General features: G+C 46.2%; 1 protein-coding gene across 2 annotated transcripts; it reads left to right on the top strand.

The window, feature by feature from the left end:
* The first annotated feature begins 16,309 nt into the window (after positions 1 to 16,309).
* Positions 16,310 to 96,135, top strand: LOC140187804 (phosphorylase b kinase gamma catalytic chain, skeletal muscle/heart isoform-like). Of its 2 annotated transcripts, none has more exons than XM_072243570.1 (10): positions 16,310 to 16,522; positions 24,044 to 24,198; positions 26,675 to 26,850; positions 37,233 to 37,287; positions 56,459 to 56,524; positions 63,021 to 63,184; positions 64,207 to 64,297; positions 70,764 to 70,917; positions 80,194 to 80,319; positions 85,214 to 96,135. In XM_072243570.1, exons 2-10 carry the CDS (start codon positions 24,116 to 24,118, stop codon positions 85,457 to 85,459), a joined length of 1,161 nt encoding a protein of 386 aa, XP_072099671.1. In that variant the 5' UTR covers positions 16,310 to 16,522; positions 24,044 to 24,115; the 3' UTR covers positions 85,460 to 96,135. The 2 variants fall into 2 exon arrangements, with proteins under 2 accessions (XP_072099671.1, XP_072099672.1); XM_072243571.1 differs by having other exon boundaries at positions 16,519 to 16,608.
* The last annotated feature ends 17,114 nt before the right edge of the window (positions 96,136 to 113,249 follow it).

Raw genomic sequence — 113,249 nt, 5'->3', positions numbered from 1 at the left:
TTTCTCTCACTCTCCTTTTTCTCCCTCTGTCCCTCTGAATATACCTCTTGCCCATCCTCTGGGTTCCCCCCCCCCTTGTCTTTCTTCCCGGACCTCCTGTCCCATGATCCTCTCGTATCCCCTTTTGCCAATCACCTGTCCAGCTCTTGGCTCCATCCCTCCCCCTCCTGTCTTCTCCTATCATTTTGGATCTCCCCCTCCCCCTCCAACTTTCAAATCCCTTACTCACTCTTCCTTCAGTTAGTCCTGACGAAGGGTCTCGGCCTGAAACGTTGACTGCACCTCTTCCTAGAGATGCTGCCTGGCCTGCTGCGTTCACTAGCAACTTTGATGTGTGTTGCTTGAATTTCCAGCATCTGCAGAATTCCTGTTGTTTACCAACCTCTAGAACATCACTGGTCAACAGCAGCCATCAGAAAAGGCTACCTTTATTTCCACTCTTGCCTTTTGCCAATCAACCAATACTCTATCCATTATAGTATCTCTCCTGTAATACTATGGACCTTTATCTCATTAAGCAGCTTCATTTGCGGCACCTTGTCAAAGGCCTTCTGAAAATCCAAACACAACATCCACTGCTTCTGTTTTGTCAATCCTGCTTGTTATTTCTTCAAAGAAATCCAACAGATTTGTCAGGCAAAATTTTCCCCTAAGGAAAAATGCTAACTGTGGCCTATCTTACCTTGTGCCTCCCAAGTACCCCAAAACCACATCCTTAACAATCACAGCTTCCTAACCACTGAGGTCAGACTAACAAGTTTATAATTTCCTTTTTTCTGACTGTCTCCTTTGAAGAATGGGGTGATGTTTACAAATTTCCTGTCTTCTGGAAAATAGAAAACCTGCACTTGTGACTAGATGCCCACCCATATTCGCTGGGGATTGTTATCGGGCAGGTGTTCTTTAATTTTTTTGTGCATAGGCAGCCTTTGTCCTCTTGATGCCTAAGAGAGGCGAGAGCTGTAGTGTCAAGGCAGGTGTTCCATGCTGTTCTTGGACTACAGTTCAGCTTTCAACACCGTAATTCCATCCAGACTTGACAGGAAGCTCAGAGACTCAGCATTGACCCTGCCTTGTGCAGCTGGATCCTGAACATGCTGTCAGATTGCTGGCAGGTGGTAAGAGTGGGCTCTCTCACCTCCACTCCTCTGACTCTCAGCACAGGCGCCCTTCAGGGCTGTGTATTAAGTCCCCTCTTTTACTCCCTGTGTCGTCACCCACAGCACTAATCCGCTAATTAAATTTGCCAACGACACTACATTGATTGGTCTTATCTCAAACAATAACGAGGTGGCCTACAGGGAAGAAGTCATCTCTCTGGCACAGTGGTGTCAAGAAAACAACCTCTCCCTCAATGGTGCAAAAACAAAGGAGCTGGTTGTGGATCACAGGAGGAATGGAGACGGGCTCACCCCTATTGATATCAAGGATCGGGAGGGTAAACAGCTTTAAGTTGTTTGGCATCCACATCACCAAGGGCCTCACATGGTCTGTGCATACTAGCTGTGTGGTGAAAAAGGTACAACAGTGCCTTTGGTATGGGGCCCAAATCTTAAGAACTTTCTAAAGGGGCACAATTGAGAGCATCCTGACTGGCTGCATCACTGCCTGGTATGGGAACTGTACCTCCCTCAATCGCAGGTCTCTGCACAGAGTGGTGCGGACAGCCCAGCACATCTGTAGTTGTGAACTTCCCATGATTCAAGGCATTTACAAAGACAGGTATGAAAAAAAAGGGCCCGAAGGATCATTGGGGACCCCAAGTCACCCCAGTCACAATCTATTCCAGCTGTTACCATCCAGGAAATGGTACCGCAGCATAAAAGCCAGGACCAACAGGCTCTGGGACAGCTTCTTCCACCAGGCCATCAGACTGATTAACTCACACTGGTCATAGTGTATTTCTAGATTACATTGACTGTTCTATTTATTATAAATTACTATGATTGCACATTGCACACTTAGATGGAGACATAACGTAAAAAGTTCTCCATGTATGTGAAGGATGTAAGAAATAAAGTCAATTCAATTCAATCCAGACTTTTAGTAGGGAACACACGTCTGCCTTCACTGGGGTTCTGGTTGAGCTGGGAGATGGTCAGTCTTGAGGTACCAACATCATCCACACACTTATTGATGTAGCCGGTGACAGATCAAGCATATTCCGTGAGGTCTGTGTCTTCTCTGTTTGTGGCAGCCTCCTTGAACATCTGCCAGTTAGTCTGTTCAAAATAGTCCTGGAGCATAAAAATTGCCTCATTAGGCCATACAGTGATAGTCCTCTTGACTGGTTTCTCCATTTTCAGCAGCGGTCAGTAAAGTGGGATTAACATTATGGAGATGTGGTCAGAGGCAAAGAAAAGGGTGTGGGGTGGCTTTGGAAATACTGTCTGTATAAACATAATTGTTTACCTGATGGCCATGGTATTGTGTCAGTGGAATATGGGTAAAGGGTCCTGTGGTTTAACACAATTATGTCTCCTGCAATTAGGAGACCGGCTGGATTGCTTCTTTTCATATCAGCCAGTGAGCATTTAGATATTTTGGAAGTTACGTTTAGTCTTCTTGAACCCTGTAGGGTCACTTCTGGACATTCTACCTCTGTGATCCCATAGCTTCGTAAGCTAGCATTTTGGGCACATTAGTAGGTCAGCAGCTCAGTGGAAGTTAAAGTTTGGGGTTTAATTGCATGAAAATACTAACTACCTGACAATAGTGGTCAAGCTATCATGATTGAAGATAAATTTGAAACAGTATCTAATCTAAAAGTTTGGTGTTACATGACTTAAAGCAGCTGATATTACTCCTTTTAATCTGAAAGACAAGGCTAAATTTCCTCTGAGAAGTTAATAAACGTGCCTTCATTCTAGTTAGCTCAGTAGGGGAAGGGAGGGCCTGGTATTTAAATAGGAAGTTAATGAAATTAGAGGCTAACTAAGCCAGAGCAACACACACACAAAACACAGGAGGAACTCAGCAGGCCAGGCAGCATCTATGGAAAAGAGTAAACAGTTGACGCTTTGGGTCAAAACCCTTCATCAAGTCTGAAAAAGAAAGGGGAAGAAGTCAGAGTAAGAAAGTGGGAGAGGGGAGGAAGAAGTACAAGGTGGCAGGTGAAAGGTGAAGCCAGAAGTGGAGGGAGGTGAAGTTAAGAGCTGTGGAGTTGATTGGTGAAATGGAGAAAGGGCTGGAGAAGGGGGAATCTGATAAAGAGAGAACAGAAGACCATGAAAGAAAGGGAAGGGGGAAGACCACCAGAGGGAGATGATGGGCAGGTAAGAATAGAAGGTGTGAGATGGAAACAAGAATAGGGAATGGTGCAGGAGAAGCGGCAATTACTGGAAGTTCAAGAAAACAATTTTCATGTCATCAGGTTGGAGGCTATCCAGAAGGCTGTGGCAGCAGAGGAGGCCATGGGAATGGAAAGTAGAATTGAAATGGGTGGCCACCAGGAAATCGCACTTTTTGTAGCAGATGGAGCAAATGTGCTTGACAAAATGGTCCCCCAGTCTATGCTGGGTCTCACCGATATACTGGAAGCCATGCTGGATACAGTAGATAACCCCATCAAACATGCGTGTGAAATCTCGCCTCACCTGGAAGGAATGTTTGGGGCCCTGAATGGTAGTGAGGAAGGAGGTGTAGGGGCAGGTGTGGCACTTGTTCTGTTTGCAAGGATAAGTGCCAGAAGGGAGATAAGTGGGATGGACGAGTGGACAAGGGAGTTGCAAAAGGAGTGATTCCTGCCAAGAGAGGAAAGTGGGGGGGGGGGGGGTGGGAGATGTGCTTGGTAGTGTTCTGTTCAAGATGGTGGAAGTTATGGAGAATTAAGCAGAATTAAAATGTTTGGCCAACTCCAATTCCCATTCCAACATGTGGATCCATGGCCTTCTCTTGTGTAGGCTACCCTCACGGTGCAGGTGCAACACCATATATTCCAGTGAAGTGGGTTATATTCCATAGGAGCAGAATTAGGCCATTCAGCACATCATTCTACTTTTTTACATGGCTGATCCATTTTTCATCTCAACCCCATTCTCTTGCCTTTTCTCCATAACCTTTCATGCCCTGACAGTCAAGAACATCAACCTCGTTCTTCTAAATTCCAGTGAGTAAAGGCCCAGACTCCTCATACTTTCATTCTCGGAATCATTTTCATGAACCTCCTTTGAACCCTTTCCAATATCAGCACATTCTTTCTTAGCTAAGGGGTCCAAAACTGCTCAAAGTACTCCAAGTGAGGCCTCTCCAGTAGCTTATAAAGCTTCAGCATTACATCCTTGTTTTCATATTCTAGTCCTCTCAAAATGAATGCTAACATTGCATTTGCCTTCTTCACCACTGACTCAACTTGCAAATTATTCTTTGCACCTCAGGTTTTTAAATTTTCTCTCCATTTGGAAAATAGTCTATGCTTTCATTCCTCCTACCAAAGTGCATGACTAAACACTTCCTGACACTGTATTGGCCACATTCTCTTAATCTAAGTCTTTCTGTAGCCTCTGTGCTTCCTTAACACTACCTGTCCGTCCATCTATCTTCGTATTGTCCACAAAGTCATCAATTCTTTCATGCGAGTCATTGATGTACAATGCAGAAAGAAGCAGTCATAACACAATCCCCCGCAGAATACCAATAGTCACTGGCAGCCAATTAGAAAGGGCTCCCTTTATTCCCACTCTTTGCCTCCTGCCAATCAGCCAATGCTCTATCCTTGCTAGTATCTTTCCTGTAATATGATGGGTTTTTATCTTATTAAGTAGCCTTATATGCAGTCCGATTCTCTTTTATCCATCCTGCTTGTTATTTCCATAAATTCTGACAGATTTGTCAGGCAAGATTTTCCCTTGAGGAAACCATGCTGATTTCAGCCTATTTTAGCATGTTCCTCCAAGTAGCCCGAAACCTCATCCTTAACAGTTGACTGCAACATCTTCCCAACCACTGAGATCAGGTTAACTGGCCTATAACTTTCTTTCTTCTGCATCCCTCCCTTCTTGAAGGGTGGCGTGACATTTGCAATTTTCCAGTCCTCCGGAGCCATTCTGGAATCTAGTGATTCTTGAAATATAACTATTAATGCCTCCACAATCTCTTCACTGACCTCTTTCAGAACTCTGGGGTGTAGTCCATCCAGTCCAGGTGACTTATCTACCTTCAGACCTTTCAGTTTCCCAAGCAATAGCAACTGTACTCATTTCTGCGCCCCACACCCTCGGATTAGTGTCTTCTACAGAAAAGATTGATACAAAATATTTATACAGTTTGTCCACTATTTCCTTGTCCCCCTTTACTAGTGACATTTTCTAGTGGTCTAATGTCTACTCTTGCTCCTCTTTCTTTTTACATTTCTGCAAAAAGTTCAGTATCCTTGTTGATATCTTTGGCTAGCTTACCTTCATAATTAATCTTTTCCCCACTTATGGCTTTTTAGTTGCCTTCTGTTGTTTTTTTTTTAAGTTTTCCAATCCTCTAACTTCCCACTAATTTTTGCTCTCATATGCCCTCTCTTTTGCTTTGACTTGACTTGGCTTTTTCTCCAGTCCTGCTGAAGGGTCTCACCCCGACACATCGACTGTACTCTTTTCTATAGATGCTGCCTGGCCTGCTGAGTTCCTCCAGCATTTTGTGTGTGTTGCCTGGATTTCGAGCACCTGCAGATTTTCTCTTGTTCATGCCCAGTATCCTATTCATCAGATGAGCATTTTGTTGCTGAAATTCTCCTGTGCAGTTTTCATTACAGTAACATTAGCCTTTCCCCGCTCTACATTTTATTTTCCTTGAGCTGCAGGGGACGGAGTGGATGTTTGGGATGGGTCCTATTCTTTTCTATATTTACAGGGTGAAAGATGAGGTGGGCCTCATGGTGGGTGCACAGTTTCAGACATTTCCTCATATTGATGGGGACTCCGAATGTTCTCCCTGTTCCAGAAGGAGTATTTTGGTCAGAGAATTTCTTCTGCAAAGAAACGGTGTGCAGCTAAAGGTCATGGTTTATACCTAGTGTCTAACCATCCTAGGTTGTGTGTGAATATCTCTTCTCAGGCAGACAATTTCCAGGGAACTCGTTTGGTTTGTGTGGTTGTCCTGCTGAAGGGTCTCAGTCCAAAAGGTCAACTGTACTCTTTTCCATAGATGCTGCCTGGCCTGCTGAGTTCCTCCAGCATTTTGTGTGTGTTGCTTCGATTTCTAGCACCTGCAGATTTTCTCTTGATTGTGACTGGTTTGTTGATTACGTCTTCCTTGCTAAGGGGCTGGTGCAGGAGAACACTGAGTGCCATTGATCCAAGGAATGAGTTTAGTTTGATGACTTTGTCATCAAAGAAGGGAAAGGGAAGGACTCTGTGTTGGAAACTTCCTTGCCTTTGTGTGGGATTGAACAGAAATCCTGCCACCGCCACATGGGTGCTTAGGATATCTTTATCAACCTGAAATTGTTCATGTATTGGGTTTTGGCTGCTGGTGATTCCACGCGTTGCGGAGGGTTTCACTCGGATAAAAGAGAACATTAGAGAATGAACTTGGTCCCAGTCTAGCCCCGCCACTTGTTCTGTTATTAAGCCCTGGCTTTTGACTATTTTACTCACTACAGTGCTAAGTCCTCCTCCACCCATATGGATTTCCACACTTGAGTGGAGGTGGTACCAAGGCTATGGAAAATAACATTAATAAGAATTGCTGAATATGTTGGTGAGTATGACTGGCCCAGAAGGCCTGTAACCTCCTGGCATTCTGAAGTGGCCATTTCAGAATTCCTTCAGTATCAGTTGGTGCTTAGCGCATTGTGCCTGCAAGCTCTAAATAGTTGAAAGTCGAAAAACTCGATGGGAAGTTTAAACTGGGGAAGTTGCAGCGGCTCCCTGTACAGGAACTGGCCCTGTATTCTTCTTTTACTCGCTATAAGAACATAAGAAATAGGAGCAGGAATAGGCCATCTGGCTCATTGAGCCCGCTCCACCATTCAATAAGATCATGGCTGATCTGACGATGGACTCATCTCCACTTACCTGCCCTTTCCCCATAACCCTTAATTCCCCTACTGTGCAAAAATCTATCCTACCTTGTCTTGATATTGAGGTAGCCTCCACTGCTTCATTGGGCAGAGAGTTCCATAGATTCACCACTCTTTGGGAAAATCAGTCCCTCCTCATCTCTGTCCTAAATCAATTCCCCCAAATCTTGAGGCTATGTTCCCTAGTTCTAGTTTCACTTACCAGAAAAAACAACCTTCCTGCCTCTATCTAATCTATCCCTTTCATAATTTTACATGTTTCTATAAGATCTCCTCTTATTCTTCTGAATTCCAGCAAGTAGAGTCCCAAGCGACTCAGTCTCCTTTACCATAGCATTGGAGAGGGATACGAACAGACAAGTTAAGAAAGTGTTTAATTGGAGTAAGGGGAAATCTGAGGCTATCAGCCAGAAACTTGGAAGCATAAATTGGGAACAGATGTTCTCAGGGAAATGTACGGAAGAAATGTGGCAAATGTTCAGCGGATATTTGCATGGAGTTCTGCATAGATGGTAGGGTACAGGAGCCATGGTGTACAAAGGCTGTTGTAAATCTAGTCAAGAAGAAAAGAAAAGCTTATGAAAGGTTCAAAAAACTAGATAATGATAAAGATCTAGAAGATTATAAGGCTAGTGAGAAAGAGCTTAAGAATGAAATTAGGAGGGCCAGAAGGGGCCATGAGAAGGCCTTGGCGGACAGGATTAAGGAAAACCCCAAGGCATTCTACAAGTATGTGAAGAGCAAGAGGATAAGACGTAAGAGAATAGGACCAATCAAGTGTGACAGTGGGAAAGTGTGTATGGAACCGGAGGAGATAGCAGAGGTACTTAATGAGTACTTTGCTTCAGTATTCACTACGGAAAAGAATCTTGGTGATTGTAGTGATGACTTGCAGCAGACTGAAAAGCTTGAGCATATAGATATTAAGAAAGAGGATGTGCTGGAGCTTTTGGAAAGCATCAAGTTGGATAAGTCACCAGGACCGGATGGGATGTGCCCCAGGCTACTGTGGGAGGCGAAGGAGGAGATTGCTGAGCCTCTGGCAATGATCTTTGCTTCATCAATGGGGATGGGAGAGGTTCTGGAGAATTGGAGGGTTGTGGATGTTGTTCCCTTGTTCAAGAAAGGGAGTAGAGATAGCCCAGGAAATTATAGACCACTGAGTCCTACTTCAGTGGTTGGTAAGTTGATGGAAAAGATCCTGAGAGGCAGGATTTATGAACCTTTGGAGAGGCATAATATAATTAGGAATAGTTAGCATGGCTTTGTCAAATGCAGGTCGTGCCTTATGAGCCTGATTTAATTTTTTGAGAATGTGACTAAACACATTGATGAAGGAAGAGCAGTAGATGTAGTGTATATGGATTTTAGCAAGACATTTGATAAGGTACCCCATGCAAAGCTTATTAGGAAAGTAAGGAGGCAGGGGATCCAAGGGGACATTGCTTTGTGGATCCAGAATTGGCTTGCCCACAGAAGGCAAAGAATGGTTGTAGACGGGTCATGTTCTGCATGAAGGTCGGTGAACAATGGTGTACCTCAAGGATCTGTTCTGGGACCCCCTATTCTTCATGATTTTTATAAATGACCTGGATGAACAAGTAGAGGGATGAGTTAGTAAATTTGCTGATGACACAAAGGTTGGGTGCTGTGGATAGTGTGGAGGGCTGTCAGAGGTTACAGCAGGACATTGATAGGATGCAAAACTGGGCTGAGAAGTGGCAGATGGAGTTCAACACAGATAAGTGTGAGGTGGTTCATTTTGGTAGGTCAATTATGAAGGCAGAATATTGTCTAATAGTAGACTTTTGTGTGACTGAATCCTGAATTATCCCTTATGGACTGTGCCTTTTTAAAAAAGAGTGAGCGCTGTACAACACACGCACCTTGTTATTAAGAGAGAGAGAGGCGAAGACTGCTCACAGTTTGCTTGGAGATGGTGTTATGGTTTCTCTGCAGCGTGTTTACACTTTTGCAAGGACACTGCCAGCTTCTGAGTTCCTATAGGGAGAGGAGGGAGGAGCTATTTGATGGACAGCTGGTGTTCGGCATGCTGAGATAAATAGAAGGTCAGCTGGTAGACACACAGACACATGGTCTTGGACACTGGATGAGATTTGTTGTGCCCACAGAAAGGTGGGTTTTTGGAGGATCGATCAGGAGAACCGATCAGTGGTTCTTGCAGTGTGGAAAAGGTGTGACCAGTGGGAAGTGAACCGCGTGTCCAACCCTTGCCTGGGTTGATAACCTCACCACAGAAAAACGGTCCCCTTGTTGTGGTCACATTCGGTGACTTCTAAAGGATTTTGGAGGGCAACGGGAAGATCGACGGCATCAGCTCACCTGAAGAACTAAACACCTCTCTCTCTCCCCATCACTAATCAACTGAATACCACAAACTGAACTGAACTGAACTTTACCTATCACTGTAAGACTGTATCCATTTGCCCCTAAGCTTGAAGAAGCTTGTTTTTATATTTCCACACTTATATATATAATCTTTGCTAACCTGTTTGATATATCTGAATTGTATTACTGTATTGCATAGATACTAATAAACGAGTATTAGTTAACAGCAATACCAGACTCCAAGGTGTCTTCCATTTCTGCTGGTTCTTTAACCCATCATGGGGTACATGACACTTGGCAGTGTGGAGGATCAGAGGAATCTTAGGTCTGAGTCCATAGGACACTCAAAGCTGCTGCGCAGGTTAACTCTGTGGTTAAGAGAGCGTACGGTGTATTAGCCTTCATCAATCGTGGGATTGAATTTAGGAGCCGAGAGGTAATGTTGCAGCTATATAGGACTCTGGTCAGACCACACTTGGAGTACTGTGCTCAGCTCTGGTCGCCTCACTACTGGAAGGAAATGGAAACCATAGAAAGGATACAGAGGAGATTTACAAGGATGTTGCCTGGATTGGGGAGCATGCCTTATGAAAATAGGTTGAGTGAACTCGGCCTTTTCTCTTTGGAGTGACGGAGGATGAGAGGTGACCTGATAGAGGTGTATAAGATGATGAGAGGCATTGATCGTGTGGATAGTCAGAGGCTTTTTCCCAGGGCTGAAATGGCTAGCACGAGGGCACAGATTTAAGGTGCTTGGAAGTAGATACATAGGAGGTGTCAAGGGTAAGTTTTTTTATGCAGAGAGTGGTGAGTGCGTGGAATGGGCTGCCGGCAACAGTGGTGGAGACAGATACAATAGGGTCTTTTAAGAGACTCCTGGATAGGTACATGGAGCTTAGAAAAATAGAGGGCTATGGGTGACCCTAAGTAATTTCTAAGGTAAGGACATGTGCGGCACAGCACTGTGGGCCAAGGGTTCTGTATTGTGCTGTAGGTTTTCTATGTTTCTAATTTCTCCTCACAAATCTAACACCCTCATCTCTGGAATCAACCTGGTGAACCTCCTCTGCATCATCTCCAAAGCCAGTATATCCTTCCTCAGGTAAGGAGATCAAAACTGCACGCAGTACTTCAGGTACGGCCTCACCAATACCCTGTATAGTTGCAGCATAACCTCCCTGCTCTTAAATTCAATCCCTCTAGCAATGTAGGCCAACATTTCATTTTCCTTCTTGGTAGCCTGTTGTACCTGCAAACCAATCTTTTGCGATTCATGCACAAGCACTCCCAAATCTTTCTGCGCAGCAGCCTGCTGCAGTCTTTTACCATTTAAATAATCTGATCTTCCATTTTCCCTTCCAAAGTGGGTGACCTCACATTTACCAACATTGTACTCCATCTGCCAGACCCTTACCCACTCATTTAACCTATCTATATCTCTCTGAAGACTCTCCCTATCCTCTGCACAATTTGCTTTTCCACTCAATTTAGTATCATCAGCAAACTTAGATACGCTACACTGAGTCCCCTCTTCCTGATTATTAATGTATATTGTCAACTGTTGCAGGCTCAGCACTGACCCCTGCAGCACACCGCTCACCACTGATTGCCAATCAGAGAAACACCCATGTATCCCAACTCTCTGCTTTCTATTAGTTAACCAATCCTCTATCCATGCTAATACATCACCTCCAACTCAATGCATCGAGTGCCTTCTGGAAATCCAAGTAAGTAATGTCCATCTGTTCCCCTCTATCCACAGTTATATTCTCAAAGAACTCCAGTAAGTCTGTTAAACAGGACTTGTCTTTACTGAACCCATGCTGTGTCTGCCTGATGGATCCATTTCTTTCCAGATACCTCACTATTTCTTCTTTAATGACAGCTTCAAGCATTTTCCCAACTAGAAATATCAAACTAGCTGGCCTATAGTTAGATGCCTTTTGCCTACATCCTTTTTTGAACATGACATTCACCTCTTCCAATCTGCTGTGACCTATCCAGAGAATTTTGGTAAATTATCACCAAAGCCTCTACTATAACCTCTGCCATTTTTTTCAATACCCTGGAATGCATTGCATCAGGACCGGGGGACTTGCCTATCCTTAGGCCCACAAGTTTGCTCAGCAATAGTAATAGTTCTTGTATCCAGGTTAATCTTTTTAGTAATTCTAGTGCATATTCTCCAGGCTTCATTAGTACAGCACCTCTTGGGTTTACTACCTCATATGTGCCTGATAGGAATACATGATATCTCCATGCATCAGGATTAAGCTATGGGTCTCCAGGTTCTATCACAAACATGTGGTCCTCTCCCAGGTGTTTGGTTTCTCTCTAAAAGGGACCAATTTGATGTTTCCAGGCACGGATTATTGTTATATTGTTGGGATCTTATACAAATTGTGATCGTACAGTGGGATTTCCTCTGTCTAACCTGCATTCTACTCTAATCTGGCAGAATTTTAGATAATGATGAGGCGGTGTACAGGAGTGACATAGATCAGCTGGTTGAGTGGTGTTGCAACAACTTGGCGCTCATCAGTAAGACCTTGGTATTGACTGTGGAGTTTAGGAAGGGGAAGATGAGGGAACACACACCAGTCCTCATCGAGGGGTCAACATTGGAAAGGGTGAGTGGTTTCAAGTTCCTGGGTGTCAACATCTTTGAAGATCTGTCCTGGGCCCATTGTATTGATCCAATTACAAAGAAGGCACGTCAGCAGCTATACTTAGACTGTAAGACCATAAGATATAGGAGTAGAAGTAGGCCATTCAGCCCATCGAGTCTGCTCCACCATTCAATTCTTCCAGTCATCCCCACTCCCCTGCTTTCACCCCATATCCTTTGATGCCCTGGCTAATCAAGAACCTATCTATTTCTGCCTTAAATGCACCCAATGACTTGGCCTCCATAGCCACTCGTGGCAAAAATACCACAGTTTTACCAGCCTCTGATTAAAGTAATTTTTTTGCATCTCAGTTCTAAATGAACATCTTTCAATTCTTAAGTCATGCCCTCTTGTCCTAGACTCCCCTACCATGGGAAATAACTTTGCCATGTCTAACCTGTTCAGGCCTTTTAACATTCGGAGTGTTTCTATGGGATCATTGTCCTGAACTCCAGGAAATACAGACCAAGAGCTGCCAGATGTTCCTCCTACAGTAACCCTTTCATTCCTGAAATCATTCTCGTGAATCTTTTCCGAATCCTCTTCAATGTCAGTATATCCTTTCTAAAATAAGGAGCCCAAAACTGCACACAATACTCCAAGTGCGGTCTCATGAGTGCCTTATACAGCCTCGACATCACATCCCTGCTCTTATATTCTATACCTCTAGAAATGAATGCCAACATTGTATTTGCCTTCTTCACAACCGACTCAACCTGGAGATTAACCTTTAGGGTATCTTGCACAAGGACTTCCAAGCCCCTTTGCATCTTTGCATTTTGAATTCTCTCCCCATCTAAGTAACAGTCTGACTTATATCTGACTATATCTTTTTTCCACCAAAGTGCATGACCATACACTTCGCAACATTGTATTTCATTTGCCACTTCTTTGTCCATTCCCCTAAACTATCTAAGTCTCTCTGCAGGCTCTCTGTTTCCTCAACACTACCCACTCCTCCACCTATCTTTGTATCATCGGCAAATTTAGCCACAAATCCATAAATCCCATAGTCCAAATCATTGACATACATCGTAAAAAGCGGTGGTCCCAACACCGACCCCTGTGGAACTCTACTGGTAACTGGCAGCCAGCCAGAATAGGATACCTTTATTCCCACTCTCTGTTTTCTGCTGACTAGCCAATGCTCCACCCATGCTAGTAACTTCTCTGTAATTCCATGGTCTCTTAACTTGTTAAGCAGCCTCCTGTGTGGCACCTTGTCAAAGGCCTTCTAAAAATTCAAGTACACCACATCCACTGCATCTCTTTGTCTACCCTGTTTGTAATTTCCTCAAAGAATTGCAGTAGGTGTGTCAGGCAGGATTTTCCTTTCAGGAAACTATGCTGGCTTTGGCCTATCTTGTCATGTACCTCCAGGTACTCCGTAATCTCATCCCTAATAATCGATTCCAACAACTTCCCAACCACTGATGTCAGACTAACAGGTCTATAGTTTCCTTTCTGCTGCCTCTCACCCTTCTTAAATAGCAGAGTAACATTTGCAATTTTCCAGTCATCCGGTACAATGGCAGAATCTATCGATTATTGAAAGATCATTGTTAATGCCTCTGCAATCTCTCCAGCTACTTCCTTCAGAACTCGAGGGTGCATTCCATCAGTTCCAGGAGATTTATCCACCCTCAGACCATTAAGCTTCCTGAGCACCTTCTCAGTAGTAATTTTCACTGCACATACTTCACTTCCCTGACACTCTTGAATGTCCTGTATACTGCAGATGTCTTCCACTGTGAAGACTGATGCAAAATATGCATTCAGTTCCTCTGCCATCTCTGCATTCCTCATTACAATATCTCCAGCGTCATTTTCTATTGGTCCTATATCTACCCTCAACTCTTTTTTACCCTTTATACACTTAAAAATGCTTTTAGTATCTTATTTAATATTAGTTACCTTTCATAATCCATCTTTTTCTTCCTAATGACCGTCTTAGTTTCCTTCTGCAAGTTTTTAATAGCTTCCCAATCCTCTATCTTGCCCCTAGCTTTGGATTCATTGTATAATCTCTCTTTTGCTTTTACTTTGTCTCTGACTTCACTTGTCAGCCACAGTAGTGTCCTTCTTCCATTTGAAAATTTCTTCCTATTTGGAATATATCTGTCCTGCACTTCCCTCATTTTTCGCAGAAACTCCAGCCATTTCTGCTGTGCTGTCCTTCCTGCTAGTGTCCCTTTCCAGTCAACCTTGGTCAGTTCCCCTCTCATGCCATTGTAATTTCCTTTATTCCTCTGAAATACTGACACCTTGGAATTTAGTTTCTCCTTCTCAAATTTCAAAGTGAACTCAGTCATATTGTGATCACTGTTCCCTAAGGGTTCCTTAACCTTAAGCTCTCTTATCACCTTGAGATCATTGCACAACACCCAATCCAGTACAGTCGATCCCCTAGTGGTCTCAACAACAAACTGTTCTAAAAAGCCATCCCTTAGACATTCTACAAATTCTCTCTTGAGGTCCAGTACTGGCCTGGTTTTCCCAATCCATTTTCATGTTAAAATCCCCAACGATTATAATGACATTGCCCTTCTGACACGCTTTTTCTGTCTCCTGCTGTAATTTGTAACCCACATCCCGGCTGCTGTTTGAAGGCCTGTATACAACTGCCATTAGGGTCCTTTTACCATTGTCATTTCTTAGCTCAACCCATAGAGACTCTACACCTTCTGATCCTATGTCATCCCTTTCTGATGATTTATTTCTTACACACAGGGCCACACCACCCACTCTGCCTACTATCCTGGTTTTCTGATACACTGGAGATCCTTGGACGATCAGTTCCAATGGCAGCCATCCTTTAGCCAAGTTTCAGAGATGGCCACAACGTCATACTTGCCAATCTCTAGCTGAATTTTAAGATCATCCATTTTATTTCCAATGCTGCGTGCATCCAAATATAACACTTTCAGTCCAACATTTGTTGTTTTCTGTTTTAACTGCACCACACCTCTATTGGCCTGTAACTTATGCCACTGGCTGTGACTAAGCCTTATCTCCTACCTGTCCTTTCTATCATCTCTGTTGCACACTATTTTTGATTTATTTCTGTTTTCCCCTTCTTCAGCCCTATCACTCTGGTTCCCATCCCCCTGCCAAATTAGTTTAAACCCTCCCTAGCAGCTCTATTAAACCTTCCTGCTAGAATATTGGACCCTTCTGGGTTCAGATGTAACCCGTCCTTTTCGTACAGGTCATACCTCCCCCAGAGACCCAATCACTGTTGTTGTCCTCTGTCAGGTCACCCCCCCTCAACAGCATCCAAAATGAGATAATGATTATTGAGGGGGATGGCCAGAGGGGTGCTCTCTACTATCTCACTATACCCCTTGCCCATCCTCTGGGCTTCCCCCCTCCCCCTTTCTTTCTCCATGGACCTCCTGTCCCATGATCCTCTCATATCCCTTTGCCAATCCCATGTCCAGCTCTTGGCTCCATCCCTCCTCCTCCTGTCTTCTCCTATCATTTTGGATCTCCCCCTCCCCCTCCCACTTTCAAATCTCTTACTCACTCTTCCTTCAGTTAGTCCTGACGAAGGGTCTCGGCCTGAAACGTCGACTGTACCTCTTCCTGGAGATGCTGCCTGGCCTGCTGCGTTCACCAGCAACTTCTATGTGTTAGCTGGAAGTTTACTTACATCTGTTTTTGACCTTACAGATGGCAGCTGCTGAGTTTACAAAGCCGAGACTGGCAAACATGAGCAAGAGGCTCACTGGCCAAGAAAGGAGTATCCATCACAACATTCCTCTGTCAAGCCCAAGTCACCTCTCTTTCTCCTTTGCTCCAAAATATGAAAGTCCTAGCTTGCTCAATCTATCCTGATAAGACATGCTCTCTAACCCAGGCAGCAACTTGGTAAATCCCTTCACCTTCTACAAAGTTTCTACATCCAAAGCTTCTCTTGATCTCAATCCTTGGATAAATGATGACCAACAGACGCTAAGCCTGATGTATTTGCTCTTTAACCAACCTGATTCAACACCATCCACAGATCCACAGCGATTTGTCTTACTGATACGCACTGTAACTTGGTGTTGCTGGATATTATTTGTTCTTTCCCCCTCACAAACTTCACTGGAAAACATGTTGAAGTTTTGATATTCACCTCCCCGTGCCCCATATCAAGCCCAAATCCAGCCCTTCACCCTGTTTATCCAACATTCGGTAAGAGGTGAACATTCCGCTCCCCAGAGGGCCATTCAGCCCCTCGGCTTCCTAGTGCCCCCACACTGCTGTATTTGGGAGTTTACCGCCGACTTGTGAATGGGTGTCCGGGGTTGGAGACTGGGGCCAGGGGCCTCGGGGAGGCGGTACCAGAAAGTTCCGGGCCGGGGAGCCGGCGCGCTGCAGGGACCGGTGAGCCGGAGCCGGAGCCGGAGGAGCGGGCGGGGTCGAGCCTGCTGAGCTGGCGAATGAAACCCGGCACCGACTGGTGGCGGTCGCGCCTCCCTCGGGCTTCAGTCGGAGTGCGACAACGGTGAGTGCGAGGCAGCAACAGGCCCAGCCTTCGAGGCTCAGCGGGAGCAGCAGCGCGGACTCGGGCCTCGTCCGGAGGGCGGCCAGGTCTGGTTCGGAGTGCCGCGGGGGGACTGGGGAGGTCGAGCGAGGGGAGGGCCGGGGCCGGGGGAGGGGGTAGCGGGAGAATACCACGGCCCAGGCGCCGACGGCCGACTGTGGAGTGTGCACCCGGTGGCGCGGCCCTTGTCCCCGCTGCTTTGGCTGTGAATGGTGGCCTGCCACCCCGGAGAGATGCTCGCCCTCTCCCCTTGCGACTGACACCGCTGGAAATGGCTCCCGCAGCCCCTCAGTCCGGGAGGGAGGTGACCGCAGCTGGGCTCACTGCGGGCTCCGCGTACAGGTTTGCTCCTCATGCTGTGGAGTCACAGAAACAGGTCTTTCGGCCCATCTAGTCCGTTCCGAGCCACTTAAACTGCCTGCACCCGGACCACGGCCCTCCATATGTACCGTTCCGAACTTGCCTTAGACATTGAAATCGAGCTCGCTTGCACCACTTTTTTTTAAATTTCAAAATATACTTTATTCAAAAATAAATATATACAATAAACCATTCAATAACTTTTCATCCTTTACATACGTTTCCATTATACTCAGTACATATCCGTATTAATAGCCACCCATGTGGCACTCCAGTAGTTCAGCTTAGCATCTCATTGTTGAGGGGTATACTCCCCGACCCCTCCCACTCCCACGGGTGGAGAAACCTATACTGTGGTCCTTCCCCACCGGGCCCTTGCGGTGGCTGCACCCAGTTTCAGTGCGTCCCTCAGCACGTACTCCTGCAGCCGAGAATGTGCCAGTCGGCAGCATTCTCCCACGGACATCTCCATGTGCTGGTAGATCATCAAGTTTTGGGCCGACCAAGGAGCGCCTTTCACCGAGTTGATGATCTGCCAGCAGCACCGGATGTTGGTCTCCGTGTGCGTCCCCGGGAACAGCCCGTAGATCAGAGAGTCCTCTGTTACGCAGCTGCTGGGGATAAAAGGTGACACTAGCCCGTCCATCCTCCTCCACACCCTCTTTGCGAACTGGCAGTGTGCAAAGAGGTGGGTCATAGACTCCTCCTCACTGCAGTCCTCCCGTGGGCAGTGGGGTGCGGAGACGACGTTCCGGGCGTACAGGAGGGCTCTGACTGGGAGGGCCCCTCTCACCGCCAGCCAGGCGAGGTCTTGGTGCCTGCCACTTGTGTTGGCAGCTCGTTCCCACACTCTCATGACCCTCTGAGAGAAAAAGTTTCCCTCATGTTCCCCTTAAACTTTTCACCCTTCACCTTTAACCTGTGACCTATAGTTGTCCCATCCAACTTCAGTGGAAAATGCCTGCTTACATTTACTCTATCTACGGCCCTCATAATTTTGTATAACTCTATCAAATCTTCCCTCAATCTTCTGCATTCTAAAGAATTAAATCCTAACCTATTCAATCTTCCCTTATAACTCAGGTCCTCCAAACCCAGCACATCCTTGTAATTTTTTCCTGAAATCTCTCAACCTTATTTACATATTTCCTGTATGTAGGTGACCAAAACTGCACACAATACTCTAAATTAGGCTCACCAACATTTTATACAACTTCAACATAACAACCCATCTCCTGTACTCAGTAAGTTACTTTATGTTGGCAATTGTGCCAAAAGTTTCATTATGACTCTATCAACCTGTGACACCAATTTCAATGAATTAGGGACTTGTAGGTAGAAGTTTTTTTTTCCCCTTCCCCATAGTTTATTGTTTCTTCTTGCTCAGTTAGAATAGTAGAGATGCCGGGAAGGATAGTTGAATGCTTCTGTTGTGGGATATGGAAAGGCCTGATGACTACACTTGCAAGGAGTGCATCCAGCTGCAGCTTCTAGAATTCCATGTTAAGGAGCTGGAGCTGCAACCTTATCAACTCTGGATCATTTGGGAGGCTGAGGGGTGATAGATAGCATGTATAGAGATCAGATCACAAATGAAAAAATCTGCAGATGCTGGAAATCCGAGCAACACACACACAATGCTGGAGGAACTCAGCAGGCCAGGCAGCATCTATGGAACAAAGTACAGTCGACGTTTCGGACCACAGACGTACAGACGTTGCAGTCAACTGTACTTTTTCCCACAGATGCTGCCTGGCCTGCTGAGTTCCTCCAGCAATTTGTGTGTGTGTAGCACATATAGAGAGGTAGTTACACTTGAGGTCTGGAACACAGGAGACTGGATGACAGTCAGGAAGGGGAAAGGTGTTAAACAGCCAGTGTAGAGTACCCCTCTGGCCATCCCCCTCAACAGCGGGTATATCGCTTTGAATACTGTCGTGGGGATGACCTAGCAGAGGAAAGTCACAGCGGTCAGGTCTCTGGCACTAGGTTTGGCTCAGTGATCCAGATGGGAAGGGGGGGGGGTAGAAGAGGCAAGCTTTGGTGATAGAACATTCCTTAGGGGAACAGAAAGAGAAGTTCTGTGGATGAGAACGAGATTCCGGATGGTATGTTGCCTCCTGGGTGCCAGGGTCTGGGACATCTCAGTTCGAGTCCTCAGCAATCTCAAGTGGGAGGGTGAGTAGCCAGAGGTCATGGTCCATGTAGGTACTAATGACATAGGTAGGATGAGTGATGCCATTCTGCAAAGTGACTTCAGGGAGTTAAGTGTACGACCTCCAGGGTTGTGATCTCAGAAAGAGGGAAAAAGACAGAAAAAAAAATTAGGGATGGGGTAAGAAGGGGAGGAAGGGCATTAACAGAAGTTAGAGAAATCTCTCTTTCCCTCTCATAATAACTCCTTGCCTGTTCTCCATCTTCCTCTGGTGCTCCCCTCCCCCTTGCTTTCTTCCAAGACCTTCAGTCCCATGATCCTCCCCCTTCTCCAGCCTTGTATCCCTTTTGCCAATCAACTTCCCAGCTCTTGGCTTCATCCCTCCCCCTCCTGTCTTCTCCTATCATTTTGGGTCTCCCCCTCCCCCTCCCACTTTTAAATCTGTAACTATCTCTTTTTTCCATTAGTCCTGACGAAGGGTCTCGACTGGAAACATTGACTGTCCTTCTTCCAATAGATGCTGCCTGGCCTGCTGCGTTCCACCAGCATTTTGTGTATGTTGCTTGAATTTCCAGCATCTGCAGATTTTCTCGTGTTTAGGAATAAGTGAGTTGCTATGGAGTATAAGAAATGCAAGAGAACACAAAAAAGAAGGCATGAGGTTACCTTAGCAGACAAGATGAAGGAGAATCCTAAGAGAATCTACAGATATGTTAAAAGCAAAAGGATTGCTAGGGACAAACTTGTTCCACTGGAAGATCAGAATGGTAATCCATGTGATGGGGAGATTTTAAATTAATTTTTTACATCTGTATTTACTCAGGAGACAGACACAGAGTGTATAGAAGTGAGGCAAAACTGCATCAACTTCATGAACTTTCTACAGATAACAGAGGAAGATGTGTTTACTGTCTTGAGGCAAATTAGAGTAGATAAATCCCCAGAGCCTGACAAGGTTTTCCCGTGGACACTATGGGAGGCAAGTGCAGAAATTGCTGGGGCCCTGGCAGAGATATTTTCATCATCCTTAGCAACAGGTGAGGTACCAGAGGATTGGAGGATAGCCAATGTTATTCCACTGTTTAAGAACGGCTCTAAAAGTAAACCAGGAAATTACAGGCTGGTGAGCCTGACATCATTGGGAGAGTTATTGGAAGGTATACTAAAGGACCAAATATATGAGTATTTGGATAGATATGTACTGATTAGTAAGCATGGCTTCATGCGTGGTAGGTCGTGGCTAAGCAATCTAATAGAGTTTTCGGGGAAGTTACCAAGAAAGTTCATGAAGGCAAGACTGGATGTTCTTTATATGGATTTTAGCAAGGTATTTGAGAAGGTCCTGCATGGGAGGTTGGTCAAGAAGGTTAAGTTGCTTGGCATTCAAGATGAGGTAGTAAATTGGTTGAGACATTGACTTTGTGGGAGAAACCAGGGAGTGGTAGCAGAGTGTTGCCTCTCTGACTGGAGGCCTGTGACTAGTGGTGAGCTGCAGGGATCAACGCTGGGTCCGTTGTTGTTTGTCATCTATAATAATGTGGTTAACTGGATCAGCAAATTTGCGATGACACCAAGATTGGGGTTGCAGTGGATAGTGCAGAAGATTATCAAAGCTTGTAGCATGATTTGGACCAGCTGGAAAAATGGCAGGTGAAATTTAATGCAGACAAGTGTGAGGTGTTGCACTTCAGTAAGACCAACCAGGGTAGATCTTGCACGATGACCAGTAGGGCATTGAGGAGTGCGGTAGAACAAAGGAATGTAGGAATACAAGTCCACAATTCATTGAAAGTGGTGTCACACGTATACAGGGTCGTAAAGAAAGATATTGGCATATTGACTTTCATAAATCAAATTATTGAGTACAGGATATGGGATGTTCTGTTGAAATTATGTGAGACATTGGTGAGGCCTAATTTGGAGTGTTGTGTGCAGTTTTGTTCACATACTGCAGGAAAGATGTGAATAAGGTTGAAAAAGTACAGAGGATGTTGCTGGGTCTGGAGGAACTGATTTATAAGGAAAGACTGAATAGGTTAGGTCTTTATTCCTTGGAACATCAAAGATTGAGAGGAGATTTGATAGAGGTATACAGAATTATGAGGGGTATGGATAGGGTAAATACAAGCAGGCTTTTTCTACTGAGGTTGGGTGGAACTACAACTAGAGACCATGGGTTAAGAGTGAAAATAGAAAAGTTTAAGGGCAACATGAAGGGAAACTTCTTCCCTCAGAGGGTCATGAGAATGGAATGAGCTGCCAGCACAAGTGATGCATACAAGCTTGATTTCAAGTCTTAAGAGAAGTTTGGGTGGGTACATGGATGGGAGGGGTATGGAGGACTCTGGTCCAGGAGTGCAGGTTGATGGGAGTAGGCAGTGTAAATGGGTTGGCATGGACTGGATGGGTGGAAAGGCCTGTTTCTGTGCTGTACTTTTCTATGATTCTGTGACTCTGTGCCCCTTCCTTTGACTCTCACAATCACCCCCCCTTTTATGTACTAGTCTCTACATTCTTTTAAAACATTTATCTTCATACATACCTTTAGAAGCAGTCCCATTTAGCTTGCATTCTTTTCTTCTATGATATTCTCATTCTTTCCATCACGTGGCCAAGTGGTTAAGGCATTCATCTAATGATCTGAAGGTCGCTAGTTCGAGCTTCAGCTGTGGCAGCGTGTTTGTGTCCTTGAGCAAGGCACTTAATCACACATTGCTCTGGTGTCTGTGCGGGGAGTGGCGCCCCACACAGACTTCCAATTTGCGCCTTGTAAGGCATGAAAATGCCTGACGCAGGCCTCCCGTGGTCTGAGTCGACGTTCCCACCCCCCCACCCTCCTTCCATCAAACCTATCACTTGGTAAACATTTCATCCCTACCCATTTTGCTGATGTCTAGCTGCTTCAACAAATCTTAGAAATACAGTTGCAGGGAAAGCACGACAGCATACCTACTCCCTCAAGGAGTCTACGGAGATTTGGCATGTCATTGAAAACCTTGGCAAGCTTCGATGGCTGTGTGATGGAAAGTGTGCTGACTGGCTGCATCACGGCCTGGTATGGGAACACCAATGCCTTTGAGCGGAAAATCTGACAAAAGGTAGTGGATCTGTCCAATACATCACAGGTAAAACTCTCCCAACCACTGGGCACATCTACATGAAACGTAGCTGTAGAAAAGCAGCATCCATCATCAAAGATCCTCACCACCCAGGCTGTGCTCTTTTCTTGCTGCTGCCATCAGGTAGAAGGTACAGGAGCCTCAGAACTCACGCCACCAGGCTCAAGAACAGTTACTACCCCTCAACCATCAGGCTCTTGAACAAAAGGGGACAAATACACTCATTTAAGGACTCTGTTAGATGGTTATTTCATGCTTGTTATTTATTGCTACTTACTCATATCTGTATTTGCACAGTTTGTTTACAGTTACTGTTCTATAGATTTGCTAAGTATGCCCACAGAAAAAGTATCTCAGGGCTGTATGTGGTGACATGTATGCTCTCAGATAATAAATTTTGCTTTGAATTTTTGAACTTTGAAATGACCTAAACCAAACTAGGGAATCAGGTTGTGGCTGAGCTCTCTATTGAAACAGTTTCAGGATTTCAATGCTGCGTAGCTGAGTGTGAACTGTAATCACTTCGACAGTGCACATAGGCAGAGCCAGTGCTGAGTGGTCTGGGCAAATGGTACGGCAGCTTGGCACTAAGACCCCACTTGGAGTACTGTGCTCAGTCTGGTCGCCTCACTACAGGAAGGATGTGGAAACTATAGAAAGGGTGCAGAGGAGATTTACAAGGATGTTGCCTGGACTGGGGAGCATGCCTTATGAGAATAGGTTGAGTGAACTCTGCCTTTTCTCCTTGGAGCAGCAGAGGATGAGTGGTGACCTGATAGAGGTGTGTAAGATGATGAGAGGCATTGATCGTGTGGATAGTCAGAGGCTTTTCCCCAGGGCTGAAGTGGCTAACACGAGAGGGTACAGTTTTAAGGTGCTTGGAAGTAGATACAGAGGAGATGTCAGGGGTTTTTTACACAGAGTGGTGAGTGCGTGGAATGGGCTGCCGGCGACTGTGGTGAAGGCAGATACAATAGGGTCTTTTAAGAGACTCTTAGATAGGTACATGGAGCTCAGAAAAATAGAGGGCTCTGCGTAACCCTAGGTAATTTCTAAAGTAAGTACATGTTTGGCACAGCCTGTATTGTGCTGTAGATTTTCTATGTTTCTAAGATGTTGAGCACGATGAACATGGGCCATTGTGAGGAACTGGCGGTGGTTGCTGCATGTCCAGGTGTACCTCCCAAATCACCTAGTCTCTCTGATCTCCCCTGGCTAGAGATTTCTCCGTGGTACCAAGCTCAGCTGCGTCCTCAAACACATCCCTGTGTCATTTGTAGGATCCTCCTCTGCATTACCACACTCCTTCGGTAGAGATAAGGTGGACCGGGAGGACCTGCTCTGACTGAGTCCTCCCCCTCCCCATTCACCCCCCCATCAACACCAGCTTGGTGTGCTCTACTAATTTGAATTCCAGACTTCAAGTATGGAGACAGGGATGATAAAGTCATGGAGGGTAGGGTCTAAAAACTTTAAACATTTTCGAATGGGGCACAGGCTCTGTTGTATCTGTTCTGCCAGGACTTTAGTTCCTGTTCAGGTATGGTTCCCAGGAAACGCAAGACACTGCAGATACTGGAATCCAGAGCCACAACCAATCTGCTGGAGGAGCTCAGTGGTCGAGCTGCATCTATGGGGGAAAATGAATTTTCAGGGTTTTGGGTTGAGAACCCACATTCGGCTCCATCTCTGCCCCATTCCTCAGACTTCCTCGGTCCACCTATCACCTGCTGCCCCTGTCTCACCCCTCCTCTTCCTCACTTCCCTTCCCTCTCCACCTTGTTCCTTGGTAAACTTGTGATAGATGCATGTGTAGCTGGAGCTCTGTACTGTATTTTATTTTGATAGTTAACTGGTGCTACAATAAGACTGTCACGACCGCTGATCACTGGAGGGTAGCTCAGCCACACACAGCCCATCATGACTCGTGAAGAAGAGATGCCAGACTGGGAAGGAGCCCAGGAGTTTTACAGCAAATATGATCCAAAGGAAGTCCTTGGCCGGTAAAGTTCTAATTCAGATGTTTTATAACTTTGCAGTATATAATTATTAAAAAATATTTTAATCAAAGTACTCATGGCAAAAACCAGCTCTATAGTTCTTTCTGTTCTTTGTGTGCACCCTCTCTGTATTGAACTGTGATTAAATAGTTTATCTAAAAAAGCTACTCAAAATGGTAGACTAATAAAGCCAAAAGTTAATCTTTTTAACCAATAAATGAAAACATGATTTAAATGTGACTTTGTATAAAGCTTTTCAACGTTTGTTTCCAACATATTAGCAGAATAGAATAAAAACATGGGATTAGAGGAGATAAAGCAGTACAACACATGAATAGGGCTTTGAGCCCGTGGGATAGTATGAACCTAAGGGACAGATAACAGGTACTGAGAAATATCCCACATTCCCACCAACTCCCACCCCATTCACAAACTCATTGCATTGTAAAATATCCCATATTCCCACCCCATTCAAAAACTCAAGCATGAGGAATTCTGCAGATGCTGGAAATTCAAGCAACACACATCAAAGTTGCTGGTGAGCGCAGCAGGCCAGGCAGCATCCCTAGGAAGAGGTACAGTCGACGTTTCAGGCCAAGACGTCGACTGTACCGCTTCCTAGGGATGCCGCCTGGCCTGCTGCGTTCACCAGCAACTTTGATGTGTCCATTCAAAAACTCATTGCATTGTAAAATATCCCACATTCCCACCCCGTTCAGTACAAGATTGCACCACTGCTCAGTACAGGAGGACATGGCTTTAAAGTAAGGGGTGGGAAGTTCAAGGGGGATATTAGAGGAAGGTTTTTTACTCAGAGAGTGGTTGGTGTGTGGAATGCACTGCCTGAGTCAGTGGTGGAGGCAGATACGCTAGTGAAGTTTAAGGGACTACTAGACAGGTATTTGGAGGAATCTAAGGTGGGGGTTTATCAGACATCCCACCCTGCAAAAACTCATTTCAGGGAGGTAGCACCATCAATTTGCGGGAGACTCCCGGAACTTCCGGGAGAGGTGGGATGTCTGCAATAGAGTAGCTCCTTAGCAGCTAGCCAGCTAGTTTAAATAATGTTAGCTATGCTAATGAATGAATGACACCTGTTAAATTCACCTCAACATGTCTTTTACAGTCTTAACCCACCATGGGCAATAGAAAAGTCACTGTTGCAAACAGTGCAGCGAGCAACACTGTCATTATTTTTGACCCCTATTAGGCAGGGGTACACTTTAGTGTAGTCTGGGGTGACGTACATTTTATATTTTCTTCTTTTGGAACACTCTGCCATGGCGCTCTTGCGCGCTCTCTCTCGTTCGCTCTCAAAAAAATCAATTTCTGGGATATCGTATATAATTTGTGGGCATCAGGGAGCCACTATCAATATGCAGGAAACTCCCGGAACTTCTGGGAGAGGTGGGATGTCTGGGTTACATGGGAGGCAGGGTTTAAGGGTCAGCACAACATTGTGGGCTGAAGGGCTGTACTATTCTATGTTCTATGTTCACAAACTCCACCACTCATCGACAGTAGGGGCAAATTACAATGGCCATTGACAGACACACCTGCACATTTCTGTGATGTGGGAGGAAACCAGGGCACCTGGGGAAACCCGGGCACATGTGTCACAGGAAGAGCCTGCAAACCCCACATAAAGGGTTGGGATCAAACCTGTGTCCCCGGAACAGCACTGTTGGCTGCCATTTGATTTGTCGTATAAGTTTGGCCCAGTGGCATGTGTGGATTGGCCTTGGAAAGCTCCTTTGGCAAATCAATTTCCCGTGTTAATACCTGAGGTCAGTCTGGTTATTTTATTGCTATACTTTCCTAGAACAGGTTAGTGCAACCAAGTAGTTTGACAGGCAGATTCAAAAATGGTTAAGTGTCAGCTAGTTTTCTGTTGGAAATTGAGTTACAGAAAGACTAGGCTGGTAGAAGAAATGACCATCCCAACAACTGTGATCCTGTTAGCTTAAGTAATACTTAATTCATCAGCGATTGAAATTTCCTTTCTGCTGGGGTATGATTTGAACTTATTTCCCTGGATCTTTGGCATCTACCATTAAGGACCCTCACCATTTGGGATATGTCCTCTCCTTGTTACTACCATCAGGCAGGAGGTAAAGACCCTCACTCAATGATTTAGGAACAGCCTCTTCCTGTCCATCAACAGATTTCTGAGCAGTCCATGAACCCACAAACACTACCTCACTTTTCCTCTTTTGCAGTGTTCATATTTTTTGTAACTTACAGTAATATCTTTATGTTTTGCCCAGCACTGCCGCAACAAAACCACGAATTTCATGACATATGTCTGATAATAAACCTGGTTTTGATTCTGGTACCGCGATTACCAGAATAGGAGACGCTGATCTTATTTTAGACTGACTTCACTTGCAGATGTGGACAATTAGTTGGAAAGCCAATCTGCAGAGTTTAAAAACATTGTTGGAAAGTACTTATGGACTGTTTCTTCCTGTTACGCTAGGGGAGTCAGTAGTGTTGTCAGGCGCTGCATAGAGAGGAAGACAGACATACAGTACGCTGTCAAGATTATTGACATCACATCGGAGCACCTGACCCCAGAGGAGCTGGAGGAGATTTGCACATCGACTACCCAGGAAATCAACATTCTCAAACAAGTGTCAGGACACCCAAATATAAGTAAGTAAAGATTGTCCGATTTGAAGTAAGAAAGACAAACGAGTTCAGATAAATGAGTAGGACCTGGATAAACAATTGTCTCCTCACTACCAACAGCAAAATGGCCCACAGTTAGCTTCTCTAATCTCTGACTGAGCCCTGTCAATTGATAGGGCAAACCGACCATGATCGGGTAACATTAGCCATGGGGGGCGGGGGAGTGTCAGCTTTGACTTTGGATCAGTTGAAAATTCGCAGTATTGTGCAAAAGTCAGGCACATGTTTAAAAAAATTCTGTAAAGCGAAGATGCTTTCAAAAATAATGAAATGAAAGTTTCAAAATATTGAAAGAGTTACTAAAAAGAGCAGTAAACAGCAAAAAGTATATCAAATCAATACTTGGTGTCACCACTGTTTGCTTTTAAGACTGCATCAATTCTCTTAGGTACACTGTGGTGTAGTTTTATAAGAAAGTCGGCTGGTAGGTTGTTACAAGCATCTTGCAGAATGTGCCTCAGTTGTTCTGCAGACTTTGCCTGCGTCTTTCTGCAGGTAATCCGTGATAGCCTCAGTATTCTTGAGATCAGGGCACTATGGAGGCCATTCAATCTGAAACCATATAAGAAACCTAGGGTGCCTAAGACTTTTGCACAGTATTGCATATGATCAGATTATACCTGAGCAAGAGTGATCTGCGTATTACTACTGACTGTATTCTCCTGTGATGAATTAGTATTGAACCTGAATTGGTAGAAGCGTTAAATGTTGTGTGAGGATCATTGGTATCGTGTGGGAACGTCAGTGGCCACCAGCAGGAGCAGCTCTGTAGTAACACGCTAACGGAGATGGCCAAGGACCGATAGTTATGTTTGAGGAAGCTGCTGACAAAAGGCTAAGCGTACCTGACTTTGACTCCACCAACACTCACAGCACACTGGAGGAACTCAGCATCCATGGAAACGATCAGTCAACGTTTCGGGCTGGAACCCTTTGTCAGGACTGAAGAGGGAGGGGGCAGAGGCTCTATAAAGAAGGTGGGGGGAGGGAGGGAAGGAGAAGGCTGGTAGGTTCCAGGTGAAAAACCAGTAAGGGGAAAGATAAAGGGATGGGGGAGGGGAAGCAGGGAGGTGATAGGCAGGAAAGGTGAAGAAGGAACAGGGGAAAACACAATGGGTAGTAGAAGGAGGCGGAACCATGAGGGAGGTGATAGGCATCTGGGGGAGGGGGCAGAGTGACATAGGGATAGGGGAAGGGAGGGGGAGGGAATTACTGTAAGTTGGAGAATTCAATGTTTATACCAAGGGGCTGGAGATTACCCACACCAGTTCCGCCAACCGGAGGAGGGTAGTGGTGGTGGGGAACTGGTGAGGTCTATTGTCCAGAAAGTAGCGGAGGGCTTTGAGGCCGTCTTGCTGGGGAATGGAAGTGTATAAGGAATTGTATATGGTTGGCGGAACTGGTTCTCACACTTAATAACTTCTCTTTTGGCTCTTCCCACTTTCTTCAGACCAAGGTTGTAGCTATGGGCACTCGCATGGGCCCCAGCTATGCCTGCCTCTTCGTTGGTTATGTGGAACAGTCTATGCTCCAAATCTATTCTGGTACTGCTCCCCAACTTTTCCTTCGGTACATTGACGACTACATTGGTGCTGCTTCTTGCACCCATGCTGAGCTCATCAATTTCATCGACTTTACTTCAAACTTCCGCCCAGCCCTTGGTCCATCTCGGACACTTCTCTCCACTTTCTCAATCTCTCAGTCTCCATCTCTGGAGACAGACTGTCCACTACCGTCTTTTATAAGCCCACTGACTCTCATAACTACCTCAACTATACCTCTTCCCACCCAGCAACATGCAAAAATGCCATTCCCTATTCCCAGTTCCTCCGTCTCCGCCGCATCTGCTCCCAGGATGAGGCTTTTCGTTCCAGGACATCTCAAATGTCCTCTTTCTTTAAAGATCGTGGTTTCCCTTCTGCTGTCATCAATGATGCCCTCACCCGCAACTCCTCCATTTCCCGCACTTCGGCTCTCACCCCATCCTCCCGCCACCACAACAGGGACAGAGTTCCCCTTGTCGTCACCTACCACCCCACCAGCCTCCGGATCCAGCACGTTATCCTCTGCAACTTCCGCCACCTTCAACAGGACCCCACCACTAAGCACATCTTTCCCTCTCCACCCCGCTCCGCTTTCCGCAGGGATCATTCCCTCCGCGACTCCCTGGTCCACACGTCCCTCCCCACGGATCTCCCACCCGGCACTTATCCCTGTAAGTGTAAGTGCTACACCTGCCCCTACACCTCCTCTCTTACCACCATTCAGGGCCCCAAACAGTCCTTCCAGGTGAGGCAACACTTCACTTGTGAGTCTGTTGGGGTCACCTATTGCATCCGGTGCTCCCGGTGCAGCCTCCTCTACATCGGTGAAACCCGACGCAGATTGGGGGACCGCTTCGTCGAGCACCTCCGCTCCATCTGCTACAACAGATAGGATATCCCGGTTGCCACCCACTTCAACTCTGTTTCCCATTCCCATCTGGATATGTCCATACATGGCCTCCTCTACTGCCATCATGAGGCTAAACTCAGGTGTCCCTCAGCACCAGTGTCCCATGAAGCTGCATTATTGCCTTGCTCCCTAAACATTCATGACAGTGTGGCCAGATTCTGCTCTGGGTGGCATGGTAGTGTAGAGGTTAGTGCAATGATTTATGGCAGCCAACTGTAAGATGGGGGTTTGATTCCTACCACTGTCTAAAAGGATTTTATACGTTCTCCCCGTGACAGCTTGAGTTTCCTTTGGTGCTCCGGTTTCCCCCCACATTCCAAAGATGGACAGTGAATTGTGGGCATGCTATATTGGTGCTGGAAGCACGTCAGAACTTGTGGGCTGCCCAACACAAACTTTACTGATTTGATATGAGTCAAAATAACACATTTCACTCTGTTTTGATGTACATATGACAAATAAAGCTATTGCCTAATCCCTCTCTTCTTATAACTCCATCTATGTTTGCAGATGATACATAGTGGGCTGCATCTGAAACAGTGATGAATCAGAGTGCAGCAAAGAGATAGACAGCATAGTGGCATGGTGTTGTGACAACAACCTTTCCCTCAGAGTCAGCAAAACTAAAGAGCTGGTAACAGACTTCAGGAAGGAGGCAGTGCATGTGCTCTGCTTAGTAAGTAGAATTTAAAGAGAAGTCAAAGGCATTCTATACATACCATTACACCATAGAAAACATTCTATCTGGACACATCATGGCTTGATATGAGTTATGAATCACTGAAGCCATGACTGAATCGTGGCTGAAGGATGGTTGTACTTGGGAGCTGAATGTCCAAGGTTACATGTTGTATCGGAGGGATAGGAAGGTAGACAGAGGGTGTGTTGTGGCTCTACTGGTAAAGAATCGCATCAAATCAGTAGAAAGATGTGACATAGGATCGGAAGATGTTGAATTCTCGTGGGTTGAGTTAAGAAACTGCAAGGGTAAAAGGACGTTGATGATAGTTAAATACAGGACTCGCAACAGTGGCTGGGAGGTGGACCACAGGTTACAACAGGAAATAGAAAAGGCGAGTCAAAAGGGCAATGTTATGGTAGTCATGGGAGATTTTAACATGTAGGTCGAATGGGAAAATCAGGTTGGTAATGGATCTCAAGACAGTGAGTTTGTTGAATGCCTAAGAGATAGCCTTTTAGAGCAGTTTGTTGATGGGGATCAACTATACTGGATTGGGTGTTATGTAATGAACCGGAGGCGATTAGGCAGCTGAAGGTAAAAGAACCCTTAGGAACCAGTGATCACAATATGATGGAGATCAACTTGAAGTTTGATAGGGAGAAAGTGAAGTCTGATGTAGCAGCGGAGTACGAGAAATTACAGTGGTATGAGAGAGAAGTTGGCCAGAGTAAACTGGAAGGAGCTGCTGGCAGGGATGTCAGCAGAGCAGCAATGGTGTGCATTTCTGGGAAAAATGAGGAAGGTGCAGGAGATGTATCTTCCAAAAATGAAGAAATACTCAAATGGTAAAATAGTACAACCGTGGCTGACAAGGGAACTGTTGTAAAAGCAAAAGAAAGAGCATATAACAAAGCAAAAATTAGCGGGAGGAAAGAGAATTGAGAAGTTTTAAAAAATCTACGGAGAGCAATTAAAAAAATCATTACAGGGGAAAAGATAATATCAAAGTGGATAGTAAAATATTTTTCAAGTATGTTAAAAATAAAAGAGAAATGAGAGTGGATATAGGTCTGCTAGAAAATGAGGCAGGAGAAATAGTAATGGGGGACTAAATTTGCTGAACTAAGTGACTATTTTGCATCATTCTTCACTGTGAAAGATATTAGCAGTATGCCTGATGTTGTAGTGTGTGAAGAAAACTAATTGAGTGCAGTTACTGGTGCCAGAGGACTGGAAAACTGAAACGTTACTCCACGCTTTAAGAAAGGAGGAAGGCAGCAGAAAGGTAATTATAGATGAGTTAGACTGACCTTAGTGGTTAGGATGATGTTAGAGTCAATTGTTAAGGATGAGGTGATGGAGTACCTGGTGACACAGGACAAGATAGTACAAAGTCAGCATGGTTTCCTTCAGGGAAAATCCCGCCTGATGAACCTGTTGGAATTCTTTGGGTAGATTACAAGTAGCATAGATAAAGCGGATGCAGTGGATGTTGTATATTTGGACTTTCAGAAGGCCTTTGACAAGGTGCCACACATGAGGCTGCTTACCTAGTTAAGAGCCCATGGTATTACAGGAAAGTTACTAATGGTCAGAGCATTGGCTGATTGGTAGGAGGCAGCGACTGGGAATAAGAGGATCCTTTTCTGGTTGGCTGCCAGTGACTAGGGTGTTCCGCAGGGATCGGTGTTGGGACCGCTACTTTTTATGCTGTATATCAATGATTTAGATGATGGAATAGATGGCTTTGTTGCCAAGTTTGCAGATGATACGAAGATTGGTGGAGGGGCAGGTAGTGTTGAGGAAACAGATAGGATGCAGAAGGACTTAGATAAATTAGGAGAATGGGCAAGAAAGTGGCAAATGAAATACAATGTTGGAAAATGCATGGTCATGCATTTTGGTAGTATAAGTAAATCTGCAGACTATTTTCTAAATGGGGAGAAAGTACAAGAATCTGAGATGCAAAGGGACTTGGAACTCCTTGTGCAAAACACGCTGAAGGTTAACTTGCAGGTTGAGTTGGTGGTGAGGAATGCAAATGCCATGTTGGCATTCATTTCAAGAGGTCTAGAATACAAGAGCAAGGATGTGATGCTGAGGCTTTATAAGGACTGGTGAGGCCTCACCTTGAGTATTGTGAACAGGTTTGGGCCCCTCATCTTAGAAAAGATATTCTGGCATTGGAGAGGGTCCAGAGGAAGTTCATAAGGATGACTCCAGGAATGAAAGGGTTATCATATGAGGAATGTTTGATGGCTCTGGGTCTGTACTTGCTGGAATTGAGAAGGATGAGGGGGAATCTCATTGAAACCTTTCAAATATTGAAAGGCCTAGACAGGGTAGATGTGGAAAGGATGTTTCTCATGGTGGGAGTGTCTACAACAAGAGGGCACAGCCTCGGGATAGAGGGGCGTCAAGATAGGTTGTTGATTGGACATGGCATCAAAAGTTACGGGGAGAAGGCCAGGAACTGGGGTTGAGGAGGAAATAGAAAAAATGATCAGGCATGATTGAATGGCAGAGCAGACTCGATGGGCCAGATGGCCTAATTCTGCTCCTATGTCTTATGGTCTTCTGTTATGGCAACTGCTCTGCACATGATTACAAGAAACGGTGGAGAGTTGTAGACAGAACTCAGCACGTCATGGAAACGTGCTTCCTCTTCATGGGGCTTGTTACTGCCTCAGTAAAGCGCCAATGTAATCAAAGATCTCATCCTTCCTGAAAGTTCTCTATATATATATACACACACACACACACACACACACACACACACACACACACACCATTTAGCCCTGGGAATGGATCTTTCATAGGAACTGCCCCTGGACCATTGGACCATCTAGTTAATTTTTCCAGGTAATTGCCTGATCTAGGATATACTGACAGAGAGAAAGGAAGCACCTAATAATAAAACATTTAAGGTTAGCTCTGATTTTACGTTTTTGTCATGATTTCCTGTTTAATTTTGCCTGTGGTGTTCAGTAGTACTGAACTCTCTGTATCTGTCATAAGCTTTTGTTTTTATTTATCACATTTATCTTTGTTCTTTGGCTTCCGGGGAATCTGACATGACACTCCCTTCTCACTATTGGGAATCTATTTGCTCTGAATTTTCCCCTTTCTCCTTTTCCAGTGGCTCTGCTGCTCTGACACATACGTACCTTCAGGAAGCAGGTTTCAGTCCCACATAATAGCTCTGAAAGGAGATACATTAGATGTAGGCTTTGCTATGGAATGTCATGCTGTAGATGATTATAGTCTAGATGGACGTCAAAGAGAAAATTAATGGACATAACAGGCCAGAGTTACAGAGAAAGATAGGACTTTATTCAAGACCATAAGACCAAAAGACATAGGAACAGAATTAGGCTATTCAGCCCATTGAGTACATTCTGCCATTCCATCATGGCTGATCTGCTTTCCATCTCAATCACATTCTCCTACCTTCTTTCTGTAAACTTTGACACCCTGAGTAATCAAGAACCTATTAACATCCACTTTAAATATACCCAATGAATTGGCCTCCACAGCTGTCTGTGGCAATGAATTCAACAGATTCACTACCCTCTGGCTGTAGAAATTCCTTTTCATCTCTGTTATAAATGAATATCCCTCTATTCTGAGGTTGTGCCCTCTGTTCCTAGATTCTCCCATTATAGGAAACATTCTCTCCACTTCTGCTCTATCTAGACCTTTCATAATTCAATAGGTATCAGTGAAATCCCCCCTCATTCTTCCAAATTCCAGCTAGTACAGGCCCAGGGCCGTCAAATGCTCCTCATACATTAACCACTTAATTTGTGGAATCATTCTCGTGAACCTCCTCTGGACCCTGTTCAATGCTATCACATCTTTTCTCAGATAAGGGACCCAAAGCTGCTCACAATACTCCAAGTGCAGCCTGACCAATGTTTTAGCATAACATTCTCACTTTTATATTCTAGTCCTCTTGAACTAAATGCCAACATTGCATTTGCCTTCCTCACCATTGACTCAACCTACTAGGTTAAGCTTTAGGCACTCCCATGTTCCTTTGCAACTCAGATTTTTGAAATCTCTCACTGTTTAGAAAATAGTCTACCATACTGCATGGCCAAACACTTCCCAACACTATATTCCATCTATCACTGTTTTGTCCATTCTCCCAATCTGTCTCAGTCCTTCTGCAGATTCCCTGCTTCTTCAACACTACCTACCCCTCCAACTATTTTCATATCATCCGCAAACTTGGCTTTCTTCTGCCTCCCTCCCTTTTTAAAGAGTGGAGTGACATTTGCAGTTTTCCAGTCCTCTGGAACTATTCCAGAATCCAGTGATTGTTGAAAGATTATTATTACAAGTGCTTCACAATCTCTTCAGCTACCTCCTTCGGAATCTGGGGTGTAGCTTCATGTGTGGCACTTTATCAAAGGCTTTCTGAAAATCCAAGTAAGCAAAATTCACTGACTCTACTTTGTTTTTTCTGCCTGTTATTTTCTCGAAGAATTCCAGTAGATTTGTCAGGCAAGATTTTCTCTTAAGGAAACCATGCTGACTTTGGCCTATTTTGTAATGTGCTCCCAAGTGCCCTAAAATCCCATCCAGTGATTCTTGGAAGATCACTACTACTGCCTCTACAATCTCTGGGGTATAGGTTATTTCTGGTACATGGTACAGGTTATTTATCTACTTTCAGATATTTTAGCTTCCCAAGCACAGTCTCCTTTGTATTAACAACTGCGTTCACTTCCCACTTGACTCTCTTGAATGTCTTCCATAGTGAAGACTGACACAAAGTACTTATTAAATTCGTCTGCCATTTATTTGTCCCCCATTATTACCCCTCCAGCGTCATTTTCTAGAGATCTGATATCCACTCTTGGCTCTCTTTTACTCTTTTTACTGCTGAAAATCTTCTGGTATCCTCCTTGATATTATTGGCTAGTTTACCTTCATATTTCATCTTTCCTCTCCTTGTGTCTTTTTTGGTTACCTTCTGTTGGTTTTTAAAAGCTTCCAAATCCTCTACCTTTCCACTAACTGTTGCTATATTATATGTTCTCTCTTTTGCTTTTGTGCTGTTTTTAACTTTCCTTGTCAGCCATGGTTACATCATTCTCCCTTTAGAGTTCTTCTTCATCTTTGGGATGTATCTATCCTGTGCCTTCCAAACTGATCACAGAAACTCCACCCATTGCTGCCCTGCCACCATCCTTACTAGCGTCTCCTTCCAGTCAACTTTGGCCAGCTCCTCTTTCCTCAGGAGCAGAATTAGGCCGTTTGGCCTATCAAGTCTGCTCTGCCATTTCATCATTTCCCTCTCTGCTCCAATCTCCTGCCTTCTCCCCATAACCTTCCACGCTCTGACTAATCAAGAAGCTGTCAATCTTCCCCTTAAATACACCCAATGACCTGGCCTCCACAGTCCCCTGTGGCAACGAATTCCACAGATTCATCACCCATTCTGCTTTTCTGCTTTCTACCTAATTCTCTAAATTCTCTCTTCAGGACCTTTTCCCACCTATGTCGTTGCCACCTTTATTTACCATGACTTCTGGCTGCATAGCCTCCCTCTTCAGAATGAGTTGACCCGATCTGAGACATCTCTTATCCTGGCACCTGGGAGGCAACATACTATCTGAGTGTCTTTTACACGTCCACCGAATCTCCTGTCTGCTCCTCTAACTATGGAAATCCCTATCACTACTGCATCCCTTTTCTCCTTCCCCTTCTCTTTTGAGCCACAGAGCCAGACTCAGTGCCAGAGACCCGATCGCTATAGCTTCCCCCTGGTATGCTGTTCCTCCAACAGTATTCAAGAGGCCACAGGGGTACTCTGCACTGATTGCCTATTCCCTTTCCCTCTCCTAACAGTCACCCATGTACCTGCCTCCTGTAACTTTGGGGTGACTACATCCTGTAGCACCTGTCTGTTACCTGCTTATTCTCCCGTATGAGCCGAAGGTCATCCAGCTGCAGCTCCAGTTCTTTAACACGGTCTCTAAGGAGCTGCAGGTCAATGCACTTTGTGGAGATGTAGTTATCAGGGAGACTGTAGGTCTCTGAGTTCCCACATCTCACACAAGGAATATGCCACTAACCCTGGACCCATTCTCACCACACTAACAGACAAAGAAAGAGATTTAAAAAACTTACTTCGAGTCTCCACCTGCTCTTGCCAAAGCTTGTTCTCATAGAAGCCTGTTGAGTCAAAGCCTAATCACTCTAACACTGTCCACCCCAACAATGGCCGCTCTGCTTACACCTCACTTCTTTTTATTGCCCCTTGACAAGTAACTAAGAGATCATTATGATAGCAGCCCAATTAAAAGTGTCAAAATGCTCCGAGTTCTTTATAAGCCTTGTGCTGCCTCAGCCGAACACGTGACTGCTTGCGATGATTGCAGCCTGACGGAACTCCATTTCTTGGAGTGTGGGAGACTGAAATGATCAGTTAAACTTGAGTTTATTCTCATCTGCACAAGTACATGTATGGGCAGCTGTAACGAAGATCTTACTTGAAGCAGCATCACAGGTGCATAGCATCAGATAAGAAATATTCACAACAAAAACATAAACTAAACAAAATTATTCAGGAAAGAATACAATTAGAACAAAAAAATTCCATTTCAGTGCAAAGTGATCAAGGAAATTATGCTAAACTGTAGTGATTAGGATTTTGTTGATTGGTTCAAGAAGGGAGTGCTTGAACCTGGTGTTATGATATTCAGGCTTCTATACCTCCTGCCCATGGTGGCTGCAAAAAGATGGCATGGCCCAAATAGTGCATCTTTAATGGATGTTGTCTTCTTGATAGGGTGAATGCAGTCTTTTTCCTAGCAAAAGGAAATTGAGAACGAGAGGGCATAGGTTTAAGGTGAGAGGGGAAAGAGGCCTGTGGGACAACTTCTTCAAGCAGAGGTTGGTGTGTATACAGAGGAAGTGGTTGAGGCATGTACAATAACAATATTTCAGCACTTGTATACAGGCCAAATGCAGGCAAGTGGGGGTAGTTTAGTTGGTGTGAGTGAGTTGGGCCAATGAACCTCTTTCTATGTTGCATTTCTCTGTGACTTTATCATTTAATAACAAAAACAATGTGTGCTGCGAACTCCATTCAACAGAAGTTGTGAGGAAATGCCCCAACAAACAGTGCCAGCTTCTGCAGTTATTTGGTTTTTAATAAGTTCCCGTGTTAGTTACACAGTTGTTTTCTTTATTACAGTTGCGCTCAATGACTGCTATGAATCTTCAAGCTTCTACTTCTTGGTGTTTGACCTGTAAGTATGGGAGACATTAAAAGTGACAAATGTTTCGGAAGACAGTAGGCAAATTCACCAAGAGGGAAATTAAGTGGTAGACTTCACAGGTGATTAAAAAATGAGACAGGAAAAAGCTGCTGATAATGTAGTAGCTGGTAACAGAAGCTGAATATTGCTGAAACTTCAAATCAGAGCAAAAGAGGATCAGGAAATACAGATATAAATATACAGACAATATAAAAGAAATTAACATACTGTATGCAGTAAAAGAATACTCAAAAGTGAGGATGGAGTCAGAAAGGAAATTGCCCATTGGAAACAGAAGACGATGTTAAATGAGTTGTTAGCTAAATTGAAAAAGTGGTGACAGTACATTTAGGGTTAATGCAGAACAAATAATGGAAAAGGTGGATAGTTTGTCCATGACCTTTCAATTCTTGGGAGTAGTGCTGGGGAAAGGTGGCTGTAAATGCTGGAAGAGAGGGGAAAACACCACAAGTACAGACTAGTCAGTATAAGATTTAGTGGCGGGAAGACTTTGGGTTCTCCAATCTGCTAAGATCAAAATCTAGGTTCAATAATGACTGCAAGCACTGATCTGTTGAAAGCAAATTTTGTGACTAGCACAACAGAGTTCCTGATAAAGTGATGGAGAAGGGTGATCAAGGACCACTGGTGGATGTCAGTGACACAGGCGGCAGGGATTAAAGGTTTTTTAGCTTCAGTGTAGAGTGGTGATGAGATACAGCGATACTAGTTTGGGAATGTTCTTCTTTTGATGTATTCTGCCAGAACATCTAACCCACCTCCCGCCCCCTAGCTCACCAGCTTCCTTCCTGAGACGAATGAGAGGAATTCACAGTCCTCGGCAATTGATTCCTGGGATGGCAGGACTTTCATATGAAGAAAGACTGGATGAACTAGGCTTGTACTCGTTGGAATTTAGAAGATTCAGGGGGGATCTGATTGAAACGTATAAAATCCTAAAGGGATTGGACAGGCTAGATGCAGGAAGATTGTTCCCGATGTTGGGGAAGTCCAGAACGAGGGGTCACAGTTTGAGGATAAAGGGGAAGCCTTTTAGGACTGAGATTAGGAAAAACTTCTTCACACAGAGAGTGGTGAATCTGTGGAATTCTCTGCCACAGGAAACAGTTGAGGCCAGTTCATTGGCTATATTTAAGAGGGAGTTAGATATGGCCCTTGTGGCTACGGGGATCAGGAGGTATGGAGGGAAGGCTGGTGCAGGGTTCTGAGTTGGATGATCAACCATGATCATAATAAATGGTGGTGCAGGCTCGAAGGGCCGAATCGCCTACTCCTGCACCTATTTTCTATGTTTCTATCCCTTGGTGACCCTCTGAACTCCTGGAACGCAGTAATCCCTGATGTCCCTCCTGGCCTCTTGGACCATGGTGATTCCTGCCTCAGGCATGCAAGTCTCACCAGTGGGCTAGAGGTTATGCGTTGATTGTGGCAGTATTAACAATTGTCTTGAGTAAAGCTAGTTTATAAACTTCTGACATCTTAAGCCTGACAGAATTTTCTTTATATATAAGGGAAGTGAAGGGAGAGTGAAATATCTTGGATGGAGCACAGCAGGAAGCTGCTGACACTTTTGGAGAGAACTAGCTCAGCACAGATCACCTGTCGTCATTGCATACAGGACGAAAGGAGCCAGTAATATCGAAGAAGGTGTAAGGAACCATGTCATGGACCTTTTAGCATTAGCTGTATATAGTTGTAACAGTAGAATTAATTGCAGCAATAAGTATAGCTTAATGTATTACATTAATGTTCCACTATATATTGTGTCCACAGAAGGAAAAAGACAATAGTTCTGATGAAGTATTAAGATGTATAGTTCTGTTTCAGCAGATTGGTTTCATACAGTCAAAATACACACTGTGGAGTAAGTGGAATATTTTAGCTTTGCTTCAACCTTAAACTGTATAAACACTGATTAGGTGAGTGATTTTAAAATTAGCTACAGTCCCAAGGAGGAGTTCTTATAATTGTTGACAGGTTGATATCTGTACATGCAACATTCAATCTAATGTAAAAATTTCACCAAAGGTCAGGCTCTGTATGTGTAAGTGAAGCTCGATATCCATAAAGTCGGCAGAACAAGAGATCTCAGCAGATTTGTATAAGGAATGGTGGAGTTGTGGGGAAGAATAGCAATGTGAGGGTTCAGTGCAGTGAAGGATGCCCCTGGTAGTACACTCTGCGGGCTTTATTCTGGGTCATGTATCACGGCTGCATCATGGTATCATGGTTGACGTGGAGACTGATGGCATTGCCACTGAAGACTTGCAGTGGTGACATTTTTAGTTTAAAATAAGCAACAAATGTGAGCAGCATTTGTGGGGAGAGAACATTTTTAGTTTGTGCCCTTCCTGTGCACCAGCCTAATCAAATATCAAACTGAAATAATGGGAATATTATTAACTTCTATATTTGAGACTTTCTGCACTTTCCCCCAGTGACCCTTTCCCACACTACCACCACACCCCCACATGGTCAAAGCTGAGCCAGAGATGCCCTGCTCCTCCAGCCTCACTTGCTCACAGCCTCCGGCTGTTGAGCAGTGGAGAAACCAAATCTTGGTCTTGGAGTTTATTCATTGGTACAAAGGCTTCCTGGTTCTCAGTGGTCAGAGGCCAGTCAAAGGGCTATGTCCAGTGGTCTGCAACTCCACTGGTCTAGCCACCTGAGCTGGAGAGGTGAGACTGGCAGTTCCAGCTGGCCACTGTGGATCAGCCATTGAGACACTGAGACACTGGTGACCAAGACAGGTTCATGGTTCATAGTTCTTATTCCATGTTAAATGCAGTGAATCGTGACGAAGATGGCAAATGACTTGGGAGGCCGTGGGATAGTAGATTAGATTAGATTATGAGGACACGCAGCCCTCTTTTATTGTCCTTTAATAATGCATGCATTAAGAAATGATACAATATTCCCCCGGTGTGATATCACAGAAACACAGGACAGACCAAGACTGAAAAACTAACAAAAACCACATAATTATATCATATGGTTACAACAGTGCAACAATACCATAACTTGATGTAGAACAGGCCATGGGCACAGTAAAAAAGTTCAAAGTCTCTTGAAAGTCCCACATCTCACACAGACGGGAGAAGGAAGAAAACTCTCCCTGCCATGCCCGACTACAGTCCGTCTCTGAGTCATCCGAAAACTTCGAGCTCCGATCAGCCCTCTGACACCGAGTACCGAGCACCTTCTCTATCTGAAGACTTTGAACTCAGCCTCAGTCGCCAGCAGCAGGCAAAGCCGGGGATTTTGGGGCCTCCCCTCTGGAGATTCTCGATCGCACAGTAGCAGCGGCAGTGAACCAGGCATTTCAGAAATTTCTCCAGATGTTCCCCTGTGCTTCTCACATCTGTCTCCATCAAATCAGAATTGTGCACGGCGTCCTACTTACAAATACGATGTCATTTTCACCGGAGAGCTGCGCGCGCTGAGTCGCGCCGCCATCTTCTCCTCTCGCCTCAGCACCCATGGAGAGAGCTGTGAGGCAATGCTTCCAAACGGCAAGGGAAGGAGCCAGGTAGTACAAAGCAGACTTGCAGTTCGGCACGGACTAGTTGGGTCGAAGGGCCTGTTTCTGTGCTTCTGTACTCCTAGACCATGACTCTGTACCATGATACAGTTTTCCAGGGAAAAGGCTAAGGAGCAGAAAGACGAATCATTGAAGCTGGTGGAACATGTTGGGTAGGTTCTCTACAGGAGAAGCATGCACAATACAACCTACTAAAGGCAAAGGACAGAATTTCTTCTCACTAGGGCTAGTATCCTAACGGAAAGGTTTGCAAGGGCTGCATGGGGGTGGGGTGGCATTTAAACTAGAGTTGCAGAAGATGGGAACCAGGCACCAGAACAGATAGTGAAGAAGTTGTGGAGGCAAACGTTAGTAAGACCTCAGACAAAGTCAGGAATCAAAGGTTGAGATTAGTGTCCTGAGCTGCATATATTTCAATGCAAGAAGTATCGTAGGAAAAACTGATGAAGCTCAGGGCATAGATCAACACATGGTGTTATGATGTTGTAGCCATTAGTGAGACTTGGTTGCAGGAGGGGCAGGACTGGCAGCTCAATATTCCGGGACTCCATTGTTTTAGACACAACAGAGTGGCAGGGGTTAAAGGAGGAGGGGTGGTGTTTCCCCTGCAGTGTGAAAATGTCACGGCAGTGCTCTGTCAGGACAGACTGGACAATTAATCTAGTGAGGCATTATGAGCGGAACTGAGGAATAAGAAAGGTATGACCACGTTAATGGGGCTATATTACAGACCACCTAACAGTCCGTGGGATTTAGAGGAACAAATCTGTAGAGAGATCGCAGACTGTTGCAAGAAACATAACGTTGTTTATGGTAGGTGACTTTAACTTTCCACATATTGACTGGGACTCCCACTAGGTGGGATAGAGTTTGTCAAATGTGTTCAGGAAAGTTTCCTTAATCAGTACGTAGAAGTCCCAGTGAGGGAGTGTGCGATACTTGACCTGCTGTTAGGGAATGAGACAGAGCAGGTGACAAGTTTGTGTAGGGGAACACTTTGCATCTAGTGACCACAATGCCTTCCGATTCAAAGTAAATATGGTAAAAGAAACGTCTGGTCCACAAGTTGAGGTTCTACATTTTGAGAGTACAAAGCTTGTTTGTGCCTGACAGAATAGAAGGTAAAGATAACAGGTTTAGGGAACCTTGGTTTTCAAGAGATTTTGAGGCCCTGGTGAAGGAAAAATGGAGGTTCATAGCAGGTGTCAGCAGGTGGAAACGAATGACGTCCTTTGCAGTATAAAAAATTCCAGAGAACACCCAAGAAAGAAATCCAGAGAGCTAAAAGGAGGTATGAGGTTGCCCTAGCAGACAAGGTAAAGAAGAATCCTAAGATATCCTACAGATATGTTGAGAGCAAAAGGATTGCAAGGGACACAATTGGTTTGGTCTTCTGGAAGATCAGAATGGTAATCCATGCATGAAGCCATGAAAGATGGAAATCTCAAAAGGATTTTTTTGCATCTTTCAAAAGAGACAGACACAGAGGCCATAGAAGTGAGGCAAAGCAGCATCAACTGCATGGATCCTATACAGTTTGCAGAGGAGGAAGTCTTTGCTGTCTTGAGTCAAATCAGGGTGGATTAATCCCCAGGGCCTGACAAGGTGTTCGCTCAGACCCTGCGGGAGGCTAGTGCAGAAATTGTCTGGGCCTAGCAAATATTTAAATCATCCCTAGTGACTGGTGAGATGTTGGAGGTTTGGAGGGTAGCCCAATGTTGTTCCATTGTTTAAGAAAGGCTCTAAAGATAAACCAGGAAATTATAGGTCGGTGAACCTGATATCAGTAGCAGGAAAGTTATTGGAAGGTATTCTAAGGGACCAGATTTATCAGTATTTGGATAGATATGGGCTGATTGTGCTTGGTAGTTCATGTCTAACCAATCTTATAGAGTTTTTTGAGGAAGTTACTGGGCAAGTTGATGAAGACAAGGCAGTGGATGTTGTCTATGTGGACTTCAGCAAGGCATTTGAAAAGGTCCCACATGTGAGGATGGTCAAGAAGATTCAGTCACTCGGCTTTCAAGATGAGGTAGTAAATTAGCTTTGGCTTTGTGGGAGAAGCCAGAGTGGTAGTAGATGGTTGCCTCTCTGACTGGAGGCCTGTGACTGGTGGAGTGTTGCAGGGATCAGTGCTGGGGTCCATTGTTGTTTGTCATCTATATCAATGATCTGGATGATGATGTGGTTAACCTGAAGCAGCCAATTTGCAGATAAAATAAGATTGTAGTTGACTGTGAGGAAGGGTATCAGAGCTTGCAGAGGGATCTGGACCAGCTGGAAAAATGGCAGATGGGCTTTAATGCAGACAAGAGCGAGGTGTTGCACTTCAGCAGGTTCATCAGAGTGAATGGTAGGGAACTTGCAAAGGGATCTGCGAATACAGGTCTATAATTCATTAAAAGTGACGTCACAGGTAGATAGGTTCATAAAGAAAGCTTTTGGCACATCGGTCTTCATAAATCAAAGTACTGAGTACAGGAGATGGGATGTCATGTTGAAGTTGTACAAGATGTTGATGAGGCCTAATTTGGAATATTGTGTGCAGTTTTGGTTGTCGACCTGGAGGAAAGATGTACATAAGCTTGAAAGGGTGACAAGTGAAAAGTTTAAGGGGAAGATGAGGGAAAACTTCACCCAGAGGGTTGTGAGAGTGTGGACTGAGCTGCCGGTGCAAGTGGTTCATGTAAGCATGATTTCAACCTTTAAGAGAAGTTTGGATAGGTACAGGATGGTAGGGGTCTGGAGGGCTGTGGTCCCAGTGCAGATCATTGGGAGTAAGCAGTTTTAATGGTTCGGCTTAGACTAGATGGGCTGAAGGGCCTGTTTCTGTGCTGTACTTTACTATGACTAAGACTCAAATAAATAAAATGAGGAAGTTGACCAAAACTTTTCCAAGTATGTGAAATATTGTGATCAACTACTGTTCCTGCTCTTCTGGAAAGGGGTCCTGAGAAGGCACTAAAGAAGTCCATATGAATGGGAAGAAGAGGCATTATGAATCTAGAGAAAGCAGAGAAGTGGAAAGATTTAATTGAGCTGGTCAAGAACATGACTGAGCAAAAATATGCTTTGATAAGTGGCAAAGAAATCAGATGGACTAAGACGAATTTACTGCTCACTTCTGTGCGTTTTCACAATCTGCTTTGAAACTGAGATGATATGAACGTATCCTATACTTCAACAACTTGGCGTTGGTTTATTCCTGTCACATGTACCAAGATGCAGTGAAAAGTTTGTCTTGCACACTGTTCATACAGATCAGATCATTACACAGAGGATTGAGGTAAACCAATAACAACGCAGAAGAAAATTTAAAAGCCACAGAGAACGTGCAGTGCAGGTAAACAGTAAAGTGCAAGATCATGACAAGGTATAATTGTGCAAACTTCTCCTTTTATTGTACAAGAAGTCATTCGAGAGTTTGATAACAGCGTCCTTGACCCTGGTGGTACATGTTTTCAGGCTTTGTCTGATGAGGAGGGGAGACGAGAGAATGGGTGAGGTCTTTGATTATGCTGAGGTAACAAGTAGAATGAACCCATAGAGGGGAGGCTAGTTTCTGTGATGTGCTGAGCTACGTTTACAACTCTGTTTCTTATGGTCACATACAGAACAGTTGCTGTACCAAGTCATCAGGCATCAAGGTAGAGTGCTTTCTATGGTGAATTGATAAAAATGAGTAGGGATCGACGGGAACGTGCCAGATTTCTTTAGCCTTCTGAGCAAGTAAAGGTGTTGGTGAGCTTCCTTGGCCATGACATGAAAGTGGTTGGACAAGTGCTCACTGTTGGTGATGTTCACAACCTCAAATCTGCAGCTCTCAATCCTCTCCACCTCACGTTGTTGATGTAGACAGGTGCATGGGCATCACCCCCCTTTCTGAAGTAATGACCAGCTCTGTTGTTTTATTGACATTAGAGGATTTCCTCTAATGTTGTCCTGCCACCATGTCACTAAGTTCTCTGTCCCCTTCCTGGTCTTTGACTCATTATTATGTTAGGTACAGCTCACAATAGTAGTATCATCTGCAAACTTGTAGATGGTGTTGAAGCAGAATCTGGACACACAGTCATGAGTAGGGGGCAGAGGAGGCAACCTTGTGGACCACCAGTAATCGTGACGGAGGTATTGCTCCCTATCCTTACTGATTGTGATCTGTTGGACAGTAAGTTGAGGATGTAATTGCAAAGAGAAGCATTGACTCATAGTGTCCAGAGTTTTGTGATGTGTTTGCTTGAGGGTGGAAGTATGGTCAATAAACAATAGTCTAATGTATGTATCTTTATGGTCAAGATGAGTGTAGGGCCAAGGAAGTGGCGTCTATTGTAGACATAATGCAGTGGATGAGGTTGTCTGGAAGGCTGGAGTTAATGCATGTCATGACCAGCCTCTCCAAGAATTTCATGATGGCTGAAAACTATGGACCAGGTACTGCAAGGCTACCTAGACATTCGTGTTACCTAGATGACATCATTGTTACTGGTGAGGATAACAAGGATCAAAAGTGGGTATTTGGAAAGATTAGGGACAGAACTGGACCACTCTCTTACACAGTGAAGATTGTGTCTGATAGCATCTGGAAATGACACGTTGATCATCTGAGGAGAGCAGAGTTAATTGTTAGAGAAGAAAGGTGTCCAGAGCTGTCAGACCACTTCCTGCAGTCCTGGAGTCCAATCCTACAAACTTCGTGGAGGAGGCCCCACAACCTGTGATTGTTTCACAGCCACAAGTCTCACCCAACAAACAGTGACCTCTCCTCCTACCCCTGCCCCCCCCCCCAACGGTCAGGAAGTATATTATATAAAATGACCAGAGAACAATTTGTTACGTATTTGAGTTGAGATTCTATATTCATTTGAAGTTTATAGCATGGAAGAGTATTGCGCATTTAATATTTCAGTAGGATTTGAGTAATATTGTAAATATTTTGTTTGATTAAGGATTCATTTGTTCATATAATGCTGGGGTATATATAAGTATGTGAATGGCATATGTCGTTATGCCACCACGTCACATGTGAGTGCCTCACTAAAAAATGAAGGAAAGGACAAGTACGCTGGAGCGATGTTTTTCTTTCAGTTTGTTTCTGGAGCTGTGAAGGACAACAGCGATCACAGAGAAAAGGATAAAAGCTGCAAGTGTTTAGAGTGAGAGGGGAAAATAACTGGTGCTTTTGATGACTGCACAAAGCTGTGATGGATGAAGTGATAGCCTCCTGAGACGTACTTCCCACAGTTCCTTAGTACACTCTGATGGCGACACCTGTCAAAGCAAATTGTGTTATAAGCTGTGCTGACAACAACCTCCTCATCTGGCTTGTTCTGAGGTTTGTCTCATTTTGCACAGTAACAGGCCCTTCTGGCCCACGAGCCCATGGTGCTCAACCAACCTACTCACCCACACATCTTGGAACATGGGAAGAAACTGAAGGAAACCATGTGGTAACAGGGGTGGCTAGGGGGTGTGGGGAAGAACGTACAAACTCCTTACAGACAGCAGTGGGATTTGAACCCAGATCAACGATGCTGTAATCGTGTCACACTAACCATTATGTTACTGTGCTGTTCCTACCAGACAGTCAAACCTATCCATGCTTTTGTTGTTTTAAGACTGATAGTCTCAAAATGTGCCTGACAAAAGCCTGCCCTGAATCGGTGTATTTCCCTGTCCGATACTGGAGTCTGGTGTGTGAAGATTTCTCTTGTTCCATCACACACACTCACAAAGTGATGTCTGATCCATCTGTGAACCTGCCCTGATGAAATTACAGCCCTGTTGCGCTCCAGGCTATAAATGGTGTTCACTGACCCATTTCACTGTACATGATTTTACCCGCCAATCAATTCTCTGTGTTTCCAACATAACTGTTTCTAACCTAACGTAACAAGAGATGATTCCTGGGCTCAGTCTGTAGTCTCTCCCATGATCAGGACAGAACAGTGAATAACAAGCTTGGGGCTCATTAGCTTCTTGCGTTATTTAGTGATGTGAGAGTGACTGACATTTATCACAAGCACAGTTGTGAAATAAACTTATTGCAGCCTGGACAAACATGTGCAGGAGGTGACATGAACTGGAAAAAAGCTCCAGATCTGAAACACCAGGTTTAACGTCTACACTAGGAAGTGGAGGGTGATGATGCTCAGGGGAGCACACACAATCCATGGCAAAGTGCTCTACTAAGTGTTTGGTGGGGGGGTGAATGAGGGGAACTACAGTAAAAGGAGATCTGATAGTTGAGTCAACGCAGACACAATGCTGGAGGAACTCAAAGTCAAGCAGCATGTGTGGAGGGGAATAAACAGACAACATTTTAGGGCAAGACCCTTCATCAGGACTGGAAAGGAAGGGAGCAGAAGTCAGAATAAGAAGGTGGAAGATGCGGGGGGGGGGGAGAAGGAGTACGTTGACAGGTGATGGGAAGGTGAGGGGCGGGTGGGATGGTAAAGTGGGGAGGGGGTGTAGGTGAGACCAGGTGAGTGGTGGGTAAGAATCTGGGAGGTGATAGGTGAGAGAGGCAAGGACTGAAGAAGGAATCTAATATTGACAGTGGACCATGGGAGAACCAGAAAGAAGGGGCATCAGAGAATGATGATGGACAGTTGAGGAGAAGAGAGGGGGTGAGGAGTTTCAGTTCTGATCAAGGGTCTTGGCCTGAAACATTGACTGTTGATTCCCCTCCATGTATGCTGCCTGATTTGCTGAGTTTCTCCAGCATTTTGTGTGTGTTGTTTAAGATTTCCTGCAACTGCAGAATCTCTTGTGTTTATATTTCTGATAGATCGTCATGGCTTCAAGAGAACATAATTACAACATGTTGCCTGGAGGTGACAGGAGTGAGGGTTACTGGAAAATACAGGACATCGGGGAGGGGAGTGGGTGGGAGCAGCTAGAAGTAGTGGCCTGTACCAGTGACAAAACATCTTCAACTCCTCAGCCAGTGAAGCTGCTGACGCCCGTGTGCAGCGGGACCCAGGCAATGCTCAAGCCTGGGTTGGTTAAGGGCGAGAAATATTCGTATCACAGGTGCCAGGCAGTGACCATCTCCAACACAGGGTATGCAATTTCATGGCATTACCATTGCTGAGCATCCCTGTCTGATAAAGAACCTCAACTGAAACACTCTGTAAACACAGTGGCTATAAGACCAGGTCCCACTCTGGATATTCTGCAACAAATAATTCACCAATTGTCACCCCAAAGCTTTATTGCCATCTACGAATTGTAAAGCAGGAGCCCCAAGGCATACTGTCTGACCACTTGCCTGGATGAGTGCAACTCCATCAAACCTAGGCAGTTCTGAAAAGACAAAGCCGCTGTTTTACCTGGACTCTATCCACCACCCTGATCATTCATTCTTTCACTTACAGTGGCCACAGAGTGACTCGCCCACATTGTCAGCAGTGACAGTCAAGGTACAAGGGCAGCAGGCAAATGTCAACATTAAGTTATCCTTCTGATTCATCCATCCATTCTGATTAGGAAGTGTATCACTGCCACTGGTCAAGACGCTGGAATTCCCAACCCCAGCACCCTCCAGCTGTGGTACTGCAGCAGAGAAAGCTCTGTCCACCTCCTCTTGCCCAAAGGCAATCGGTGGCTGGTCAGCAGGTTCACCCCACAGGTATGTCTTGCTTCTAGGCAACATCGCTCCCATTACCTTTCCCACCATCTCTCTGAGATAATCTCAAGGATCTCTGAATCTTTTACACACAGTGCTGGGTGAGGAGACAAATGCTCAAGGAAAATCTGAGAGTGTCAGTAATCAGCACAAGACCACAGATTAGATGTAGTATAGGAGTCCATGTTGCTCTCAAAGTTAGCTTCTTCCTCATGCCATTCCCTTCTTTATTGAATGCCCTAACTGCTAGCCCCAGACCATATCCTTCTGCACAAAACACGCTTTCCCTGGTACCACATGTCCATCAGATTGAAGCTACAAGCTCTCAAACCTTCCCCACCATTCAAACTGGTCCCGGTCATAGTCATAGTCGTACTTTACTGATCCCGAGGGAAATTGGGTTTCGTTACAGTTGCACCAACCAAGAATAGAGTATAGATATAGCAATATAAAACCATAAATAATTAAATAATAATATGTAAATTATGCCAGGAAATAAGTCCAGGACCAGCCTATTGACTCAGGGTGTCTGACCCTCCAAGGGAGGAGTTGTAAAGTTTGATGGCCACAGGCAGGAATGACTTCCTATGACACTCTGTGTTGCATCTCGGTGGAATGAGTCTCTGGCTGAATGTGCTCCTGTGCCCACCCAGTACATTATGTAGTGGATGGGAGACATTGACCAAGATGGCATGCAACTTGGACAGCATCCTCTTTTCAGACACCACCATCAGAGAGTCCAGTTCCATCCCCACAACGTCACTGGCCTTACAAATGAGTTTGTTGATTCTGTTGGTGTCTGCTACCCCCAGCCTGCTGCCCCAGCGCACAACAGCAAACATGATAGCACTGGCAACCACAGACTCGTAGAACATCCTCAGCATCATCCGGCAGACGTTAAAGGACCTCGGTCTCCTCAGGAAATAGAGACAGCTCTATCAAATCTCCTTTCGGTTTCTTTGTTTCAGAGAGAACAACTTCAGCTTCTCCGGCCTATTTTTGGAGCTGACTCTCTTCCTTTCATGGGGACTTTTCTGTACCTCACATGGTGTGTGACCAGCGTTTCTTCAGTTATGTAACTGTAATGAGATCCTTGCTGTGACCTGCAACACACACAACATGGAGGAACTCAGCAAGTCAGGCAACATCTCTGGAGAGGAATAAATGGTCACTGTTTCAGGCCAAGGCTCTTCACCTCCTGCCACTTTTGAGGGGTACGCACACATTCACCCATTGTCACCACTCCTGCACACCAATCAAAACTGCACAATTTAATCAGTGTTATTTCATCTCTAACTTTCTGGCAAAATGTTCAACATCCCATTTCTCTGTTGAATTTTATCTGGCCTGGCAATTGCCAGCTGCCCTCTTGGCTTTATTTCTCTTCTGAATATCTAACCTCAATTTCAGACATAAGTACTGCTACTATTGGGAAGTATGAAAAGTTAACACCATGTTGAGCACTATTTATAACAGCAGGGCTGTAATTTCATCAGGGTAAATTCACAGATGGATCGGACAGCACTTTAAGTGTGTGAGTGTGATGGGCAAGTGAAACCTTTCCACAGTTTGGATTCCAATATTAGACACGGGGAACAGGGAATTGTACAGATTCAGGGTTGCATTTACACTGGGAAATCTTGAAACTTATCAATGTCATGTGAGACTGAAAGAAGTTGTGTTTGCTTGTGGCGAATGCAGCACTAGGGGGCTAATTTTACCTGGACATTGAGTAGTATTGGGTTGCATGAATTGGATGACTTTTTGTCAAGTAGTAATCATAGGAAGTTACCCTCTTTAGTTTTCATGAATTAGATTTGTATTTCTGGATTATGTTTTTGCAGTTATGAAGAGAATTATTCAATTATCTCTTCTTCCTATAAATTCTCCCAGTTTTTTTTTATTCTTCAAGTATCTGTCCAATCCCCTGTTGAAAGTTATTGCAAACTTTATATTACAAGTTATTGCATTACAAGTTGTGAAAACTTATAAATTTTAGAAATTATAGCACAGGGGCAAATACATTGGGATTCAAAACTCAGAGATCAACATACATCCAGTACTGTCCTGTCCTCTCCTCTGTGGAGGACATCTGACCTTATCTTGTCATGACTAGAGACCTCACTTCTTCCTCACAGGAAACTTATAACCACTTTACGAAACAAACTCTACCAAAGTGTAACATGAAAACATAACTACAAAATGGGAGGACAACCTGCCAGTAACCTAGACACCAGATTCAGACTGGATTCACTCAGAGAGTGGCGTGAGTGGAAGGAGCTGCCAGTGGAAGTGGGAGATGCAGGTTCAATTGTACCATTTCAGAGAAGTTTGGGTAGGTATATGGATGAGAGCGGCAGGGAGGGCTATGATCTGGGTGCAGGAAGATCAGCATGGCACGGGCTAGCTGGACAGAAGGACCTGTTTCAATGCTGTAGTGTTTTATGGCACTCGGGCACCCTCTGACTCTTCTTGACAAGGAGCTGCTGTGTTAAAATCATATCTCCATAAAGGATTCACTTGCCTCAGAGTGGGAGGTTCCCGGCTACATTACTGGAATTCCTCTCCATCAGCCCTTGTTCCAAGATGGTGGCATGTTCGGACGCAGTGACCACTTTGTCTCCGGGTGTAATAGTGCACCATGTCCTGTACATCTTTGTTGTGATTGGAAAACACTGCTGGCTATTAAATATACCGTGCACAGCAATTCTACCAAGCTTGTGAGCTGTTGGACTGCAGAGGAGCCCTGCAGCTTGGGCTTACTGCGCACGCCACTGCCTGCTTCAGACCACCGCGAATGACACCATAGGAAGAGATGCGTAAGGAAACAACAAGGGGGAAAACACGCTGGAATCTGGGAATGACTTAGGCCAAAGCCCCTCAGGCCGGCTCTCCCCTCGTCCTCTCTGGCAAACGTCTGTTCATTTGAAAATAAACTGTACTACCTGCGTCCAAGACTGAACCAGTGAGAGAAAAGCAACTGTGCACTCATTCTCACCGAAACCTGGCTTCAGGACTGGAGGCCAGACACGGCCATCCAGCTGGAGAGTTTCAGTGTGTTTCGGGCTGACAGGAACCCAGCGATCTCAGGCAAGCCCTGCAGTGACGGTATCTGTACTTACTTAAATAGGAAGTGGTGTCCCATTGTTCACCGATGATTGATAGAGTTTATTTTTGTGGTGAAGACAGTTTTATATACCGAGGAAGTCCACTACAGTCGTGTTGGTAAATGTATATATCTCCCACTAATGCCAATGAAGCACTGTGTGAGCTCTACAGCATCATAAAGTAACTTTAAAACCGAACATCTGATGGTATCGTCATTATCGCAGGTGATTTTAACCATGCAAACCTACAAAGAGTGCTGCCTAAATTCCATCAACATGTTGGTTTTGCTTCCAGAGGTGAAAATACACAAGCAACACACACAAAATGCTGGTGAACGCAGCAGGCCAGGCAGCATCTATAGGAAGAAGCACAGTCGACGTTTCGGGCCGAGGCCCTTCGTCAGGACTAACTGAAAGAAGAGATAGTAAGAGATTTGAAAGTGGGAGGGGGAGGGGGAGATCCAAAATGATAGAAGACAGAAGGAGGAGGGATGAAGCTAAGCACTGGAAAGTTGATTGGCAAAAGGAATTCAAGGCTGGAGAAGGGAGAGGATCATGGGATGGGAGGCCTAGGGAGAAAGAAAGGGGAAAGGGAGCACCAGATGAAGATGGAGAGCAGGCAAGGAGTTACAGAGAGAGAGAAAAAAAGGAAAAAACAATTAAAAAAAGGCTACCCAGACAGAATATAAGTTGTTGTTCCTCCAACCTGAGTGTGGCTTCATCTTGACAGTAGAGGAGGCCGTGGATAGACATATCAGAATGGGAATGGGATGTGGAATTAAAATGTGTGGCCACTGGGAGATCTTGCTTCGCTGGCGGACAGAGCATATGTGTTCAGTGAAACAATCTCCCAGTCTGCGTCAGATCTTGCCAATGTATAGAAGGCCGCATCGGGAGCACCGGACGCAGTACATCACCCCAGCCGACTCACAGGTGAAGTGTCGCCTCACCTGGAAGGACTGTCTGGGGTCCTGAATGGTGGTGAGGGAGGAAGTGTAAGGGCATGTGTAACACTTGTTCCGTTTACAAGGATAAGTGCCAGTAGGGAGATCGGTGGGAAGGGATGGGGGGGACGAATGGACAAGAGAGTCGCGTAGGGAGCGATCCCTGTGGAAAGCTGGGGGGAGGAGGGAAAGATGTGCTTAGTGGTGGGATCCCATTAGAGGTGGTGGAAGATCTGGAGGCTGGTGAGGTGGTAGGTGAGGGCAAGGGGAACCCTATCCCGAGTGGGGTGGCGGGAGGATGGGGTGAGAGCAGATGTGTGTGAAATGGGAGAGATGCGTTTGAGAGCAGAGTTGATGGTGGAGGAAGGGAAGCCTCTTTCTTTAAAAAAAGGAAGACATCTCCTTCATCCTGGAATGAAAAGCCTCATCCTGAGAGCAGATGCGGCGGAGACGGAGGAATTGCGAGAAGGGGATGGCATTTTTGCTAGAGACAGGGTGAAAAGAGGAATAGTCCAGGTCGATGTGAGAGTCCATAGGCTTATAGTAGACATCAGTAGATAAGCTGTCTCCAGAGATAGAGACAGAAAGATCAAGAAAGGGGAGGGAGGTGTCGGAAATGGACCAGGTAAACTTGAGGGCAGGGTGAAAGTTGGAAGCAAAGTTAATGAAGTCAACAAGCTCAGTATGCGTGCAGGAATCAGCGCCAATGCAGCCGTCGATGTAGTGAAGGAGAAGTGGGGGACAGATACCGGAATAGGCTTGGAACATGGATTGTTCCATAAAGCCAACAAAAAGGCAGGCATAGCTGGGACCCATATGGGTGCCCATGGCTACACCTTTAGTTTGGAGGAAGTGGGAGGAGCCAAAGCAGAAATTATTAAGAGTAAGGACTAATTCCGCTAGATGGAGCAGAGTGGTGGTAGAGGGGAACTGATTAGGTCTGGAATCCAAAAAAAGTGGAGAGATTTGAGACCTTCCTGGTGGGGGATGGAGGTATGTAGGGACTGGACATCCATGGTGAAAATAAAGCGGTGGGGGCCAGGGAACTTAAAATCCTCAAAAAGTTTAAGAGAGTGAGAAGTGTCACGAACATAGGTAGGAAGGGATTGAACAAGGGGGGATAAAACCATGTCGAGATATGCAGAAACGAGTTCGGTGGGGCAGGAGCAAGCTGAGACAATGGGTCTACTGGACAGGCAGGTTTGTGGATCTTGGGTAGGAGATAGAAACGGGAAGTGCAAGGTGTGGGAACTATAAGGTCGGTGGCAGTAGATGGGAGATCCCCAGAGCTGATAAGGTTGGTAGCTTCCAACCTGATAGCATGAACATTGACTTCTTTAACTTGCGTTAATGCCCCTCCTCCCCTTCTTACCCCACCCCTTATTTATTTGTTTATTTATTTATTTATCCTTTTGCTGCTCTCCATCTTCCTTTGGCGCTCCCCTCCCCCTTTCTTTCTCCCTAGGCCTCCCGTCCCATGTTTCTCTCCCTTCTCCAGCCTTGTATCCCTTTTGCCAATCAACTTTCCAGCTCCTAGCTCTATCCCTCCCCCTCCTGTCTTCTATCATTTCAGATCTTCCCCATCCCCCTCCCACTTTCAAATCTCTTACCATTTCTTCTTTCAGTTAGTCCTGACGAAGGGTCTCGGCCCAAAACGTCAACTGTACCTCTTCCTATAAATGCTGCCTGGCCTGCTGTGATCCACCAGCATTTTCTGTGTGTTGCTTGAATTTCCAGCATTTGCAGATTTCCTCGCATTTGCGTGAAAATACACTAGATATGGTTTACACTGACATACCAGGAATCTATAAAGCAGTCCCTTGACCCCACATTGGACTCTCAGATCACTTATTTGTAATGTTAATTTCACATCCAAACCACGGAGCGAAGGGTCAAACCAGTCCTAAAGCTGGTGAAAACCTGGCCTGAGGGAGGAATCTCAGCACTGTAGGACTGCTTTGATAGCACCAACTGGAGAATGTTCAGGGAGGCTGCTACCCATGGCAAGCAGCTCAACATTGAGGAGTGTTTGGATTCTGTGACCAGCTACAAACGTGTACATAGGGAAGTGTACTGATGATGTTACCATCACGAAACACACCTGGGAGAGGGCAAATCAGAAGCCATGGCTTACTGCTGACGTCTGTGCATGGTTGAGGGATTGTGAGGAAGGGCCAGAAGGGCCTGTTTCATGCTGTTATGTCAATAATAAATAATAAATATTGCCTCTAGAATGGGGGATTCGACAGCTCTCAGGGAAGCAAGAACTGTGCTTTCCTGCTCAATCAGGTCGGTAAAATAGGAGTATTCTCAGAGAATTTATAGCCACTTTTGCGATACCAGAGACATGAGGCACATGTAGCAGGGAATTCAGAGGATTAAAGACTACAAGTGACCAGAACGTTTCACTCCCTGAGAGGCTGAATGCCTTCTACGCCCAGTTTGATGCACAGAACAAAGTGCTGGCAAGGAAGGCACCCCTCGCCCCAGGGGAGCAGACATTCCGTCTGGCTAAAGCTGAGAAGAGGAAGACCTGATAAGACCTGATCAGGTTCTGAAAGACTGCGCAGCCCAGCTGACAGATATATTCAACATCTCTCTGGAACAATCTATTGTCCCCTCGGTTTTCAAGGTGGCAACCATTGTTCCAGTGCCAAAGAAAGTGACTGATGTTCTCATCCACTGTTCTGGGATAGCACTGCTGTATTATCTAACATTTCACCACTTCAGTACAAACTCCCTCATCATCAGAATAAAATAATGAGAAGACAGTGGTGTTTTCCTTCTCAAGCAGCAGCGGGAGAAACCCATTTTTCAACCAATCGCTGGGAGAGGAAATGGTCACAAACTGGAACCAATTCCTCATCACCCACAATCTCTTTCACTAAAGAGTAAGGGTTGCAGATGGTAAAACCATGTGAATTAAACCACAAAGGTGCCTTATGGACCATTGGAGCTGATGGTAATCTTGGTAATCAATGGTTCTTCAATGGATTGTGGCCTTGATAATGGGTTTGAAACATCACAGTTTCTCTCCATCATTGTGGACCTAATTACCAATTTGTGCCATGCTTGAGTGACTTTTTACATTAATAATTTGTAATATGTTCCTCCTGATGATGGTGCATTTTGGATAGGGTTACCAAGAGTCAGAATTATGTGTGTACTTTAATGAAAACCTCCAAGCTGTCCTTTTGTCCTGTCTTTTGGGGTGTTGCAGAGGTAGATGAGGACAGAGATACTGATGGTGCACTACAGATTTTGACGGGCAGAATCTGACTGTCACAGGCAGGAAATAGTAGAGCAAAGAACTAACACAGCAGCTGGGTCTTTGTGTGTCTGAGTACTGTTGCAGTTTTAGTCTTGACTTTGTGTCCAAGCCCCTTCCTGAGTTTGACCCTCCACACCTCTGCAGTCATCAGATCTACAAACTCAGCACTGGTCTCTACACCATCACCACATTTAACCATTCTGCCACAAGGCATCAGTTGTCAATGTTCCAAATTTCTAAAATGTATCTTTTTCAACTTCTTTGCCTGTCCTTTAAGACTTTAACCAGTAGTTGTTTGTATTTAACTAAGCTTTGGTTACCTGCAACAACATCTCTTGATAAGACTTGATGTCCCTGTGAAACAGCGTGGGTGCTTTCCTATGTGGAATGTTTAATTTACATTCATTTGAGGGTGTGGGCTTCACAGTCTGAGCTAACATTTAATTGTCCATCTGTAATAGATCCCGAGGAGGTGGTAGTGAGCTGTAGAGTACTACATTGATGTTGGGGACAGAATCCTGGCATTTTTGACCTTCCTGATGGTGGTGTCAAATAAACACAAGTGTTTGATTTGGAGTGAATTTGGGGTAACTGTTAAGGCAACGTTTCAACTGATAAAGTGACATCTTCAACATGTTCTTATGCTAACAGGATGAAGAAAGGAGAGCTGTTTGACTACCTGACAGAAAAAGTGACTTTCAGTGAGAAGGAGACCAGGTGCGTGAACAGCTCAGACAGAAAGGGACTGGTCTGAGAAACAGCCTGAAGTTCAGTGTTGAACTTCCGTCATCAGCATCTAACTAGTGATGATGGCAGTGCTTTTGGTCATTCAACATCACAACATTTCTGCCAATTGTGACTTCTTAGTTGGTGAATTGGTTTATTACTGTCATACGTACAATCAAAAACTTGTTGAACATATCATTCATACAGATCAATTTAAAACAGTGTGCTGTAAAACAGTAACAGAGTGCCGAATAGAGTGTTGCCACTACAGAGAGAGTGCAGTGCAGATAAGCATTAAGGTGCAAGATGGATATAGGTCAAGGGTCCCTATTATTTTACTAGGGAACTGTTCAGTAATCTTGTAACAACAGGATAGAAGCTGTCCTTGAGCCTGCTAGTGTGTAGGATACATAGAGTGCCGAGGATATAAACTAGTAGTATATTTCAGCCTTTTATATCTCCTGCCTGACTGGGGGGGAGGAAGAGAGAATGTTTGGGGCGGGTGGGGTCTTTGATTATGCTGGCTGCTTTACTGAAGCATCAAGAAGTGTAGATTGAGTGTATGGCTGGTTTCTGTGGTGTGTCGTGCTGTTCCCACAACTCTGCAGTTTCTAGTGGCCACATGCAGATCACTTGCCGTACCAAGCCACAGTGTATCCAAATAGGATGCTTCTTATGGTGCATCGCTATTTATAGAATGACTCGGAAGCCTCCTTAATCCTATCTGCTAAGAGCTTTTCATGACCACCACCACCCCCCCACCCCGGCTCTCCAAATTCCCTTATAGAGTCAAAGAGTCAGGGAGAACTGAAAGAGGCTCTTTGCCCATGTGTGTCCCTACCAAGCAAGATGTACATTCAAGCTATTTCCTAGCATTTGCCACACATCCCTTGAAAATTTTATCATCCATATACCCAACTACATACTTACTAAACATATCTAAAATACCTGCCTTGACCACTAACTCTGGTAGCTGGTTCCATATATCTACCGCTTGGTACTTGGTGTGTTTATGAAAAAAAAGTTGCCCTTCACCTCTTATTAAACTTCTCACCTCTAACCTTAAAGCCACGTTCTCTACTGTTTGATTCCCTAACCCAAAGGATTCAAAGTACTGTACATGTATTATTAAGCAATTTGCAGAGTACAACCCACAGACAGCCACAAAACAAGGAAAACCATGGAACCTGTTCAAAGGAAAGAAAACATCAAACAGCCCCCCCTTGCAAAAAATAAATTGTGCAAAAGAACATCAAACAACCTTCACGCAAAAAAAAAACAAATTGTGCAAACAGCAACAAGAACATAACAGCTCCTCCTTGCAAAAAAAACAACTCATGCAAATGACAAGAATGACAAACTGAACACAACACTCTGGCTTCACCAATGACTTGTACAATCTCAATATAACTCCTACAGGAGTGTCCCCTCCCCCCCATTCTAGAGCAGTACCCCGGGCCTCCCTACTTTGTTCTAGAGGAGTAACCCCACCCCTCTCTTGTTCTAGAGGAGTACCCCTAGGCCTCCCTATTCTGTTCTAGAGGAGTAACCCTACCTCTCTCTTGTGCTAGAGGAGTACCCCTGCACACTCTCTGTTCTAGAGGAGTACCCCTGGGCCTCCCTATTCTGTTCTAGAGGAGTAACCCTACCTCTCTCTTGTGCTAGAGGAGTACCCCTGCACTCTCTCTGTTCTAGAGGAGTAACCCCACCCCTCTCTTGTGCTAGAGGAGTACCCCTGCACTCTGTCTGTTCTAGAGGAGTAACCCCACCCCTCTCTTGTTCTAGAGGAGTACCCCTGCACACTCTCTGTTCTAGAGGAGTACCCCTGGGCCTCCCTATTCTGTTCTAGAGGAGTAACCCCACCCCTCTCTTGTGCTAGAGGAGTACCCCTGCACACTCTCTGTTCTAGAGGAGTACCCCTGGGCCTCCCTATTCTGTTCTAGAGGAGTAACCCCACCCCTCTCTTGTGCTAGAGGAGTACCCCTGCACACTCTCTGTTCTAGAGGAGTACCCCTGGGCCTCCCTATTCTGTTCTAGAGGAGTAACCCCACCCCTCTCTTGTGCTAGAGGAGTACCTCTGCACTCTCTGTTCTAGAGGAGTAACCCCACCCCTCTCTTGTGCTAGAGGAGTACCCCTGCACTCTCTCTGTTCTAGAGGAGTAACCCCACCCCTCTCTTGTGCTAGAGGAGTACCCCTGCACACTCTCTGTTCTAGAGGAGTACCCCTGGGCCTCCCTATTCTGTTCTAGAGGAGTAACCCCACCCCTCTCTTGTGCTAGAGGAGTACCTCTGCACTCTCTGTTCTAGAGGAGTAACCCCACCCCCTCTCTTGTTCTACAGCAGTACCCCTGCACTCCCTCTAGAATACCCCTGGGCCTCCCTACTCTGTTCTAGAGCAGTACCCCCCTCATAATTTTGTACACCTCTATCAAATCTTCTATGTTCCAAGGAATAAAGTCCTAGCCTATTTAATTTTTCCATACACAGTACCTATTAGAAGTATTCAAACCCCCCCCCCCAGGAAGTTTCCATGTTTTATTGTTTTACAACATTGAATCACAGTGGATTTAATTTGACTTTTTTGACACTGATGAACGAAAGGACTCTTTCATGTCAAAGTGAAAACAGATTTCTACAAATTGTTCTAAATTTATTATAATTATTAAAACACAAAATAATTGATTGCCTCATTACTCACCCCCTTCAAGTCAGTACTTAGTAGATGCACCTTTGGTAACAATTACAGCCTTGATTCTGTGTGTATAAGTCTATATCAACTTTGCACATCTGAACACTGCAACTTTTTCCCCATTCTTTACAAAACTGCTGAAGCTTTGTCAGATTGCATGGGGATCATGAGTGAACAGTCCTTTCCAAGACCTCAATTGGATCGAGGTCTGGACTCTGACTTGGCCACTCCAGGACATTAATTTTGTTGTTTTTAAGCCATTCCTGTGTAGCTTTGGCTTTATGCTTGGGGTCATTGTCTTGCTGGAAAACAAATCTTCTCCCAAGTTGCAGTTCTCTTGCAGACTGCATCAGGTTTTCCTCCAGGATTTCCCTGTATCTTGCTGTATTCATTTTACCCTCTACCTTCACAAGCTTTCCAGGGCCTGCTGCAGTGAAGCATCCCCACAGCATGATGCAGCCACCACCATGCTTCACGGTAGGGATGGTGTGTTTTTGTTGATGTGCAGTGTTTGGCCTATGCCAAACACGTGTTTAATTTGATGGCCAAAAAGCTCAATTTTGGTTTCACAGACTGTAGAACCTTCTTCCAGTTGACTTCATAGTCTCCCACATGCCTTCTGGCAAACTCTAGCCAAGATTTCATGAGATTTTTTTCAACAGTGGCTTTCTCTTTGCCACTCTCTCTTAAAGCTACAACTGGTGAAGCACCCAGGCAACAGTTGTTGTACGTGCGGACTCTCCCATCTCAGCCACTGAAGCTTGTAACTCCTCCCAAGTTGTCATAGGTCTCTTGGTGGCCTCCCTCACTAGTCCCCTTCTTGCACGGTCACTCAGTTTTTGAGGATGTCCTGCTCTAGGCAGATTTACAACTGTGCAATATTCTTTCCATTTCTTGATGATTGACTTAACTTAAGGGATATTCAGTGACGTGGAAATTTTCTTGTATCCTAACTCCTAACTTGTGCTTTTCAATAACCTTTTTTGGTGGAGTTAATTGGAATGTTCTTTTGTCATCCTGGTGTAGTTTTTGCCTGGATTCTGACTCACTAGCAGTTGGACCTTCCAGATACAGGTGTATTTTTACTACAATCAATTGTAACACCTTGACTGCACACAGTGATCTCCATTGAACTAATTCTGTGACTTCTAAAACCAAACTGGCTGCACCAGTGACGATTTGGTGTGTTATATTAAAGGAGGTGAATACTTAAGCAATCAATTATTTTGTGTGTTATATTTGTAATTAATTTAGATCACTTTGTAGAGATCTGTTTTCACTTTGACATGAAAAAGTCTTTTTCTGTTGATCAATGTAAAAAAAAATAGACAATATACAATAGGTGCAGAAGTAGACCATTTGGTCCTTCGAGCCTGCACCGCCATTCTGAGATCATGGCTGATCATCTACTATCAATACCCGGTTCCTGCCTTGTCCCCATAACCCCTGATTCCCCTATCCATAAGATACCTATCTGGCTCCTTCTTGAAAGCATCCAGAGAATTGGCCTCCACTGCCTTCTGAGGCAAAAAGGCCAAATTAAATCCACTGTGATTCAATGTTGTAAAAGACTAAAGCATGTAAACTTCCAAGGGAAGTGAATACTTGTTTTGGCATTGTAACTCAAGTCCTCCAGACCTGTCAACATCCTTGTAAATATTTTCTGTACTCTTTCAAACTTATTTACTCTTTTCCAGTAGGTAGGTGACCAAAACTGTGCACAATACTCCAAATTAGGTCTCACCAATGTCTTATACAACTTCAGACATCCCACCTCTTCCGGAACTTCCAGGAGTCTCCCGCACATTAATAGTGGCTCCCTGATGCCCGCAAATTATATACATTGTCACGGAAATCAATTTTTTTGAGAGTGAGCGAGAGAGAAAGCAAACAAGAGCGCACGAGCGACCACGAGAGAGAGAGAAAGCAAGCAAGAGCGCGCCATGGCAGAGTGTTCCAAAAAAATATAAAACGTACTTCACCCCAGACTACACTAAAGTGTACCCCTACCTAATAGGGGTCAAAATAATGACAGTGTTGCTCGCTGCACTGTTTGCAACAGTGACTTTTCTATTGCCCGTGGTGGGTTAAGACTGTAAAAGGCATGTTGAGATGAGTTTAACAGGTGTCATTCGTTCATTAGCATAGCTAACGTTATTTAAACTAGCTGGCTGGCTGCTAAGGAGCTACTCTGTTGCAGACATCCCACCTCTCCCAGCAGTTCTGGGGGTCTCCCGCAAATTGATGGTGCTACCTCCCTGAAATGAGTTTTTGCAGGGTGGGATGTCTGCAACTTAGGGCCCTCTAAATACTGCCTGAGCAAACTTTACTGAACACACTGAATACAATCCCAATGTTTGGAAATTTAAAATGGGATTGCCTTTTAATTGCTCTCTGAAATGGCCCAGAATTCCTCTCAGTTCATGAGCAAATAGGCTGGTTTTACCAATGGCACAGATCCCAAGCCCCAAGAAAATCAACTGACTCACCCAGCCAGAGTTGGAGTGTGGAACTCTTTGCTTGGGCAAATGGTGTTGAAATCCTCTGCACGTTGCTGGAAGACAGTTGTAGGGCAGTAACTCCACACTTGGTCAGTGTAGACACAGTGAATCATTTACCCTCCCTCCTCCAAATTCCACGTGACCAATGTCCCTGCCCCAGCTTCAGTCCCCAGAACAATATGCAGAAGCACCTCTCTCTCTTGTTGGCCTGGCTGTACATATAACCATATAACAATTACAGCACAGAAACAGGCCATCTTGGCCCTTCTAGTCCTTGCCAAACGCTTACTCTCACCTAGTCCCACCGACCTGCACTCAGCCCATAACTCTCCATTCCTTTCCTGTCCATATAGCTATCCAATTTTACTTTAAATGACAACATCGAACCTGCCTCAACCACTTCTGCTGGAAGCTCGTTCCACACAACCACCACTCTGAGTAAAGAAGTTTCCCCTCGTGTTACCCCTAAACTTTTGCCCCCTAACTCTCAACTCATGTCCTCTTGTTTGAAACATAGGACAGCACAACGTAGGAACACAATGGTTGTGCCAAACACGATGACATCGTCCACGTACTCCATTCCCTGTACATTCATGTGTCTGACTAAAACCCTCTCAGACACTTCTATTGTATCTGCCTCCATCCATTATATTCCAGGCACCACCACCCTCTGTGCACCTCACATCTCCTTTGTACTTGTCCCTCTCTCACCTTAGATGCATGGCCTGTAGTATTTGACATGGAATTAACAGCCTGCCCGTGGCCTCATTTCCTTGTACCCTGTTTCTCACTCGATGTTAGGGATTTGCTGGCCCTTTATCGCTGTACAAAGGCAAGTGTGTACATCTTTTCATGTTGTGTTTCTCAGGCGAGGTGATCAGTACTCTGGCCCCTCAGTTCTACCCACTTGGGCTCATTGCCCTATTGATCCACTGTTCCCGTGGTTGCAGTTATTTCCTTGACTGTTCCCAGAATCCTTCTCTTTACTGGGTACCTGTAGCTGCTGCTCGTCCTCCTCTTTAAACCATGTTTTACAACTGGCAGTGATCTCAAGAGCTTCTGTTCTCCCCCCTTGGCCATGTCTCCTAGACCGGAACCATCTCTAGGATTCGACCTGCTGTGACGCTTACCACTGCGGGAGCTGGAATCTGGGATTGGTCTCAGTGGCGGACGTCTCTGATCCTGTAGAGCAGATTGCTGAGATTCCCTGGGCCAGTGAGGATCAGAGGCTTTGGGGGAGGGTTGGGTGAGGTGGAACACATTGACATAATTAAAGAGTACTCCTTCCTCCTTCCAGAAGCATCATGCGAGCATTGCTGGAGGTCGTTCAGTTTCTCCACTCCAAGAACATTGTGCACCGTGATCTGAAACCTGAAAATATCCTTCTGGACGATGACATGAAGATAAAGCTGTCGGACTTTGGGTTTGCCCTACAACTGTCCCAGGGGGAGAAGCTGCGAGGTGAGATGTTTCTGTGTGGGCCGCAGCCTTAATATCCCAACCTTGACCCAGCTCTGCTCATTTGGTGAACCGAGACACAATCATTCAGTAACCTTCCAGGAAAGGAGAGGTTAGAGGGAAAGAAATCATGGGCTGTGAGGGTAAGAGATGAGAGGAGTGAGAGAGAGTGGAAGAATGGCGGTGATGTGAGAGGCTGTGAGATGATGAGGCCAGCTGAGAGCAGGGGCTGAAGGATCGAGTGACCAGTGAAATGGGCACCTCGTGTTGTGTAAGATGTGTATGTGCACCCAACCCTCAGAACCTTTGTGTAACTGCATCACACCCTCCCGAGTCATGGTGTAACTACAGGTACTACAGGTGGCACATCAGCCTGGAAAACTGGCAGAGCACTGCCTGTATTAGCACTATGCTCTGGCTTTCTTTCCTACTGACCACTCAAACTCTAAACAGCAATCTTCTGGGACCGGAGGGCCAGAGATGGCTTGCCCTGGGGTAGGGGCCTGCCTGGATGTGTGAGTTGCTGGGAAAGGGTCTTATTTTGCTGTTGCCTTGATTTGTATTGTTGCTGCTGGTGTGGATGCTGCAAGAATGTGCTGGGGCAGTCCGCAAGTGTCGATACACATTCTGGCACCAACATAACATTCCCACAATGTTCCACAAAACAACACAAGCAGCAACAAAACGAATCTTACACAACACGAGGTGCCATTTCACTGCCTATTAGTAACTCATACAATATTGTCTATAAGATTGAGCTGCCCTTCAGATTACAGTATGGCAGTAGATTAGTGTCATAGCCATGAAGCACGGAAGCAGGGCGGTCAGTCCACCATGGGCATGCCGAACAATGGGTTCCTACCCCTATTAATCCCACCTCCCTGTACTTGGCTCACAACTTGAATGGTCTAGACACCTGGGTGCGCTGGTTGTTAATGCAAATGACCCTGTTCACTGTATGTTTCCATGTATCATGCCTGTGATAAATAAATTAATCTGAATCTTTCTGCTTTTGTTTCATGCAGAATTATGTGGGACTCCAGGCTACCTGGCTCCAGAAATCATCATGTGCTCTATGGATGAAACCCACGCTGGATATGGCAAAGAAGTGGATTTGTAAGTTAAAGTTCAAGTGTATTGTCATCTGACCGTACATATATACAACGAAACAAAACAACGTTCCCCTGGACAACGGTGCACCCACAATACATATATCACACGCAGCACATAAAACTAAATATTATCACAAGTAAGTTAATAAAATCTAATTCAAAAATGCATGTGATGTATGCAGCACCGGGAAACAGTCCAGTAAGCACCAAACAGCTCGTTGTCCTAGTGACATTACCTCAGTGGCGGCAGGGTATTCATTAGTCTCACAGTCTGAGGAAAGAAGCTGCTACCTCCTCTGGCAGACCTAGTCCTGATGCTCCTGTATTTCCTTCCTGACTGTAGTGGGTCAAGACATTATGCAATGGATGGTGGGGGTCCTCAACAATTCTTTGGGGTCTTCATATACAAGCTCCCAGTAAATATCACAAATAGGGAGAGGAAAACCACAAGGTTTTTACTATCCTTTGTAGGGTCTTATGGTCTGATGCCTTGCAGCTTTTGTACCATTCACTGACGCAGCCAGACAGGACACTGTCGGTGGTGCTCTTGTAGAAAGTTGTTGGAATGGGAGTCCTGCATGCTTCAATCTCCTCAAAGTATAGACGTTGCTGTGCCTTCTAGACTAATGAAGAGGTGTGGTGGGTCCAGGTTAGATCAAACAGTATGTGCACACCAAGAAACTTTGTGCTCTTCACTCCCTCCGCAGCAGAGCCATTGTTGTGTGATGGAGTGTGGTCAACCTGTGCCTCCCTGAAGTCCACAATCATTTCTTTATTTGCCATGTTGAGACTCATTGTCTTCTCACACCATTTGACAAGCCTGTATGCCAACTCATCATTGTTGCCGATGAGACCAGCCACCGTTGGATCATCAGTGAATTTAATGATGTGGTTTGAGCTGGCTCAGACAGTGCAGCTGCGAGTCACCAGCATGAACAGCAATCAGCTGAGCCAGTACTCAGTGAGATGGAACTTGAGATATTGCTGCCAAATTGGACTGACTGGGGTCCTTCAAAGTTCAAAGTAAAATTTTATCAAAGTACATATATGTCACCATAGACACCCTGAGATTCATTTTCTTATGGGCATTCATAATAAATAGAAGAAACAGAATAGGATCAATGGAAGACCAAACCCAACAGGGCAGACAACAACTAATGTGCAGAAAACAACAAAAGCAAATGCAAAAATAAATAATAATAATAATAAATACATAAAAACAAACAAATAAATAAGGAAGCAAACAATAAATCTCGAGATATGCGATGAAGAGTTCTTGAAAGTGAATTCTTAGGGTGTGCAAACAGTTCAGTGATAGGATAAGTGAAGCTAAGTGAAGTTATCCTCTCTAGTTCAAGAGCCTGATGGTTGAAGGATGATCTTGAACCTGGTGGTGTGGTCCTGAAGCTCCTGATGGCAGTGAGAAGAGAGCATGGTCTGGGTGGAGGGTGTCCCTGGTGATGGATGCTGCTTTCGTGCAACAGTGCTCCGTGTGGATGTGCTGAATGTTGGTGGACCTTACCACTCATGGACTATTACTTTTTGTAGGGTTTTCCATCCTACGGCATTGGTATTTCTGTGATAGACCCTGTCAATATACTCTCCACCACACATCTATAGAAGTTTGTCAAAGTTTTAGATGACAAGCCAAATCTTCGCAAACTTCTAAGAAAGTAGAGGTGCTGCTGTGCTTTCTTCATAATGGTGCCTGCATTCTGGGCCGAGGACAAATCCTCTGATATGACAACACCGTGGAGTTCAAAGTTGCTAACCCTCTCCATATCTGATGAGTTCATGGACCTCTGGTTTCCTCCTCCTGAAGTTAACAATCACCTCCTTGGTCTTGCAGACATTGAGTAAGAGGTTGTGTAATAACACCAATCAGCCAGATTTTCAATCTCCCCTTTTTATGCTGATTCGTCACCACCTTTGAATTGTCCAACAACAGTGGTGTCACCAGCAAACTTAAATGTGGCATTGGAGCTGTGCTTAACCTCACAGTCATAAGTGTAAAGTGAGTCGAGCAGGGGGCTAAGCACACAGCCTGGTAGTGCACCTGTGCTGATGGAGATTGTGGAGGAGATGTTGTTGCCAATCTGAACTAACTGAGTTCTCCAAGTGAGGAAATTGAGGATCCAATTGCACAAGGAAGTATTAAGGCCAAGGTCTTGAAGCTTATTGATTAATTTTGAAGGGGTTGATGGTATTGAACGCTGAGCTGTAGTTACTAAAGAGCATCCTGATGGGTGTTGAGTCCCAACGAGGACAGTTTACCCACCAGCCTCTGAGGGATGATCATGTTCAACACCAAGCTGAAGTTGACAAACTACATCCTGGTGCGTGAGGCATTGTTTTCTAGGGATGGATGGCCAAGGCTATGGTATCATTGTGTGTTTATACTCAACGCACAATGAGCTACTAAAATCAGGTTACTTGCTTTGTCTGCATGCTCCCTATGGAAACGTCTGGCATTGATGTTACAGGGACAGATATACTCTTGCCTTTGACTTTCCTACTAATCACCAGCACAGCTCTGTAAGTCATTCAAACGTCTGCGTCAGCTGTTTTTAGTGCTCAGAAATTTCCAGTTAGGTTTTGAATAAAATATATTAGGTTGATTCAATAAATATTTTGTGGCTTTTATCAACTTTGTCCGAGTGTTTACTTGAAGGCTTTTGCCATTGCTGTGAAGTCTTTGCCACTGTAATTAGGGAGACGAGAGAGACTGTAGGTCCTACACCCGACACTGAGTCCTCCAGCAGTTTGTTCTTTTGCTTAACCTGGCCTGTGCAGTCTGCACATCCCTTTTCCCAGGAACATAAAACATTGTACAGGTGCTGGAACCCTTGAACAAATGCTGGAGGAACTCAGCGAGTCAGGCAGCTTCTGTGGATGGGAGTAAACAGTCGATGTTTTGGGATGAGACCCTTCATCTGGAAATGAAGGGGTTAGAAGCCAGAATAAGAAGGGGGGAATTAAGTAAGAGGCTGGGATGTGATAGGTGGAAGAAAAAGGAATCTTACAGGAGAGGACAGTGGACCATGGAAGAAAGGGAAGAGGTGAGGAACCAGAGTGAGCTGATGAGCAGATGAGGAGCGGGTGAGAGGACCAGGATGGGGAATGGAAAAAGAGAGGAGAGGGAGTGGGCAAACATACCAGAAGTTAGAGATATCGATGTTCACGCCATCAGTTGGAGACTATCCAGATAGAATATGAGGAGTTGCTCCTCCAATTTGAATATGGCCTCATCTTAGTTAGAGGAGGCCATGTCAAAATGGGAAGTCAAGTTGAAATGGATGGTGACAGCCATCAGCTGTTCTGATGGAGTGTTTGCTGCAGAAAAGTCCTTCACGTTTTATTTGTTAAAATTATTTGAAGGAATGTAAGAGTTTTATTCATACAGACTTTTTTTTTAAAGCTGTCAAACTATTGAGAAAGCAGAGCTGTCAACACCAAGAATCAAAGGATGTTACACGCCACCACCAAACCTATGCTGCCCTGTTGTGGGGCCTCTGTCACTCCCATTCCTCCCTCAGCTCATGCCCCACAGCCCAGCAAGCCAACTGCATGTTCCCCTTTAGAGGTGCTGAGAACTGTTGCCACCACCCTACGGGCAGTGAGTTCCACGGCAACCCCACACTGCAGATAAAACCCTCGTTGACATCCCCGAAACTCGAGCCGTTCGGAATTTGTGCTCCCGTTCCTTAAACCCTCCACTCATGGCAGCCGTTTCCTTCAGTTACCCGAATTGAACCAGTTAGTAATTTTTATCCACCCCTGCTGGATTTCCTCTCAATTTTCTTTACCCAAAGGAGAATAACCCCACTACTCCAATCTAACTGTGGCCAGAAACTCCTTCACCTTTGGAACCATTCTGGTAGAGTTACACCCTGTCGCAGAAGTGAACAGGAAGGGGGTTTAGCCTACAAATGCAACTATTTTTAATACCTCCCTCTTTCTGTAGTTTATGATCCCAGAATCCCATAAATGCTTCATTAAGCAATCTCTCAACCATATTCAATTAATATTGCATGTGTACACCCCGATCCTTCTGTGTAGAACTTTTATTCATGTTCTATAGATTAGGGAGTAAGCGAGGGCTTTTCCTTTTGGAACGAAGGAGGGTGAGAGATGACGTGATAGTAGTGTAAAAGAGACATTGGTAGAGTGCATAGCCAGCACTATTTCCGAGGGTGGAAATGGTTAATGCAAGAGGGCATAATTTTAGGCGATTGGAGGAAAGTTTTGGGGAGGGTGTTGTCAGAGGTAAATCTTTTATACAGAGAGTGGTAGGTGCATGGAGTGCACTGCCGAGCTTGGTGGTAGAAGCAGATACATTAAGGACCATAAGACATAGGAGTAGAATTAGGACATTTAAGAGACTCTTAGATGGGCACATGGATGAAAGAAAGATGGAGGGTTAAGTAGAAGGAAAGAGTTAGATTGATCTTGGAGTAGGTTAATAGGTTGGCACAACATTGTGGGCTGAAGGGCCTGTACTGTTTCCATGTTGCTGGCAAGTCCATCCCTGACTGCCCTTGACTTGCCGGCCATTTCAGAGTGCTGTGTCTGGAGTCGCACACAGACCAGGCCAGGTGAGGACAGACATTTAGTGAACAGATTGAGTTTTTATGTCAGTCTGGTAGGTTTCTGGTCACTTTTACAAATAACTTACCCAAACGCTGTTGTGGGCTTTGAACTTGTGTTTGTGGACCGTTTGTCTACCACCACCTTCACCTCTGTATCGTGTTTGCTTTGCTCCTTCCACCACCTTCACACAGACTGCCTGCAATCTACCATCTCCCACTGCTCCCCCATTTTATCTCAGCTCCACCATCGATGTCATTTACAGGTTTTGAAATTGTCCCTAAACCCCCAAGTCATTAATATGTAGGTAGCCCTGACCCTGACCCCAAGGAGCACCTCAGTCTGCCATCACCACTTACTCAATTTCACAGATCTCAACTTTTTCACCCGAGTTTTCTGAGGGACTTCAAAACTCTATTAGGACCACAACCATGGCCTTGCTTTAATCAATCTCTCTGTAGTCTCTTAAAAATAATCCAACCAGGAGAGTCAAACCTGATTTCTCTTTAACTAATCCATACTGGCTCTGCTTAATTAACTCAAAGCTCCCAGCAGTGATATTGTAGTTGCTTGATATATTTCTACTGCCCCTTTTGAACAAAGCAATCATATTTGCCATTCTCCGTTCCCCTAGCACCACTCCTGCACCCAGGCTATGGCAAACTCTCCTGCAATGTCCGCACCTCCTCCCCTCCTCCAGGGGTACTCTGACCCAGACCAGCTGAGAACCATGTCCTCCTTCCTCCACTGACAGTGGGTTATACGTAGCTTTGACTTCCTTAGTAAAGACTGATGAATGTTTGGCCCCCCTCTCTGTCTATCGGAGGGTAAACCTTGCTCCATAGTAAGTCTTACTCAACCTTTCCCTATCCACTTTATTTGTTCTGGAAGCTTTTTATGATAACAAGTTTTCTGTGTCTGCCTTACTTTCTTATTCACCTTCTCTGGCAGTTTTTAATGTTTTGTCAGATTATATCTTAAATTATTCACATAGTTTGTAAACGAACTTGCTTTGTTTCATTCCATTCCTTGTCACTGCTGATCAGGAAGCTCTCTTTTGGCTTCCTTTATCTCCTCCCCTTGGAGGACACACCCAGCCTGTGCCCGAATCATAGTTCAATCCTTCCAAAAGATGCCTTCACTGGAGTCCAAGCCCGAGCCCGAGCCCTGTGGAAATACCGCTTTGTGGAACCTGTCCTTGTGGAACCCACTTTCTGTGGAAATGGCTCTCCTTCACACGGCTGGGGCTGATTCTCTCCCAGCACTGAAATGTTAACTCCCTCTGCCTGATTCCAGCATTTCCTGCTTCTGCTTCAGATTTCTAGCTCCGCGCTGATCCGTTTGGAACTTGCCTTCTGTCACACCTCCCTGTATCGGTGCCAACTAACACTTGCCCTTTCTAAAATTTAGTTGCCCAGGAGAGTTGTACTCAATGCTTTAGTCCCCTGACACGTGTCTGGTCATCTCTGCTCACTATAAACTTGAGATGATCCAGAACTCAGGTCCCATTTAATACAAGGCAATTAACCTGCAATCTGCATCACTGGTTTCCAATGTCTACATAGCTTCACCTCTCACCTTTGCTGGAACTTCCTTAAACACATAATCTTTCTAGTTATCGAAGATGCATAGGTGTTTTGCTCTGGAGTTCTCTCCCTAAACCTCCCTCCTGTTTTCTCTTTAATCGCTCTTTACTGCAACCTTTGATCATTCTTGCTAATATCTCCTGATGTGGAAAGGTGGTACTTTAGTATTCCCGCCCGGCAGCATGTTATGGGTGTGGTTGGGGATTGTACAGTGTAACTTTGGACCCACGCACAGAAATCAAGGGTCGTTGCTGCAGTGAGGCAGACTTGTGCGTGATGTTGTTTCTGTGTGTGCAGGTGGAGCTGTGGAGTGATTATGTACACGTTGCTGAGCGGCTCCCCACCGTTCTGGCACAGGAAGCAGATGCTGATGCTCAGAATGATCATGGAGGGAAATTACAATTTCAATTCCCTGGAATGGCAAGACCGGTCAGACACTGTCAAGGACTTGGTATGTATTTTGGCTATCAAATTACGAAACTGCATTAATGCTTACCTCCTATCATACACAGGAGCATGAAGTGATGAACGTACATTCCAACAGGCCTTTTATTAGCAGCACAAGATTGTTCCAAGTATTCATGAATGCACTGAGACATTGAGCTGGTCTCTCCCCCGGCAGTGTTACAAATATTGTGCAAGATACAAAGGCATGACACTGTGATAACATGGTTAAAGAACCCTTTGAGATGTGCAATGAGTTAGGTAAAATAAAAATGATAAATATTGCAGGGATTTATAATGTTGTAGAAATGCCGGTCAGCCTGATGATTGGAAGTACTTTAGAATTCCCCAAAAGAGGACCATGAAATTGATGAAGAAGTACAAGGTGGAATATGAGAGCAGGCTGCTGAGAGAGATAAAATGGACAGCTAGGGCAGGGGTCCCCAACCTTTTTTGTACTGCGGACAAGTTTAATATTGACTATATTCTTGTGGACCGGCCAACAGGGGCAGGTGGGGGGGGGGGGGGCGGCGGGCACTAGTGTTAATCACGACCGGAATACAGGTGATAAGTCAACTATAAGTCACTTATAAGTGGCTAATACACTCAATTTGACAAATTGAGTTCATTGAGCAGGTTGGCGATGTCACACAGATAAGTGAGTTTTGCTCTCCACTCCTTGTCACTGAAGTGTGCTGCCAGTGGTGACTTTTTTCCTGGAAGAAATCTCTGTAGCTGCTCTCTTAACTCAAAAACCCTGGCCAGGGCTCTCCCTCTTGATAGCCACCTGACTTCAGTGTGTAAGAGAAGGGATTTGTGCTCTGCATTCATTTCCTCACAAAGCTGCTCAAGCAGACATGAGTTAAGGGCTTTTGCTTTGATGTGATTGATAACTTCAACAACGTAACTCAATACGCTGTTACGATCAGGTGACATTTTTCAGCTGCCAGCATTTCCCTGTGTATGACACAGTGGCATTCAGAAGCAATCTCTTTGACTTGGGTAGTGAAACCAGACAGCCGTCCAGTCATAGCTGCAGCCCCGTCTGTGCATATTCCAACACAGAATGACCAGTCCAGTTTGCCTGACATGTAGTCATTCAAAAACCTGAATGGTTCTGCCCCAGTTGTGTTAGTTGGCAGCGGCAGTGCATATAACATACCCTCGTGCACATTGTCTTGAAATATATATCACACATAAACCTGCAGTATTGCTTTGTTCTCGACATCGGTAGACTGGTGGACCTGGATAGCGTACCATGGTGACTCATTAGGCTGTTCCAACAGCTGTGCTTCGATGTCCTCCGCTATGTCATCGATTCTCCGTGAAACTGTGGTAGCTGAAAGAGAAACCTGTGCCATCTTGTTAACTGCAGCTTCTCCCAGCAGTTCATGGCCCACGTCCTTGGCAACAGGCAGAATCAATGCTTCACCAACAGTGAAAGGCTTCTTAGCCTTAGCAATACGGCTAGCCACTAAGTACCACGCTCTCAGAGCAGCAGCATTTGTGGAGGTGGTGGCTCTCAGCACTTGCTTCTGTCCCCCTTGCTCACGTTTTTTCCGCTCAAAAAACTCAACGGTGCGTAATGACCTCGCGTGCGTTCAAGTTCAGCAGTGGGTGTGACAGGGAGTGAGGAAAGGTGCAGCTGACTCGTATTGTTTCCTATCGCCAAATGATATTGTTTCCTCGCGGCCCGGTAGCACATGCTTTGTGGCCCGGTGGTTGGGGACCACTGGGCTAGGGTTATAGATATCCAAAAAAAAAAAGAAAATAGCAGCATGCTGTGTAGGCAGCAAAGAGACAAAGACGGAATATTTTACAAGACATAGGAGCAGAACAGGCCGTTCAGTCTGCTCCACCATTTGATCATGGCTGATTCATTTCCCTCTCAACTCCATTATCCTGCCTTCTTCCCATAACCTTTCACACCCTGAGTAACCAAGAACCTATCAACCACCTTAATTACACCTGGCCTCCACAGCCACCTGTAGCAATGAATTCCACAGATTCACCACCATTATCTCTGTTCTAAAAGCAGTCCCTCTATTCAGAGGTTGTGCCTTCTGGTCCTAGACTCCCCCACCATAGGAACTATCCTTTGCACACGCACTCTATCCAGGCTTTCCGACTTTGAATAGGTTTCAGTGAGATCCCTACCACCTCATTCTACTAAATTTCAGCGAGTACAACGAGCCAGAGCCATTAATGCTCCTCATATGATGAGCCTTTTATTCTTGGAGTCATTTCCGCGAACCTCCTTTAAATCCTGGCCTTAGTGAAACCACGGTGGGAATTTAGTGGATCGTTTTGGTCTCCTTACCAAAGGATGCAGTTACCATCGGGAAACTGCAACAAAGATTCATAACTGGCTCCAGGGATCAGGCATGACAATCATGTCAGATGAGAACGCGAGTTGACAGGTGATGACAGGAAATCTAATCTAACCTTACAAAGTTGTGAAAAGGATGGACAGGCTGAATGCGGGGAGGATGGTTCCTGTGACTGAAGAGTATGGGACAGGGCACAGTTTGAAATCTAGAATGGGGGAGAGGAGAAATGTCTTCACTCAGAGGATGGTGAGCACCAATAGGAAACAGTGGGAATAAAGGTAGTAGGTGCTGGGTTTGCATGCCTGGGTACATTATGAATGAGGAGACAAACTATTTTAGAATCTGCCAACAGTGGGGAGTAGGGTTGTGAAGAAGACAGAAAGAGACTTCAGGGAAACCTAGGCAGGTGGAGGAAGCAGAGAAGCTTGGCAGATGTGGACGGATGTTAAGGAGGAAAGCAGAAAGGCAGTGTATTAACTAAATGGTGTTAGATTGGGGAGTACTCCAATAGCAGGTGCAACAATCGATGCAGAAGGCAGCAGGATGAGTACAGGGGCAGGCGTGTCTCTCTCCTGGGCATGGTGGGGCCACACGTGGAGGACTGGGTGCAGTTTTTAAACACAAGAGATTCTGCAGATTCTGGAAATCCAGAACGACAGACACAAAATGCTGGAGGAAGTCAGCACATCGGGCAGCATCTATGGAAACGAATAAACAGTCAACATTTTAGGCTGAGACCCTTCACCGGGACTGGGAAGGAAGAGGAAAGAAGCCAGAATAAGAAGGTGGGGGAGGGGAAGGAGTACCAGCTTGGAGATGACAGGTGGGACCAGGTGAAGGGGAAGGTAGCTGGGTTGGGGATGAAATGAGAAGCTTGGAGGTGACAGGTGAGGCCAGGTGAAGGGGAAGGTAGGTGGGTTGGGGATGAAGTGAGAAGCTGGGAGGTGACAGGTGAAGCCAGGTGAAGGGGAAGGTGTGTGGGTTGGGGATGAAGTGAGAAGCTGGGAGGTGACAGGTGAGGCCAGGTGTAGGGGAAGGTAGGTGGGTTGGGGATGAAGTGAGAAGCTGGGAGGTGACAGGTGAGGCCAGGTGAAGGGGAAGGTGTGTGGGTTGGGGATGAAGTGACAAGCTGGGAGGTGATAGGTGGAACATAGAAAAGGCTGAAGAAGAAGGAATCTGATAGGAGAGGACGGAGGATCATGGGAAAAGGAAAGGAGGAGGAACACCGTAGGGAGAGGTGATAGCAGGTTGAGGAGAAAAGAAGGAGCAAGAGTGGGGCTAGAATAGAGAAAGCGAAGGGGAGGCGGGCGAAATTACTGGACGTTGGAGAAATCAGTGTTCATGCCGTTAAGTTGGAGACTATCCAGATGGAGTATGCGGTTTTAAACAACCTGAGAGTGGCCTCATTGTTGCAGTAAAGGAGACCGTGGACCGATGGTACGGAATGGGAATGGTGACTGGAATTACGATGGCTGGCCAACAGGAAATCCCCACTGTTGTGGACTGAGCAAAGGTGCTCAATAAAGCAAATTTCTGTCGGGTATCACCGATGTAGAGGAGGCTGCACCAGGAATACTGTACCCGACACAGTAGATGCGGACTTGCAGGTGCAGTGTTGCCTCCCTGGAGGGATTGCTTGAGGGCTGAATGAGAGTGAGGGAGGAGGTGAATGGGCAAGATGGTGGAACTTGCAGAGAATGACCTGCTTGATGTGGAGTCCCGTGGGGTGGGAGGTAAGAATAAGAGAAACTCTATCCCTGTTATGGGGGCAGGAAGATGGGGCAAGGGCAGATGTCCTGGAAATAGAGGAGATGTAGGCGAGGGGAGCATCAATGATAGAGGAAGGGAAACCCAGTCTTTGAAGAACGAGGACATCTCCAGTGTTTTTAGAAAGGAAAGCCTCATCTTGACTAAATTACACTCTGGACTACAATCACTGCAATCCATGGCCTATAGTTTCCCTTTGGGAGTCGTGCTTTTGAACCATCTTTACCATTTGGCGTTGTTGCGGTATCCCGAAATAAATTTGAGAATGCAGAATCAGCTGCGGCAGCCATTGGTGCAGACTTCGAGCTGGATGGAAGTAGCGGAGCCCAGGCCCCAGGCTCCAGAGTGAAAAATGAACCAGTGTTTGGCAGGATACTTGGTAGTGTGGAGGAGCAGAGGGATCTCGGGGTACATGTCCACAGATCCCTGAAAGTTGCCTCACAGGTGGATAGGGCAGTTAAGAAAGCTTATGGGGTGTTAGCTTTCATAAGTCGAGGGATAGAGTTTAAGAGTTGCGATGTAATGATGCAGCTCTATAAAACTCTGGTTAGGCCACACTTGGAGTACTGTGTCCAGTTCTGGTCACCTCACTATACGAAGGATGTGGAAGCATTGGAAAGGGTACAGAGGAGATTTACCAGGATGCTGCCTGGTTTAGAGAGTATGGATTAATCTCTGATTAAGGGAGTGAGGGCTTTACTCTTTGGAGAGAAGGAGGATGAGAGGAGACATGATAGAGGTGTACAAGATAATAAGAGGAATAGATAGAGTGGATAGCCAGCGCCTCTTCCCCAGGGCACCACTGCTCAATACAAGAGGACATGGCTTTAAGGTAAGGGGTGGGAAGTTCAAGGGGGATATTAGAGGAAGGTTTTTTACTCAGAGAGTGGTTGGTGCATGGAATGTACTGCCTGAGTCAGTGGTGGAGGCAGATACACTAGTGAAGTTTAAGAGACTACTAGACAGGTATATGGAGGAATTTAAGGTGGGGGGTTATATGGGAGACAGGGTTTGAGGATCGGCACAACATTGTGGGCCGAAAGGCCTGTACTGTGCTGTACTATTCTATGTTCTATGGATACATTATGATGTACAGGAGAAGGTGAGGGGGAATGGATACATTGTGATGTGCAGGACAAGGTGAAGAGATTGGATACATTGTGATGTATAGGACAAGGTGAGGGGATTGGATACATTGTGATGTACAGGAGGATATGAGGGAGGATTGGATACAATGATCTATAGGAGAAAGCGGGGGGGGGGGTGATTAGATACATTGTAATTCACAGGACAAGGTGAGGGGAGGATTGGATACATTGTACCATACAGGACAAAGTGAGGGGTATTGGATACACTGATGTACAGGACAAGGTGAGGTGGTTTGCATACATTGTCATGTACAGGAGATGATGAGGTGAGTGGGGATTGTATAGATTGTGATGTACAGTACAAGGTGGGGGGGATTGGATACATTGTGATCTACAGGACAAAGTGAGGTGAGGGGTATTGGATACATTATGATGTATAAGACAAGATGAGGGGGGATTGGATACACTGTGATGTACAGGATAAAGTGAGGGGTAATTGGATACATTGTTACTTACGTACAGGACAAGATAAGGGGGATTGGATACACTGTGATCTATAGGACAAAGAGAGGAGCGATTGGATACATTGTGATGTACAGGAGAAGATGAGGGGCATTGGAGACATTGTGATGTACAGGAGAAGGTGGGGGGAATTGGGTACATTGTGATCTATAGGACAGAGGGGTGATGGATAAATTGCAATGTACAGGACAAGGTGAAGTGAGGGGAATTGGATACATTGTGATGTACAGGACAAAGTAAGTGAGGGGGGATTGGATATATTGTGATGTACTGCAGGAGGTGAGGGGGAATTTGATACACTGTACAGGAGATGGTGAGGTGAGGGGGGATTGGATACACTGAGATGTACAGGACAAGGTGTGGGAGGATTGGATATATTGTGAATGTACAGGAGAAGGTGAGGGGGATTTGATACATTGTATGTGTAGGACAAGGTGAGGAAGAATTGGATATATGGTGATGTACAGGAGAAGGTGAGGTGAGGGGGGATTGCATACATTGTGATGTAGAAGACAAGGAGAGGGAGATTGTATACACTGTGATGTACAGGATAAAGTGAGGGGTACAAGTTTCCCCCGCCATCCGAAGGTAGAGCGTTCCTATGAAACGGTTCGTAAGCCGAAATGTCGTAAAGCGAAGAAGCAATTACCATTTATTTATATGGGAAAATTTTGTGAGCGTTTGCAGACCCAAAAATAACCTACCAAATCATACCAAATAACACATAAAACCTAAAATAACAGTAACATATAGTAAAAGCAGGAATGATATGATAAATACACAGCCTATATACAGTAGAAATACTTTTCTACAATCATTACTGCACTGTTCTCCGTAGCGAAAATCTCACGCAAGTGATGTTGGCAAAAACACTCTCTCCAGTAACCTTTAAGCTATGAAGCTGCCAAATCATACCAAATAACACGTAAAAATACACAGCCTATATGAAGTAAAAATAATGTATGTACACTGTAGTATCACTTACCGGAATCGGCAAGACAGCGCCGAGCACACGGATGCTGGTGTGTTAGACTGAGTCGTGGCAGGTTGGGTGGTGCAGTGGCCCCCACCCTCCAGGCTGCCGGCGATACATTGCCGCGAAGCATGCAGCAGTGCAGCGGTAGCCAGGGGGCACACAGCACATCTTTAAGAAAAAAGCCGAAACAAACATACTAATTAATTAGGTGCCGCCCGGCATGTAATTAATTAGCATGTTTATTTCGGCTTTTTTCTTAAAGATGTGCTGTGTGCTCCCTGGCTACCATTGCTTTCTCCGTGAATCAGTATCTGTCCGTGGCCCAGGGGTTGGGGTGGTGGGACACTGGGGTATCATCTCGTTGCCTGTTTCCATTAGAGCAGGCAGCTCATCTTCTCCTATGACTGCCCGCCTCGATGTCGAAGGTCGAGGTTCGTCATCTGCTGTGGCTGATGTGGAAGGCTTGCTTGACTGCTGAGCCTCGCACATTTTTCTATCACACAGTTCTTTGTAAGGACTCAAACCATCTTGCAAATATCCCCTAAACCTACGTACCCTTTCAAAATTAAAGTCGTACTTTATCATTACTCATTCAGTTTCGATTGTTATCCTTTTTTCTTCCAATTGCATCAGCTCTTCATCTATCAGATCTTGGTCATGGGATGCTAAAACCTCTTCAACATCATCTTCGTCAGCTTCCACAAGCCAAACTCACTTTGACCTTACTTTGTTCACCACGATCAAAATGCTTAATTATGTCTAGTTTTACGCTAAGTGTAACACCCTTACGAGCTCTTTTAGGCTTTTCCAATACCTTAGAACTCATCTTGCAAACGGCTGCTCACAGGCTCGTGTTTAAGCAATGCCAGCGAGAATGCCGTTCCGAATCCGGGGGGGAGCGGCTGCTCGAGGTGTGCGCTGCCTTTTATCGTGCGCTGATTTTTTTGCACGCTGATTTTTTATCGCACGCTGCTTTTTTTTCGTAACAGTGAAAACACCTTCTGAAAGCGAAAACAGGGTAGTAGGTCTTTCGTAACAGTGAGGTTTCGTAAAGCGAACGTTCGAAAAGCGGGGGACACCTGTAATTGGATAGATTGTTACATAAAGGACAAGGTAAGGGAAGATTGGATACACTGTGATCTATAGGACAAAGAGAGGGGAATTGGATACATTAAGATCTATTGGACAAGGTGAGGGGGATTGGATACATTGGGATGCACAGGACTAGTTGGGGGGAATTGGATACATTGTGATGTACAGGAGGAGGTCCTGACCCGGATCTGGGCCGTACCCTCCAAATATCCAGACCTGCATCTCGGTTTTTTTGCACTACCTTACTTTCCATTTTTCTATTTTCTATTTATGATTTATAATTTAAATTTTTAATATTTACTATTGATTTGTAATCCAGGGAGCAGGAAGCACAGAATCAAATATCGCTATGATGATTGTATGTTCTAGTATCAATTGTTTGGCGACAATAACCTATAAAGTATAAAGGTGAAGGGGAATTGGATACATTATCATGTACAGGAGGAATTGAGGGTGAATTGGATACAATGTGATGTACAGGACAAGGTGAGGGGGGATTGGATACATTAAGATGTACAGAAGGAGGTGAGGGGTGATTGTATACATTGGGATGTACAGGAGAAGGTGAGGTGAAGAGGAATTGGATACTTTGTGATGTACAGGAGAAGGTGAGGGGGGATTGGGTACATTGTGATGTATAGGACTAGGTGATGGAGGATTGGATACATTGTCATGTACAGGAGAAGGTCGGGGGATTGGATACATTGTCATGTACAGGAGAGGGTGAGGGAGGATTGGATACAATGTGATCTAAGGCCTCAACTATCTCATCTCTTGTTCCCCATAGCAACCTGGATTAGATCTCATCTGGCCCTCAGAATTATCAATCCTTACCCTTCCCATTCCATCTAACATCACTTTGCCCTAACCTGCACTAGATTATTCATTACCTAACCTTGAGTCTTCTTGAATGTATATTTGGTGAATACAGATGGAAAGTATTCAGCCAGGACCTCGACCTCTCCCGCACACAGATTACCCCTTGCCCGAGGCCCAACTGTTTCCCTCCATCGGGTCTGATGTGACGGATTCCAATTGGGTGAAGCAGACACCCTATTCCCCTTCGCCTTCGATCCCTATTCCCCTTAGCCTTTGATCCGGAAACCCTATTCCCCTTCGCCTTTGATCCGGAAACCCTATTCCCCTTCGCCTTTGACCCCTATTCCCCTTCGCCTTTGATCCGTATTCCCCTTAGCCTTTGATCCGGAAACCCTATTCCCCTTCGCCTTTGACCCCTATTCCCCTTCGCCTTTGATCCCTATTCCCCTTAGCCTTTGATCCGGAAACCCTATTCCTGTTCGCCTTTGACCCCTATTCCCCTTCGCCTTTGATCCGGAAACCCTATTCCCCTTTGCCTTTGATCCAAGCATTTGCAGTGAAGGGCACCAGGTAGAGGGGAGACAGGAAAACCTTCTGCTCACCAGTGGTGGACCCAAAGAGTCCCGGGGCTGGTGCTGCTGTGCTAGAGTGTGGGCATACTGACATGTGGTTCTTTGTGCATGGATCAGATCTCCCAGATGCTGGTGGTTAACCCCGAGAGGCGTTACACTGCAGATCAGGCCCTGGCTCACCCCTTCTTCCAGCAGTACCTAGTGGAGGAGGTTCGTTACTTCAGTCCCTACAGGAAATTTAAGGTAGGCAACCACTCTGCAGTCTGCAACTCATGCTGTTATGAGGTGGGTGTGGTGGTGTTACAAGGGCACAGCAGCCACCTTGGTGTGGTTGTGTGTCTGTGGGAGGGGGTCAGTGCGGACCCAGCACACGGCTGATTCTGAAAAGCCCTGGCCAATCACTCACAGGTCCCAGTGCAGTTATGTCTAAACAGCAAGTATAAAGCCCAGGTAATAGGCTTAGTCACATCAGAACCACCTCCGCCCTACGAAACCCCGTGTGGTCGTGGCCTCACCACTTACACCCGGTGCCAGGAGCTGTATCAGGTGAACCGGAACACGGGAACCGCACTTTGGGACCACCCGTCTTCTGCAGCCAGATGGTGTTCACTGGGTCTAGCAGGAAGGGGTCCCTTTAATAACCCTACTCCCCACTCCTAATCACAGTCTGACTCCGAGCTCGAGGGGCCTCCCAGTTCCTCAGAGCCCCACCCAATCCTTACACCTCAAATAACTTCTCTGAACATAGAACATCGAAATCTACAGCATATTACAGGCTCCTCGGCCCATATTGTTGTGCCAAACCATGTAACTGACTCTAGAACCTGCCTAGAATTTCCCTACCACGTAACCCTCTATTTTTCTAAGCTCCATGTACCTATCTAAGAGGCTCATTGTATCTGCCTCCACCAGCATCGCTGACAGTCCATTCCACGCACCCACCACTCTGTGTGTGAAAAACTTACCCCTGACATCCCCTCCGTACCTACTTCCTTAAAACTATGCCCTCTCGTGTTAGCCATTTCAGCCCTGGGGAAAAAGCCTCTGACTGTCCACACGATCAATGCCTCTCATCATCTTATACACCTCTATCAGGTCACCTCTCATCCTCCATCACTCCAAGGAGAAAAGGCTGAGTTTGCTCAACTTATTCTCATGAGGCATGCTCCCCAATCCAGGCAACATCCTTGTAAATCTCCTCTGCTCTCTCTCTATAGTATCTGATCATTGTGGGTCAGGACATTGTGGGTATTTGTCACTATGGCTGTGGACTGGAGCAGTGTGCAGTAAAGGGAGCAGTGAGCAGTGCGCCAGTGAATGCAGTGTGTAGTGTGCCAGTGAAGGGAGCAGTGTGCAGTGCGCCAGTGAAGGGAGCAGTGAGCAGTGCGCCAGTGAAGGGAGCAGTGAGCAGTGCGCCAGTGAATGGAGCAGTGTGTAGTGTGCCAGTGAATGGAGCAGTGTGTAGTGTGCCAGTGAAGGGAGCAGTGTGCAGTGCGCCAGTGAAGAGAGCAGTGAGCAGTGAGCTAGTGAAGGGAGCAGTGTGTAGTGTGCCAGTGAAGGGAGCAGCGTGCAGTGCACCAGTGAAGGGAGCAGCGTGCAGTGCGCCGGTGAAGGGAGCAGTGTGCAGTGCGCTGGTGAAGGGAGCAGTGTGCAGTGTGCCAGTGAAGAGAGCAGTGAGCAGTGTGCCAGTGAAGGGAACAGTGAGCAGTGCGCCAGTGAAGGGTGCAGTGTGCTGGTGAAGGGAGCAGTGTGCAGTGCGCCAGTGAAGGGAGCAGTGTGCAGTGTGCCAGTGAAAGGGAGCAGTGTGCAGTGCGCCGGTGAAGGGAGCAGTGTGACAGTGAAGGGAGCAGTGTGCAGTGCGCTGGTGAAGGGAGCAGTGTGACAGTGAAGGGAGCAGTGTGCAGTGCGCTGGTGAAGGGAGCAGTGTGCAGTGCGACGGTGAAGGGAGCAGCGTGCAGTGCGATGGTGAAGGGAACAGTGTGCAGTGTGCCAGTGAAGGGAGCAGTGAGCAGTGCACCAGTGAAGGGAGCAGTGTGCAGTGCGCCGGTGAAGGGAGCAGTGTGCAGTACGCCGGTGAAGGGAGCAGTGTGCAGTGCGCCAGTGAAGGGAGCAGTGTGACCGTGAAAGGAGCAGTGTGCAGTACGCCAGTGAAGGGAGCAGTGAGCAGTGTGCCAGTGAAGGGAGCAGTGTGCAGTGCGCTGGTGAAGGGAGCAGTGTGCAGTGCGACGGTGAAGGGAGCAGTGTGCAGTGCGCCAGTGAAGGGAGCAGTGTGCAGTGCGCTGGTGAAGGGAGCAGTGTGCAGTGCGCCAGTGAAGGGAGCAGGGCGGCAAAGTGGAACAGACCCTTCAGCCGCTAATGACTGCTCCACGTCAGTGAAGTCACAGAACATTGTTTCCCTCAGCATCGCCATCCTGCACCAAACCCAGACCCCCACCATTGTGCTCAGTCTGTTCATCACTGGCAGTGTCACAGACCCCTGAGAATCCTGCAGTGACCACACAGCTGAAGAAACCTCTCCCCGCTGTGTGAACCCGCAGCCTCTCACCCTGAGACCGCTCTCCCCTGTCTGGACATCCCAGCTGGGAACTAACTCCCGGCTGATCGCGGCACAGGGCATCCAACTCCCCTTTGGTTCAACTAGGTCGCCAGTTCAAATCATCGAGGAAGATGACAGTACAGAGGGAAGGAGAGATGGGGGTGTCGGAGTGTGGGGAATGCAGAGACGGAGTGTGCAGGGATGGAGAGGTGGAGTGTGGAGGGGTCGAGTAGGGTGTGGGGAATGGGGAGGTGGAGTGTGGAGGTCGAGGGGTGAGGAGTGGGGAGGTGGAGTGTGGAGGGATCAAGGGTTGGGGAATGGGGAGGTGGAGTGTGGAGGGGTCGAGGGGTGGGGAATGGGGAGGTGGAGTGTGGAGGGGTCGAGGGGTGGGGAATGGGGAGGTGGAGTGTGGAGGGTTCGAGGCGTGGGGAATGGGGATGTGGAGTGTGGATGGGTTGAGGGGTGGGGAATGGGGAGGTGGAATGTGGAGGGGTCGAGGGGTGGGGAATGGGGAGGTGGAGGGTTCGAGGGGTGGGGAATGGGGAGGTGGAGTGTGGAGGGGTCTAGGGGTGGGGAATGGGGAGGTGGAGTGTGGATGGTTTGAGGGGTGGGGAATGGGGAGGTGGAGTGTGGAGGGGTTGAGGGGTGGGGAATGGGGAGGTGGAGTGTGGAGGGGTCGAGGGGTGGGGAATGGGGAGGTGGAGGGTTCGAGGGGTGGGGAATGGGGAGGTGGAGGGGTCGAGGGGTGGGGAATGGGGAGGTGGAGTGTGGAGGGGTCAAGGGGTAGGGAGTGGGGAGGTGGAGTGTGGAGGGGTCAAGGGGTGGGGAATGGGGAGGTGGAGGGGTTGAGGGGTGGGGAATGGGAAGGTGGAGTGTGGAGGGTTCGAGGGGTGGGGAATGGGAAGGTGGAGTGTGGAGGGGTCGAGGGGTGGGGAATGGGGAGGTGGAGTGTGGAGGGGTCGAGGGGTGGGGAATGGGGAGGTGGAGGGTTCGAGGGGTGGGGAATGGGGAGGTGGAGTGTGGAGGGGACGAGGGGTGGGGAATGGGGAGGTGGAGTGTGGAGGGGTCGAGGGGTGGGGAATGGGGAGGTGGAATGTGGAGGGGTCTAGGGGTGGGGAATGGGGAGGTGGAGTGTGGATGGGTTGAGGGCTGGGGAATGGGGAGGTGGAGTGTGGAGGGGTCGAGGGGTGGGGAATGGGGAGGTGGAGTGTGGAGGGGTCGAGGGGTGGGGAATGGGGAGGTGGAGGGTTCGAGGGGTGGGGAATGGGGAGGTGGAGGGGTCGAGGGGTGGGGAATGGGGAGGTGGAGGGTTTGAGGGGTGGGGAATGGGGAGGTGGAGGGGTCGAGGGGTGGGGAATGGGGAGGTGGAGTGTGGAGGGGTCGAGGGGTGGGGAATGGGGAGGTGGAGAGGTGGAGGGGTCGAGGGGTGGGGAATGGGGAGGTGGAATGTGGAGGGGTCGAGGGGTGGGGAATGAGGATGTGGAGTATGGAGGGGTCGAGGGGTGGGGAATGGGGAGGTGGAGTGTGGAGGGGTCGAGGGGTGGGGAATGGGGAGGTGGAGTGTGGAGGGTTCGAGGGGTGGGGAGTGGGGAGGTGGAGTGTGGAGGGTTCGAGGGGTGGGGAATGGGGAGGTGGAGTGTGGAGGGGTTGAGTGGGGAGTGGGGAGGTGGAGTGTGGAGGGGTTGAGTGGGGTGTGGGGAATGGGGAGGTGGAGTGTGGAGGGGTCTAGGGGTGGGGAATGGGGAGGTGGAGTGTGGAAGGGTCGAGGGGTGGGGAATGGGGAGGTGGAGTGTGGAGGGGTTGAGGGGTGGGGAATGGGGAGGTGGAGAGGTGGAGGGGTCGAGGGGTGGGGAATGGGGAGGTGGAGTGTGGAGGGGTCGAGGGGTGGGGAATGGGGAGGTGGAGTGTGGAGGGGTCAAGGGGTGGGGAGTGGGGAGGTGGAGTGTGGAGGGTTCGAGGGGTGGGGAATGGGGAGGTGGAGGGGTCGAGGGGTGGGGAATGGGGAGGTGGAATGTGGAGGGTTCGAGGGGTGGGGAATGGGGATGTGGAGTGTGGAGGGGTCGAGGGGTGGGGAATGGGGAGGTGGAGTGTGGAGGGGTCAAGGGGTGGGGAGTGGGGAGGTGGAGTGTGGAGGGTTCGAGGGGTGGGGAATGGGGAGGTGGAGGGGTTGAGGGGTGGGGAATGGGGAGGTGGAGTGTGGAGGGTTCGAGGGGTGGGGAATGGGGAGGTGGAGTGTGGAGGGGTCGAGGGGTGGGGAATAGGAACGTGGAGTGTGGAGGGGTCGAGGGGTGGGGAATGGGGAGGTGGAGGGTTTGAGGGGTGGGGAATGGGGAGGTGGAGTGTGGAGGGGTTGAGGGGTGGGGAATGGGGAGGTGGAGTGTGGAGGGGTCGAGGGGTGGGGAATGGGGAGGTGGAGGGGTCGAGGGGTGGGGAATGGGGAGGTGGAGTGTGGAAGGGTTGAGTGTGGGGAGGTGGAGTGTGGAGGGGCTGAAGCTGGTTGTGGAGATCGGGGAGCTGGTGGTACGGGGGGAGGTGGTGTTATGTGAAGGGTCTCACAGCCCTTTGCTTGTGACTAACCCTGTTCCTGTTCCTGCTCTTCAGACAATCATCTGGACAGTTCTGGCCTCGGTTCGTATTTACTACAAGTATCGACGGGCAAAGCCTCTCAACAAACATGTGCTCATCCGCGATCCCTACGCTTTTAAAGGAGTTCGTAAAATCATCGATGGCTGTGCTTTCAAGGTGTACGGACATTGGGTGAAGAAAGGTTTGCAACAGAACCGAGCAGCTTTGTTTGAGAATTCCCCCAAAGCCTTCCTGTTCTCCCTGAATGAAGCCACAGCATAGCTGGGACGAGCCGTCACTCTCCGGTCATTAGCCACGCTCACGTGTGCTGTTTTCTCTGGCAGAGATCCCGACTCTGCTGTCTGCTTCCGTCCTCTGTGTTCAAGGTGTGTGGTGAAAGTGTCACTTTACGAATGTGAATTGCTAATTTAAAACTCTGCAAAGCCAGTGCTCATTCAGACCCCGATCATTCTGCAGTTTTGTGGAAGTTGACGATGTTTGGTCTCAGTCTGACTTACCTGTCATCAGTCTGGTGCAGAGTGTCCAAACCCCACCCTGTTCCTTCTCATTGGCTTCAGATTCAACACCTTTTCTCTGAGCAGACCTACTCATTCATCCTTTTCATCCTGACCTCTCCCACTCATTCAAACCCTGACCCTGACATATCACCATTACTCTGGCCCTGACTAATCACCCAGGCGCCCACCCTTACCCTCACATTGGCCCCTGACCCATCACCCTCACCCCCACCCCCACTCTGACTCCTTACACTAGTCCCCAACCCTCACCCTGATCTCCAGTGACCTCTGGTTCTGGCCCCTTATGCACTTGCATCATCGCACGGGACACAAGCCAATGGAGATGGGGAAACCTTTGTTTACAGGGAAGGGAACGACCCCTTCACATCCACACTGGCTGATGCACTGCAGTCCGATCAAATCCCACTTGTTAGTGTTTCCTCCACAGCCTCAAGATTTCAACAGGGTTTGTTTCCTCTCCTCACCAACAGAGGTCCAATACCAGCACAGTTCTCTTTCCATCTTCAACACATCACCTTAAATCCATGTCCCCTGCATAGACCTCCCATCCAAAGGAAATTCCATCCACACCCCTCACAACTGTGCACTCCAGAGTTTCCCCTCCACCTCCTTAGCTGCAGGGAACCATTCAGAGAAGGTTCTGCTTTCCTGAAGTGTAGACAAAGCTGAGAGATGTGAACAGATTAGTCCGAAGCCAGGTGTGAATGAAGGATTATTAAACAGCTAACAGGAGGAGGAGGCTCGAAGAACATCCTCACCTTCAACAAGTGAATGGTGAAGAAAAGGCTCAAGTATTGTCACCAAGTTCTGCCAGAAGTAAGCATTTCAGTCTGGCTTCCTGCTAAGATCATAGCGTCACACACCCCAGACTCCAGGCAATTCTACTCACTCCACGTGATCAGCTGACTGGTTGTGGGGAAGGCTATGGGGCTAATGTTCCTCCTGTCGTAATGAAGACGATGATCCACAAGTATGTGTGCTGTGGACAGGCTGTTCCAGTACAGCTGCAACACTCCCACCTACCTGACAATGTGGGAAATAAGACAGTGCTGTCCTCTCACCAAAGGGTAAATCCACTCCACTGCCCAATCAGTCGGCACTTTGGATTGTGTCATCAACAGTGGGATTCATTGGCACTTCGCTCCAGATGCCATTCTGGTCCAGAACCCATCCTAGCCTCAGTCCAAACATGGTCCAAGTGCATTTTTCCAAGATGCACTGGTAAACTGAGGTTAATTGGCATCAGAGATCGGAGCACAGAGAAAGGTACTTGTGGTTTTCAGCTCCAGAATGTCACTGCAGAAGATGGTTGATGCTTAGCCTTCTTCAGCGGTTCCCCTGTATCATCAATAGCAACGCACACAAGATGCTGGAGGAACTCAGCAGGCCAGGCAGCATCTGCGGAAAAGAGTCGAGAGTCGACGTTTCGGAACAAGACCCTTCCTCAGGACCGGAGAAAGAGGCGCGGTCAGAGTAGGAAGGGGAGGGGAGGTGAGGAAGAAGTACAAGGTAGTAGGTGATAGGTGAAACCAGGAGAGAGGAGGGGTGAAGTAAAGAGCAGGGAAGTTGATTGGTGAAAGAGGTAAAGGGCAGGCTAATGGGAGAGGACAGAAGGCCATGGAAGAAGGGAAGGGAAAGGAGGAGGACCAGAGGGAGGTGATGGGCAGGGAAGGAGTTAAGGTGAGAGAGGGAAATGGGAATGGGGAGTGATGAAGGGGAGGTAAGTACTGGAAGTTCGAGAAATCGATATTCATGCCATCAGGTTGGAGGCTACCCAGACGGAGTGTTGCTGTTGGGGGCTGGGTTATGTTCATCCACATACACCCGCTCAGCTGAAGAAGCTGCTAGCACACAGTGAAAATGAGAAAACATTCAGACATGGCTGTTAATTGGTGAGCAACAATTTAAACAAATGAAAGGTACGTCACCTCCAGAGTTTCTCCGGTTAGCGGACGATTCCCCTCCACGCCTCTCTGATGTAGTGGGGAACCGCGTACGAGGCAAGTTACATTGCCTTCTGCCGGGTGAGTTTCCAAAGAGATCACCAGCTCGTAACCCAGCATGGATGGAAAGCATGCAGGGGAGCCGGCTGGATTTGAACTCGGGACCTTTCATCCTGAAGTCCGGCACTGTTACCACTACGCCACCAGCCAGGTCAAGCAACAATTACATCAAACAAAGTGACCAGCACTAACCGTCTACAACAAGGGCAAGTCTGTCCACCATTACTATCACAAGTTCCCTACCATCAGCATCTTGGAGCTTGCCATTAGCTACATAAATACTCTGGCTTCATGAACCGGTCAGAGGTGGGTATCTTGCCTGGCTCAGTACAGTAGCAACAACTCTCTAGGAGATCCACAAAGCTGCCTGCTTGTTTGACAAATCATCAACCACCCTAAATGCTCACTGCCTCCATCACCAGTGCAGTGGCAGCAGCATGCATCATCTACAAAATGCACTGTAGTTACTTACGCAGGCTAATCTGAGAACTTCCCCCAAACCTGTGACTTCCTCCATCAACATCAGGCAGATGGAAGCCACACCACCCACTGAGTCTTCCCTGTGAATCTTCAAAGACAATCCTTCCAGTGAACAAAGCCCTTCGGCCCACAATATTGTGCTGGACTAATGAAATCAGTAATCAAATGGAGAACTAAACTAATCTCTTCTGCCCACACAATGTCCACATCCCTCCATTTTCCTCACATTCATGCACCTATCTAAATGTCCCTAATGTTTCTGCCTCTGCCACCAACCACCACCCTGCGCAGCGCATTCCGGGCACTCACATCTTTCTGTGTAAAAGAACTCGCACCTCATATCTCCTTTGAAATTACCCCCTCTCACCTTAAATGCAAGTCCTCTGGTATTAGACACTGGGAAAAAGATAGTATCTGTCTACTCTGTCAATGCCTCTGATTATCTTATAAACGTCTATCAGATCTCCTTCAGCCTTTCCTGCCCCACCCCAGAGAAAACAACCAGGTTTGTCTACCCTCTTCTTTTAACATGTGCCCTCTAATCCTGGTCAACTCGATAGCCTTCCTATAATGGGATGACCAGAGCTGTATGCAATACTCCCAATGTGGCCTAAACTAGAGCTGCAGCACAACTTGCTTAGTTTTGAGTTCAATGCCTTGAGTAATAGAGGAAACCTGTGGCTAGAGAAGACACGAAGATGTTATCCAAGACCCCAGCAATCTCTTCACTTGCCTCTCTCAAAGAACTGGGGATACGTCATTAGGCCCTGGGGATGTATCCACATTAATGCCCTTTAAGAGACCCAGCATGACCTCCTCCTTTCCTTCAAAATGCCCCAGCATATTAATGCACGCGGCACTGACTCCCTATCCTCCCCGTCCTTCTCCTTGGTACATACTGATGTAACGTATTCATTAAGGACCTCACCCACATCCTCTGCATTCAAGCAAATTTATCCTTTATCCTTGAGTGATCCTACCCTCTCCCTAGTTATCCTCCTGCTATTGATGTATGTATAGAATGCCTTGGGATTCACCTTAATCCTACTTGCCAGGGACTTTTCATGGCCCCTCCTGGCTTTCCTAATTTGCTTCCTTAGATTCTTTTCTGGCTTCTTTATATTCCTCGTGTGCTTCGTCTGACTTTCATTCTTATTCTTTTTCTTCTTTACAAAATTCATCACCTCTCTCAACATCCAAGGTTCTCTTACCTTGCCGTCCTTGTCCTTCCTTCTGCCTGGAACATACCTGTCCTGTACTCTGTGTCATTGGTCTTTAAAAACCCCCCACATGTCAGATGTGGACTTGCCCAAAACAGCTGCTTCCAAATAACTTTCACTAATGCTCTCTCTCCTGTCTAATGCTCGCATAATTTGCCCTGCTCCAATTTAATAGTCTCTTGCAAGCTCAATACTTATCCTCATCTAGAACTATCTGGAAACTTAAGGAGTTGTGATCACTGTTCCCTAACTGCTCCCCCTCTGAAATGTCAGTCACCTGGCTAGGTCCAGGTCCAGTATAGCCCCTCCTCTTACTGGACTATCTGCATATTGATTTAAGAAACCCTCCTGGATGTACTTAACAAATTCTGCCCCATCTAAACCCCTTGTACTCAGGAGGTCCCACTTTATATTAGGAAGGTTAAAATCCCCCATGACACCAACCCTATAACCCTATTGTTTTTACACCTTTCCTTAATCTGCTTGCATGTCTGGTCCTCAATGTCCCAATGGTGGGTGGCGGGGGTCTGTAGTATGATTGTTCCACTCCTATTCCTAACTTCTGCCCAAATGGACTCAGTGTCTGAACCTTCATTATGTCTGCTCTGAGTGCCGCTGTAATACTGTCCCTGATTAGTAGTGCAATTCCCTCACCTCTTTTACCTCCCTCTGTATCTTTTCTAAAACATTGAAACCTTGGGACGTTACATTCCTGTCCCTCTCTCAGCCAAGTCCCTGTAATGGCAACAACATCATGGTTCCATGTACTGATTCATGCTCTAAGTTCATCACGTTTACCCATAATACTCCTAGCATTAAAATATGCACACTCAGACTATCTGTCCCATTGTATCTGTTACTTTGCTCCTCCCTGTTTATACTGGCCCTGACATCCATCCCTCCACTTTCTGACCTGATGGTCTGGTTCCCTTCCCCCTGCCAAACTAATTTACAGCCTCCCGAGTAGTACCAGCAAACCTTCTGGCCAGGATATTGGTTCCCCTTCAGTTTAGGTGCAATTCCTCCCTCTTCGACAGGTCACCTTTGTCCCAAAGAAGGTTGCAATGATCCAAGAACCTGAAAGCCTGCCTCCTACTCCCTTTCTCAGTCACCTGTTCATCTGTACTAACATCCTATTCTTGCCCTGACGAGCACATTTCACTGGGAGTAATCCAGGGGTCTTGTTCTTCAGCCTCTTTCTTAACTCTCTCTACTCACTGTGCAGGGCCTCTTCCTTTTCTACCGAAGCAACACACACAAAATGCTGGAGGAATTGAGTAGGCGGGGCAGCATCTATGGAAAAGAGTACAGTCAGTGTTTCGGGCCGAGACCCTTCGGCACGAGTCTTTCTACCTATGTCATTGGTGCCAATGAGCACCACGACCTCTGGCTATTCACCCTCCCCCTTAAGAATATTCTGCAGTTGCATAGAAATATCTTGGACCTTAGCACCTGCAAGGCAACACACCATCCTGGCGTCTCTTCACAACCACAGAATCTACTGTCTGTTCCCCTATTAAGTCTCCTATCAATATCCTCTGCCCAACTTTACCCTTCCCTGCTAAGGCTCAGTGAGGGCCACAGGGATATACTTGTTGCTCAGGGGGATAACCGTAGAGGAACTCTGCACTGTGTGCTTACTTCCCTCACCTCTGCTGGTCACCCACCTAGGTATGACCACCTCCGTAAAAGTTTCATTTATCAGGCTTTCCGTCTCTCGGATGGTCCTGAGTGCATCCAGCTGCAGCTCCTGTTCCTTGACCTGGTCAGTCAGGAGATGATGTTGGGTGGGGTGCCACCTGCAGATGTAGCTATCAGTGCAATAGTTGGGTATCCTGTAATCCCACATTTTACAGGAGGAGTATTTCACTGCTTTACTATCCTGCTTACACTTGTTATACCATTGTCTCTAACTTCTCAAGCTTAAATTCTACAATCAAATAGATGACTCCAAAAAAAACCCAGCAACCTTGGCCTCTGCCTATTCTTGCCGAAGCCTATTGAGAAAGCCTGACCACTCTAACACTGCTCCACTCCAACAATGGCTGCTCTGCCTAAACCTATTGGCCCTTGCTAACTTTCTAATAACCCAAGCAATTTCTCCCTCTGACAGACACCACTCCCTTTTTAAAATTGGTGCATAAACTCTGCAAGGAACTGTCTTCAACACTGTCTGTGATCTCCAACTCCGCAAATAAGTCCCCAACCATGAGGGAAAGATTATTCATACCCCAACCATGAGGAAAAGAATATTCATACCCTGACCATGAGGAAAAGATTATTACTCTCTGCTCTATTTGTTTTTCGTCCATCGTTGACGTCGATGAGGACCTCGACACCATAATGATGGTGTCGAGACTAGTGCGTGATTTGGATTTAAGTGAGGGAGAGTTGTGCAGCGTCAGCATCACTCTCTCTTCCCAATTCCCATCTGGGTCCAGTGGCAAGACAGAGTCTAGACGGCTGGAGATGGGACTAGGCGCAGTGGATGACCAGGACGTCTTCTGTGTCTCGTCCTGCTCTACACGTTCCACGACGCTTGCACAGACCGCCTTCTTGACCATTGGACCTTCCATTGGTCTCGTCCGCTCAATCCGCCGGAGTCTGTCTTCACATGCTGGGATAGAAAACTCCCTATCTCACCGAGGGTCTGAGACCCGTTGACTACCCTCACCTGGTTTAGCCGGCTTGTCGAAGCCGTTGCCCGGGGTGTGGCCGCTGTCGCATGCAAACAGCTACGGGGAGCCACAGGTGAGAGCTGAGTGCCAGGTGGGGACCAAAGGTGGACTAATCACCCTGAAAAGGACACGACATGTTCCCCCACCAGGGGTGCTACCCCTCCCTGACACCCCATATACCCCTCTGCTCTATTTAGACCTTTTATAATTATATGCTCTTCCGTCAGTCCCCTTCACCCTGTGTAAAAGAAACCCAGCCTGTCTGATCTCTCCCCATGTTCCTGCAACATCTTGACAAATCTTCTCTGCTTTCTCTCTAACACAATCACATCCTTCCTGTCATGCTGTGACCAGGGCTGCACTTAACACTTACTACAAGTACAAACGGAACTGGGTTTTGAAAAGCTGCACACTACATCCCAACTCTTACATTCTGCGAAGACAAGCATGCCGTATCCCTTTTTCATGACCCTATCTGCCTGTGAAATGTGAACTTGGTCCCTCTCTTCATCAAAATTCTTCAGTGCCCAACTATTTACTCTGTACCCCGATCTAACTCTCAGGATTAGATTTCAGTGTTAACTTTCTGCCTGGCTTTCCATCTGATCTGCATCCTTCTGTAGTTTCGGACAACTTTCCTTGTTCTGCATTATACCAACACTGTGTCATCTGCTGACTAATCGTGATTTCTATATTCACACTCAGTTCTTTAACATGTGACAAATAACCGAGGCCTCAGCACCAATCCCTTCATGCACCGCTAGTTACAACCCTCTACCACTGATGTCTGCTTCTATCACCCAGCCAATTTTGGATCCAGTTGGCCAGCTCCCACAGTCCTTAACCTTCTGAACCAGCGTACCATATGGGATCTTGTCAAATACCTTATTAAAGTCCATAAAGACAACATCTACCTCCCTACTTTCATAATCTTCTCAGTTACCTCTTCAAAAAAACTCAAATTAGAGACTGGATTTTCCCCTCACTAAGCCAAGCTGAGCGTCCCTCAACAGTCCCCGTTTATCCAAATATGCATAAATCCTGTCCTTTAGGATTTTCTCCTATCATTTCCCTACCACTGATGCAAGGCTCACCGGCCTGCAGTTATCTGTCCTATCCCTGCCGCTCTTCTGAAATAAAGGAACAACATTTGTTGTCCTCCTGTTTTCTGGAAGCTTCTCTTTAAGTAATGAAGTTGCAGAGCTTGCAGTGAAGTGGCCTGTTCTGTAGCTGAGGTCAGGCCTGTCTGTGAGTGAGTGGGGGACAGGTAGGGGTGTGTGTGTGTGTGTCTGTCTGTCTGTGTGAGTGGGTGTGTGTGTGTGTGTGTGTGTGTGTGTGTGTGTCTGTCTGTGTGAGTGGGTGTGTGTGTGTGTGTGTGTGTGTGTGTGTGTCTGTCTGTCTGTGTGAGTGGGTGTGTGTGTGTGTGTGTGTGTGTGTGTGTGTGTCTGTCTGTGTGAGTGGGTGTGTGTGTGTGTGTGTGTGTGTCTGTCTGTGAGTGAGTGGGGGACAGGTAGGGGTGTGTGTCTGTCTGTCTGTGTGAGTGGGCGGATGGGGATCTGGGTCTGGGGATGGGAGCGAGGGAAAGGGCTTGTTTTCCCTTGGTTGCCTTTGTTTTCCTGTTGAAGCCACTTGTGTTATTCTGCTGAACACTGGGCTTGCTATATCAGCACTGGAATGTGAGGTGACTATTGTGAGCTGCCCGCAGCCCATCCTTAGATTGACACAAATAACACATTTCACTGTGTGTTTCAATGTACATGTGATAAATAGACGAATCTGAATCTGAATTTTTTGTTAACGCCCCAGCTATCTCATTTCTTGTTTCCTGTAGCAAACCGGATTAGATCTAGTGTGGCCCTGGGGACTTACCAATCCTTATACATCCCATGACACCAGCATCTTCTCCACACTCTCCTGCGGATCTCTGCATCCTTTCTGAACTGTTCAGCAGAACCCTTTGATTCCAGCTTTGCACCCAGTCAGCCATTTTCTCGAAAATTATGTTGTTTAGCAGGAGGCAAAGAGTCGGAATAATGGGGGCCTATTCTGGTTGGCTGCTAGAGACAACTAGTGTTTCGCAGGGGTCAGTATTGAGACAGCTTTTATTCACGTTATATGTCAATGATTTGGATGACAGAATTGATGGCCTTGTGGCCAAGTTTGCAGACAATACAAAGATAGGTGGAGGGGCAGGTTATGTTGAGAAAGCACTCGGGAGTCCTTGTGCAGGGTTCCCTAAAGGTTAACTTGCAGGTTGAGCTGGTTGTGAGGAAGACAAATGCAACGTTAGCCTATCACATACAAGAGAAAATCAGCAGATGCTGGAAATCCAATCACAAACACGAGAAAATCTGCAGAAGCTGCATTCATTTTTGAGAGAACTAGAATATAAAAGCAAGGATGTGATGTTGAGGCTTTATAAGGCATTGGTCAGACCACACTTGGAGTACTGTGATCAGTTTTTGGTCCCTTATCAAAGAAAAGATGTGTTAGCATTGGAGAGGGTCCAGAGGAGGTTCACTGATTCTGGGAATGAAATGGTTAATGCATGAGGAGCATTTGATGGTTCTGGAGTTTAGAAGAACGAGGGGGGAATCTCATTGAAACCTATCTAATATTGAAAGGCCTAGACACAGTGTTTGTGGGGAGGATGTTTCCTATAGTGGGTGAGTCTAGGACGAGAGGACACAGCCTCAGAATCAAGGTACATCCATTTAGGACATAGATGAGAAGGAATTTCTTTGTCCAGAGGGTAGTGAATCTGTGGAATCCATTGCTTATGGACAGCTGTGGAGGCCAAGTCATTGGTATATTTAGAGTAGAGGTTGATAGGTTCTTGATTAGTCAGGGCGTCAAAGGTTACAGGGAGAATGGGGTTGAGAGGGATTATCTATCAACCATGATGGAATAGCAGAGCAGAATCAATAGACAGAGAGGCCTCATTCTTCTCCAGTCTTCTACCTGATGACCAGTTTGCCACCTAGGACCTTGTCTTAAGCTTTACGAAAGCCGATGAAGATATCAGATGCTGCACCCTCATCAACTACTCCCCCCCCAATTCAACATTCATGTTGCGATCATGTGATCATTTCTACTGTCATGGTGTTGGGCTGAGTGGCCACAGTTACTCAGGCTTACGACCCCCACCTGTGACCAGACGTGCTTAGTGTCTGTGCTGTGTCCTCTGCGACTGTTTGCTTTCATTTCCTAGCATGTACTTTACTTGGGGATGATGGATTTTTAAAATTTGAGGTTGCTAAACACCACCGTTGTTATATTTATTCCATCATCATTTCACACTCCAGTCTTCACCAGGCTGTTTTTATTGTTCTCCCTCTAGCGCTGAGACACACTTGCACATCAGATTCCTGGTAGTTCTGCCCTCCTCCTGCTCTTGGTAATCTCACACAGAGCTCCTGATTGACAACAGGCAGGTAGCACCTTGGCAGTGAAATTCTCACCCTTGCTTTCAAACCTCACCTTAATCTCAGCCCTTCTGCCCAACAGCACTGCCTGTCACCCTCCCCCACAAATTCGTCAATGACAGCTATGGAACATGACAGATGCCCATGACACAGTGCAGCTACCACACAGGACTCTCTCCCTACTGCGTCAGAGTAGTGTTCAGCGCAGAGTGGGTCTGAGAGGCAGTGAGCCACTGAATTTTATTTGGTCCACAGTCCATCCATTTCACACACTACCCCTCCAGCATGGGTCGTTCTACCAGGGAGCCGGTATGTAGTCAATGTCAAGGTCTGTCTTTGACTAGTCTATCGGATAGTTTTAATCCAGATGTTTGAGAGGAGAACTTTGTATTTTCAGCTTTTCTAACTCAAGAACTTGGGTTGTTCAGACATTCAGTGTATTTTGTTGGAAGTTTGATGCAACTTTAGGAGTTTGAGAAAGTTGAGACGGGTATGCACAGGAATGGATGGTGGGTACAAGTGCACAGCTCATGGAAAGTGGTAGGGCAGCTGAGGAGAGTCACGAAAGTCTGTATAAACAGAGTGCAAGAGCAAAGTCACAATGAAGCCCGACACTGCCCGTTCCACTCATTAGGAAAGATGTGGTTTTGAAGAGGGTGCAGAGGGGATTCCCCAAAAGGATTTTGATTCAGATTCTCATTTATTTGTCACACGTACATCAAAATGCAGTAAAATGCGTTGACAACAAAATTGCTGGGGGCAGCTCACAAAGGTCACCACACATTCCAGCGCCAACATTAACACGATCACAATGCTCGGCAGAACAGAGAACACATCCAAACAGAACATACCAAGCAACGACATCAAACAAGCCTTTTCCCCCCCTCCTTACCCTCCTCCTCTCTCCCCCTCTCTCTTCCCTCTCTCACACACTCACACACTCACACACACTCACACTCTCACACACACAGTCACACTCTCAAACTCACACTCTCACACTCACACTCACACACACACACTCACATACTCGCATACTTGCACACTCTCACACTCACTCACACTCACACATTCACACACACACACACACACACACTCACACACACACTCACTCTCACACACTCACTCTCACACACACACACTCACTCTCAAACACACTCTCACACACTCACTCACTCACATACTCTCGCATACTTGCACACTCACACTCACTCGCACTCACACATTCACACACTCACACACACTCACTCTCACACACACTCACACTCTCACTCACACTCTCACTCACACACACACACACACACACAGACACGCACGCACACTCTCCTCCTCGTCCTCCTCATCCTCATCGTCCTCCATCATTCACAGATTTGGGGCTCCAACATGAATTCCAGTCAGCCTCTGAGCCTCGATCCAGGCATACAATCAACTTTCGAGCTTCAATCCAGACCTCTGGGGAAGGGAGACTTCAGTTCTGTAGACAAACTAGAGAAGCTGGGGTTGTTTGCCTTGGACCAGAGGAGGTTGTGAGGGAATCTGAAATCATGTAACATATGGGCAGTATAGGATTTATTTGAAGCAGCCACTGGGTCTGGAATGGCATGTGGAGGCAGGTTCGTTCACACCATTCAGTAGGGAGCTGGCAGACGTCCTACAGGAGAGAGGGAGTGCAGGGTGATGGGGTGAGGACAGGCAGTGGCACTAGAGTGAAAACTCCTTTTGTCCAGCCTGTGAAGTTGGCTGTCCCGTGTGCTGTTACAAAGTGGAAAACTGAGGGACTGTCATGATTTAAACTGATTCAGCAAAACCACTCATTAATAGTCAGAGGACTGATAGATCTGTCCTTCACTAAATCATTCACCCTTTCACTGCATGTATCCCGAGGCTGGCTGTCTCAAATGAAGTACTGCATGTTCTTGTTCAGTCCAACTGAAAGAAAACATTAAATTATTTTTGTGCCCATGGATGTCTTATTTTTTCTCATGAGAGCAAAATATTTGACTCGGGAGATGTGTGTCTGGGTTTCTACATCCAGAGTAAGGTCAGTTTTATGAAATTACGTTTCAGCAAAAGTGAGCTGGAAGCTGAGGTGAAGGGAAATCCATGGTGGAGCTGAACTAGTTATTCTTTAACATTAAGTTCCTACTGAAAATAGAAGGGTTAGGACGTGGGTGAGTGAGTGGGGAAATACAGAGAGGGCAGCGGAGAAGAAAGGGCCACTAAAGTCGGATGGCAAGTTGAGGGAAGGGACAAAGAGTGAATGTGGAGGTCAGAGGAAGGGCTAAACGGTTATGTAACCTGCAGTATGTTGGATGGTGAAAGTCAAAGCCAATAAACCCTGTGGATGCAGAGGGTGGTGGTGATGGAGACATGAAATACTGCAGCTGCTGGAATCTGAAGCAAAACGGGCTGATGAAGAAACTCAAGTCAGCACCCACATGCATACACAGCCCTCCAACCCCAGATTGAGACCCACCATCTGGTTAGAGTATAGAGGGGAAGGGTGTAGCCAGTTTGAAATATAGCGGCTGGTGGGCAGAAGGCGCCGACTGGGGGTGGGGAGATTGGAGCTAGATGCTGGGAGGTGATTGGTGGAGACAATGAAGGAGTGCAGATAGTGGGATCTGACAGGAGGGGATAGTGGTGAGAGAAATCAAATAGGGCAGGGAAGTACACACCTGAGCCAGCTAGGGCAGAGAGGGTACACACCTGAGCCAGGTAGAGGAGCAGGGGTACACACCTGAGCCAGGTAGGGGAGGGAGGGTATACACCTGAGCCAGGTAGGGGAGGGGAGTACACACCTGAGCCAGGTAGAGGAGCAGGGGTACACACCTGAGCAAGCTAGGGGAGGGGAGTACATACCTGAGCCAGGTAGGGAAGGGAGGGTACACACCTGAGCCAGGTAGGGGAGGGAAGGTACACATCTACAACAGGAACTTGGGATAGTCCTGGAAACTATTAAGTTCAAAGTAAGTTTATTATTAAAGTATGTATTCTACCTGAAAATCATTTTTTTCTTGTGGGCATTCACAGTAGATCTAAAGAAGCAGAATAGAATCATTGAAAAATGACCGAGGGATAAATAGCCAATCCGCAAATGAAAACAAACTACAAAAGTGAACAAGAAACAAATAATAATCATAAATAATAAACAGTATTGAGTTGTAGAGTACTTGAAAGTGAGTCCATGGGCTGTGGAATCAGCTCAGTGAGTGAAGTTATCCACACTGCGCCAGGAAGACCAGAGGGCATCATGGTGAACTGAAACAGACCCAGGAGCATGTGGAAGGCACTGGTCATTCAGGGAAAGCTGCCAGTAGCCTTTACCAATCCTTTCTAGTAGGTCATCACTACAGGGAATAGGATAAGCATCAAAAATAGAAATAGCATTCAACTTCCAGAAAGCAATGCATAATCCCAAGGTGCCATCCTTCTTGGGGACTGCTCCACTCACTATTTGAAGACTCGATGACTTCCAGCTCCAGCATGGTCCGAACCTCATCTTTCAGGGGCCCCTCAAGTTGCCCTGGTGCTCTGTAGCAGTGTTGCATACTGACCCCCAGTCATCTCTGATCCTGAAGGAATGTTTTAGGACCTTCGTCAGTCGTGGTCTCTGCTGGAACAGCTGTAGAAAGTCAGCAAGTGCCCTTTGCAGCTCCACGGTTGGCAGCCATTGAGACAGGAGAGGTCAACCTTCCCAGGCTACCATGACCCCTTATGAGCCATTATCAATGGATTCTTCATCTGTACAAATATCAACAGAGGGAGGAGAACCAGTATATTTCTCAAGGTGCCTTTGCCAGCATGACTTTCTAGGTCTTTTGGTTCCTCTCTTGCACAGACTGGTATCCAAGTCAGGCAGAGATTGTAACCGGCCATCGCTTTGCTTTTAGCACCAGCCATGCCTAAGTAACAAACAGCACTGTCTACTCCTGGATGTGAGTGGCTATTTCCCTTCCTCAGGAAGTCACGTAACACAGACAAGTCTCCCCCCAGAATCATGTCAATGGGTAGTTTATTCAGCACCCCCACTTTCATCAGATGCATGTGGTCATCCAGCTCAGTAGTGAGACACATTGGATTGGTGTTTGGTGACTGGAGCCTACACCAAAGGCAGAGGTAAAACTTTTACTAAATGACAGTGAGCTGCCAGAATCTAAAAGAGCTCGAACAGGTTTTCCATTGACTGACTATTATAAACATGGGCTCTTTCTCCTCACATTCTGTTTGTTTTCCATGACCATACTCACACTATCATCATACAGTCATTGTCATTATCATCATCACCACGTTCCCCCTCCCTTGCGACCGAGCACATACCTGACTATTTGGCCCTCTTGAAAGGACACACACAGAGGACTAATGACATGGCTGCTGACAATGGTAGCAAATGAAAGATTTAGAAGAAACTACCAAAGGTTCTGTGCCCGCATTTCTCCCACTCCCCAATTCTGCAGTTACCCTGAGAGTTCCTTGAAGCATTAGAGTCTCTGTGATGGCGCCCCCTTGTGGGAATTGAGGTACTGCAAGGCAAGAGCCCATCGCTGGCTTCTGCTCTTGGACTCACTTTCTGGTGTCTGAAGGAGGAATCCACAGCAGCTGCTCCAGAACAATGGCCTCACCAATCTCCTCCTTGACCTTCTGCTCTGATCGAATCCATGGCGGTGGAGACCTCTCAGGTGATGATACATCTCAAAAGGTGACTCTCCAGGTGGTAGAGTACTGGAATGGAAGCTTGGGTGATAGGTTTCTGCTGAGATATCAAATTTAGCCAGCAGTGCCTCCTTCAGCTCAGGATAATAGTGGAAACTCTCTTCATCCATTGTAGTATAGGCTTCGAGAGCTTAACCCGTCAGTGGTGGCACTAGCTGGCAGGCCCACTCCCCCTCTGGCCATTGCCATATCTGGGTCATCCTCTCCAACCTGACAAGATAATTCACAACACACCCAAAATGCTGGGGGACCTCAGCAGGCCAGGCAGCATCTATGGAAAAAAGTACAGTCGACGTTTTGGGCCGAAACCCTTCAGCAGGACTCAGTCGACTGTACTTTTTTTCCATAGATGCTGCCTGGTCCGCTGTTCCTCCAGCATTGTGTTTGTGTGTTGCTCGGATTTCCAGCATCTGCAGACTTCCTCTTGTTTGAGATAGTTCGTAATATTGTCACCCCATTGAAAGGAAAGCATCTTGGGACCCTTCCGCAGACTTTGGAGTTCCTTTCTAGAAGTATCGTCTTTCCTCTACTGAGCAGACAAAGTCTCTGACTAGATTTTCCAGGGAGGGTTTGGAGGTGGTGCATCTTGAAACCCTTCTGCTTCTGGTCTGCGTTTGGCCCTGGGCTGAAATTCTTCCTCCTCCCAGGTCTCTGCTGTTTTCCTGGTACCAGCTTCATTTTTAGCCTCAGGGAATTTCCTGACGTGGGACTGCAATCCCACTCCCCCGAGTGAAACACACTCCTTTATGACTTACCCATCCCACCGCTGCCACCATGTGTTAGATAGGTGGGTTATGACCAAAGAAAAAAATTGCTGGAGTCGCTTAGCACTTTAGTGCAAGAGTGTTTATTAGGTATGTCAAAAATCAAACTTACCAAGATTAGAGAAAACTGTCAATATTTACAAAAGGATATCTACCAGTAAACACAATAATAGTTCCATACTATTCTTGCCAGAGTGAACTCCTGGCAGCCCCGATCTCTCTGTCCTACTGAGGGTGCTTAGCTCCTTTTTTACACCAGGACATTTTAATTACCTACAAAGTTAACTAAGACTACACGTGAATCAGAATATAATGCACCCCACAATGTAGTTACAATCATGTACAAAATAAACTTAAAGTATCTACCTTAAGCACAGTATACAAACAATATATACACATTTGGTCCCTAAGGTTGTCATAGCTGGGGTGATGGTGGGGATAAACTCCCATTACCTATAAAGTGCTCTAAATGGCGTGCGTCTCTAACAGCCTCTGACAACCAAGTCCAACTCTTGGCCTTCACATGAGGCTTAGCTACTAGGCCTGGCGGAACCGTTTCTACTGACAAGAGAAAGGGCAAAGGCGGACCACAGGCACCTCAGAACCAGTTGCTTCAGGTAGGTGGGGCTCATTAGCCTTGGATGGCAGCCTGCCTAGAAGGAAAACTCTGATTTTAAACCTCTGCTGCCTTGCAGCCATATCCACCCATGGGAAAGGCTTTGGGAGTAAACCCTGAGGAAGAAATCCGGAGCTGGGGTCCCCAAGGCAGTTTGATGTTGTTTACAACTTCACTCTGGCAGCCTCTGCGACGACACTGGTGTCAGGCTGTCTCGGCACTTGCCCTTCCCTTGGACTACATCAGTGACATGGACGGGGGAACCCACTGCACGGGCAACAGCCGGTTCTTCAAATCTTGCTGCCCAGGCTTGTGCCCTGGAGAAGACACAGTCCACCAGAGGCGCAAACCCATGATCCCCTGGAATCGACAGCTACCTACGGTGTTACACATTCCAAAAGACATTTTCAATGTGTATGGTGGCAAAGGCAGCATAAGGCTGCTCTGAGTGCTTCAGCGTGGTTTAGAACACCAGAACACAAGAATATAACTGGGAAGATCCTGAGGTGTGTCCACTCAGCTCAATGATGAGGCAATGTTTGTCCGTGTGTGTGTGTGTAAGGAGTGCATTTGCCAAGTGGTCCCGTCACACATCTACACATAAAAAATACATACACACAAACACATCATACATAAATACACACACACATACATACACATGGACATATGTATGTGTATATATAATATATACATACACACATATAAATTAAATTAAATAAGAGGATTAGAAACATTGAGCTATTAATATGGCTTCATTGTCCATTCAGAATTCTCATGACAGTGGGGTAGGGAAGAAGCTGTTTTTAAAGCATTCAGAGTGTGTCTTCAGGTTCCTGGACCTTCTCCTTGATGGTAGCACTGAGAAGAGGGCATGTCCTGGGTGATGGAGGTCCTTAATGATGGATGCCACCTTTCTGAGTCATCAACTTTTGAAGATGTCCAAAATGCTGCGAGGCTAGTGCTGGATTTACAACCTCCTGCAGTTTTTTTTCCAATTCTATGTAGCAGGCAACGAGTTAAACAATTGGAATGCTCTCCAAGGTACATCTGTAGAAATTCACCAGGCTTTGGTGACCTACCAAGTCTCCTCAAACTCTAAATGAAATATGTTGGGCTCAGGACAGATCTTCAGAGGTGTTAACAAGGGCGATTGCTCACCCTCTTCATTGTTGATCCCTTGACTGGTGTGTGTTCCATCGGCTTCCCCATTCTGAAGTTGATAGTCAATTCCTTGGTCTTAGTGATGTTGAGGGCAAGGTTGTTGTTGACACCTCCCAACCAGCTGATCTACCTTGCTCCTGTACACCCCTCATCACCATCTGATATTCTGTCAACCATAGTTGTGTCATTGTCAGATTTCTAGGGGGTGAGCTACACAGTCACGGGTGTAGAGAGTAGAACAGTGGGCTAAGCTCACATCCTGGAGGTGTGCCAGCATTGGTTGTCAGCTAGGAGGAGTGATATTTCCAACATGCACTGACTGTGGTGTCCCGATGAGGAAGTCAACAATCCAGTTTGTAGAGGGAGGTAAGAGGCCCAGGGTTTGGAGCCTGTCGATTGCTACTGAGGGTATGATGGTGTTGAACACTGAACTGTAATCAATAAAGAGCAGCCTGGTGTAGGTACTGCTATTGCCCAGCTCGAGTGAAAAGCCAATGAGATTGTATCTGCTGCAGACCTATGGTGGCGATTGGCAAATTGCAGCAGGTCCAGATCCTTGCTCAGGATTCTGTCAATGACCAACCCCCCAAAGCACTTCATTACAGTAGATCAAGTTCAAAATAAAATTTATTATCAGTGTACATACACGTCACCACATACAACCCCGAGATTCTTGTTCCTGCGGGCATACTTTGCAAATCTATAGAACAGTAACTGTAAACAGGATCAATGAACAACAAACTGTGCAAATTCAAATATAAATAAATAGCTATAAATAATGAGAGCATAAAATAACAAGATAAAGAGGCCTCAAAGTGAGACCATCGGTTTTGGGAACACCAGAAAACAGAATGAGTGCAGTTGTCCCCTTTTGTTCAAGAGCCTGATGGCTGAGGGGTAGTAACTGCTCTTGAACCTGGTAGTGCAAATCCTGAGGCACCTGTACCTTCTACCTGATGGCAGCAGCGAGAAAAGAGCACTGCCTGGATGGTGTGGATCTTCGATGATGGATGCTGCTTTTCTACAGTAACGTTTCATGTAGATGTGCTCAGTGGTTGGGAGGGTTTTACTCGTGATGTACTGGGCTGAATCCACTAACTTTCGTAGGATTTTCACTCAAAGGCATTGGTGTTCCCATACCAGGCTGTGATGCAACCAGTTAACACACCTTCCACCACACATCTATAGAAGTTTGACAAGGTTTTCAATGATATGTCAAATCTCTGTAGACTTCTGAGGAAGTAGAGGTGCTGTTGTGCTTTATTTGTGATTATATTTATATGACGGGTCCTCTGAGATCGTGACACCCAGGAATTTAAAGTTACTGACGCTCTCCACTTCCAATCCTCCGATGAGTACTGGCTCATGAATCTCTGGTTTCTCTCTCCTGAAGTCTACAATCAGTTCCTTGGTCTTACTGACAATGAGTGAGAGGATGTTGTTATTACACCGCTTACCCAAGTTTTCAATCTTCCTCTTGCAAGCTGATTCATCATTCCCTTCGACACAGCCCACAACAGTGGTGTCATCAGCAAACTTGTACTGGTGATGGAGCTGTACTTAGCTGCACAGTCAGAGGTGTAAAGCCAGTAGATCGGGGGGCCAAGTACACATCCCTGAGGTGCTCCTGTGCTGATGGAGGTTGTGGAGGAGATGTTTTTGCCAATCGGAACTGAGTGGGGTCTACAAGTGACAAAATCCAGGATCTAATTGCACAAGGATATTGAGGCCCAGGTGATGCAGTTTACTGATTAGCTTTAAAGGGGCGATGCTGTTAAATGCCGAACTGTAATTGATAAAGAGCATCCTGATGTATGCATCTTTGCTGTCCAGACGTTCCAGGGTTGTGTGAAGAGCCAATGAGATGGCATCTGCTGTAGACCAGTTGCTTCAGTAGGCAGATTGGGAGTGGATCCACGTCACCACTCAGACAGGAGCTGATATGCTTCAATACCAGCCTCTCGAAACACTTCACCACCGGGGATGTAAGTGCCACTGGGCGATAGTCATTGAGGAAGGTTACCACGCTCTTCTTTGACTGAAGCCTGCTTGAAGCAGGTGGGTAACACATATTGCTGGAACGAGAGATGGAAAATACCTGTCAATACACCAGCCAGTTGGTCAGCACACGTATTCAGTACTCAGCCAGGTGCTCTGTCCAGACCGGATTCCAAGCTTTCCTTGGATTCACCCTCTTGAAGGCAGCCCACACATGACAAGTCCAGTAAACATTCTGGGAGGAGAGGTTGTGGTGGTGGAGGAGGACAAATATGTGTGTGTTCACCTCGACAACAGACTTGTCTGGAAAACCAACTCCAAGGCTGTTTACGGGGGAGGTGGAGGGGATGATCAGATTCTATTTTCTAAGGAAACTGAGATTCTTCAATGTGTACAGCAGGATATTGGAGATCTTTTAGCAGTCTGTTGTAGTGAGTGCAGTCTTCTTTACGACTTTATGTTGGGGAGCAGCATCAGTGTTGGTGATGCGAAAAGACTAAATAAACTCATCAGAAAGCTGGATCCGTCCTTGGCTACATCCCAGACTCTTTGGAGTTTGTGGAGGAGAGGAGGTCACTAAGCAAACTGTTACCCATTATGGACAATCTGGCACATCCCCTCTATGACCTACTGAATAAACAGTGGAGCACCTTTCGAACAGACTCATTCAGCTCCACTGTCACAAGGATCGTTACAGAAAATTTTTCCCACCAAATGCAATAAACATATGCAACAGTTCATCTCTGTGCAACAGGAGAACACACATCATAGTACAATAGTCTGTTTTATTATTTCATACATTATTATTGTATATATTATTATTCTATCCTTTATTAATTAAATCTGCACACTGCAAAGTGTGCTTTTAAATGTTGCTGCTGTAATGAAAGAATTTCCCACTCAGGATTGATAAATATTATTTATTATTATTATGTTATCTTCAGATACTGGGACCAAAGGATCATCAGGAGATATGGAGTGGCTGATGGTTCCTCTCTGTTCTGGTGGTCAAAGGGAGTATCAGAGGCATTGAGCTCATCAGGAAGTGAAGCTTGGCTGTCCCCTATGTCGTAAGATTTAGCTTTGTAGGAGGTTATAACATTCAAACCCTGTCGAGCATCCCGCATTAATTCCAGTCCAGTCTGGAAGCTCCTGTGTGCTGTGAGTGCAAATGGTTGATAGTTGTTTAAGCAGCTCACCCTTCTGTTCTTGGACACTGGTATGATTGTCATCCTTTTGAAGCAAGAGGGAACCTCTGAAAGCAGCAGTGAGTGATTGAGATTGAACACTAGGACCAGCCTGTTGGCACAGGGTTTCAGTGCCCTACCGGGAGCACCATCAGGGCCACAGTCATTGCAAGGGTCCACCCTTATGAAATACAGTATGTTCTTTCGTTGGCCTCCAAGACAGAGGTTAAAGGATCACAAAACTCTGCAGGAATTTGCCGCAGATAATTACCAAAAAGGCAATAATCTCTGGATTGTTACCTGAGCCACTTTCAAACTGGCCCAAGATTGATAAGATCAGAGAGCTAAATGTGTGGTGTGAAGATTGGTGTGGGAGAAGTGGATTGGAATTTGTGAGACATTGGCAGCAGTATTGAGGAAGGAGGATCATAAACGCAAAATAATCTGCAGATGCTGGGGTCAAAGCAACACTCACAACACGCTGGAGGAACTTAGCAGGTCGGGCAGCATCCTGCTGAGTTCCTCCAGCGTGCTGTGAGTGTTGGGGAAGGAGGAAGCTGTTACAATGGGATGGGCTCCACCTGAACTGTGCTGGGACCAGAGTCCTGATCAATTCCATATCTAGGGCTGTGGATAGGACTTTAAATACAATAAAAGAGGGTTCAACAAAAAAAAAAGCTCAACAGCTTGGACATGTAAAGATAAAGTAAAAGGGAAGGAGTGCAGGAGCGCTTATTGAAGGCTTGAATAAAAAATAAGACAAAAACTTTAGAAAGGGAGCATCACAATGTCATAGAAACATAGAAACTTCGGCCCACAAAGTTGTGCCGAACATATCCCTACCTTAGAAATTACTAGGGTTACCCATAGCCTCTATTTTTCTAAGCTCTATGTACCTATCCAGAAGTCTCTTAAAAGACCCTATTGTATCCGCCTCCACCACCGTTGCTGGCAGCCCATTCCACACACTCACCACTCTCTGCGTAAAGAACTTATCCTGACATCTCCTCTGTACCTACTCCCCAGCACCTTAAACCTGTGTCCTCTTGTGACAGCCATTTCAGCCCTGGGAAAAAGCCTCTGACTATCCATACGATCAATGCCTCTCATCATCTTATACATCCCTATCAGGTCACCTCTCATCCTCTGTCGCTCCAAGGAGAAAAGGCCGAGTTCACTCAACCTGTTTTCATAAGGCATGCTCCCCAATCCGGGCAACAACCTTGTAAATCTCCTCTGCTCCCTTCCTATGGTTTCCACGTCCTTCCTGTAGTGAGGCGACCAGAACTGAGCACAGTACTCCAAGTGGGGTCTGACCAGGGTCATATATAGCTACAACATTACCCCTTGGCTCCTAAATTCAGTTCCATGATTGATGAAGGCCAATACACTGTATGCCTTCTTAACCACAGAGTCAATCTGTGCAGCTGCTTTGAGCGTCCTATGGACTCAGACCACAAGATCCCTCTGATCCTCCACACTGCCAAGAGTCTTACCATTAATACTATATTCTGCCATCATATTTGACCTACAAAATTAACCACTTCACACTTATCTGGGTTGAACTCCATCTGCCACTTCTCAGCCCAGTTTTGTATCCTATCAATGTCCCACTGAAACCTCTGATAGCCCTCTACACTATCCACAACACCCCCAATCTTTGTGTCATCAGCAAACTTACCAACCCATCTCTCCACTTCCTCATCCGGGCCATTTATAAAAAATCAGAAAGAGTAGGGGTACCAGAAGAGATCCCTGAAGCACACCACTGGTCACCGACCTCCATGCAGAATATAACTGGTCTACAACCACTCTTTGCCTTCTGTGGGCAAGCCAGTTCTGGATCCACAAAGTAATGTTCTTTTGGATCCCATGCCTCCTTACTTTCTCAATAAGCCTTGCATGGGGTACCTTATCAAATGCCTTGCTGAAATCCATATACACTACATCTACTGCTCTTCCTTCATCAATGTGTTTAGTCATGGTTGAAAGAAGATCACAACTGGGAGCTTAACATCCAAGGATACACATTGAAATGACAGGACAGACAGCAGACAGGTGGGTAGAGTGGGTAGGGTCGCTTTTTTTGGGAAAAGATTTAATCAAATTATGAAAAAGAAGTGACAAAGGATTGGAAGATGTAGTATTCTTGTGGGCAGAGTTGAAACACTGCAAGGGTAAAGAGGTCCTGATGGGAGTTTCTATAGGCTTCTGAACACTGGACAGGATGTAGGATACAAATTACAATGAGAGATAGAAAGGGCAATTGTATGATGGTCATGGGGAATTTCAATATTTTCACTGGGAAAATCAGTTTGGATTCCAAAAAGTAGAAATTTGTGAAATGCCCGTGAGATGGTTTTTTAGAGCAGCTTGTGGTCAAGCCGTACAGGGAAAAGGCATTTTTGTATTGGGTGGTTTGTAATCAACCAGATTTGATCAGGAAGCTTAAAGTAAAGGAACCCTTAGGAGACAGTAATCATAATATGATGGAATTGAGCCTGCAGTTTGAGATGGAGAAGCTAAAACCAGGTCTATTGGTTTTACAGTTGAGTATAGGAACTACATTAGATTGAGAGAGGAGCTGGTCAAGGCTGATTGGAAGGGATAATAGCAGAAGAGCAATGGCTGGGGTTTTTGGGAGTAATTTGAAAGACACAGGATCAGTTCATCTCACAGAAGAAGCAGCATTCTGAAGGCAGGATGACGGAACTGTGGCTGACATGGGAAGTCAAAATCAGCATAAAAACAAAAGAGAAGGATACAATATAGCAAAAATTGGCACTGGAATTGAATAAGTATTTTGCGTCAGTCCTGACTGCAGAAGAAGCTAGCTACATGCCAGGTATTGTACGTGGCCTATCAGCAGCATCTACGGAGCTCTACCAAGACAGATTTCTTGCAGGTCATCGGCGGTTACTTGAAAAGGGAGCTTCGAGAGTGTTTGTCCATTGTACATGGCCTGTCAGTGGGTCAACAGAGCTCCACGAACTAAATGAAAGTACAGAAGGGATAAGTGGAGTGGCCATCGTCGGGAGTAGGCCAGTAATGAGAGTAGAAGCGACAGGTTTTGGCTCAAAGGAGGCTTCAGCGCGGAAAAGGTATCGGCTCTGTGTAAGGTGCCTGTTAAGGTTTCCTTTTTGTTTCTTTCTCCTCTCTTACTGTACCATTTAAATAGCTGTGGTGTGCCATTTGTGCCATGTGGGCACTAGGCCAAGTGGTTAAGGCATTGGACTAGCAACCTGAAGGTCGTGAGTTCGAGCCCCAGCTGAGGAATGTGTTGTGTCCTTGAGCAAGGCACTTAATCACACATTGCTCTGCGACGACACTGGTGCCAAGCTGTATGGGTCCTAATGCCCTTCCCTTGGACAACATCGGTGGCGTGGAGAGGGGAGACTTGCAGCATGGGCAACTGCTGGTCTTCCATACAACCTTACCCAGGCCTGTACCCTGGAGAGTGAAGACTTGGTCTCGCAAGACTAACGGATGCCTTTACTTTGCTCTTCGTGCCAGATGTTGGAGATGTCTCCTGGGGAACTATATCTGCGTGAAGTGCATCTGGCTGCAGCTCCTTGAAGACCGTGTTAGGGATCTGGAGCAGCAGCGGGATGACCTTCGGCTTGTATGGGAGAGTGAGGAGATCATCGATCAGAGTTACAGGGAAGTAGTCACTCCGAAGTTGCAGGAAGCGAGTAGCTGGGTGACTGTCAGTAGAAATGGAAATAGGCATTTAGAGCAGAGCACCCCTGTGGCCATTCCCCTCAAAAACAAGTATACCGTTTTGGATGCTTTTGTGGGGTATGACCTCCCTGGAGAATGCCACGGCGACCGGGTTACAGGCACCGAGCATGGTGCAGAAGGGAAAGAGAGAGAGAAAGGAGTGGTAGTGATAGGGGACTCAATAGTGAGTGGAACAGACAGGAGATTCTGTGGACGTGAATGGGACACCCAGATGGTATGTTGCCTCCCAGGTGCCAGGGTCTGGGATGTCTCAGATCATGTCCACAACATTTTGGAGAGGGATGAGGAGCAGACAGATGTCTTGCTACATATTGGTACCAATGACATAGGAGGGAAAAGCAATGAGGTCCTGAAAAGAGAATTTAGAGGGCTAGGTAGAAAGCTGAGAAGCAGGACCTCCCAGGCAGTCATTTCTGGATTGCTGCCTGTGCCACGCGCCAGTGAGGGTAGAAACAGGATGACTTAGCAGATAAATGCGTGGATGAGGAGCTAGTGTAGGGGGCATGACTTCAGCTTCTTGGATCATTGGGATCTCTTCTGGGGGGGGTATGACCTGTTCAAAAGTGATGGGTTGCACCTGAACCCGAGGGGGACAAATATTCTCACGGGCAGGTTTGTTAGAGCTGTTGGAGAGGATTTAAACTAACTCGGTGGGGGGGCTGGGAACCGGAGTGAAGGGACTCAGGACAGGACAGATGGTAAAAAAGGGAAGATAACATGCAGTCAGATTATCAGGAAGGGCAGGCAGGTGATGGGATTTAGTTGCAGCCAGCAGGCTGAGTATCAAAACATTAGGGATACAGAGTCAGAAAGGACAGCAAATACGGTACTCAAGGTGTTGTATCTAAAAGCGTATACTGTAGTATAAGAAATAAGGTGGATGATCTTGTTGCACTATTACAGATTGCCAGATATGATGTTGTGGTCATCACTGAATCGTGGCTAAAGGATGGTTGTAGTTGGGAGCTGAATGTCCAAGGTTACACGTTATATCAGAGGGATATTAAGGTAGACAGAAGGGGAGGTGTGGCTCTGCTGGTAAAGAATGGCATCAAATCAATAGAAAGATGTGACATAGGATCGGAAGATGTTGAATCCTTGAGGGTTGAGTTAAGAAACTGCAAGGGTAAAAGGACGTTGATGATAGTTATATACAGGACTCGCAACAGTGGCTGGGAGGTGGACCACAGATTACAACAGGAAATAGAAAAGGCGAGTCAAAAGGGCAATGTTATGGTGCCCATGGGAGATTTTAACATGCAGGTCCTTTGGGAAAATCAGGTTAGTAATGGATCTCAAGAGAGTGAGTTTGTTGAATACCTAAGAGATAGCCTTTTAGAGCAGTTTGTTGTTGAGCCTACTAGGGGATCAGCTATACTGGATTGGGTGTTATGTAATGAACCAGAGGTGATTAGGATTAAATGATTGAGTTCAACCTGAAATTTGATAGGGAGAAAGTAAAGTCTGATGTAGTAACGAGAGAGGAGTTGACAAAAGTAAATTGGAAGGAGCTGCTGGCAGGGATGTCAGCAGAGCAGCAATGGTGTGTGTTTCTGGGAAAAATGAGGAAGGTGTAGGATATGCATTTTCCAAAAATGAAGAAATACTCAAATGGTGAAATAGTACAACCGTGGCTGACGAGGAAAGTCAAAGGTATTGTAAAAGCAAAAGAAAGGGCACACAACAAAGCAAAAATTAGTGGGAAGATAGAGGATTGGGAAGTTTTTTAAAACCTACAGAGAGCAACTAAAAGAATCATTAGAAGGGAAAAGATGAAATATGAAAGCAAGCTAGCAAATAATATCAAAGTGGATAGCAAAAGTTTTTTCAGGTATGTTAAAAATAAAAGAGAAATGAGAGTGGATATAGGACCACTAGAAAATGAGGCAGAAGAAAAAATAACAGGGGACAAGGAGATGGCTGATGAACTAAATGAGTATTTTGCATCAGTCTTCACTGCGGAAGACACGAGCAGTATGCCTGATGTTGTAGTGTGTGAAGGAAGAGAAGTGGGTGCAGTTACTGTTACAAGAGAGAAGGTGCTCAAAAAGCTGTAAGACCTAGAAGTACATAAGTCACCCGGACCAGAGGAACTGCACCCTAGGGTTCTGAAAGAGGTAGCGGTAGAGATTGTAGTGGCATTAGAAATGATCTTTCAAAAATCATTGCACTCTAGCATGGTACCAGTTAGCCTGATCTCAGTGGTTGGGAAGATGTTGGAGTCAATTGTTAAGGATGAGGTGATGGAGTACTTGGTGACACAGGACAAGATAGTACAAAGTCAGCATGGTTTCCTTCTGGGAAAATCCTGCCTGACGAACCTGTTGGAATTCTTTGAGGAGATTACAAGAAGGATAGATAAAGGGGATGCAGTGGATGTTGTATATTTGGACTTTCAGAAGGCCTTTGACAAGGTGCCACACATGAGGCTGCTTACCAAGTTAAGAGCCCATGGTATTACAGGAGAGTTACTAACATGATTAGAGCATTGGCTGATTGTAGGAGGCAGCGACTGGGAATAAAAGGATCCTTTTCTGGTTGGCTGCCAGTGACTAGGGTGTTCCGCAGGGATCAGTGTTGGGACCACTTCTTTTTATGCTGTATATCAATGATTTAGATGATGGAACAGACAGCTTTGTTGCCATATTTGCTGATGATACGAAGATTGGTGGAGGGGCAGGTAGTGTTGAGGAAACAGGTAGGATGCAGAAGGACTTAGACAGATTAGAAGAATGGGCAAGAAAGTGGCAAGTGACATACAGTGTTAGAAAATACATGGTCCTGCACGTTGGTTGTAGAAATAAATGTGCAGACTATTTTCTAAACGGGGAGAAAATACAGGAATCTGAGGTGCAGAGCAGAACACCCTAAAGGTTAACTTGCAGGTTGAGTCAGTGGAGAGGAAGGCAAATGCCATGTTAGCATTCATTTCAAGAGGTCTAAAATACCAGAGCAGGGATGTGATGCTGAAGTTTTCTCAGGCACTGGTGAGGCCTCACCTTGACTATTGTGAATAGTTTAGGGCTCCTCATCTTAGAAAAGATGTGCTGACATTGGACAGGGTTCAGAGGAGGTTCACAAGGATGATTCTGGGAATGAAAGGGTTATCATACGAGGTACTCACTGGAATTCAGAAGGATGAGGGGGAATCTCATTGAAACCTTTCGAATGTTGAAAGGCCTAGACAGAGTAGATGTGGAAAGGATGTTTCCCATGGTGGGGGAGTCTAGGACAAGAGGGCACAGCCTCAGGATAGAGGGGCGCCCTTTCAAAACAGAGATGCAGAGAAATTTCTTTAGCCAGAGGGTGGTGAATTTGTGGAATTTGTTGCCACAGACAGCTGTGGAGGCCAGGTCGTTGGGTGTATTTAAGATGGAGATTGATAGGTTCTTGATTGGACAAGGAGACGTCAGGGTAAGTTTTTTACACAGAGAGTGGTGAGTGCGTGGAATGGGCTGCTGGCAATGGTGGTGGAGGCAGATACAATAGGGTCTTTTAAGAGACTCCTGGATAGGCACAAGGAGCTGAGAAAAATAGAGGGCTATGGGTA

This window comes from Mobula birostris, chromosome 25 (genome assembly GCF_030028105.1).
Source record: "Mobula birostris isolate sMobBir1 chromosome 25, sMobBir1.hap1, whole genome shotgun sequence".
NCBI classification, from domain to species: Eukaryota; Metazoa; Chordata; class Chondrichthyes; order Myliobatiformes; family Myliobatidae; genus Mobula; species Mobula birostris.
The sequence above is the reverse complement of the archived record's forward strand: the minus strand, read 5'-3'. Positions and strand labels throughout refer to the sequence as shown.

What these genes read in the sequence shown, in the direction of transcription:
- LOC140187804 (XM_072243570.1), top strand. Translation starts at nt 24,116, where the DNA reads ATGACTCGTGAAGAAGAGATGCCAGACTGGGAAGGAGCCCAGGAGTTT. An exon ending in TACTTCTTGGTGTTTGACCT is followed by an intron (nt 37,288 to 56,458) that starts GTAAGTATGGGA and finishes TTATGCTAACAG; the next exon opens with GATGAAGAAAGGAGAGCTGT. An exon ending in TTCAGTGAGAAGGAGACCAG is followed by an intron (nt 56,525 to 63,020) that starts GTGCGTGAACAG and finishes TCCTCCTTCCAG; the next exon opens with AAGCATCATGCGAGCATTGC.